The sequence below is a fragment of the Varanus komodoensis genome, unplaced genomic scaffold (genome assembly GCF_004798865.1).
Source record: "Varanus komodoensis strain SLA01 unplaced genomic scaffold, ASM479886v1 scaffold9, whole genome shotgun sequence".
Lineage (NCBI taxonomy): Eukaryota > Metazoa > Chordata > Lepidosauria > Squamata > Varanidae > Varanus > Varanus komodoensis.
The window spans coordinates 14,030,157-14,154,891 of NW_025336598.1; the positions used below are offsets into that span (position 1 = coordinate 14,030,157).

Here is a 124,735-nt window from a genome sequence, read left to right on the forward strand (position 1 = left end):
AAAAAAAAATTCAACCTGTCAAAGTGCAGCCCCGGTTCCTAAAGATTAGGGTCCCTTCTCCAGACCTATCTGGGCATTCATGTGATTACAATCACATGAGGGGGAGAACAGGGTAATGCTTACTGGCCCACCCTGCACCATCTCACTGGGCCAGCTGTGCCACTAGCTCTGATGTAGAAGCTGGGTTGTGTGCTGGAATTGCCACTTTCTTCAGTCCTGAGTGCTGCACAATTATATTGTCCTTGTCTTATGGTAAATGAGAAGATTTTTCTTTCTGACAAAATCTGGGTGCGCTCCAGAGTCTCATATGGAAACTTTGCATCATGGCATATTTTCACTTTCAGCTTTTTATGCTATTTATAATGGGTTTTACCCTAAGGTTGTTGTTTTTTTATGTCTGAAAGGAATAGTTTATGTGATTTGGTTTTTGTATTGCACATTCCAATACATTGCACTGTTCATTAAGCAACATTAAAATTAAGAAAGTGCATTTTGTAAAACAGCTTTTTAAATTGTGTTTGTATATTTTACATAAAGTGTTAGTGACAATGTCATTTAGTTTTTAATGAGATTTGCTGAAAAAACAGTCATGTTCTTAAAAGAAAGATGAAACTATGTAAAAATTAGAATATTAAACTATTTTTAAACTACTCTTCAGTTTTTGCTGAGAACTAAAACTTTTGTGTGTGTAGCAAGATTTTTGCATGAACTGAGGAGAAAACTGTATGAACAGCAGTGAAAATGATCCAATTTTGTAATCTGACATTACTAGAAAAGAAGCTAAAGACACTGGATGCAAAATTAAAGATTTTTTACAACAGTATTATGTGTTAAAATGTTTTACATGTTTACCAAGAGCACTGGTTACACTTGTGTGTTTTGAAATAGTTGGAACTCCCATGTGTGCGTATGTGTGCACACATTACATTTCTGCTATTCAGATATTCCCCACTGCATGGTCAGCAAAGTTTCCATGCTGAGAGTGCACTGGATAGAAACACCAGATGTCTGATCTGCTTATCTGACAAGCATAAAGCAGAATATTCCAGAGGCTTTATGTTTGTCAGATTTGGCCCCAGTCACTGCCGGCAAGTTAAAGGCCGCGCAGCAGCTCTCACCCATGCCGGAGGAGGGGGGCAGGAGCAGGGCCCACGGAGCACTCGGCAGCTGGATGGTGGGCCTGTAGGCCGGCAGCGTCCCAGCTCCTGGTCCTGTGATGGCGCCGTCCATCCCGCAGGGCAGCGGTGTCCTCAGCGGGCGTCGGGGCGCCGGTCAGCTGCGGCGGAGGCAGGTCTTACAGCGGTGGTGGTGGGCCGTCTGGCCTATACTACTATTCCAAGGATATTTCTGCATTGGACCTTTTCTCTGGAATTGCCAGTTTACAGTTTAAAATACACCAAGGGTGGTCAGACTTGCTCAGCTTGCAAGTGGCAAGCAGGCGCCAGTGGGCTGGGATGGCAAGTGGGTGCCCGTATCAGTAAGCAGCATGCTGCAAAATAAATTCGAAGAGCCGCATGTGGCTCCTGAGCCTTAGATTGGCCACCCCTGGCACGTACTGTATCTAGTGACATCTGTCACAGCATGATAGGTTTAGAAACCATCTTTGGGCCACCAAGAAAGTTTCCAGTAGTTGAAAATGCATTATTGCATTCATAAGGACTCAGAAAATTAACTTCTTCTGGCAATCTGATGGGTGTTTCCATTGGAAGCTGGCAATTCCAGTGAACCGGTTCAGAAAGCGTGCTGAAGCTGGGACTGGGGAAAATCGTTCTGTGCAAAGGCTCCTGGGATACATCCCAGAAGTCACCAAGAAGACTGAAAAGGACCGCAGGAAGAAACAAGCCTTGGGACGCCACAGAGTGCCCAATCATCTGCGGTATTAGCAAGCAAACAACCAGACCATAGTTGCTTACTGCCTAGTGTGCAGCTGAAACCTAATAATCAGTAAGTCTGGTTGTGTGGATGTAAACTGTATATGACTGTAGTGATTTTGTAGCTAGACAAAACTTGATCTAGGAACTGAGGTGTTTATATGACAGACCACACTTCAAATACAAACTCTCTGGATGGCAACCCATTGTCTCAGCTCAGCCACACCGCTGATTTTATGTGACTGTTCTAAGGATACTAATAATATACACTGAATATAAATCACAGAGCAGTGTATGTTTTGGCCACTGTCTTCTCATTTAATTGCACAGGCATGCAAATCTTGGATATATGATAGTGTTCAGAGTTCAAATTCCTTTGGCAGACACCATCATAGTAATTAAATAATTGTAAAAAATGCTTGCTTGACTTGACTTTGGTGTCAGGTCAAGTGCCCTATAAAAGATGTGTATTTTCCAAGACTATATAAACTAAGAAACTGATCACTACACAGCTATATTATCAAGATAATACTTCTGAGCTCAGGTATGGCACATACAGTTTGTCTGCAGAGATTCAGGTTCAATCCTGGCATTTCCAGGTAGGGCTGGAAAACTGTCTGAGACCCTGGAAAGCCACTGCTTCCAGTCAGTGCTGACAGTACTGGGTCAGATGGACCAATGGACTGATTCGGTATGAGGCAGCTTTCCATGATCTTATGCCTCCATCCACATGGGGTTGCCTTGGATATGGTCAGGCAGGCAGTTGCAGTAGATTTGAGTTCAGGCAGTACTGAGGACAAGTGCATAGCCTCCAATGTATTTCTTTACGACAATGTATTTCAGTTACGATTGAAACTGACAGTCCCAGTCTCCTCCCTTCCCTCCAGAACTTCCCTCTCCTTCCCTTCTGAGGCCCAGTCACACACTTGGTGGTAGGGCAGCCAGCACAGTTCTTTCCATGCTGTAGATCATACTTCAGAACCTTGGTTCCAAGATTTTGTAGGATTTCAGAGCTGGAACTCCAAAGAAGCCTAGGACCTCCTGGACGGTGTGGGGAGGCCACAGGATTGAGGCCTAAGGGCCTAGTACACCAGTATCGCTGTAGAGATTGTCTTGTCAGTGTTTTCCCTTATTCCTTGGCTTCTGTAGATATGCTATTTTTGTATTCTACCCTTTTTCCTCTTACAAAGAAACCGAAACAGCTTACATGCATCCCCATTCTCTGTTATCCTCACAACAACCCTGTGAGGTAAACCAGGCTAAGAGTCCATGACTGGCTCAAAGTCATCCAGTGTGCTTTTGTTGCCCAGTCCTTAGGCCCACACAGTGGGTAGATTAAGGCTATTCCCTTTGACTGGGACTTGGATATGGATCAGGGCCTCGTTGGTGATAACTACAATTTAGAACCTGTTCCTTAGGAGAAGCCAAGTAGTTCTTTGCCTCTCTCTCCCTCAGCTATGAACAACTGAAGCACAGTCTAGATGGAAGTACGCACATTCATGTGGTTACCAGCTTTTAAGAATTTAGTTTTATTCAGTGCAATTTTAAATTTATATGATCTTTGTAGTTATTTTAACTTGTATTGCTTAAAAAATGATGTTCCATTTTATGCAAACTGAAATCCATATATTAAAAAACCCAGTCATACCACCACACAGCAGAATGACAGTTGGTGCTTAATGGGACAAGAATAGTTATCTTCCAGTAATAGGATTCTAATGCTGCAGAGCAAAGTTTTATTGAAAATGGGATTTCTTTTTGCATTTATAACATCCAGGAAGATTAAATATGGCTGTGCAGCACGATCTTAAATATATTTACTCAGAAGTTAGTTTCATTGACCTCAACAAGAATTTTTCCCATGGGGATGTGTAGTTTGCAGCCTTACAATGTAACTCACTATATTCAGTGGGGTTACTTCCAAGTAAGTGTGCACAGGATTGCAGCCTCCAAGTCTCTACAAAGTCCCATTGAACTTCTTTGAGAGTTTTCTGTGCAGGGATTACTCTTGAACTTCTAGCTTGGATTTTAACTCAAGACTCCCTGATCTCCAAATACCTTAGTGCTTCCAGCACAAGAAAGAGCTAGGAGCAATAGTGTGGCCAGAGCAAGACACTTCGCCCGATAACCTTCCTTCCCAGAATGTCTCTATCAACTGACCACTAAGCTTATTCTTCCACACAACAATGATTCAGCTTTCACCTAATTTTCCTGGAAATATTGATCCCTGTTCTACCCATCTTGCTGTGTCCGTGCTGCAACCATGTGTGTTCTCGAAACCAGACCAAGTCACAGACTGGGTGATAAAATTACTAGATAAAGGCTTCAGAGAAAAGGCCAACTGGATGTCAGTTTAATGGTTATATACAGGAAGGGTTCTGCTTTTTCTTCATTACTTGAGAAAGTCTGAAGCAGCTGTAACAGACAGAACCTTGAAAAGATTTTCTCTCTCTTTCTAAATTAGCGAGTCTCTTGGTCATATATACATTTCAGAAATTGCATTCACAAAACTTCTTGTTTGGAAGTAGCTGACAACATCAGCTTTGACAAAATGAAGTAGGCATTTCAGCATACCATCCACACCAAACACTTAAAGTGATTTAAATTAGTGAACTTGGAAATGGTAATTCTTAGGAAGGCTGCAAGTAAGGCTCCATTCTTCAACAATCTGAACCAACTACATTTCCCAGGATCCCTTGGTGAATCAGTGTCAGTTTAACAAATTTAAAATTAATACACATTTATAATGTAAGCTGCAGTCCTATGCGTACCTAACTGGTACCGGGACTAGGACTGATTGAACGTAATTGGATTTACTTCTGAGTAGACATACCTAGGAGGTTACTGTTAGGTATATCTGTGAAGGGAATGTGGTTTTCAAGTCAAACTGCTTTGAGAGCAACAGGAGAAGAATGGTGTAAATCACTTTGTGGTTGTTGTAATGCTCTCTGCTGCTGTGGATTTACCATATTTTCTCTTTTCATTTTTAGAAGACTTATAAAGTGTTCTTTTAAAAAAAGATCCAGCTAGCTTTTGAGTTTTATCACTGCACCCCTTTCAAACATATATTAGATGTCATTTTAATGTGAACAACAACTTTTCATACTGCTGTCAAGTGTTCAAAGTGCTTCACATGAATTATCTTGGATTGACTCCATAAAAGAAACCACAGCCTTGAATTTAGAACAGCTAAACAGGGATGTCATGGATAAGACATTTTGGAGGGATTTTATTCATAAGGTCACCATAAAGTGGCAATGACTTTATAGTACATGACTTGCTCTTCCCTGCAGTGGAGGGCAGGACATGTTCCAATGGGGCAAAGTTCAAGGAACCAAGCTTCAGGTTGGATGTCAGGAGGTACTTCTTGACAGTTAGGACCACGAGAATATGGAATGAGCTACCAAGGGAGGTGGTGGAAGCCCCATCAGTGAGGGTGTTCAAGGACACGTTGGGGAATATATGAGTGAGGCCGGCTGGAGCCAGGGATCAGACTAGAAGGCCCAGGAGACCCCTTCTGACTTGCTTTTTTTATATGTTTCTCTGTAATGTGTACAACAACCCTATAGGGGGGTAACTCCAATTGATTTGATAATTGCAGTTTTACACCAAGGCAGGGCCGAATTCAGTTTACACTCCCACTTAAACCAACAAAATGTAACATGAACTTTGGAATAACTATAAACAACAGATATAACTGAGCAGAGTTAAATATTTACAGATGAAAGGCAAACAAAACATATAGGAACACACAAAGTGTAAGGGCATGCAAAAGGAAGAAAACATTAAAAGTACCCCTTGGGGAACAATATTCAATAAATATTACATCCAAAAACAAAGGGTGATGATAATTAAGAGTCTTGTATTAAATCAGTTCCCTTTTCTAAAACCTCCAGCCTGTTCCATTGTTCTTCATTCTCTAGACATGGCCCTGTAGCTAGGAGCAGAACAAACCTAACAGCATGTCCCCAACAAGGCCTGAAGTGCCTGATCCTGTCTAATCTTGGAAGTTAAGCAGGGTCAGGCCTGGTTAGAATCTGGATGGGAGACATTAGTCCTGCATCGAGCAAGTAGTTGGACCCATGGGCTTGCTAGGCTGCTTCCAACTGTATGATTCAATGATTTAACTTATATGTCTATTCCAGAAGGATACCATGGTAAGTGGTATCATAAACCACATGGTCACTGTCCCCTGTGTGTTGCCCAATAAAGGTCTTTGGTTAGGGCAATTTAGTCCCCAAACTAGGTCTGAACCTAGACGGGAAAGGATCTTGATAATCCAGTTCTTCCAAGAGCATCTAGTGCTGTTTGATAGTCATTGTCCTGAGCACCTTCCTAGGAAAGAGATACTAACAACTGGACAGTAGCTACTAAGAACTTCTCACTCCCAACAGCCAGTGGTGTTCTCCGCACCGCCAATGCCCCTCAGGCAACTGCCAGCCAACCGCTACATAGAAACATAGAAACAGAGCGAGTCAGAAGGTGTCTCCCGGGCCATCTAGTCTGATGCCCAGCTCCAGCCGGCTCCAATCATGACATGGCTACCATGTGCATGTCTAGCCTTTCCTTGAACACACTCACTGATGGGGCCTCAACCACCTCCTGTGGAAGCCCATTCCACACCCTCGGGGTCCTAACTATCAGGAAGTACTTCCTGGCATCCAAACTGAACCTTGGTTCCCTGAGCTTGACTCCGTTGGAGTGTGTCCTGCCCTCCTCTGCAGGGGAGAACAGGTCTCCTACCATCACTAGAAGATACTTTGACCAGTTCTTGGCCAATGAAGCTAGAACCAACCCAGCTTTCCACCCTTGTGGTTCAGAACTGAACCATGAGAATCAGTAATGAGGGAAGTTAAGTTTGTTGTTCTAAAAAGAAAGAATACCAGTGGTCAATAAGAGGCTGGGGAAACACAAAGGAAAAGGTGTGATTGGCAATGCCAATTCTTGCTTGCACTTTGGACCATGAGAAGCAAAGGTCTAAATCCCTGGCAATTGTGCCTTTTTCATTTCTATTTTTACACTGGAGAAGATCTGGGACCCAAGTCTGGAGGTGGGGTGGAGGGTTAGTGGAGTTTTAAAAAATCCATATTGTGGCACTTGCACCTAAGTTAAGGTTGAAAGTAGGGTTACGATTTAGGTACTAGGCACCTATTGTCAATAAAGTTATGTCTTTATTGGCCCTCCAAAGTGATAGATTACTTATCTGAGCCCACGCAGAACACTGTTCCTTTCTCATCTGGTGATCACAGCTAGTTCCCATCCCTCTGGATTCTCAAGTCCGCCCAGTTCAAGGGGTGGGCCTTAGCTTCAGCAACCCGCAGGTCAGCAGCCATGGTTAAGGGCTGCTTAAGCTACAGGACTGTTTATCTTATTAGCCTCTTTTTATTACCCCAGTCCAAAGAGCTGCTTGCATGGTGATTTCCATCTCTAATATCTACAATTTGACATCACCATTGTCGTCACAGTAGCCTTTCTTGCATCAGCAGGTGTTTACTATGGACAATTCTCCAAAAACAAACTTCATCCTGTTCACTTCAGTGTAAATCTGGCCTGCATGCCAGCAGTCATACGATCGCATTTTGAAAAACAATTTTCGATAATATATTTGGCAGACTCTGCATGAACACTTAATAGGCCCAATATAATAGAAGATTGCTTGGGTGTTCTGATTGTCAGGAGCTCTTTTTTGCTCTTCTGAAGGGTATCTATGGTTCACCTAAAGACTTCTCTGAATATGTGACCCAAGTGCATAATATAGGAATATCTGCAGTTTACAGGTGGCTCTCTCATTAAATCTGCGTGCCGCTGCACTGTGTTTGTTGCTCACAGTTGCAGGGTTTGTTGTGCCCCTGTGTGGTCTATGTTTTCCTTTTTTCTGAAGGTAGCACTTATAGTTTCTATTCTTATGTTGCCCAGGAGTATATTTGCCCATATGCAAATACAGGAACATGGCACCCTTTCTGCCACAAAAAGTGAGTGTTAACCCACTAGCAGAAGGACGGACGGACACCTCGGCAACATCCTTGTAATTAAGCTCTACACATACACATTTCTCCAAAGTTCTCAAATTCCTCTTTGCGGGGAAACTGAACAGGTTGTGAAAGGGCAGGTGGTGTTTCCATAAGCACAAGACAAAAAATATATATTGTACCCTCCTCTGTATTCTACTGTTTAGGTAAGCAAAAAATGCCACAAAAATAAATTATAAATTGGTTTGAGAGCGAGGGAGAAATATAGAGGCCTTTTCCATGGGGGAAGAAAACTTCCAGGAAATTGGAAGGCTGATTTTAGCCCAGCACTAGTCTCATCTTATTCCTGGAGGTGAACACACCTGCATTGCAGATGATGCTAAATGGCGCTAGGCTGCAATCGCAGCTGATAACAGGAGATCCCTTAAGGAAATCCCTTAGGAAAAAGAAAAGCAGTGCTACAACCCCTGAAAATTATAAGCCCTACCTGTGAGGAACTGTTGGAGTATTTCTTTTCCTCCTGGGGAAATTTGGCAAAAGCATCCTCCAATTTCTCTGCCCACAAATAGACAGGAAAAGTTTGAGCAACCATTTGTGCACAGGTTTAATTTTTACTGCCATGCAGAGGTGAGCATAAGAACGTAAGACAAGACATGCTGTATAACACCAACGATCCATCTGGTTCAGCACTCCAGTCATACAGTGGCAAATCAGCTTCCCACAGGATCCCTCCAGCAGGATGGATAGAAGAGGTCCACCTGCCCAAGCTCCTCTATAGCTGGTGTATGCAGACAGGCTACCTCTGATAATGGAGGTAGCACATAGTCAGCAAGGCTAGTAGCCATTGGTAGCCTTCCCCTCCATGGATTTCTTCAATCCCCTTGTTAAACCATCCAAATTGTAGTCATCACTACGTCCTGGGACAGTGCCATTGTTTAACTATGTCCCATGCGAGGAAGCACTTCCTTTCATCGATCCGAAACCTTCCCCCAGTCAGCTCCATGAGATGATCCCAGGTTCTAGTTTTATGGGAGAGGGAGTTCTATGGGAGTCTCTCTCTCCATTTTCTTCACACCATTCATAATTCTGAACTCCTCTATCATGTCTCTCCTTACTTGCCTTTTTTCTAAGCTAAACAGTACCAGTTGTTGCAGCCACTCCTCTTTGTTGCCCTTCTCTGTACTTTTCCCAACTCAGTAATGTCCTTTTTCAGGTAAGGTGACTAGAAGTGCATACAACTTTCTAAATGTGGTCACACAGAATATTTGCACAAAGGGAGTACAATCTTGGAGGTTTGATTTTCCTTTCTTAATTATGCCTAAAATTGAATTTGCCTTTTTCACAGCCGCTGTACACTGGCAACATTTTAATTGAGATGACCATTCCTCCCCCAAGATCCTTTTACTGCTAGCTCAGATCCCAGTCCTATACTTGGAGTTGGGACTGTTTGCCCCAACATGCATTACTTTATACTTGCTTACATTGAACAGCATGTGCCATTTTGATCCCATTCTCCCAACTTGGAGAGATCCTTTTGGAGCTCCTCACAATCCCTTTTGGTTTTAGCCACTCTAAATAGTTTGGTGTCATCAGGAAACTTGACCACTTCACTGCTTACTCATAATCCCAGATCATTTATATTGCTTGAAAGGGATTGGTCCTAATGCAGAGCCCTGTGAGACTCCAGTGTTTACATTCCTCCAGTGGGAGAAAGTGCCATTTATTCCCACTCTCTACTTTCTGTTTTTTAACCAGCTACTGATTCGTAAGAGGACTTATGGAATAAGAGATGCATATGGAGGCACATATGGAACTCTCTTCCTCAGGTATCAAAGTGATCCATCCGGTCAGCCTAGATACTACTTTGACTTGGCAGTGGGTAGCACCACTTGCTGTCCCCTGCCTCAGGCAACAAAACTTCTTGGGCTGGCTGTGGCTAGAAGTGAATGGAAACCATCCACAGTGCTCTTCCTCTGTCCTCTAGTGGGCAAGTAAACACCAGAAACCCATGCTGGGGTCAGACTGGGCATTAACTGTGCCAACACCTGACCTCATGCATGGAATTTTGCAGGGATCTAGATGATGCCTTTCCCACTGCTTATTCCATCATATTCCTTACTGCAGAAAATCTGCTAAAGAGAAAATGTCAGAATAGCTGCACAATGCCATCATTTGAAAACACTCTCAGTGAGAGGAAGGTATGGGAGAAACAAACAGAGAAGCCTTTCTGGAATTCAAGCAGGCCCATAATCTTCTCAGAGAAAATCCACAAATCCACATAGCCTCAAGGGATAAGATCGCTCTGCATGTTTCCTTGTCTCCCTGCCTTAATACTCCAATTTACCCTATAGATTTTTTAAAGAGTCCTTGTTTTGATGGTTGTCAAAAGTAAGTGCTCTTGAAAAGGGGATGGGATTGGATTGCCCCTTCTGGAGTACCTAGAAGCTTGGAGAGGTGCAGAAAGCATGGAGGGCACTGAGGACAATTAGGGCAACAATTAAAAACTAGATGGTCACACTGCTAATGGATACTCACCATCCTCTTTGGGGTCAAAACCTTCTTTCCTGCTTTGCTTTTCAATTCACAGCTCACCAATCAACAGCTATCAAGTGTGTGCAAAGCAGCCTTGTTTGGGCCATGTCCTTGATGTTACTTACTGCATTTTAACAGCAGGCACTCACCACGATCAGGCAAGATTCTACATTTCAGCCAGCTGTAAGTTTGCCCCTGTGAAAGACTAGGAAAAAGCAACACCCAAAAAGTGTGCTTAAAGCATACATTTCTGTTGCCTGCCTTCCTGCAAAAAGGGTAATAAGCTAGTGATGGTCCTCCAAAGTGCTCCTTGGGCTCTGATGGAGCAGCTGTCACTGATAGCACATTGGATTTTGGGGAGAAACACCCTCCCCACGAAGCAAAAGTGGAATTGTGATCAGAGGAGGAGACAAGACAGGAGACAAGTCTGCTGTGCAGGACCCTGGGATGAAGGCTTTAGCACTGTGTGGGAAGGAGGGGAAGAACTATCTATGGTACGCCCAATCATCTTCCAGGTGCTCTGAGCTTGTTTGCAGTGTGGCTTGCTGTGTCATGTAAACATACCCAGTGAATAGTATGAAATAAATCACTTTTGTTATGAACTGATTAATTTATTTAAAAGACTCATTCCCCAATTTTCTGCCAAGTAAACTCAAAGGAAATCACAATATACAACTGGATGATAACATAAAAGCATTGAATTATCAGTGATGTTTCATAAAACAGCAATAAAAGCCACAGTATCAAACAAAGTAAAAGGACGTTCGGCAGAATGCCTTCTTGAGCAGCTGCATTTCACTCAAACACAGGAAAGACCAGAGTGTTGGAGTCTGATGAACTGCATCAGGAAAAGCATTTGAGAAAATGACAGCCACAACAGAAATAGTCCTGTTCCTAGCATCTGCCTTAATATTTCAAAAAACCTTAGCTGCTGGGTGAAGCACGTAGATAGGAAGGTTTAGAAGCTGATCCTCCAGGCACTGAGCTTCCAAGCCATTAGGGCTTTAAAGGTCGAAACACTAACAGGGAGAGGCAGTTCTCAGAAGCAGGATTACTAAGACCCACAACATTCTGGAAAGCAAAGTTTCCTCCCTTACAGCATTCTAAAAACATTTTTAAAAACCTAGAATACAAAAAAAGATATGTTTTAGAAAACTCAACGACTATTTCCCCTCACCCCCGCCCCGCAAACCATTTTCCTGTAAGAACAGAAGAGCCCTGCTGGGTCCATTTGGTCCGGCATTTTGTAAACACAGTGGCCAGCTATCTGCCTACAGGATCCCACAAGCAGGATCTGACTGCAGCAGCATCCTCCCACCCAGGTTTGCCAGCCACTGAGGTGCATAGACATAGCCCTGGAGGTGGCCTGTCGCCATGAGGATTAGCACACTGATAGCCTTTTCCTTCATGAATTCATCCAACCCTCTTTTAACTTGGTGGCTGTCACAACATCTCATGGAAGCCAAAGGAATAAACATATAGTCCCAGAGAACCGGTTAAAAATAGAACATTATATCAACAAAACAGCAGAAACCTGTCCTGAGCCTTGGTGATCCTGGCTGGCAAATTCAGTGCTTGAATTGGAAAGGAGGGTAGTCACCCTTACATATTCCAACATTTAGGAAGGTTTTTGCTAAGGCAAGACTTAATGTATTCCTTTCAGCCTTACTAGATGGAAAATTTAGAAGGAACTCGTACCAACACCAGGGATGTCCTGGTGCTCATGCCACTATAATACAATTTCACCAAGACTTGCAGCAATCAGCTGTAATCCCCATAATGCAATGGTTCCTGTGGAGAAGGGATGACCCCCCGACCCCGCATATTCACTTTCAGTTCATGATCTGAAGTTCACTATAAAAGTGGTGAACTTTTGTGCAGCTGCCAGTTAAACTGAGATTAGCAGGTATCACTGAATGGTAAACATTTAATTTAAAGATTAGAATATCATGTATTCCCTGATGTTACCTTAAGTACCTAAGCATGTTAATACCCTGTTTTTACTGATGTCATGTTTTAATGTATTTTCTTGTACTTATCTGTTTTATTATGCTTGAGTTGCAGTAATTCAACTATCTTGTGGAAGTGAATGCCATAGTTTATGTGCTGTGTGAAGAGGTACTTACTTTTATCTGTCCTGAAACTTCCACCAAGCAGCTTCATGCCATGTGTCTTAGTACTACCAGTATTATGGGAGAAGGAAAAATGTCTCCCTCTCCATTTTCTCCACATCATGCATAATTGTATATACCTCTTTTTTTTATATGTCTTTTTCCTATGAATAACCAACACAGAAAGGTAAGATATGAAAAAGAGATGAGTGTACAAATGTTGATTAGAGAACAAAACTAAGATTTGGCTTATTGTATTTTTCCGTGTATAAGACGATACTTTTTCTTAAAAATATTTACCTAAAAATGGAGGGGCGTCTTATACACGGGGGGCCGAGAGGAGAACCACGGGCACCCTCGGGGGTGGGGGAGACTGGTTTGATCGCCGGTGTGATCGGGGGGAGACTGGTGCGGGTGCACTCCGGGGGAGACTGGTGTGATCACGGGCACCCTTGCCGGGGAGGCGGGTGTGCTGGGGAGGAGGTGGGTGCAGGTGCAATTGGGGGGGAGGTGGGCGCTGGTGTGCGCATGTGGTGAGGCGGAGGACATGTGCATGCAGCAGCTACTTGCTCACTCAGAGATCGGTAAGAAAAGTGGGGAGCATCCTATACATGGGGCATCTTATAGTCGGGAAAATACGGTATTTAGGCTGCCCAGAAAGGTAGTAAAAGTAGACAGTGTCGGGTGCACTGTTGAACTACATCCGAGTATTGCGGTTGGGCACAGGTGCTCTGTGAGTCAGAGCTGGCTGAACTGAGAATCTGTGTGTGCTGTAGCCAGAGTGTTGGGTTGGGATTAATTCCTGCTTGGCTGTGAAGCTCACTGGGTAACTCTGGGCCACTGGCTGTTGGCCTAACCTACCTTCCAAGGTCTTGTGAGGATAAAATAGAGAGGAGGAAGGCCATGTAAGCCAGCTGTCCCCATCCTTGTGGCCTTCAGAGGCACTTGGACCGCAACTCCCAGAATTCCCTTCAGGGGCATTGACTGTGAATTCTGGGTGTTGCAGTCCAAGTGTATCTGAAGGCCACAAGGTTCAGGAAGAAAAAAGCTCTGATATAAATATAATAAATGGAATACAAACAATTGCCTGGCCTGTAAACATTCTGGGGTGCCTGCTTCAGCTATCTGAATGCCTGGGGATGTGGGGGAGGCAGAGAGAGATGCTGCCTGCCCTGCTGGATGGGATCAGAAGATGCAGCTATCAACTTTACAGTGACATGGCATCCCCTCTGTCCTAGCCTTCTGACCTCCACCAGCTGTCTAGAGCAAGACATCGTGTGCCAGTGTGGCATAGAGCTTACAGACATTAGTCTGGGACCCAGGAGATCTGGGTTCTAGTTCCTGCTCAGCCATGGAGCCAACTGGGTGACTTTGGGCCAGTCACAGACTCTCAGCCCAACCCACCTCACAGGGCTGTTGTTCTGAGGATAAGATTGCGAACAGGAAGAAGAGAGTGAACTAAGCCACTTTGGCGAGTTCTTTGAGAAAGAAAAAGGTAGGACAGATATCTAATAATACACAAGTAAGTGTAAAGGAAATGAAATAAAGAAGTGACAAATATTAGGAAAGAAAATTAGATGGTTATCAATTAGTGCATAAATGTTCTTTATTTATTTTACTTATTTGGAGTTTTTGTATGCCGTCCCATTTGCATAAACCTTGGGACGGCTTCCAATACAATAAACAAACAAGCACATAAATAGTACATATAAAATAAAATCTGGATTCACCCTGGCTGTAGAATTAAAACCAATAAATGATATTAACAGTTATTAAAATACTGTTTAAATGAAAAGGTCTTGGCCTGGCGCCGAAAAATAAATAACGACGGTGCCAGGTGGACCTTTCTGGGGAGCACATTCCATAGGTTGGGTGCCACCGCAGAGAAAGCCCTCCTCTGGGTACTCAGTCTCCTAATGCCTTCATGGAGGGTTCCCGGAGGAGGGCCGATCTGAAGGGGCGGGAGGGCAAATATGGAAGCAGGCGTTCCTTTAGGTATCCAGGTCCCAAGCCGTTAAGGGCTTTGTAGGTGATAACCAGCACCTTGAATTGAGCCCGGACTTCGATGGGGAGCCAGTGAAGCTGATAGAAGACTGGGGTTATGAGAGAGTAACGCTCAGTCCCTGTCAGCAACCTGGCTACTCTATTTTGCACCATCTGAAGTATCCGGAGTGTCTTCAAGGGCAGCCCCATGTAGAGCGTGTTGCAGAAGTTGAATCAGGAAGTAACCAGTGCATGTGTCATTGTCGCTAGACAATCATCCTCCAGGTAGGGATGCAGCTGATGGATTAGCCGAAGTTGAAGGAAAGCGCTCCTTGCCACTGCATTCACTTGAGCTTCCAAAGACAGCTCTGGGTCGAGGAGCACTCCCAAGCTGCAGACCCTGTCCTTTAGAGGGAGTGCAACCCCATTCAGTACAAGGTCCAAGTCACCTACCCCGGAGCCCGAACCACCCACCAACAGGACCTCTGACTTGTCTGGATTGAGCTTCAGTTTATTGGCCCTCATCCAGCTCGTTACCTTGGCCAGGCACCGGTTAAGTACAGCCACTGCCTCACCTGGATTGGTAGAAAAAGAGAGGTAGAGCTGGGCATCATCAGTGTACTGATGATTTCGCAGCCCACACCTCCTGATGACCTCTCCCAGCGGTTTCATGTAGATGTTAAATAGCAAGGGGGACAAAATGGATCCCTGCAGTACTCCATGGCATAACTGCCATGGCGCAGAGCCATAGTCCCCCAGCACCACCTTCTGGAATCGGCCATTGAGGTAGGAGCAGTGCGTCCTACTCCTAGTTCCACAAGCCTATCCAGAAGGATACCATGGTTGATGGTATCGAAAGCCGCTGAGAGGTCCAGGAGGACCAACATGGACGCACTCCCCCATCTCTCTCCCTGCACAGGTCATCATACAGGGCGACCAAGGCAGATTCAGTACCATACCCGGGTCTCAAGCCAGACTGAAATGGGTCCAGATAATCAGTCTCATCCAAGAGTGCTTGGTGTTATCCCGCCACCACCCATTCTAACACCTTGCCCAGAAACGGGATGTTGGCCACCGGTCTATAATTGGTGGCCATCTCTGGATCCAGGGACACCTTCTTTAGGATCAGCCTGACTACTGCCTCCTTTAAAGGGGCAGCTACCCAGCCGTCCCTCAGAGAGGTGTTGATGACTTCCAGGATCCAGGCAACAATCCCGTGCTTGGCTTTGTTGAGTAGCCACGACAGGCAAGGGTCAAATAAACAGGTGGTGGGATGTACTTGCCCAAGCACCTTGTCCACATCATCAGGCCACAATAACTGAAACTCATCCAATAATGTCTGACCAGACGGAGACATTGGCAGCTCCCCTAAGGGCTCTGAATCACGTGGAGTCCAGCTCGTGACGAATCTGAGCAATTTTCTCCTTAATATGATTGGCAAAGTCGTCACAGCGGGCCATCGAGGGTGGTACCTGTACCACCCGAAAGAGCTCCTCTGGCAGCATTGTGAGGAGGCAATGGAAGTGGAGAAGAATTTCTTTTTCGCCGCCCTCACCACCACAGCATAGGCTCAATAGTGAGCTCATGTGTTCGGTCAGATTCATCCCGTGATTTCCTCCACCTATGCTCTAATTCAGGTGTATACTAGGGGGATGAATGGGTTCTGCTGGGAGGGAGAGGACACTTAGGAACGATCGTGTCAATAGCTCTGGCCATTTCCCCATTCCACAGTTCAACCAAAGCATCAACAGGAGCACCAGCCTTATCAACCAGAAACTCCCCCAGAGCCTTCAGGAATCCATCCGAATCCATCTGGCTCCGAGGGCGGACCACAATAGGGTCCGCACCCTTACAGAGGGAAAGGCTGGCATCAAGCTCAAACCTCATGAGGAAGTGATCTGACCATGACAGGGGAGCCAGACACAAATTCCTCACCCTCAAATCCCCCTCTTCCTGCCCTGTCGACAAAACCAGGTCCAGAGTGTGTCCACATTCATGGGTCAGGCCTATGACATGTTGAGACAGCCCCATGGCCATCATGGAGGCCATGAAGTCCTGAGCCAACCTGGTCAGAACAGTCTCGGCATGGAGATTGAAGTCCCCCAGGACCAACATCCTGGGGGTCTTCAACACAGGTCTGAAATGATCTCCGTCAGCTCAGGCAGGGAATCTAATGGGCAGAAGGGTGCATAGTATACCAACAGACTCCCCAATCTTTCTCAGCTGCCCAGCGCCAGATAGAGGCACTCTAGACCTGGTCTCGAGAGAACAGGAAGCCCCGTGAGGGAGATAGAAGCCCGATCAATTAAAGCGACCCCCCCTCCCCTCCGGACGTGGCCAGTGCTGGACCAGGCACAGTAAAGAGAGGAATACATCCCCCCGCTCCCGCCCAGGTCTCTGTTATGCAAGCCAGGTCGGCCCCCTCATCCACAATCAAGTCATGAATGAGGGATGTTTTGTTGTGGACCGACCTGGCATTAAGCAACAGCACCATCAGGTCCGAGGGGCGGTTGATAAGCATGCCTGGAATCTTCCGGTTGGGGGAATAACCAGAAGGGGGAACAGGTATCAACCACCTGTCCCTCCTCCTTCTACGCGGACACGTTAGACGCCGTAACGTCCATTGCCCATGACCACCCCAATGGCGGCGCCCACGCACTCCCCAGGCAACCCCATACTCAAAGCCAGAGATGAATCCATTAAAACAACTAAAAACACATTAAAACACTTAAAAACACTTAAAAACACACCCACAATCCCTGCCACCCACTTTGACCAATCCCACCCTCCAGCCAACAACAAAGACCTTGGCCAGTCCAGTCCAGTCTATGCCAACACTTTAAACCCCCAATGCCATAACAACCATTGCCCAAGACCACCCCAATGGTAGCACCCACATGCTCCTCAGGTAACCTCATGGTAGCAGGCAGGTGTGAATCCCTTAAAACAATCTAAACCAAAATACAATTAAAAATACAGTAAAACCGTAAAACCCACCAACCACCCAAATACAATTCCACCGCACAAAGTCTATGGCCAGCCCAGCCCCCGCATGGCCCTGAACAGTCCCAAATGGCGACAACACCCTTAGGCCATCGCTCTTCGGCCGCTGGCCTGAGGCCGCCGGCCCTGGCCGGCGAGTTAAGCCGGCAGCCCCTCCCCGTGCTCCTCCCCCAATCCGGTGCAGCTGCCACCCACGCTGGCGGGGGAGGGGGGCAAGGGTGGCTGTGGAGAAACTCGCCAGCGAAGATGGAGGGTCTGCAGGCTGGCTGCAGCGCCCCCTGGTCTTGGTCCCACAGTGGCCGCCGTCCATCCAGCAGGTGGCGTCAGCGGTCTGGCAGGTCGGCCTCGTCATCTGCAGGCGGCAGTGGAAGGTGGAGGCCCAGTCCAGTTCTTGCCCATCCATGGTCTCCCAACAAGCCCAGGTGTTCAAGGTAGGCCAGTCTTGCACCTGTTTTCCAGCAGCACCTCTTGCTCCTTAATTCCCAATGTTATCTTCCTTAGCAAAGAATGAGGGGTAAGTGCAGCTAATTATAGAAAACTTCACTGGCATTGCAGAGCTGGCCTAGAGTTTGTTGTTGACAAATGGCGAATTAAAATGTTGTTCCTCCTTTGTTTCTGAACAAATGTGGAGCGGCATATCAATTGATACAGTGCCATCAATATTCCCACTAATAATGGGATGACTGGATCCAAGAGAAAGACTTAGGGTGAAAGATGATCATATTATGATAAAAAAAAGAACAAGTGAGGCCATTCATGAGAGCAATAGAAAAATACTTTTATTAACAACTGCAGAGCAAGGCAAGTTTATCTGGAAATCGGTTGCAGACAGACTACGAACTTCTCACAACACCTGATGCCGGAGAGTGAACCTTTGCCTGGCTGGAGATATGAGCGGCAGCTTTAGGGCCAAGTTCCAGGACAGCGCAGGAGATCCTCCCTGCTAATGGCACTGAACATTCTCTACAGCACTATTTACACATTAAAAGTGATCCACACAAACTATCTTCATAATAATTAAAATGGCCCTGTAAATTAGGAAAACCTTATCACCATCATCAATCCCATTCTGCAGATGGCAGAGGGTGAAAACTGAAATGAGGGTGGCTTCTTTCATCCTTTTAAAAAAGAAATTAAATTTGTTATGCAGCAAAAGAAGACTAGATGATTGGGAGAGCTAGGAGTCCTCTATGTGGAAACACCCAGTCAGAAAGATTCAAACGAGGCTCCAATACGTGTTAACTACCTGTCTGGGTAAATCCTTATTCTCCAAAATTAGCCAACCAGTGCTCCTTATGGAACAGAAAGAACTATTTCATTTTGAAGGAACACAAATCCCTTTCCAAATGGTAAGCTCTAACTGATAAAAACTGATTATGATCCAGGTTTCCACCACCGTTTCTGAATTTTTGAAAATCAAGTATCTGGCTTTCTACATGTCCCTTCCTGGGATTAGAAGGCCCTTCTTAATCAAGTCAGTAAATCTGACTAGCCCTCAAGGCTGCACCAAGCTCCTTCAGGGGAAACACAGGAGACTTCAGGGCATCAGGTCCTGCATCCGGAGTCCCAACAAAGAGGGGGCATTTTGCAACTGGCTTGGAAGGGGAATGTGTGATCTTCTGGAGGCAGCAAGTGTTGCGGAAATTAGGTCTCAGCCACTAGAGAAGGGATGCTGTGGATTGACGCCATGCTCTTCTGTATCGTCTGTAACAGTAGGTGCTCCATTTTCTGCCGGTTGGGTCTCATTAGTAGTTTCATTTGTGGGAGAATGTTCCACTCGGGCCTGTTCAGGCCAAACAACTGCTGGAAAGGTAGTGAAGGAAAAGAATCTATATAAATATAGTTATATAGGGTTACATATTGAAATGAAGTTGGATGATTAGTTTCAAGAACCTACAGCTCAGAGATGTTGAAGTTTGGGAGCTTAATCTAAACATCCCTAATACATTGAGGATCTCTGTGTATATATGCCTTGATCATGTGGCCTGTTTGAGCTAGGGATGGGAAGGAATTTGTTTGGGTGACATTTTTAAACAATGGCTTACTAATATGCCAATCTGGCTACAGTTCTCTCTTGCTTTAAGCACTTCTCCCCATTTTGTGATGCCATTCTTGGCTCAAAAACTGCATATATTAGGAAAAGTTGTGTACAAAAATGAGTAATTTAGATAAACTTGGGAACCACAGGAAATATGAACTTTTTTTTGGAAATATAATCACTGGTGGATGGATGGATTTATGACTAAATGCATTCCAAGCTGATATAGCCCAGACATAAACTGAGCAATCCATCCCAGTGTTAGCTAACTATCACTTGTGCCAGAGAAAGCACCCCCACCATGCCTGAAACAGGTAATAGCTAACATTAAAGCTGGCCATAGCCGCCATCTGGATGATTGTGTGTGCAGTCCAGATATTAAACGGACTCTTTTGTAAGGAGGAGACTTGGTCCAGCAAGCAGATCCACACAGAACACCCTCCTCCATCCCCCATGCAAGCTTCTTTGGCTGCATAAACTGCGCTGATGCTTGGCACCACCAAAACTGATGTACCTCTTGGGCACAACCCACTCCAGAGAAGCACCTTCACAGTGTCTACTGATTTAAAATGTCTCGCACAAGAGAATTGCCGGGTATATTTAGCCAACTGCAACATCTGGACCCCTTTTCATATATACATGAAATACAGTGACTCTTAACACCAAAGAAGAAATCTGGTGAAGTTGATGCTTAGTTCCTTTTATTTAGGGATATAAGCTCCCTTTCTAGATTGCAGCGTATTCTGTTGGGCACAGAATTCTAAAGGTTTTCTAAAAGTTGCAATAGTAACAACACCCAGCAGATGCTGAAGATGGGAAACAATGCTGGGGGAGAGTTGGGTAGTCATGCATCCTGCCTGGGACCCCTATGCTAGCCAGTTGTCACAGATGCAGTGGAGGATGCTGTCCCATCGTCACTGTTGAAGGAGGATTTAACTATTAGTTGAAGGAACGTTCATTCACTTCTTCCCACAGCAGCCACTCCACCCCTCTGGAATTGCTACACAGTGTCAGGAGACTCCACAAAATGGGGTGAGCTCTGCTATGTGTGCGGATGAGAGAGAATCCCCGACTCCCTTCCTCAAGGGGAGGCCTTCCTCTCAAGGTAGGCTGATCCTAGATTCAGTCCATGGGATAGGCTGGAGGGTACCATTTTGTCTTTCACCTCAGGCAGCAAGAAATGTTGTCCCAGGCCTGCACACAAGCTTTTTTCCTTTCTTGCTACACAGTATCCTTCACTCACTGATTGGTCTTTTGGTTTTCTGCATACAGGGCATTGATTAAGTATGGGCAACTTGGAAATTTGGACAGGCAAAGTTCATTTAGGTCCCAATCCTGCACCCATTTACCTGGGAGTAAGCCCTGTCAAATTACTGGTAGACAGATTACACTTACGAAATTTCTGTTGTAGAGATTTCGACAGGTTTAAAACAGTCTTCATAACGTGACTGGGGCCCTTAATGTTCAGATAATATTCAAGTAATTTTTCTGCTTTGTCCATTGGACTAATTAACACTAATGGCAAAATCTAGCAAATGCTAGAGAGAACTCACAATTCACTGAAAGCTCTGAACCACAACTAAACATACAGAGTAGTTCTATGCATGTTTACTCAGAAGTAAGACTACTATGCTCAGTGGAGCTTATTTTCAGTTACACATACATAGGACTTTAGCATTAGAGTTGAATTGTGGCCTAAGTAGTCTGCAAAAGTGAAGTGTTAACTTTTATTGCCTCTTGTATGGTCAGAATCCAGTGTGGTTACATATTTCCTCATTAGTTTACTCAGTTGCCTTCATGAATATTTTTTGAAAACGTATTTTTATTAGGTTTTACTTGGATTAACCCCAGTCTTTTTATTAATTCTTGCTTATAGCTTTGCACACTTTGCATTGAGTCTTCCTTGCCTCATCTGCTTCATCTCTTATTCGGCAATCATTTCTTGTTCTCTAGATTAGTTGCCTGTTCTACACTGTAGAATTAACCAAACTCAACACAGTAAGGTAATTTACTGTAAATTAACCCTATTTATTTATTTAATTTAAGGTATTAAATTAAGATAAGATCCAAGTTCTTATGCAGGGTGGTATATAGTTGAAGATACTGTTCCCTTCTTCTCTGTATGGCATTTCAGTGCAATTCCAGACAAAGCTCCATTAATCTGAATGGAACTTCCATCAAGGTAGATAAGGCAGATAACCTTAAAATTACACTGTAAAACCAGCAGCTCAATAATGTGGCTATTCAGGCAGTGACAGAAGGTGAGAAACATGAAAGCTGTAAAAGAAATTATCTCTTCCTGCTATCCCTTATCTTGGCTTGTTAATATTCTACTAGGCATCCTTTTTATATTTTAACCTAGTGGAACCCTTTAGTTGGCTACTGCCTAGGAACTGGTTGAAACCAGTTGTTGAAGCATTTCCTGCTGTTCAAATCCACAGAGCTTTAAACCTAAGTTAGAGTTTCTTTCTAATATCAATATCGAATCAAACGGCACAAATTTTTAAAACACCAATACCCTCATTGGTAAACTCTTCTGTAACCCCAGCCTCTCTTTCTTTCACCCCAAAAGGACGCAAGGAGAGGGAAATGTGCTTGTTATCACATCACATGGTGATAACAAGCGCATCTCAATCATATCACAATATAATCATATCATATAACAATCATATCGCATTGGTTAGGGCAGAAAGAAACCACAGGTGGTTGAATGAGGGGTCGCTGCCTGTAATAAGGACACTTTCTTGCTTGTGCTGAGGTTATCCCTCTCCAAAGCCACTTCCAAGTCTCCTGCAAATGAATGGTATTCCTGAGCCAGGAGAATAGGTGGTTTAAAGGCCTTATGATAGCCATCTGCAAATATCTGAATGACTGACACAACAGAGCAAATTTGATTTCACCTCCTCCAGAGGGTAGTTATGAACAAGGAGTTTTCAAATGAGGATTTTGACTAAACATTCAGAAAAACTTGCTGATGGTATGAGATGTTGGACAGGACGGTGGATGTGGCAGAGGCTACATGGCCACCAAGCAGTGATGCTACAACAGCAAATTTGCAGCACTGTTAGGAGGCAGGATAGCTGATGACCTTTGAGGTCCTTCTAATTCTTGGCATCGATGATTCCTGGCAAAAGTAAGCTGCTAGGTGCTACCAGTATGTTTTCAGACACCAAGCACATTACAAGAAGTTTTAGCTCATGTGTCTCTGAACTGGCTGAGACCAGATCTGAGAATGTATCCTTCCAGTCAGGAGACAGAGTCAACTTTGTGACTTATGCAGAAATTCCAATGTGCAATCTCTTTCAAAGGGTGTAGTTTTGCTGTCTGTCTCCACACAGGAAGGAAGGAAGCAAGTCCAGAGAAGTCACTCATGCAAGAGACACAAGGGTTTAGGGTCTTTTGGGGTGAATCCTTCTTCTTGTTCCACAATCTAATTTTGAAATAAAGCAAAATCCTGTGATTCGTTTTAGGAATATTAGTATGGTGCTTCAGTGTTGCTCATTATTGTGTTGTAATTAATTTTTATTGTGTTTTATCTCATGACTATCAGCCACCCAGAGGTGCTATGGCACAATTGGGCAGCATACAAATGTTTTACATAAACAAATTATGCCAGGACAGGTACTCCCTTTACACATTTATATATTACATTTATAACCTGTGTTTTTTATTTTGAAAAACTCAAAATGGCTTACATCATTCTCCTCTTGCTCTCACTCTTATCCCCACAACAACAACCCTGTGAAGTAGGTTGGGCTGAGAATCTGTGATTGGCCCAAAGTCACCCAGTTGGCCCCATGGCTGAGCAGGGATCTCCTGAGTCCCAGGTCCACACTTTTAACCACTACACAATGCTTCTCTGGAATCACATAAATATAAGCAAAATGGACTAGTCTTTAAAACTGCTGGTATCTGTATTGAAAATATGTGGCCTGTTTTGAAAGAATTCCTGTTTCGGTTATTGAACCCTAGGACATGGCAAGTTATGAATCAAAATGAATATTCTGAGAGCCAGTGTGGTATAGTAGTTAGACTGCTAAGCTGGGACTTCAGAGATCCAGGTTCTACGTAGTCCCCACATGGCCATGAAGCTTGCTGAGTGACTTTGGGCCAGTCACTGACTCTTAGTCTAAACTACCTCACAGGATTATAATGATCATCATCTAGAGAGAAGGATTATGTAGGCCTCCTTGGGTTCCTTACAACAGAAAGTCAGAATATAAAAATGATACATAAATATGTATGTATATAAGTATCTCAGGTGTGCAAAATTAAACTTCAGGATATCTAGATAGCGCCATGTTTTTGATAACCTATTTTACAGCTCCATCTCATTTTTCTTCTCTATAAAGAAAAGAGTCACATTCTGTTTTCCAACACTATTTGCAATTCTGTTGAGAAAATCTAGTTTGATTTTTTTCTTTAGAAAGCAAGAAGTTGACATAAGCATAAGAAACAAAGAACATCTAAGATTCTTACATTTAGCATTTTACTTACATTCATTCATTCTTTCCCTTCGCTTTTTCAGTTTTATAGTGCTGCTAAATACTTACCCGACAGAGCCTGAAAGCGCTGTATCACAAATACAACTAATGCAGAGATAAACAAGGAGCCCAAGAAATAAATCTGCAATGAATTCAGAAACTGCTATTAGTTACAGCCACAAAAGACCAGACATTATTCAAAGGACAATGGACTCATTACATACCAGAGTAGACTGCAACATATTCTCCCCAAACATTCTCAGGTGAAAGTAAAGCAAAGCTAATGTGCATGGACTAACTGATTTTTCTTTGCTATGATTCCAACACCTACAGACAATAATAAAAAGGCAATGTAATAATTCATGCATAAATACAAAAAAATGGTTTCTCAGGCACAAGTCTCAAGCGGGGTCATCAAGGCCATGCCATATTGTGACCCCAGCAATTCTCCATGGGGCACAGGAAGTTAGTGGGCATGGCTACATCTCCCCCAGTTACATTTGATTTTTCAGTCCATATGTTAAATGAGGTTACAGGTACAGCTGCTGCTCCCCTGGGAAAGATGTTCCTTGTTACTCCAATTTGTGAGCAGAGATAATAAGGAGATTCCCATCTGATTCCCATTTGATGGGTATCTAAAGGAACGCTTGCGTCCATATATGCCCTCCTGCCCCTTGAGATCAGCAACAGATGCCCTTCTCCGGGAACCCTCTGTGAATGATATTAGGAGGGTGAGTACCTGAAGGAGGGCTTTCTCTGCGGTGGCGCCCCATCTATGGAATGCGCTCCCCAGAGAGGTCCGCCTGGCGCCATCGTTATTTGTTTTTCGGCACCAGGCTAAGACCTTTTTATTTAAAACTTACTTTAATTGTTAATTCATTGGTTATTTATAGGATTTTAAATCTTTTAAGCTGAGATGCACCGGGTTTTAATATTTTTATTGTACAATTTGTTATGTTTTGTTCTTATTGTGAGCTGCCCCGAGGCTTTGTTGTGATGGGGGTGGCATAAAAATGTTTTAAATAAATAAATAAATCCCCATTCTGCCCTGAGACACTGTAAAGGGCAGGATACAAAAAAATTTTAAATAAATAAATTGCTCCACTGGCCCACTGGGAAGGGCAGCAGCAAATGGGGAATCCCTTGGTTATCTCTAATCTGATTGACGGCAGTAAGGAGCTCATTCTCCCCAAGCTACTGGTAGCTTCCAAGCCAGGGGTGAGATTTAGGAAGGGGACTGGGTGGGTTCTGTACAAGGGTCACAAACTTCTGTGGGCTAGATGAACAACCTGCATGGGCTGGATGAGGCCCATGGGTCAGAGATCCCCCCCCCCCCCCCCCCCGTCACAACTGGCCAACACTTAATTTTAAGGAAACAAGCTTGGTCACTGGCTCCATGTTGTTCTGCTATCCTAAAAATAAGATTTTGCGTTCTTGGTGGGAGTGACACAGTCACAGAAGCATCTTTAATGCGATTACGATGATGCGGAGGAAGAGAATGGGGCTATACCTGCTGGCCCCACACCTGCATCTCTGCCACTATCCATGGGGGGGGGGAGTCAGCATGGACCCCACCCGGAGGGCTGTCACAGGAGGGCTGTCACACACAGAGTGGTCCGCCCCCTTCAGACCTTTATTAAATCAATCTTCTATATTGATAAAAGGTGACAAATGCTTTAAAAACAGAGTGCGGTGGTTAAACTCTCTAGACCTAATGGAAAATCAATATATACTTTGAACAGAGCGAATATTTTAATTACAAAAAAGAGCAAAGAAGAACAAGAAAAGATGTACCTTTCATAAAGCTCCCGACAAAGGGTCCTATAATTGGAGTGGATGGCCTTGTCAATGTTTAAGAGATCTAAAATATGTGCAGGGATGGAATAACCTTCTTCCAGAAGAAGGGCCAAATTAAAGAACCCCTAAAACATAAAGACCAAGGTATTCATTTACATTATGTCTTGTCTTAGACTCAAGGCTTATGGACCATCTTCACAACATTTCTGTGGATCTCATTTCACACACGAGGGTCTATGGCGCAGGAGAGCCTGCACGGCTTGTGCTGTGCCTGAGCTGGACTCTGATGGAACACAGCTGCCTCAGCAGCCAACTCGCACCCGTATACAGAGATGTGCCTTTGTCGAGGTATTACACCTTTGCATTGTTTAAAGCAGGTACAGGGAAGCATTTTCCTGTGGAGCTGAACATCACATCAGTGGACGTGGTCAGCATCAAAAGTGGGCAGGGCCAGAGCCCCGAATGGGAGGAGTTACAGATTGTTTCTTGCCTTTGTTCAGTTCACAATGGGAAATATATATATATATATATATATATATATATATATATATATATATATATATAATATATGTATTTTAATTTTTATTTATGTGTTGTAAGCCGCCCCGAGGCTTCGGCGAATGGGGCAGCATAAAAATGTCTTAATAAATAAATAAAAAGACATCTATTTCAAGGCATACTAATTTTTCAACTGGTGCAAGGCTTGCACCATTAGCTTTGCAGCTGGGGGCAGAACAGAACACTGTTTATAGCATCAACAAACTGAAGCAGGGCTAGAGCAAATGGGTATGGTCCAGGGAAATGGGGCATGGCCTGAAGAGAGTCTGGAAATTAGACCTGAGGTTGTCCACACCTGCTTTAAGGATAAAACTTAAAACTCATTTGATAAAGGGATGGCGCGCACACTCCTCAAAAGAAATGGATGTGGGTAGGGTTTGAAAAATAGCAATCTGCGGAGTAGCAGTAACATTGCAGGTGTCTGGCACTGGTGTTTTCAAAAGGATTCATCAGGGTGTGGCTGGTAGATTTATTAGGAAAAAAATTCAAGCTGGGAGCTAGATGGGGGAAAGCCAACTGGAACCATAGCAAAGGGTTAAAGCCTCCTATTGTGGGGTTTGTGTTCTGATCCAGTTCACATTCCAACCTACTCCTACATACTGGCTCATTGTTAAAAAGGAATCCATGCACAGGCAAGCTATATGCCAAATGTGACATTCACTTTAGCCCCAACATCAAGCTCACAACTGAATTGCTATTAGATGCTAAAATTGGAAAGCTCAAAATGGCAACACAGGCAAGCTACCTACCTGTAAACATTTTATAGCATTCAGATATTTGCCAGATCCCAATGGCTGGTGAGCATCAATTGGTTTAAGTGCCCTGATGGAATATTTAATTCTTCACTGTGGCCTACAGCAGCAGCCACAAATGTGTCAGCCCCATTACTGTTCAAATGCTCCACTGACAAGACCTACAAATGTTTCAGTCAGATGGAACATGGTACGGATTTACAGACCATTCTATAGATGTGAAATGGCATCAACAAGGTCCCAGACATAGCCTGTACCACTACCTACCTGTGCATCTCCATCTAATGCTGCTTGTGCATACATTTGTATCGACCTATCCAAGTTCTTGGATTGGTTCCAATATCCATAATAGTAGAAGTCTCCCACCTTCAAATAAGCTATGAATAGAAGCAGACATTTGCTCAGACAGAGAGATTGGTTCATGTCATACACAACTCTGGGTATGACACAAATTGCAATGGCTTGGAGTAGGCGACAGCTACCCAACGCTATGAATTAAATAAATGATCAACTGATTGTTGTTTAACAGAGCCAGGAGGAAGTCATTTTCCATTACCAAACAGCATACAGACAACATTATCTTTAAAATGTTTTTATACTTACCAAATGAGGGAGCATAGCTTTGAGAAACTGCAAAATTATAATATCTCCAAGCACAGTCAGTAGCCAAGTATCTTTTTGCCAGATTCTAGGGAGGGTGGGAAAAAGAATAGCTCAGTGTGTTTTCCAAGCAAAACATTTAATAATTTAAAATGACAAGAGCCTGTGAAGAGATTTACTTACTGGTCTTTCTTCACAGAGATGTGCAAGATTTGTCTGCGAGACCTCAATTCCGGTCTCTGCAGAAAGAATGTAATACAGCAGGGCTTCATGCCTAAAATTGGAGAGTGAGAGAAATAGGAGAATGCACACTGAGGATGGCAGAACTTCGGAAATGCTTTAACGCCCAGTTGTTTTCAGACACTAAAGTTCCATAGAAGCTTATGGACCTCAGTGAAAAACTATTAGTAGCAGGTGAGCTTTTCTGAAGGGCAACTTGTTCACTGCCACTAGATATTAATTGGGAATGTGCCGTTGCAGAGGAACATTGGTAATGTTTAGGATACATTCTCGACTATCCCAGAGTGACAATCAATCTGGTGAGTGTGCCATATGATTAGTGTGTGTGCCTTAAAGCATCTCCTGGAATCATCTACAGCATGCAGGAGTTCCTGGGAAGACATCTAAGTAGAAAGTGATCCACCAAAGCAGCAAGCTAGAAAAATGCTGGATTAGATGTCCACATTATTAGAGGCTGAAGTAAACATGGCAATGACATAACTGAATTCAGGTCATATGGATTTCATGGGAAATAGTAGTGTGGTACAAACTATTTTAAACACAGCATGTGTGACTAGGAGGAAGGAATGGAACCCTTCTGTACTCACTTCTCCTGCCCCTGAGACACACAACCACACGCTTCTCAGATTTGAGGAGGGGGCACTGGAGATTATTTCTGGACTCAATGGCCCACAAAGGGAAAGGCAAAAAAACAAAGCAAAGCTTGCCGCAGAGAAGCCATTTCAGGAGGAAATTCACAGGTTGAATAAATAAGGATTCCAATTTTCCTTTCTGCCAGCCCATGCTGTTCTTTATATGGGCCTACCCTGTCCTGTATATTTGATTCAGGCATATGGGTCTGCCAGCATCAGGTCTAGTAGGCCATGGTAAACTATTTATAATCCTAAATGTATCCCATATAGCTGTATGAAACTTTAAAACCCCCCTGTAAATAGTAGCTTCTTGGGCATCAATCAGGATTAGGACAAGAGCTGGGTTTGTTTGTTTTTAACCTTCCCTGTGTCTCCTAACTCTTCCAAAGATGCTTGTAGCCTCAGGTTGAAAACTTCCATCCGTGCTTTCCTCTGGTGCAGAATAATGAGTGAGTTTTAGTGCACAGGGCTGGAAATAACGAATCACTCTCCAAAGCAACAGCTACATCTACTGGTCAAAAGATCAGAAGTTCAGTGGCTTCAGCTGCCTGTATGCATGTGGAAAGAGTTGTAGAAAGTGGTGCTGAGTCCCACAAGTAATGTGTCTAAATAATGCTTCAACAGAATGCTGGATGTGACTGCATGGATTGAGGTCTATTGGATTTTAGCTACTAAGAATGGGGCAGGCAACTGTCAATGATTTTGTTTACTGATTTTCTGCTATGGGCATCAGAGTATCTTGGACTTTCAGAGCCAAGGCGGAGGAAACAACGGAGATGCATGATCAGATGTTCAACACTTTACATTTCAGCAAACTGCATCCCTTGTGTGTGTGTGGTGTGTTGCTCCCTAATTGCACCTGTGACAGCAGCACAAGGGAGAAGATAACTTTTCTGCAGCACTGTTTCCCAAACGCAAACCATTCATCCAGAGCTGCTTTTTGCCATATCGCAGAAAACTCAAAGGGACTGGAGGTCTGATAACAGACACCAAGTGTCTTTCTTAGTTTGGCTTTGCACTGGTAGGTTATATTGGGCCATGGCTTTATCAGGAACTGAAAGTTCTGATAGGTCTGTCGGGAGCAACAGAGCAACAAAAGGAACAGATTTGTAATTATTCTTATTAAGAACATAAGAAGAGCCCTGCTGGATCAGGTCAAGGGAGCACCTAGCCCAAAAATGGCCAACCAGCTACCCACAGGAAACCCACAATAGCACCATTCTGCCCATGTTCCCCAGCAACTGGCACACACAGGGACACTGTTAATACTTAAGACAGCAGTTATTTCAGCAGTCAGTGTTGTTATTTAGTGTGTCTAGCTCTTACAATAAAGTACAGAATTTCCATCTTTTTCTGTTTTGCTTTGATCTCCAACAAGAACATCAGAACACCATTTTATTTCACTGTATTAGAGAAAACACACCATCTATTTACAAAAGCCAATATTCAGTAACAGGATGCCCAGAAAAGGGAGCCACAAGGATTGCTGGTATCATGTAGTGTTTACGCTCATGAACTCCAAATCCGCTGTGACTCAGTGGTGACCTTGAGCTGGTCACCAACTCTCAGCCTGAGCTACTCACAGGACTGTGATAGAGAAGAGGGGAATCCCATCCACCACACTGGAGGACAAGGCAGGATAAGGATAACAAAGAATTAAACTGATAAACAATGGTTCAAGAGCACTAAACCTACCAAGACAATTCCAGATATGAATTGAGCGCTTTCCGGATGACATGGCCTAAGTAGCCATTCTTTTCTGCCACATATTTTGCCCAGCTGTAAATCAAAATGAGGAACATTAAGACTAGAGGCCTGCAGCTTCTTGACTGGCAAGTATCTAAATCTAACACACCCCTATCAGCAGTGTGCAGAACAATATCCTCTTCCCCAGTGTGCTGTCCCTCTGCTCATCTCTGCAGGGGTGGAAGCTTTGGCAGCAGCCCTCAAACGGTAAAGAGGGAACATTCGGGGTATTCCAGAGATTGTTTGAGCTGGGCATTCCTCAACTGCATGGAGGTCTCAGACCAGCCATCTCTTCCTTTCTTCCTGCCACCCCAGTACTGACAGGGAGGAATCTACAGGAGCTGAGCTTCTGCATGAGCAGAGTAGATGACATGGTGTGGGAGATGCCAACTCCAGAGTTGTATTGAAACAGGGGCTCCTGTTCCCCTGAGCTCACCAGATTTTGTGCCCACTTCTAATCCACTTATCAGAAAGCAAACTGAGTCAAGTTCTTTTCACAGATAGGTAGTGATTTGCATACTTTCAATATGTCAGTAGAATTGAACAAACTGGTGCCAGGAAATCTATCATTCATTTGTTGTTGTTAGTCGTGAAGTCGTGTCCGACCCATTGCGACCCCATGGACAACATTCCTCCGGCCTTCCTGTCCTCCACCATCCCCCAGAGTCCACCTAAGCTCACACCAACTGCTTCAGTGACTCTATCTAGCCACTTCATTCTCTGCAGTCCCCTTCTTCTTTTGCCAGCTATTGTTCCCAGCATTTATTTATTAGGTTTGTATAAAAGCCATTATGCACCCTGGGCAGCCATTTCAATAACACACATGGCTTTACAATAACTAGTACTATTTGGGCAAATAGCACTAAGCCATATGCTTTCCGGATACCATTTTACACAAAAACAACCATTTTAGCACAAAACAGCACCATAAAATATATGTTTGGGGAGACTGTAAAAACAGAACTAAGCCATGTGATTTGGGGTGTTGTTTTGGTGCAAAATGGCACCTAAAAATTAGTTGAGGGACATTTGTGCAAATCCTGCTAAAGCACATGTATTAAGATGCCATTTTGCACAAAAATGGCACCTGAAAATCATGTGGCTTAGCACTATTGGCTCAAATAGTGCTAGTCACATTAAAGGCATGCGCTTTCCTGGCACCAATTTGTGAAAATTCTGTTGGCAATATGAACAACCAGGCAAAATGCAGCCTGTCTTACAAGTGGAAGGCTGCAAACTAGCTTGACTCACACTGCAGCAAGTTGGCACCAAGTGATAGGTGGCGAACCAGAATCTGGGGAGAGGCAAACTGAGAAAATCTGACAGAGTTCCACTCCCCAAATGGATTCCTCACACATCCCCAGCCAACCAACATGTTCTTGGAGGGGACGATGGAGCACGGAGTGCAGTTGCTTTCACTACCAAAGAAAGAATGGAGGCTTTCTCTCCCTCCTTGAAACGTGCTGCTAAAGCTTCACGGGTGAAAATCATCTCAGACCATGAGGAGACACATCAAACTGTGTACAAACAGAGGAAACATTTGCCATCACATTACTTACATTACTGCCTTTTCAGGATCCTTGGGAAAGCTTGGCAAATTCCCTGTAATATAATATTGAGAACATCGCAACATCCCTTCCATGTGTCCACTTTCTGCTGCTTTATGGAAATACTCTGAAGCAATAGTCTGCAAAAAATGATAGAAAAGTATAAATGTATCTTATTTGTTATTTATTTACCTATTATTAAAGTTATTTATAGACCATCTTTCATCATAGGAGACAACAAGGCAGTTTACAAAATAAAACCACTGCAATAAAACCAGTTAAACATATAATAAATATTCAGAAATCTATAAAACCAGTTCAAAGTATTTATTTAAACTTCTATTAGTTTTAAATAGCTCTCTCTCTCACACACACACACACACATCGAAAACATAAGCTTTAAAGTATTGTAGCAAAAGTTATTAGCTCCAATTTTTGTACACCAAATAAAATATTAAATAAAATATATTTTAATATAAATAAAATAATATAAAATAAAAGTTCTCTATTTGTATTTCTCATTTGAGAAAACTGGCAGGAAAGTACTGATTAATACTGACTCCGTGCCAAGAATAAGATAAATTCATCTGTTACACTTGCCCACAAAGTTGCCTCGTTTGAGGCAGGAGACCAAAGAAACGTCATGAGAACTGCAAATGAGTTTTTTGGGTGCACAAACATATTCCTTTTGCTCTACCATATATGTTAATCTGGCTAAATAGATCTTCCATGCTTTTTAAACAATCAAAATATATTTGCTATGCTTGGATCAGAAGTGAAAGTGTGAAGAAAAAATATACCCCATACAGTAACATGTTTATCAAATGCTATTGCTTGTCTCTGGCCCTGAGGTAGGGATCTGGCGGGGAGGGCCGGTGCAAATTCTCCCCTCCTTCTACTGGAGTTTCATGATGTTGTTGTGTCTTCTCATTTTTAGCATTGTTTTATGAACTGTATCTACTCAGGTTTACTCAGGGGCAATGGAAATAAACAGGCAAATGTTTGTACTCACATGGTTTCTACCAGTTACTCCTGGATAAATTCCATCTAAGTACAGGACACCAAGATTGAAGGATGCATCAGGATTGCCCATAGCTTCAGCTTTTAACCAGTACTTAGCTGCCTTTGCATAGTCCTTTTTAAAGTTATGATAATACCAGCCTAGGCCATTCACTGCCTGAGGCAGTCCCTGGAAGTAAGACATGGACAATCTGAAAGTCATTCAAGTTGTGGTAGTGTTTCAGTTTCCACATTAAACAAAGAGAGATATGGGGAGAATCACACGCTATGCAGTCTTCTTTTTTTAAAAAGTAAAAGTATTTGTAGTTCAACTGGCAGACCCCATAGGGCAGTCTGCACTCAAATGGTTGTCTTCCCAAATATAACTCCTGGCTATTTTCCACACTTCTTGCAACATGCCTAAGATTCCAAACATGCAGAAAGCACACAAGACGTATGCTTTTGGAACTTATTACAAGAGGCCCACATCACATGAATGACCTCTTGGCAGATTTAGAAATATCAACCTTGGCATCCTTCTGAAAAGTTTGGGTTGGGAGTGAGCAGGAGAGTTTGGATTGGGAATGAGCAGGAGACGTTTACACTGGTTCCACTTTTATCTGGAGAACCACTTTCAGAAGGTCAACTCCTTGGCATTGAACCTTGGATTCCCCCAAGCCATTCAGCATATGCATGATACCACTGTAAGGTCATCTAGGAGAAAGAGTGCAATGCTATTAGTATGTTGCTGACCCATAGCCACATTTCTCTTTTCCATCAGGTCTAGGTGAGATGCTGAAAGTGTTTAATTAGTGGTTAGCCATGGTAATAGAATGGATGAGGAACAAATCAGTCTGAAACTAAGAGACAGAGGTACTGGTCCCTCACCCATCTCTTCTGAAGGAGGCTGCACTCCCACTAAAGGATTACTTTCATTCTGGGGATCCATCTCTGTCACTAGAGGCACGAGTGTCCTTTGTGCCATGGATCACCTTTTACCAGCTTAGGCTTGTACATGAACTATGTCCCTACCTACATGGTGACCACCTGGTCTCAAGTGTGGTGTAGTGGTTAAGAGCATGGGACTGGGACCCAGGAGATCTGGGTTCTAGTCCCCGCTCAGCCATGGAGCCAACTGGATGACTTTGGGCCAGTCACAGACTCTCAGCCCAACCTACCTCACAGGGTTGTTGTTGTGGGGATAAGATGGAGGAGGAGATGTAAGCTGCCTTGAGCCCCTTGTAGGAAAAAGGCAGGATATAAATTGGGAAAAAACAATGATCCATTCGCATTTAACTTCCTGCATGCATTACTGCAACAGCATCCCAGGGATGTGCATGTTGTTTCGAATCACCATCTTATGCATGCTGCCAGTTGTAGCTCCCTTTTGTCTAAACTTGCATAGGAGTGCACATTGAGTTCAACATATCACAAGAGTGCTGACTGGAATTGGACATTACAATCCCAATATGTCTTCTTCCGTGGATAGATCTACTAGAGCCAATCATTCTTTTCCTTTTTATTTCCCTTTTGATGACTCCCATCACAGACTTGTGTTTTGGAATAAATACATGATCAATTTTATACTTTTTATTCACAGTTATATACCCTCCTCTAGTATTTATATCTTTATTAGCATTTAGTTTACACAAAAGATCTATGTAGCAACTGATTGCATATTTGTATGTTATTTTTTATTGGAAGATAAATTTATCAGATGATTAACAAATTCATTGGAAGATTAAATTTAAAATAAATAGTTTTTATATTAAAAAACCTATACCAGTATTACACCAACGTTACTGATTCCCAGTTCATTCCCACACTCAATTCAAAGTGCTGGTTTAAACCTTTAAAGCCTTTTAGGGCCACATGGTCTCTGAGAATACTGATACAGGTATTCGGTATTTTTAGTGAGACATATTTTTATCATCCATTCCAAAATACCAATTGTCAAGAAATGGATAAAAGGTGCCCTGATGAAGAGAAGGGAAATGGCTGTTCAGTGAGAATGCTCCTAATTTGAATGTATTCCGTTCCACAAATGTGTGGGGCCCTGGGTTCAATCTCTTTCTGGTTAGAGAGACTGTATGTTTGGACAGGAAAAAGCCCTAGTGTGGTGTGGTGGCTGGAGTGTCAGACTGGGACTTAAGATTCTGGGTTCTAGTCCCCCTTCAGCCATGAAGCTCATGGGATGACTCTGAGCCTGTTACTCACTCTCAGGAAAGACTCGAAGGAAAGACTATATTCAAGACCCAGCTGCCCTGAAACAGTGACTGAACTGAGCATGAAGTCCTTTTCAGGTTCCCGTCACCTGAAAACAAGTATGTGAAATGGACAGCAAGGTGGTGTTATACTGCTGCAGCAAAAACAATGTCTTATGCTACCTTAAAAACCAACAGATTTATTATGGGCTGGCCCTTTGATGGGCACTTCCCATGCTGTTAATAATTTGTTCCAACCTTCAGTTTAATCACAGAATTCATATCTGAACTTCCTTTCCTTCCTCACCACCACATATACTCCACTGTGCTGTAGAACAGCACAAATGCATGTGAGAAAGGCACACTTTGCTTTCATAATTAAACATCAAATTTCCCCTATTCTAAATAAAGCACTCTCCAGAAGTGCTGATTAGACACAGAAGCAAAACTGGAAGGTCACCTGTAAATATATGAAAAGGACAAGGAATGACAAGCATGTGATAAATGCCTGATCTAGTAAAGCTTTTCATCAGATGAAAGATGGAAAGAATGAGAGAGAGGAGGGAGAGAGGGGGAGAGGTGGGGGAGAGAGGAAGGAAAACGGGGAGGGAGGGAGGTGTCTGTGTTGGCCAGTCCACAATCACCTGGACCATATAAACTTTTTAAAAGATGTTACCTTTGATGCAGCTTTTCTCATCAGATGTAGAGCTAATCTCCTGTTCTTTTTCACACCTTGACCCTAAGCAAAGTCAAAGGTCAGTTTTAGAGATGTGCAAAGTCCTCTTATTTCATCCTTAATCAAAAATGGTATCACCTGTTTGAGACCCCAATTAAAAATGGGCATGTACTTCTCTCCCCAGTGTAGGATTTCATTCATTTCCTATTCAGGTGCTGAATGGCTTGCTAATGCCTCATAAAATCAACACATCCCAGGTTTGTGGAAGGTGCCATAACTGCACAACGGCATGTGCAACAAGTCATTTTTCCCTTAGTGTTGTTCTATTGATGCATAATTGCAAGCATGAGCTTTTCTTTTGTGAATCAAAAACATAGACATTTGTTCCACTCATACTGTATTTTTCATTTTTCTGTTTTATTATAAGCAAATGCTACTGCAGCTGCACTTTTACCAAGCATTATATAAATAAAGTAGCTCTTCACTTCCTTGGAGTGTCATCAATTCTGATGCACCGCAGTAGAATATTAAATAGAGCCAGAAAATGAAACCAATACGATCAGTCATTCCCACAAAAAGGTCAGAGATCTATCAGGAGCTTACTAAACTATCAACTGAAATTACATGATGAGCAAACTTGAGAGAAGCTGATGGTACTGGCACATTTATGAGACTAAGCAATTACATCCACCCTGATAAAACTGGATTAGCTTCTGGATTATGTAAGCCACCTTGGGTTCCTTGCAGAAAAAAGGCAAGATACTGAATAGATAGATAAATAGGTAGAACACTGTTTAATTGCTAAGATGGCTTTGGCTTCAGTAGCAGTTCCAATGTCTGCAGAATGATAGAAAAGGACAAAACATACCAAAGAAATGGATTAAGAGTCATGGTTGACTAAGAAGAAAAATGCAAACCAGTTATGTTATATTCAATTGCTTTGAAAAGATTTGATCTATAATACTATAGCAAAATATTAAAAATATAATTGTATTATAAAAATATTCTATAGGTGTTAATTTTGAAAAAAATCTTACTTTGAATAAAACAATGGAATAATCATATATGGATATTAGGTCTCCAGTTTCCAAGGCACCCTTTGCATACCACTTCACAGCCGCTTCGAGATTTTTTTCCACACCTTGCTGGCCCCAGAAAAGCATCTGTCCAAGACGTTGCTGAAACAGGACCAAAATGCTAATATATTTCACATTTGATATATAAAGATTAAATATAAATATCCATACAATTTAAGCAAGTTTTAATAGGGGCAGAGGATGTTTTAAGTAATTAAGAAAGACAGATACCTCCATAATATAAGGGCTTTTTCACAGTGTTGATCAACTCTTCTGTCTTAATGAGGGTGTATATTTGAATCCTACGCTGCCTGGCTTGGAATACAGAGTGGAAACACACGTCTGTCTTGGGCTACACACAAAAGTTTTATGCATACTCGGATGAGGATGCCTGAAGTCTGGATTGGTTTAAGTCCTAACCTTCAAGAGATGTGCAGGGCAACCATAAGCATTGATTCTGGCCAAGAGTAAGTACATCAGTGCTTTGAAGTGGTATAGAAAATATAATGAAAAGCTGAGAGACACTCTACCTGGGCAGCTACATCTCCTCTTACTGCTTCATGTTTCAACCACATAAAGATGCCACCATTTTCCTTGGTTTGTACTTTCAGTAATTCTTCATCCTTAAGTCTTATTTCTTCTACAAATGCCTAAAACCGAAAATAAAGATAACATGCATGAGTGAGAAAGATCTCATCCATACCACAGAAAGAATGCAATGTTTTCAAGTTTTGTGAGCCGCCCCGAGGCTTTGTTGCGATGGGGGCGGCATAGAAATGTTTTAAATAAATAAATAATAAATAAATAAGTGTTGTTCTGCTGTTTTCTAGCACTCAGAGCTATTAAAGTTTGCATTGAATCTATTTGGTAGCCAGTACAGCACTAATTTAAATGCACAAGGCCCAGGTTTTCCAGTCTGGTGCCTTCCAGATGTCTTAGACAACAAATCCCATTTTCCTCAAGGCTGGGGATGATGGAAAGTATAGTCCAGACAACTGGAGGGAATATCAGGCATGGCAACTGTTATTGGGAATGGATGGACAGAGTCTGGTTCAGACTAAAGCAATATTATATGTTCAAGCTTAAGTTAGTATTGGGAATACCATGCCAAACTTTGGTGACATAGTAGAGATTTAAAGCAAGCGTCAAAGCACTGAAGTAGGTAGAAAACTTCCTATCACTATTTTTTCCCAGGGAAAATTGCCCACTTTTAGTCAGTGGATTGTTTCATAAATACATTTAGCAACTAATTAATAAATATTGCATCAGTTAAATTGGAAACCTGAAATGGATATGACATTTGTGAACTCTAAAATCACAGCTGTAGTCAACTTTTTCCAGAGGACTGTCTCTTAGAAGCACATGTATGCATGCCCACATCAATGGAAGAACTCTACAGCGAATATTTTAAGGAGCAGTTTTATGGCCACTAGATGTGGTGAGTCAGCCAGAGGGGACTGAAGAAACTTGCTTGGAAGACAGCTGGAGCCTTTACAGTCGTTGCATTCTGAGGAGAGTACCACCAGTGGCACATGCAGTCTCCTGGTGGTGCCTCAGCCGCTTCTCATGCCCTGGGGAGGCAGCTGAAATTGGCCATCTCACTCCTTCTGCCCTTCAATAAGATGATGATGATGATTGCTGGGCAACCTGTGCAAATCATGTAAGACTCTTCTAAAATATCAGCTGGCCTTTGGTTTTATCTTACAAGACTTTACCTGATTTCTATCGATAGCATGTTGATCACGGGGTGTCTTTACAGCAACATCACTGTAGTAAGCATAGGCCAATTCCAGATCTTGTGGGTAACCGTTAACACCCTGGTAGTGCTTATATCCAAGGTTCATCAAGGCCAGCCTATCACCTCCCTGAGCTGCAACCAAACTATAGAGCAGTCCCTGGAAGCAATTAAAAATAGGAGTGTAAATTGAGTAATGGCTAACAAAAGTCATACATGAAAAAAGTAGAGATGCATTATCAGTATTTTGAACATGCTAGAACAGATTCAAAAGACAACGACGAAAGCACAATCATGCACTCTTGCCTTTTCTGTAGCCATTCATCTAGTGAAGGCATACAAATGGAGAAAGGCAGGTACAAAAATAGATTTTAATACGTCTGAAATTGATTTGAGAGGGACTCTGCTTCTCCTAGTATATAAAAACATTTCTCTTGTTCAGCCTGGCCCAACCTAGAGCCCTGCAGATTATTTTGGACTACAACTCATATCTATCTACAAGAGTCCCTAGGCTACCAAGTATGAAAGGGAGAGCTTTTTCAGTGGTGGCTTTTCACTTTTGGTGCTCCTTCCCCCAGGAGGGTAATTCATATGTTCGTAATTTGTATGTCTTGAGTGCTGTTTTTGGTTAAAAGGCAAGGTACAAGTCTGTCTCTTTTCCTTCCTTCCTTTTTTTTAGGGAGGGGACTGGAACAACTTCAGGATACCTGCTGTCCTGGCTGCCCCAGGCTCTTCCCTTGACTCCCCTAAATACCCCATTTAATGCATTCCCAAGGCTGTTTTCCTAAACTAAGAGAGCAGCCAGCCTATTTTATTGCACTTGCTGTGCAAGGGGAAAGAAAAGGAAGATGTGAGCTTCAGTTCCCAGCTCTGATTTCACAGCATTGCATTCAGCCTCAGAGATGGGAATCCAAACTATCCTATAGCTCCCAGATTATGCATTTTGAATAGTGGGTTAAGCATCTTTTAAATAAATAAGCATCCATCAGCACAGCCATCATGGCCAAAGGTCAGAGATTTTTGAGGCTGTTTGTGAGATTACAAATACTGTAAATGTCCTCGTTCAAGCAATCCTTGGGAAAAGTGAGTTTTCATTCCTGAGTCTTACCTTAGCTGGGTCTGCAGGCATGCCCAGTCCTATTTCAAAGATAACACCAAGAGCATAGGAAGCTTTGTGATATCCACAACAGCTGGAATCCATCAGTAACAACACAGAAGAGTTTATATAATGTAGGCCATCAGCTCTGGAAAGGTTTTGAGCAGCTGTTTCATATAACCTGTGTCCAATTTCTAACACCATGTCCTTTTGGCCTTTGGGTACTAAAATTATAAGAAATAATATACAGCTAAATTGCTGAGCTGTGGAAACAGGTAAGTTTGGATTAAGCAGTCTCAGTTTTCCCACAGTCTTATTGCTGAATAGGCTCAGGGCCTGTGATCTGATTATGTTATGTTATTAATCAGATGTTATTGTGATCTGATTATTACAATGCACTAGGACCTTATGCCATGCCAGTAACATAATAGACTCCCCTGGGGCATTGGGCATACTTTTCTTAGTATTTATCTGCCACAATGATAAATATAAAATAGGCTCCCATCTCTTAAGTGGCAATTCCTAAACTGTAGCCTAGGAACAGGACAGGACTGTCCTTAGTGCATTCAGGGAGAACCAAAGACCACAATGCAGATGACAGAGGAAAATGTTGAAGAGCCAGAGTTTCCTTGCGAAAATGCAGGAACTATAAATGGAAAGAAAAGAACGACTAAATTGTCCAATCACTAACACAAGAACATCAGAAGAGCTCTCCTGGATCAGACTGAAAGCTCATCTCATTCAGAACCCTGTTCCCACAATGGCCAATCAGAAGCCAACAGGAGCCCCAAAGCGGGACATGAGCAAAATAGCACCATACCATGTGCCTTCCCAGCAACTAGCATTTCCAGTATTAAGAAACATGCTGCCTCCAATAGCAGAGGTAATATTTAGCCGTTATGACTAGAAGCCATATATGGCCTTATCATCCATGAATTTGTTTAATCCCTTTTTAAAGAATGGTGGACATCATACTGCCTGCAAATCCTGATACTGCTTCATTATGGGGCTATAGCATACAGCTGAAGAAACTAGGGGATTAATAACTTTTGTTGCTAGAATGAATTAATTCCTATTTTGTGGCCTCATGTTAACTGTGTGAATAAATATATTACTTTCTAGCAAATGTTGATCCACCTCTTCAAGCTGTCTGAACACGCTGTGGTATTTTTCCCTTAGTTCTTTTGCCCAGCTGAAGGCAATGCATTTGAGGTTTCCTCCATATTTGTTGCTCATTTCTAGATAATAGTTTTCACGAAGGCCTGAGGGGAAAAAAAAAACTGAATCACCCAAGCATCATCTGGGAAACTTCTCACATACATACATATATACATACATACATACATGTTTCCTCAAAATGTTTGAAGATGGTATTGACCTGAATTCATCTTAGGTTGTCCGAGGATAAGACTATGGGCATACGAAATACAAAAGGCATTCAGCAGATTCAAAAATAAAGCCTGATCTAGATTAAATGGCATTTACTCCCCAGTAACTCTAATTTGGATGGCAGCCTTAAACTGGGTTTAATACCACAACGCCCAGCATTCCTCATCCAGCAATGCTGGAAACTGTAGGGTTTTTTCCTGTCTAAACATGCATAGAATCGTTCCCTTACAAGTCATTCTCTCATTTTCTACTAGTGAAGTCCTGCAATAAGATTCTGTCTAAAGATTTCTAAGAAATAATGCTTGAAGCTTTTACAATTTACAATTACAAAAAATTACAATTCCCAGGATTCCTTGGGGAAACCATGACAGTTGTAGTTGTAAAGCAAAGCAAAGCAGACTTGTAACATAGATATGTCCAATCAGTAAACATAGTGTAGGTATACTCATCAATATTTTATCATTTGTGGAATATTAACCTATATCCCAGTAGAAAAATCATAAAGCATGATCTCTCATCCATATATAAATGGATACGGTGTTGCTCCAGGCAGAGAGAAAAAGAACAGTCAAAGGGCTCTTCTGTTGTTGTTAGTTGCGAAGTCGTGTCTGACCCATAGCGACCCCATGGACAACATTCCTCCAGGCCTTCCTGTCCTCCACCATCCCCCGGAGTCCAGTGACTCCATCTAGCCACCTCATTCTCTGCCGTCCCCTTCTTCTTTTGCCATCTATTGTTCCCAGCATTAGGCTCTTCTCCAGTGAGTCCTTCCCTCTCATTAGGTGGCCAAAGTACTTGAGTTTCATCTTCAGTATTTGGCCTTCTAAAGAGCAATCAGAGTTGATCTCCTCTAGGACTGACCGGTTTGATCGCCTTGCAGTCCAAGGAACTCGCAGAAGTCTCCTCCAGCACCACAATTCAAAGGCCTCAATTCTTTGGCGCTCAGCCTTCCTTATGGTCCAACTTTCACAGCCATACATTGCAACTGGGAAAACCATAGCCTTGACTGTACGCACTTTTGTTGGCAGGGTGATGTCTCTGCTTTTTAGTATGCTGTCTAGATTTGCCATAGCTTTCCTCCCCAGGAGCAGGCATCTTTTAATTTCTTCGCTGCAGTCCCTATCTGTGGTGATCTTGGAGCCCAGGAAAATAAAATCTGTCACTACCTCCATTTCTTCCCCATCTATTTGCCAGGAAGTGAGAGGACCATGATCTTAGTTTTGAGAGGAAGTGAGATGCCATGATCTTAGTTTTCTTAATGTTGAGTTTCAAGTCAACTTTTGTGCTCTCCTCCTTCACCAGCATCAAGAGGCTCTTTAGTTCCTCTTCACTTTCTGCCATTAGAGTGGTATCATCTGCATATCTGAGGTTGTTGATATTTCTCCCATCTTAATTCCAACTGGTGATAGCCCCACCTTTTTCATGATGCACTCTGCATAAAAGTTAAATAGGCAGGGTGACAGTATACAGCCTTGCCAAACTCCTTTCTCAATTTTGAACCAATCAGTGGTTCCGTGTCCAGTTCTCACTGCTGATTCTTGACCTGCATACAAGTTTCTCAAGAGACAAATAAGATGGTCTGGTACTCCCATCTCTTTAAGGACTCTTCTACATAAGCTAATTATTGTGGGTTCATGATTCCTCGCTCACAGAAGCTTGCTGGGTCTTTTTACAACATTGCCATCTTCCAGGACCAGTCCCAAGTTTTCCAGCAATTTTTGTTGCTTATTTTTAGAACAAGAAAAGTCTGATATCCGTTGCCATTGTTTGCTACAGAGGCTTAGTATATTCGTGCAATTTCTCTCTGCGCAGGCACAGCACCCATAAAGTGTGATGCACAGAGGCCACGATGAGGAACTATAGGTTAGGACCAAGCCATAAGGGTGCTGTATGTTTATGGGGCAAACAGAATTTTTTGGCGAAAACAATTTAAATCAGGAAAAAAGCATGGGAAAAAGAGATGCCCTTCTGCCACATCCTCCACTTGAACTGTTCCTCCCCACAGCTGCTTTTAAATTAAAACACACACACACACCAGGCATGATAGGAGGTAACGTCTTCTAGCTCATGTTTCTTTTGGGCCTCACTACTTACACTTCCCCGCTGCTTCAGCTTGTTTCAGTGAGATTCTGTGTTTGGATGTTCTGCTTTGTGTGTCTACACATTTTTGATGGTGCAGGTCAATTCTTTCCAAAATATCTTTGTGGAAGAACGGATTTGAAATCTAGAAAAGAGATCAAGAGGGTGACTACCCAGAGGAGGGCCATCTCTGTGGTGGCGCCCCGATTGTGGAACATGCTCCCCAGAGAGGTTTGCCTGGCCCCAACGCTTCTTTCCTTTTGGTGTCAGGCAAAAACCTTTTTATTCTCCTAGTATTTTAACTGTTAACCTGTTTTAGTTAGTAGTTTTATTTTAACATCGGATGCTGTGCAACTGTTATTTCTATGTTATTGTATTGATTTATTGTAAACCATCCCGAGACATCTGTGAGGGGACAGTATAGAAAAGTTTTACATGAACAAACAAACAAACAAAGATGTATACTTGTTTGGCCATACTGGCAACTAAAATCAGTAGCAACAACATGCATTTTCTAGGGGGAGATTCTGCATATGTAGCAACGGTTAAAATGCAGATGTGAAGTTATATTCTTTATTCTTACTAAGCATTCTTGCTCAATTGTTTGGAATGAGTTCCTGGACAGTGACCCTTCCTTATTCATTAAGGTATGCCAGAGGACCATGTTTGGGGATTTATGAGCATCACGGAGGCAACCCATAGGATTACACCCTAATGAGCCTATCCAGTGGCATGGGTTTGTGAAAGAGTCTTTCTCCTCTTATGAATGTGGTAGATCATTTTAATCCGTGACTGCATAGATCTTGGTATCTGCACATTGGAAAAAATATCATTCAGGCAAATTGTGCAAGCAAATAAATCTTTAGCCATCAATAAGCTGCTTATATGTAAGTTGTAATTGCTACTAAAATAATTTACTAGACCTTAATAGGAAGCTATTGGCACATACAGATGTTGTTGTTAGTCGCGAAGTCGTGTCCGACCCATCGCGACCCCATGGACAACACTCCTCTTAGATACAAGCTTCTATGTGTGGATGTTGAACTTGAGATAATATCCACATACTTTTGAGATAATATTGAGTAAAAGAGAATTATACTTGTGATAATATTCATCCAGTTTGAGAAATAGTTTATATACAGTTTAGCTGCTACATGGCACTGGACTTAGTTATACTGGGCCAGAGTACTGAGTTTACTGTCAGTGTTGTGAAAGACAATAAAGTTCCTGTCTAGCTTTCTGACTCATGTGTCCTTCAGACCTTGCATATCATGGTGCTGGTGGTCACATTTTAAACCAACAGACTCCTAACAAGGCAAATAGAACGACACGGCTTCCTACATTAAATGCCTCCTGCACCAATAATCCTGCAGTATAACTGGAATGCAAAGGAAATACTTGCTTGCTTTTTCTGGACCGCAGGGTTCTACATAGAGGAAGAAAAAGCGCAAGCAAGTTCACCCTCTATGCTATAGGGGAGGAGCCATGACACCCCGCAGGGTAAATGAGTGAGGCTCCAGACTTAAAATGATCAGCCAGATTGCTCTACATTCACTCCCACATATTTACTATTTTTATATGCTCACCTTTCCAGTATCTAAGCCGTTAAGCCGATAGTATTTTGCCGGTCCAAAGTATCCTTCAATACCTGATGAGTATGTGCTGCCTCCCAAAGCCAAGTATCCAGAAGTGTCATCAAAATAGAAATCTTCTCTAAAGCTAAAGGAGAAAATAAGCTGAAGTTCTTCATATTCTGAACCACTGTGAAGTAAATATATCTGTGTCCCTGGCAGGTGGAGGGTTCCACCACTGAATGCTTTGGAAAGTGTCTGGTGGGTCACAACCAACTAGGAAGGCAAGTAAGCCAAGAAAGGATGATTGTACGAATGTCCTGTGGTGGACTTCTCAGGTTGGATACTGTGAGAACAAAATGCTGGGCTAGACAGGTTTTTGACCTGATCCAGCAGGCTCTTCTTCAGTTCTCACAGGATGGAAAGGAGAGCCGTTAGATAATAACGCAGCCGCTATTCTAAGAAGCAATATTAAAACTGATGAAGCAAGCCAGATTCTGGGGAATTATTCTGCAAGCTGAAATCCTATTACATATACACAGCAAGACATCATCTCTATGGGCTTTTGTTTTATTTATTTTTTGTGCCCCCCCTGCCCCCAGCTCCTTTTGCTTTTCATCCTACCCACCACTGAAACATGGCCTCTGAGAGCTTCCCTGAAATGTAATTTGGCCCTCTGGTCAAAAGAGGTCCTGCACCTGATCCATAGTGTCTTAACCCATACATGCATTCTTGCAGCATGACCAAAAATGGCTTTATGTGTTGCAGGATTTCCCCACCTTTGATTTTTCCATAGCTTGCTGTGCTACGCCCTGCAATCTGACTAAAGCCCTCCTTAACTGGTCACTGTGATTTGGTGGATGGCCTTCTTAAGTCACAATGGAGCTGTATTCTCTCTATTTTGTAATAATGGGTTTAACAGTTTTCCAGGGGATGCTCAAATATTTGGAGTCTTTCTATAATCGACCCTGACTGGCACTTCTGAACAACTTTATCCTACAGTTGTTGTGAAAACTCCTTGGTCTTCCTGATGCTACTACAGTAACAATCTCTTGGGCCTTCCAGCAACCATTTATTTAATCTGAGATCATGTGGTACTGGAACTGCACACAGGTGTGTGACTTCTAGAGGCAGCAACTTATTTAGGCAAGCCTCAAAGGAGGTGAATACTTACACAACAAACAGGTACCAGTTTACATTTACTTTTCTGCCACACTCAAAGTATTTTGCACGGTCACAGTGCTGAATATTTCTTGTGCATCTAGTGGTAACAATGCGAGTCACATCCATTTCAATTTCAGGTTGTAACCCAGGAAAATGTGGAATAGCTAAAGGGCAGAGGAATACTTCTGCAAGGCACCATAACAAATCCTACTCATCAAGGAGCACGCCAGAAGCATCTCTGCATAGGACAGTGGTCTCGGCTCCTCTCCTGGCACAGGCAGATCACTGATTCATGTAGAAACACTGGGGAGAGACTTTGCAGAAAAACAACTCTTCCACAGTGTAAGAAAAGTAACCACGGCAAGTGCAAGAGTAAAGTGTGCTTCCTATTTTAATCGACCAAAGTGTGCCCCAGTAACTTTTATGATAAGGAAGTATGTTCAGGAGGATAATATGAAGGACTTAGTTCCAACAGTTTGTGAGGACTGGCTAATCTGTAACTGGTACGGGAGCTACAGCCTGGGATCTGGTCTCTCAAAGTCCCAGGAATGTTGCTAGGAAGGCAAGAGTGGCATGATCCCTTGGCAGCCACCTTCACCCAGCCTTAAGGATGAGTGAGACAGGCTCAACCCATGTGAGATGTTACTGGAATTCTCTTGTACCTGAGCCAAAGAAAAGTGGTCCCCAGATGATAAATGCATAAATCATAAAGCAGTAGTGTTGGAAAGGGCCAAGAAGGGCATCAGGTCCAATTCCACTGCTCAATACAAGACTCCAAGTTAAATCAGCCTTCTCAGATGGCTATCCAACTGCATCTTGAATGCCTCTAAATTGCCTGCAACCTCCCTAGGCAATTTATTCCATTGTTGTTCTGCTCAGAAAGCTTTTCTTGATGTTCAGCCAGAATCTGGCTTCCTGTAACTTGAGCCTGTAATTAATACAATTAGTTCTTTGTCAGGGTTGATATACTGAAAGGTTAAGCAAATGAGGGAATCGTTTCCCTGATCAAATTGTCCTGCGTCAGCTGAAGGCAGTGATTCATTTGATATAATCATTAGTAAAACTGAAAGCATGCCAGTTGCAAATACAGTATTAGGCAAGCCTGCGAACTTCAAAATTGTAATTAACATTGAGGTGATTATCCTTAGCAAGTACAGGAGAGACTACATATATGTCTCAAGGATGAAATGGAACCATCAAATAGTGCCAGTGAAACTGAAAGTGCCCAGCAACCTTAGTGAAAGAGAGTTGCCTTCTGTTGAAATAAATAAGCAGTTATCAGCTTATCATGCATAGTCCTTTCAGTTGCTAAAATACATTAGGGCACAGCCCAATGAGACTGCCTGGAACCCTCCCATTACGGATATCCTATGCAGAGCAAAAGGAGCACAGAGGTGAAGGCTGCCTCCACAGCCCTCCCATGGCTGATGTTGGCTGTCTCATCTGCGGAGCTTTGAAGGGTAGGGGAAGATGGCTGAGTTGCCAGCAGGAGGTATCATATCTTGGTGGTGCTGGTCCCTTCCCATCCTGCCCACTGGAACATTCACCTAATGCTTCTCCAAATTTGTTTTTATGGATTTAAGAGAACCAGTTTGTGCGGTTCTTCCCACACTGATTGCAGTAGGAGGCATTCTGCGAATGGAATCCTAGCTCCCATCTTGGAGTTGTTTTCTGAGATGAGAGCTGGGACTCTGAAAACTTCTGTGAGGCTCTAGACCAGTGATGGCAAACCTTTTAGAGACCGAGTGCCAAAACTGTAACCCAAAACCTACTTATTTATCGCAAAGTGCCAACACTGCAATAAAACCTGAATACTGAGGTTTTAGTTTAGAAAAAACAACTCACAGCTAATCCAAGGAAATCCTTGGCAGCGCACTGACTAGCCATGCGAAAGCTCAGACAGGTTGTGGCTAATGAGTCGCGGCTTGTGACGTCATTGCCTGGAAGCACTACTCCTTTCTGAGCATGCGCATGGCCCCTATGTGCGCTGTTATCTGGGGCGATCCTGGAGCGACTCGGCTCGTGTGCTGACAGAGGGCTCTGCAGGCCCACTGCGGCACGTGTGCCATAGGTTCACCACCATTGCTCTAGACAATGTGTAGGTAGGGGCCACAAGGATCACTCTGTGGATGCATTATTATTATTATTATTATTATTATTAAGACGTTTCAAAACCTCTGTTTTCCCCACATATTTCCAACAGAAATATATGCAATGTTTCAATCACATTAAGCGTCCTTCGGTTTTTCTCTCCCAAATATTTCATGTCAAATACATGTAGCATACTAAGCAAAAACAAAACAAAACATAGGATACCTTTTAAGGCTTGGTTTACTAAATATAATTAAACATGCCTTTTAGGGTGTTGAAAATAAATTCTGCCACACACTGAAAAAAATCTTATGCAATCCTCCAATTCAAAATTTTCTAGAAAATCTACATCCATGGTTCAACAATGGTAAAGGGCCCACAGTTGGGATTGGAGGATCAAGAATACATTTCTTTTTCTTTTCTTTTTTGGCAATAACCTTGAGAGTAGCAAGAAATGGAAGAGATAGGAAAGGAAAAAAAGTGTAGTTATGTAAGAATACACAGTACCAGTTTCAATGAAAGAAAGGTTGGCCTTACTTGAAAGTTTGACGCTGATGACTTTCCAGATTCTTTCCAACAGTGGTTATTTCAATCTAAAAGGAAAACTATTTAATATTATTTCTGCAAGTGAGCATTCTAGAAGACAATTAAAAATAAAATTCTTATCGTCTTGTCTCACAAGTTTTTATCAGGATGTTAAGCTGATCCTTTGAAGAATACACAAGAATTCATTATAAATCTGGATTAAGCAACTGCACTGGATTAAACACATTGTCTGATCCCTTCCACAGCAGCCCTTCTGGCAGCTTGAAAATGCAACACAGAGAATCAGGAGATCTCACTAAAGGGGGTAGTAATGTAATGAGGCGGGCAGGCAAAATTCAGGCGTTTCAGCCCTCTGGAACCCCTCCTCTTGTGGAAGCAGATTCTGGATCCAACCCCCTAAATATGAAGAAAATCACTACTATATTTCTGCTGCTGTACTTCCTCTCTCTGGAAAGTCTAAAGGCCTGGTGCAAGACAGGAGAGATCAGGAACCTTGGACAGACGTAACAAAAGCTACAATGAGGTCCTGTGTTTATTTGAAGGAGCCGTCTTTCTGGCCCTCTTTTCAAGATGGAATGCCAGCTACCCTCTCCATAACCACCACCACCACTCGCACTTTTGGAGAGAGTCCTGGAAACACTGTCCAGGGAAGGTCCTCAGTACTGCTTGCCCTCGGGCCCCAGGGGATGAGAAGTCAGGTCAGAGGATGTGGAATATAGTCACACTGTGTGTGCAAAGCGGTGACCATTTCCAGAATCCCCACCACCAACAGTCAGTATGCATGCACATATGACAGGTGCAAAAATAAGCAAGCAAATTAATGAAGGAAAAACTGCTGCTACGGGAGGAAACTGGCTTTCCTCTCTTTCTTCTGGCAGCCTGCCCAGAGGTAAACCGCATTTTGGCTTCATTCTGTTAATAGTGCTAGGAGGGATGGGAAAAGGAGCATGGGGACCTGATGCCCCTCTTGGTTCTCCTCACCCTTCAGTTGGCCTGATATCCGCCTTATCTATATCTGTCTACCTGAACACTGAATGCTCCAAGCAAAAAGCTCTTAGTGTGACCAACGCTAAGGATGTTTCTCTTGTAAGTAAACAAATGAATGGCAATGTCTCCTGGAGCCCTCACCTCCTGGAAAATTTCATGTCTGAGGCAGCAATTGCAAGCTAATTGCCTCATCTGGAAGTTGTATTTATGTATTTATATATTTATTAGATTTATATCCCACCTTCCCCCTTTTTCTTTTTAAAGAACTCAAAGAGCCTTATTCTTTCTCCTGTTCTTATTCTTATCTCCACAACAACAACCCTGTGAGGTAGGTTGGGCTGAGAGGCTGTTATCGGCCCAAAGTCACCCAGTTGGCTCCATGGCTGAGCAGGGACTAAAACCCTGAACTCCTGAGTTCCAGACCCACACTGTTAACCACTGCAACAGGTATTGAGAATATCAGTAAAAGGCTGAAAGTGGACTTAATACAGGAGCACATCCTTAAGCTGTGGACAGGCAAGAGCACCAGCAGATCAAATGCTGGCTCAGCCAACATCACTCTTTCCCTCATGTTTCAAGTGGCCCTTTTAGTAACAGAAAACCCTGCTTCAACATCCATGCATTAACCACATTATCTTTTAAAGGGAGGCATTTTGGACAAGGTACATCTCAGGACATCCTCAAAGCTCTGAAACCATTTCTTGCATCTTCCCTCATGGTAGCCTGCAATCCTTGAATGCATTTGCTTTGCCTTTAGCTATGACAGGGCTGCTAGAGAGCTTACACATACCTGTCCTCCATTAACAGAGAGGTCAAACCGAAACCACTGCTTCAGTGGGAGGAGGAAGGTTGTTTTTACAGCAGTATCTTCTCCTTTGACAAGGTGCATCTGGATGTGAACATAACCTGAAACACAACGCAAACAGAACACCAGTTAAACTATATTTTGAAGACTGAAGGGGGCTTTCTTCCCAACTATTTACACAGATAGGTGACTCCAGATGCTCTGGACTACAATTCCCATTGTCCCTCACCATTACCAATCATAGGCCAAGTCATCTGGAGAGCCAAAAGGTGCCACCCCTAATATAGGGGCAGGCAGCTGCCTGATGGTGTTATTTTAAAAATATTGTTTATTATATTATATTATTTATCATATCCTGCCTTGTAGAGCTCCTAGTCATCTCCAATTCAGTAGACTGATCAGGGCCACAGCTCCTTAGCTTCAGCAGTGACCAGGTGTTCTCAGACTAGTCACTGGGTCCCCGCTCGGCTCTATCCCTTAAAACTATATGGTGTCCATTCCCACAAAGCAGCTCTCACATAAATGCCTCAGGATGGGAGGGAACCACTGAATGTCGTGTAGAAGGCATTGTTTCTGTTTGGGGATTTTATATGCAACTGGACCAATTTCTTATGATTATGACCACCCATTTTTGAGCTGCTGACTTTTGTTGGAATTGGGGTGGCGACACAAACACCACAAACTCCTGAGGATGTGTTTGTTCACCCCAGTGTAAGTACACTGGCAAAAACACACTTTTCTGTGGAGACTGTATCCACAGAAGCACCAGTAGGAAATGGCTGATGTATTGGCTAGAAGAGGGCTTTGGCTATTGTGCACTCTAGAAATGGAACAGAGAAGTAAAATATGTCTCAAAGGCTATGCAGACTATTGCCAGTTTAATGATATTTTAAGTGCCACAGCATCCTCCAAAGTACCCAGTGAATTCTTATTTGTTCATTAGAGATCTTCCTTCACAGGAAAATTCCACTGCATTATAGTTTTTAAAGTGCAGCCAGCCAGTAACTATCACTGCAGATTATTTTACGATAAAAGAAGGCAATCTCTACGGAGTGGTACCAGTTTCAGCCATGTACCTTATAATGTAATGAACACAATTAATGGTCCCATTTTTGAAAGAGACCGAAACGGGATATGAAGTAAGGCAAACTGGAGAGTCTGGGAATGGTATACACTGCCCCCCCCCCACGATACGCTGCTTGCTCCATCCCTTTACCGTAACTGTTAGTCCCAAAAAGGGGGTGCCACTCCCTATACGGACCTGCAGTTATGCAGAAAAGTGGCAGTACGGGAGATGCTACAACTTAAGATGCCTGGATAAGTGAACATTTTGTGCCTTATGATGTGAGCACTGTAACACGAGATTAATAGGGGGCTGGTCCTCTCTACCATTTGTTTTCATTTCTGTACACAGAGGGCAGAGGGGGCATGGAATCAGCCACTTTTTGGCACATCATGTATGTCTACTCCCCATCCAATTATATGACCCTGCTTCTTCCCACTGCCATCCATCTGACTGACCTTCCTACAAGATTAGGAAGGATGCTGAAAACCAACATTAATTCAATTTGCTTTTGTGAAGGCATAAGAGATTAAAGTCTGTCTGTATGTTTTCCTTCTACTTACCTTCATCAGTTAGAAACACAGCAGGAGTGCCATACATTTCTTCAGAATCAATGAAATAAAATATTCCACACAAGGATTGTTTGCAGTAACGAAGTAAATAAAGCCAGACTGAAATAGTAAAGCTGTACAAGCAGAAAATTCAGATCAGGAAATGCTTCTCGTCTGTTGTTAAAACTTAAACATGATACAGCAAACTGGTCTTCAAAGAGAAGTATCATCACTTTCATCTAGTCATCTTTTTAAAAAACAGCCAATGAAGGGTGCAATCCTATTAAGGCTTAGACAGAAGGTTTTAGACAGTTTTGGTTTGAGAATGCATAGGAATGTTCCCTTGGATTGTCCATTAAGATCTTAGAGGCAAGTACTATAGAAATGTTGAGTTGTGAAAAAGTTGTAGAGAGAGGAAATTCCTTGCACCCAGCAACAGAGAGAGAAGCGCTTAGCAGACACCCAGGGTTACAAACAAGGGAAATGTCAGGAACCCTCTCAAGGCAGCAGAGCTCAAAGAAGCGCAAGGTTGCTTCTTCTAGAGATGACTCTTGATGCAAATAATAGGCCCAGAGGATCTGGCTGGCACCCCTGAAAGAAAACAGTTGGTCAGCCAAGCAGGCTGCACAGCTGCTGCAAACATGTCACCAAACAAATAAGGGTGCAGCTTGTACTTCTTGCGGAAAGCAAAGAATATATGGAAACACATTCTTTTTCCACAGCTCTGTCACAGCTAGGTATGTCTGTGCTGGTTATCAGAATACAAAATGAGATGGTGAGACTGGAGTCATAAAAAAGATATATCTACAGGATTGAAATTAAATCTCGAAAATCATATTTATATGAAGGCAAATGCATGGAGGCGAAATCACTGATGATTGATCATTGGCTAACGAATAAACTACAAAAAGTTTGCAAATGCCTTGCTGGCTATTGTTTGAGATACAATAGCCTGATTCAGCAATGCAGTTCATTCTTGTGAATTAAGAGATGATGCCTGATTTCAAGCCTACTGCCAAAGCTTCTAGACATGACAGAATTGTGCAGCTTCTTTCACTTGCTTAGCTATGGCTCCACTCTCTTGCACATGGAGAAACAGAACAATGCAGAATTAAAGTATGTGAACCACAAGCTGCACCAATCACAGGAATGCAATGTGCAAACAATCAGAGGAATGAGAAGCATTATTGGGGAAATAATTGTGCAAGCAAAACCGCAGTGTTTTTTCAATTATAACTTTCCGTAAGACAGACTGGGGCTCTGATAAAAGGGAGTTGGAAAAGAGGAGTTTGATGGAAGAAACATAATTTAGGGTTTGAATAGCAAACACAATTATATTCATAGTGGTTTTATTTACTTACGCAGGGTAACTAATATGATACTTTCTGATTGCTTCAAGGTCTCTGTTTTTAAATCTCTGAAAAGTCTTCACAAGTCCTGCCATCTCTCCACTGGATGCATAGGGAAAAGTGAGGAGCTCAACCATGTCTGTAAAATGCAACCATTCTTAATTTGCTAAGCACCACAAAGGGCCTTCTGCTCCACTACCATTTTAATTCACAATGCCTACAGTGTTCCCAGCCAATGTTTTCATCACACCATCATCCTGCCTGCATCCCCAGTGCTTATTCCATCTTTTTTTCTAATTGCAGAAAACCTGTTAAACAGAAAAGGGCAGAATAGCTGCACAACCATCTTCCAGTTGGTTGCTCGTACTAGGAGTCTTCTAAGGGCCACTCCTATGGTAACATGTGATAGATTTGGATTTAGTTGTTTAGTAAATATTAAGGAATGCATGAGAGGCTAACAAACACTGCATTGGTTTGTCAGATTTTAAAGATGGTAGACACAATTCTGGCTGCTATGTCGTTGATCTTATCAGGTTTACCCAAAGTCCCACTAAATTCAGTAGAATATAATCCCAGTTTTAGATGAGTTTTCAAAGGACTCACCAATAGCTGGACCTTACGAACCTACCGTTCTGGCAATTAAATGTTCAGGAGGTGTGCTGTACTATCACACCAGTGCAATATCGCAAACTGAGGTGGTGAACTGATTCATGGGGTTGTACTGGGAAAACAATGTGGATGCAGAGTGCTTCCTGAGAGAGGATACTGAGCTAAAAATCAAAAGGCATTGTGCAAGGATTCCATCTTTTCTTCCTCAATGGATTATTTCTGGTAAGCAAAAAGACAGAAGCAGAGGTGAAAAAGCTCAGGGAACTGAACAATGACAACTTCTGGCCCCATCAAATTCAGTGGATGAGGCAGGCCAGTTGTGCAAAACAATTTTTAAAAGCCTGTGATTGGATTCTTATCTGCCTTCCATGGATGGAAGGCTTTGCTCATCACAGGTGAGACATTCCCTCTCACTTGCCACTCCACTGTTTACCCCATTTAGCAAGGCCTCCCGGCCATCTTTTCAGGATCTTGAAGGGGCTGGCATAGGAAAGACAGGGCATGGAAGCTGGCTTCTGCTAACAGAAGTGCACATGCCTGAACACAGATCCAGTCTCTTGCCTGGAAACACCCAGATATTACTAAGTTCGCAACAGCTTTCTCTTCCAGAACCCAAGCAACATCGTTGGTCTCAGCTCAACATTCCACAGAATCATACTGGGAGAGGCCAGGTCAGATCATTCCATATATTCTTACAATAAATAACACTGCAGGTTAATACTGGGCTGGAGCCAGACTTAGTTATACCTAAAACAGACCCACTAAAATCAATGGGACTTTAGTTGTTACTAACTCATTCTACTGAATTCAGTGGATCGACTTAAGGCCTTTTCTATTTGAGATTATTAATCCACTTGAATTTACTTCTGCATTTGTTATAGAGCTGACATCCAAACATTCCTTTTTGCTTTTCCTTTACACAACCTCTAGGTGGCGCTGTGATATAACAGAGTAGTGCAATTACACAAGGAGAAATAGGTTTCTCTACTTTCCTTAAATAATATAGCATTCTCCCTGATCTAAGAACTCACAAAATGTGTTCTTTAAAACCAGAAGCAGAACTGGGGGTGAGAGGGACACATTGTTATCAAAAGACCTGTGAACAGGAAATGATCCATGCAAAAAAGGTAGGCATGAATTACGTAGAAAAGTTCTAAGCATGGCCAAGTCTGGATCTAACCTGTCTTTCAACAGCCTTTGATAATGGAATAGTAAATGGTCAGCAGCTTTAGGTTTTCCATCACTAGTTTAGTTAAGAAAACAGCATATTCTATTCTATGCAGCGCTACAGCACACCTCTGTGTAAGATCTGGTTTCCAATGTTAATTTTGCATTCAGTACTGTTTACTGACAGAGATGCATGAGATAATGTTCTGATGTTTGCTACTGCATCACTTTTATAGAGACAGAGGAGGTTCCTTGTCCGTTTGCCTGGCTTTTGGAACATGCCATACCTGAAACAGGGCCAAGATTTCCTACCTCCTGAAGCAGTGGAAGCAGCACGCCGGCATTGTTGGGGCGTGTGGAGGCACACAACTGCTGCTGCCACACACAGGTGGGGGAAGAAGGGTGACTGGAGGGAAGGCACTTGTGCTGCCGCACAGGGAAGGATTAAGAGGAGCAGGAGCCACTGCCATATCCGTGGGGAAGGAGATGAGTTGCTGCCACGTGAGGGGAAAGGAAAGGCGCATAAGCCACTGCTGTGCAGAGAAATGCTGAAAAGGAACATGGGCCGCCACTGCCACCTGCCACTCTGTCCTACCTACTCACGGCCTCTGCCTGCCTGCCTCTCAATACCATGCCGTGAGGGGTCCTTTGGGGCAGGCGTGGGTGGAGAGCCCCCCTGCAGCATGTCAACCCCAGGACTGCCTCCCCACCAAAGCGAGGAGTGGAACAGCTGCTGCCACCAGCGCTATGCCTTGCGGCATCACGTGACCAGCGCACCAGGGAGCCACTGGGCCCGTGTGCAGCCTTTGCTGAAGTAGGAAAGCAGCTGATGCAGTTTTCCAGAGCAGCCACTCACCCACCTCTTACTTGGAGCCAGGCAAATGATGGGCAGTAGCAGCTTCAGTGAGCTGGGACAACTGCTTCCAACAGTGGCCTATGCATCCTATGCCTCCCTTGGAGAGACGCAGGGAAGTGGCAGTATCAGGACCCACAGTCTTCCTGGCAGCAGTGTGTGTGGATCCAGCACCTTTCCAGAACCATCACCTGGAGTGGGAGATTTTCCCTGCCTCATGGGAGGGCCAGCCCTGATCTGAAACCACGGTTTGATCTTCACTTGCTCTAACAAACCAGTTTAAACAAACTGCAATCCTCTGAATTTGGACATAACAGAGAACAGTGGCTTATTTCAAACTTGAAGTGAAAAGCTTCTGACCTCCTTCTCACAGCTGTTAAAAAAAGGAGGGTGGGAAAACACTTGAGCCCAAAGCCTGCGTGGGCTGATTCACATCGCCTGGTTTCTTCTTGCGTCTTGTCATAATATACTGACATGGGTTATTGGCCATAATATACAGACAAAAGATTTCAAATTTGTCCCATCATGCTGGCATCTCACCAGGAGCAGATTCTTACCATGTGCTGCTTCACTGCAGCGATGCCTCTCTCACAAAAGACGAGATACCTACCATGCTCGTGCAGACACCAAGGTATTCGGTTTGCCTGGAGTCTCCACGTGTATTCCAAGCTCCACTTCAAACACACGTTGTGTTCCTTGTAGGGCCGTTCAAAAGGCGGAACAGTTTCCAGCAAAGCATAGTCCTTTGCAATAGCTTGCAGGTACGCTTCCCTTTGTTTAGTATGGTGGATGTCTGTTTGTTTGTGAATGATCCATGCATGCAGTATCACTGTGTGTACTATCAAGGAATGTCTGATGATGTAATCATCTCTGAAAACCATACTGCTTGGAAACGTCAAGTTCACAGTTTTGTTCACAATGGTGTGAAGGGGCTTGCCATTTTCCCACCTCTTTTTATACACCGACACAGCAGTTCTAAATTCAAATGAAGCTATAGCTTCTACAGTAACTAAACAAGGTTTAGAGCATAAATAGTTCACTGAAATTTGAGTATCATTGCGAACTCTTTTGTTCAAAACATTCAAATTAATAAAATCTTCATAAAATGCACTATGTTCAAACTGTGAAGAAAAAGGTGTTGTCAGTGACGTTTCTCTTCCAAAAGATGACATACATTGCTAGGAAAGAAAAATATATAAATGAAAGCTGTTTCTTTAATATTTAAGCAAAACTGATACATGAATTTGCTTTAAATTTTTTCATTAAATATCTTCTTACTTAAACTTTTTGCAGAGTTGTGTACCAAAGAGTAATTTGTGAGAGATTATATAAAATAATAGGTGACCTGATAACAAAAAAGGACATTTATAGGAAGCAGAAGGAAGGCCAGGCTACAAAGGAAAAATACAGGCAGCTAGCATGGAATTGCAGGGAAAGCATCAGAAAAGTGCAGAGAATGATTTGAAGACGACACAAAACTGGGTGTGATAACTAATACCCTGGAAGTCAGAAAGAAGATTCAAGGTGATCTTGATAGGTTGGAATACTGGGCTGAAAGCAACAGAATGACATTCAATAGGGACAAATGCCAAGTTTTGCACCTAGGAAAAAGAAACCAAATGCAGCATTCCAAGATGGGGAATACCTGGCTCAACAATACTGCAATGAGAAGGATCTTGGAACTGTTGTAGATCACAAGCTGAGTATGTGTCAACAATGTGATCAAGCTGCAAAAAGGGCAAATGCTATCTTGGGCTGCATTGATAATAGTATCACTTCCAAATCCTGTGAAATAAATAAATAAATAAATCCTAGTTCCCCTTTACTCAGCACTGGCTAGGCCTCATCTGGCATATTGTGTCCAGTTCTGTGCACCACAGTGGAAGAAAGATGCAAATAAGCTAGAAAGGGCTCAGAGCAGGGCAACAAGGTTGATCCAGGGACTGGAAACAAGCCCTGTGAGGAGAGATGGAAAGAACTGGGCATGCTTAGCCTTGAGAAGAGAAGACTTGGGGGAAGATATAAAGATACAATACCACTATGGTATGATAGCACAATGCAAGTATTTGAAAGGCTCTCACAAAGAGGAAGGACATGATGGGTGTGCCTTAATGATGAATAAAGGGCTCAACTTGTAGGAAGCCAGATTCTGGCTAGATATCAAGAAAAAATTCCTGACTGTTAGAGCGGTACGGCAATGGAACCAATTACCTAGGGAGGTTGTGTGCTCTCCCACACTAGAGCTCTGCATTCAAGGTGCAAGCGGACAGCCATCTGAGAGGGATGCTTTAATTTGGAGTATCTGTACTGAGCAGGGGGTTGAACCTGAAGGCCCTCCGGCCCTTCCAATTGTACTGTTCCATGATTCTATAGTGATTCCTATAGAATGCAATCTCAGAGCTGGGATTCTTTCTGGCAGCTGGCATGGAAAGAACTGTGCCTGCTGCCACTCCCCTCAAGAATGGAGCTGGGCCTTGGAAGAGGGGTGCCAGGGTCAGGGAGGAAGCACAAGATGTGGATTTATGCTGATTCCTATAGGTATTCCAACCATCTAGATAAAATATCTGGTGTAACTCACAGCAGAGATCACCACCTCATTCTGAGCACAAGACGCACATAAGCTTCCAAGTTCAAATGCTTACATTCCCTGATGATGCAAACCATGGGGCTGCACCCTAAATTAACACATTTTTAAGATGGTTCTCTTCCTAAATGTTTTTTCCCATTTGGGTGGGTACCAATAAGAATCCAAGCTACTTTTTGGTGACCTTTTGTCAGAATCTTGTCAATCTCAGGCTTGGTTTTACAGGAAAGTTTCTAGTCCTCATGGTTTAAGAGTTCAGTCAGAAAATGTGGTGGCAAGTTTTATTTTGTCAACAACCATGCAGTAAGCCCATATGATTTAGGAGCAGAATATTTTGATTGTGAATATATATTTTTAATTAAGTATAATCACATAATCCCACATTCACCAAATTCTGCAGTAATATAGTTTGCAATCTATGTAATGCATGTGGAAAATAGATGTGATAGCTAGCTCTGTTTACAGATTAGCTATGATTCTTCAGTTCATGAAATATTGCAATAGGGTCCAATGAGGCATATAGAACAATACAGGATCAGGTTAATTATCTTCACAATTGGCAGTGCCTAGGAAGGGACTTGACAGAAGCTCAGAAGCAGGACATGTGGGGAGCCATTTCTTCAGACATTGTTAATAAAGGTCATAAATTGTAGCCACTTTCATTGACCTATTTTCCCCGAAGCCATTCTGAGCAAAACAACACTCTCCCAAACATATTTTTCTTTTTCTTCCTTTTTACAGAATAGCAAGTTCCATTACTTGGTAGGGCATCTCTTGGAAAAGCAAGGTTGCCACTAACGTTACACACTTTACAGGATAACCCAATGCAGGTGAGAAAATCGGAGCTGGAAGAAAGGTGAGTTGCCGCTGAAAACTGCCACGTACGTGCCCGGAGATTAAACGCAAAGCTATTTGCAGCCTCTGAGCAATTTGGGACGGTCCCCCACGCCCTCCCCTTCGGGCGACTGGAAACAGGTTGAGAAGAGGGGCGACCACCAGGCGTTGCAACTCACCAGCAGCAGCCAAACGAGGCGAAGGCAGCGGAAGCCGCCGCTGGCGCCCCGACGGGGCTCGAGTGGCCCCGTGGAGTCCTCCGTGATCATGCCCGCTTCTGCGTGCTGGCTGCGCCCGATCAGGGAAATCCTGCCACGCGGTGTGTGAGCGACACAGATCCTGCTTCCTGCACATTCCTCCGGCTGGTTGCGAGAGCGAGAAGAAAGAGGAAGCAGGAAGCCGCCAGCGCAGCAGGTGCGCCGAGGCTGGGCAGCCCCCGCTCAGCCGCGGCCCCTCCAGGCCCCTCGATGCGCTTCGACGGAGCCTTCTTCTGCGCCACCTGTAGGGACGAGTTGCGAAGCCCTCTTTTGGAGTGACTTCGAAGCGTGCGGGTACTCCCTGTTTGGTCCTTCATCGTGTAAACACGCATCGGGAACTGCCTCGACGCTCACGTGCCATCTCCCCTGGCTTTTCCACCCGCCACTAAAAAGGGGAACGCGGGAAAAGTCCGCGTACGAGGGTTTTTTCAGAGGAGGCTTTTATTGTGTTGTCAAAATAAAACTCTTTTATTGTGGCCCCCTAAGCGCGCTTCCAAACCTATGGCTTCTGGCGCTACCAGTCAAATTATTCCATCCAGCAATTCCCGTCTTTCCTTCCTAAAGTGATGTTTGTGAAAAGGAAAAAAGAGCAGAGAAGCCACTATGAAAACACAGGATGGTTAGGCCCTAAGGCATCCTTTTGTATTTGTGGGTGTGTATTTAGCTGCCTGTGTGCTGAAGGAAAGATGCTTCTGTCTGGAAATGTAACATCCCTGGGGAAGCAGTGGGGACCTGGGCAGTTGTGCGGGAGGGGAGTTACCACTTTTGGGTGCTGCATGCAGAAGGGCCCCCAGCAGCTTAACATAAAGGATGTTGCAAAGCAGGGCTAAGGAAGAAATCAGGGCTGCCAATCGGAATACACCTATCTGAGGTGAAAGTTGAGTATCCATCTTTGAGAGGCGTTTCTACAGAGCTTTTCTGTGGAAGGCATTTAATGTGCATTTATTGCACCTCTTCACAGTTGCTTACAAGTACTTTAGAGAATGATACCACCATCTAGTTTTGCTTCTTCTTTCTGAAGTGTATTTTTGTGCAGTGGGTTGGGGTTTTCGTGCGAAGAAACTTGAGTGTTATTTATGAAAGTGGAAGTAAAAGTTTTTTCCTACTTACGTAACTGGGTTTTTTCATCATCATGCAGCACCATCAGCAAGTTATGCAGCAGGAATGGAAAAACTGAGCAGAGCTTGGATCTTAATGCTGCACTGAAATCTAAACTAGCACTTCAAAGGGTTGGGTAGAAAAGCTCTGTGCGTTTTTAGCTAAAAGAAGCAGTTGCTCAATAAAGCATCATTGGATCACACTATCTTAAATAATTATCAGCTGGTTTCCCTGCCTCTGATGCCAAGAAGGCTACAGAGATCTGTGTAACAACAGGTATTACGCAGGGGCACTGCAAAAAGGATTTCTTACATAAGCAGTTATAAGCAGGTGGGGAAAAGAATTTGGATTGGAGCCACAACAAAGATATGGGTTTTACCCATTCCCTGCAAATTCTTTATAATTTCACTTAACCCCATAAACTTTCAAATGCCTCATGGGCAGGGAAAATGGAATGTTTTCCCCTTCAAGAGAAATTGCAACTGGGTGGAGCTTTTAATTCATGGAAACCATGCAGGCTAAAGTCCTTTCCCTTATTCTTGGAGTCATCATCCAAATCACCCCTACTACTGTTTTTTAAATTAAAAAATGCAAGAGATATTACTTACTGACAGAACTGTAGAGAATTACATATCATCTTAGAAGCATTTATTAAGTTTTCTCTGTTTAGACCTTATTAAACTGAAGATAAGCATCGCACTAACAAGGAATACTATACAAAAATTAACCACTTACATGTGAAGGAGCACTAAAGGGAAAGATCTTTTCACAAAGATTTTATCATCCCTGAACTGTGTTTATGCTATTTTCTTGCTGAGCAGGATGGACTGGGCAGCTGTATTGTTTGTTTGTTTATAACCCGCCTTATTTCTTACAATGAACTCAAAATGGCTTACATCATTTTCCATCAACACTGTGAGGCAGGTTTGGTTGAGAGTCTTTGACTGGCCCAAAGTCACCCAGTTGGCTCCATGGCTTGCTGGGAACTAGAACCCAGATTGCCTGAGTTCCAGGCCTTATACTCGTAACCAGTTCACCACACTAGCTCCCATATGCTACTGCAGTTGCAATCCTCTAATATTTTCCTGTCATGCCCTCCCAACAGCTCAATAATAGCAACATATGGGAGAAAAGAGTATGGTGTCGGAATGATACAGACGTGATTAATGAACCTCCGTTATCACGCTGGTAATTGCCCGGTCGTGGGCCGTGAGGCTCAATCTAAGCTCTGTAGGAGCCGAGATAGATTGCTTGGCAAATCCCCCAGATGATGTGGAACTGGCAATTCCACATTTAGTGGGAGGAAATCAAGTTTTCTCATCTGGGTATTACCGGAGGGAGAGCTGCCCTCTACAAATTCTCGACATACTACCTTTTTTTAGTTTTGTTTTAGCTTCTGTGAACACACTGGATCTATTGGAACGTATTTTTGTTTCTTTTCTCTGCAATGATACCCGTGGAATAAGCTGTATTTTTTGCTAATTAAAAAGCCCTTCGGATGGGGGGGGAATGAAACCTCCCCCCCCCCATGGAGTTGAAAAGCCGCGAATTGCATAACGGAGAGAAAGACAGAACTTTTTGTAAGTAAGGAAAAGATTTATCTTCTTTTATCTCTCCAAGGGTGAATAATTGTGCTGTGGAACTGAGTAATAGAGGATCTTTCTTTCATTCATCTGTGTTGGACTACTGCCAAGAATTGGCAACCATTTTTCTCTTTGTTCTGGGGATCTTTGGACATCTGCCAAGCCTTGCTAATCTATTGCTACTATGGAAGAAATTCGGAAGGCATTTTTCAAAATACAGGCTTCTTTAACAGCTGTGCAACTATCCCAGTAGGCGATAATAATATGACAGAAGATTGTTCTAGAGCGACTTGATTGTTTTTCAACTGAACAAAAAAGTGGCTTTCATAAATTAAGCACTTCTATCGATCAGGCTTTAGATAAGCAACTCGCACCTGAACAGAATATGCAAAATATGCAACAAGCAGAAGGAAAATCTGAAACTGGAAAGAAAATAAGTGCAACTGTTCTGCGTGCTATGATGGAAAAGGATAGGACAGCTTGGCCACAACCTAAGACACAGACGAAGCAAACTTCTATGGGATCTGTGTGTGATCTTAGAGAAGGACAATTTAGCTGACCACTTAAAAGAGGTTATGTTTATGTGGCTGCAACTGAAGACTCCGTTACAGACATTATGGTGGTTTAATGGGAAAAAAACAAAGGTCTGGTACAGGGGTAAAGAAAAAGAAAAAATAAACTTGGCAGGGGTGCAAAGGGAAGATAAGGGAAATTTCTTTCTATTCAAAAAAAAAGGTGATTTATATAGCTTGATATGCTTACATGAGATGTAGAAAGGCTAAGCTATTATTGCTGGTGAAATAGTAGCAATTTAGCTTAACGAAATCCTGTTTAAAAGGTATTATTATTCAATGGATATTTTTGACTGTATTTCTAATAAGTTTTTCTTGTTGATGATATATGTTAGACTGTAAACACCTGGGCTTTTATAAGGAGCTAACCATATTTGATTCAATGGTGTTTAAGTGAGATGAAACATGAGTAATTTAGCTTAAAGAAAAATGTTCTAAAAGATATTATAAGTATTACTCATCACCAAGTAGAGTAGCTAAGACAATTGTAGAGATGTTAAATGGATATTTTTGATGTTTATGTGTAATTGTGGTAGTGAGGAAGTTATTTACTATTAGAAAATTGAAAAGATTTTGAATTGTCCAGAAATGTTTAGATCAAACTTACCACTGAAGGAGAAAGAGAATATTTCAATTTCATTTAATTTGGAGATGCTTCCCTTTGACATTGCTTAAGAGAAACAGGACTTGGTAGGAAATAATGGGACTGATTTCATGGATGAAGAAGAGGAAGATAGTGACTTATATCAAATTTGGATTATTATCATTATTATTTTATTGGCTGGAGAAACGGGACCTGGTTTTGATCCAATGATGCTTTCAAGTTATTATAAATGGATTCTAGTATGATCATAGAATGTTAAAAGATATGTAGTAGGGGGCTGATCCAGTAAATCCGGTGTGTGCGATGATTGTTGTTTGTAGTTTTAGTTTTAAAATCCTAATAAAATTTCTATTAAAAAAAAAAGCAACATATGTTTCTGTTGCTCCAAAACATTGGTCATGAATCTCTCCCTTCCTACTAAGTTGTGCATGATGCAAACATTTACTGTGAGAAAGAAAGCAACAAAAAAGCATAGAACTGTGATTGTTTAACTCTTTGGTCTGGACTACCCAAAGGCTTCTTCAGCAATTGATCTATTAGAAGATAAGTAATGGCAGACAAACTGCCCTAAAAGACAGCTAGACTGTGTCTTTCCTTGCACTGTAGAATGCAGTGTGTTGCATATGTTCTATGGTAAGGATAGATCAGGATCTACTGGAAAACACTCTGCTCACTTATAATAGCACGTCATACAGTATAACAACAGCAGCCAGTACTGCAAGTAAAATAAAAAATAAAAGCTGTGCTGTGACTGGTTTTTCCACCTCTCTCTTGCTCACCCAATACAATGTGATCATTTCTACACAAAGTAGTCATTGTGAGCTTGCCAGTCCCAATTCATGGTTGTTTATGGGTTCTTTAGACAATGTTATGACCCCCTAATTTTGTTGCTGTTTGTAAACAGCAATTTTAGCAAGTATTTTAGAGCAGAGAAAATGGGGTATTAGTGTTGATGGGAGAAAGAAAATACTGGTTCTAATGATTTTATTTGCATTATTTTGCTGTACTACAGTGCCATCCAGAGGTTACCTAGCAGAAAAGCAGAAAAGACTTACATAATGCTGTCATGAAACTGAAAGAAGATACATTGGCTAGCTTGTATAGAAAGCCCGTATCAATATTGTCTGCCTTGAACCAGCTCTTTTGTATGCTCTTATCCAGTTAAAGGATGCTTCCAGACAATGTTTTCATTTTGCAATCTAATTTTATGAGGGGGTCAAGAGGATGTCTTCCATTCATAACCCTCATATATTTTTCCACCACTTCTCTTGAAGAAAAGACAGAATATCTTGTTAAATATATTGCCTTGTTGAATGTAATTTAATTATATTTCTGTATTTAGGAAGTCTGTGGCTACCAGTTAATGGTCTATACTGCATTAAATACTTCAAACAAAGAGTGCACCACTAATTTCATCCCGCTTTGGTTTTGTACTAAGTAGGATTAGTTAGTTGGACATACTGGAAGGCTCGGCATGCTGCAAGTTGTTGACCTTTTTTAGTTTTTGCTTTAAACACACACTGAATTGTACCTTAGAGCACAAAAAAATGCTTAAGATTATTTTTCAGGCTAGTTAAGATTGATTCTAAATCCCATCTTTGAAAAAAACAACTCCTATTACAGAATTTACTACTTAAAACCTAACAGTTATTCCCAAACCCTGATATTTCAGACCTGATGGTGTATACCTTGTACAGTATTTATTCATCATTCATTATCTGCCATTAACTGATAAGTAAAGCAGATCTTTGACCATGAGTAATAAAGTAATATTGCTTTACTACACAACACTCTTCAAACATTAAGGAGTTTTACAACTCTTCATTCTTCAAATCACTCTTGACCTTAAATGATGGGCATTAATTAACATCCCTTTCCAATGAGTTATTCATATCCATTGCTCAGAATTCATTGGGCACCTGCTTGTGTCTTTGCATGTTTCCTCTTTAATACAGTCTAATTCTTACTTGTTTACATTTCTACATTCCTATTTATATATATACCATTAATCATTTTGGTGGCTCTTTACTTGGCATTATATCAAAAGACATCTTAGATTGCTTTGAGAGAGGTTGGATTAGCAGTTTCTCAGTAGCATTTCCAGAATTTCTAATGCAAGTAAAACCAGCCATTTCATAGTGGTATGTCACAAGCTGCCTAATGTTTTTGATTGCTGGTGTTATTACTTCAGGATTATTCCTGCCTGTTCCCACAGTGTGCTGGAGATGAGCACTGTTATTCCCTGAAGTGTGCTTGTCTAGCCTGAGTGAATTATATCTCAACACAGCTTATAGATGTCACACCGTAATCTCCTAGTACAATCAAACAGTAAGGTAAGCAGAGTAGATTCCCAAATGTCAGTGCAGGGAAATGGAATCTGAAAAAAGTTATGTCTATATTATGTGGTTGCAACTATGAATAATGAGTAGAATTCTAACATGTAAAACTCTGCTGCTAGTTTTATGAGGGCTTTTGCCCACCTTTAGGCCTAGAGTTTTAAATTCTGATCCCTAAATCCAGATGTTGGGAGCTGCTTATGGTTATGCATTGAATAACACATACAATTGAGTCAATAAAGTTTCAATAAAGCTTCCTACAATCTCACAAAGAGCCCATCTACCTCAGGAGGTTTATTTGATGTCAATATTCTTCCAGTTTGTTGGATAGTAATACTTTCCCCCCTTAAGGTAGATGAATTGTTTTGTGTTCAGACTCTGAGAACACCAGCAGGACACTACCAGTGCAACCACATGCTTGCCCTCCTTTGCAATGACCGACTTCTCAAAAGCCTCTTCCAGAAACTCCTCCTTCCAAAACAACTCCAAATTCTACCCTTCCCACTCCACTATAGCATGAGGGCTCCAATTCTACAGGCGGTTTGGTTCAGGGACAAAGCACTTTTCAGAGAGCTCTCAGCTTGTTGGCTTCTTGCCCTATCTTCCATTTCAGGCATATAAGTTTGCAATGTGTCAATAGAAAGCAGTTTTGTTTGCAAGGCTTGCTTGCAGACCTGAGTGTTGTGTTTTATTTTATACTACCATTCTAAACATTTGAACCTATACTGTATTTTTTCAAGTGCTGTTTTATGGTTTTAATTGTTGTGAATTTCCCAGAGAGTTTTGGCTATTGCGCACTATGAAAACAAAGTAAAAAAAGGTAATAAATAAACATACAGTTAGTTCTAGTTGTCACTTCACATACCTCAGTGTGTTTTTCAAATGCTATATTCCAAGAAAGGTTTGTGCCAACTAACATATTATGCACGACCTGAGTTACTATGATAGATACTACAAGCAATACAGTAGTGAATAAATGAATGAATGGCTAAAGGTCATACTGGGTAGAGACAATAGGAACTTTAACCAGAACACACATGAACAGCAACAGGGTCCTAAGATATCTAGCAGCACCACTCCTTTAATTATTCTTTCATAATAACTGATATTCATTTTGCTTAATCCTTTTTGCACCTCTTTTTTCAATGTGCAATTTAGTAATATGTTAAGTGTCAAGAGAAAAAAAACGCTTGTGCAGCCAGGAAATGACATGCACATCAGAGCTGAAGGAATGTTCAGGAGCTATTGCATGGTCATTCTATCCTTAGCCTATGCAAGTATTTCCCCCTTCCCTCCAAATATGGTCCATTTCTCTATCAGGATGCAGTGGTCAAGGTTAAAAACATAGGAAGCAGAACTGGTCTCATATGCAATTCAATGTGAAGAGAGTTTAGAAAATCAATAGCATCTCATTCAAGAGCTGAATATAGACTAACTATAGTGGTATAAGTATTCCACACAAAGGTTGAGGTGGTGTTAGAGAGCTGAAGCCAGAATAAATGCTTTGAGATGAAAACTATATTAAGTCATAAATACTCTCCATGCTCAAAGATCCCTTGCTGCTTAGTTTTTTTTCCAGTTTTGATCTTTTCATTATTTCCTGTGGGGTTGCTGGTATCATTACAACATTTTCCTGTGTCCATTCAGACATAAGTGGAAAGTGGAAATGATCCTAGGTCATTTTTGGTGGAGAGGACATGTCTAGGCCATTTGAGATGGGTGCTCGTGCATCATTATGTATGACTGAACCTGCAGTTTATTGCATTCTGATTTGTCTAGTTGGAGACGATCCCTAGATCTGGAAATACTTTCGAGTTACATTTGGCTGCAATCTTCCTTTGCATTGATAATTGAGCCAAGGTATACAAAAACTTTCACAGAGTTGAGAGAGAGAGAGAGAGAGAGAGAGGAACAAGCCCCCACCTATTTGATCTTTCTGTATTTTGGTTTTCTTGAAGCAACTTATGTTTTCATAGTTGTACAGGCAAAATATCTGAATGAACTGATGACCTGGATGTGAATTACACACTTCCTCTGAAATATCAATATGCATGATTAAGATTGGGTTGCAAGTTTAGATTTGACCCTTAATTAATTTGGCTTTTTTTGACCATCAGCTCACAGACTTAATTTTATTCTAGATTTAAATAGGACGAAATCTTGGGGCCTTGCTATCTCTCATGAAATAGGGTGGAACTATTATCTGTGTAAACAGAATTGCCAGTATTTGATACCAAGCATGCCTCTACCCTTGGTCATATGACACTGACATGTGGCAAACTCTGTATTTCACATGATGGTAACTTACTTCTGTCATATACTATAAAAGCAATGAACTTTGCTTTTATAGTATATTATAAACTATGAGGCATATGGCCTAGCAAACATTTAGGCCAGATATGTAATTGTTTATGTCTATTTTTATGAACTTTTGCTTGCATTATCATTTTGTCATTGTGTAGGTAACTGGGTAGCATAACAATAAAAAAAATACAAAAATTGTTTTGGGGCACAGAGAGAAGTTTGAACTGCCTTAAAAGTTGGCCTAGAATTATTTTAAAATACTATTAACAGAAGACTAGAAAGTACTCTGTTAATCCTTCCAGTGTCCAGAGATAAAGGCTTCTCATCTTGGTGCGTCAAATGGACAGTTTTCAAGAGGCAGAGTGCCACAATTAGTACTGCCGCGAGCTTGCACATGGCTGGCTGGAACAATTGCTCGAGCCACAACTCTAGGTTTTGTTTCTCCTTTCTGCCGCTAGTCCTGCCATGCTTCGGATCCTGCCGGCTGCGGCCACCAGGGGGCGGGGAAGAACACCATTACAGAAGAGCCCACCTCTGGCGCCGTATTTGAACTCGCTCGCGGTGGCTCACGGCCGAGTGGGAGGGGCGCTAACGGAGCGTGCCTTCTCCCCTCCCCTCCGGATCCGGAAGCGGAAATACTTTTCTCGTGGTGTTTGCTGAGGGTGAGTGACCGCGGCGCCCTTTCCCAGCGTCTGCTCATGGCGCACTTGACTCGCACGGTCCTCATCTTCGGCGGGTTCGTGGCCATGGTGGGGGCGGCCTTCTACCCTATTTACTTCCGGCCCCTCCAGCACCTCGAGGAGTACAGTAAGTCAGGGCAGGAGGCGTCTGCGCACGCGCGTCCCTCGCCTTCGCTCCTGGCGCTCGCCGGTCCCCCTTTGCCATTCTCTCGGGTCGCCTTCGCTGCACGCTGTTCCCACGCGGCGGGCAGGTGGAAGAGAGGCACACTTCGCATTTATATCCCCGGAGCAGAGCTCTCCCTAGAACTCAAACTGGAAATGCAAAGATGCAAAACCAAAACCTTATTGAACCAGGAAAGAAACTTGCACAGATGTAGCGATGGTCACCCCTTTGAATAATTTTAAGAGGGGGCTGTGCAGATTCATGGAGGTGAAGGCTGCCAGCGGCTGCTAGTTCTGATGGCCCAGTGCTACCTCCGGTGTCAGGGGCAGTGTTCCTGTGTAAAGCCGTTGCAGGGGGACATGGATGGAAGGATGCTGTCGCACTAATGGGATCCTGTGGACAGCTGGTTGGCGACTGTGTGAACTGAATGTTGGACTAGACAGGCCCTTGGTCTGATCCAGAAGGGCTCTTAGCATGTCCTTAAGATTTTTGGTGCTGTAAGTAAAGAGAAGCTCAACAATTAAAACTGGCTTAGAAATAGAGTCGGAAGGGGTCTCCCAGGCCATCAAGTCTGATCCCTGGCTCCAGCCAGCTCCACTCAGGACATGTGCATGTCTAGCCTAATAGGCTTCAGGGCACATTCTTTACATTTTGAAGGATTTGTTTACAGAGCAGAAAATATGAATGTTCACAAAATGTGAATGTTTCCTCCCAGTACAATTTTTTGTATTTTTAAAAATGCTTTTAGACTGTCCAGTTACCCTGGTTCAGCTTCTAACTTGAGCCCACAGCTGCAGATCCAACAGCTGCTTAGTTCAGCTTCCAGTCAGCTCATAGAAAAATTAGAAAAGAAGTTATATAGGTGCCTTTGTGATTGGCTGGTGAACAATGATATATTAAAGTAACACACTAATGGTGCAGCCATTATGTGGCAGGTGTGCGCACGTGTGTGTGTGTAAGGCAACCAAGAGTAGGCAAGAAAATCGCACCTGTTGTAAGAAAAGTTGCATCCATTGCCCTATGAAAATATTATGCAAATGTTTGTTTTGTGAGAACTATGCACCATCTATTTGGATGTGATGTGTTTGGGAAGCTGGTTCCTCTTCCCAGTTATGTAGAAATGCAATGCAAAACTTTCGCATTCTTTGCACGTGATAGTGTGTATGCCTTCTTTGGTTCCCTGAGAGGCCAGTTCCTCCAGTTACTGATTTGGGGTAATGAGCAATTCTGATCTTGATTCTTGGTGAAAAGATAGAACACCAACACTACCCCATAGCATACACACATGTTTCTCAGTATTTCCTTTGGTTAATGACCACTGCAGCTATTTTGCTTTGTGCAGTTGAAACCCATTCCTGCAGCTGATTGAAAATCATTCTTGGGTCTGATTCCCAAGTATTATTTATTTATTTAAAACATTTCTGTGCCACCCCCATCACAACAAAGCTTCGGGGCGGCTCACAAAAAATAAAAAAATACATAAATATAACAATATAACAATTTAAAAGAAAAAAAACATTTAAAATACAACATACAACAGCATTTATATCGGGTGCCAATATACATTTTCATGTCATTTTCATTCAGAATGCTTGCAAGTGAAGGAAAGGATTGAAATTCACTGGTATATGTTTCCTATGTGTATGCTCTCCTGTCACAGTTATGGAAATACGGCTCTGCTCTGAAATCAAGCTTTAAACAAATAATACCAACAGGGACCATCAACTAGTTTAAGTCTGTTCCCAGAGCCAAATTGGAATACAATGTATAGTGCCAACACGCTAACCCCCCACTTAGGGGAAAGAGAAGTCTGTTTAGTCTGTCCACTCTACCTGCTTTGCTGGTTACGGTCTCAACTCATTTTTGTAAAGTTTGTGTAACATTTGCCAGCCTAAAGGCAATTCTTGAATGCCTGGTAAGTTGGTATCCAGAATCCTGCTTTAAAACTAGCAATATGCTTGGGGTGCTTAGTTTGTTCCAGCAAGACTTCCAGTTAAATTACCAGTTCATTCCCATAGATTTTTACTCAGAAGTAAGCCCCACTGAGTTCTGTGGTACTTGTTCTAGGATAGCATGTATAGGATTGCAGCCTAAGAACTGACTAGTTATATTTTATTTTATTTTAATAATTTCTTAGCTTCAAAGATTCATGAAGAACTTTTATTCCATAATGTGCATACTAAAAGCTAAAAATACCACAATTTAAAAATAGTGTTACAATTTCAAAACAAAAAAAGGCAGGGGAAGACACTGATCAACTTCTGGAGAGAGCAAAACCAAGCAAATCAAACAAGGTCTTCAGAAGGCTCTAGAAAATTTACAAAGAAGGTGCAAATTCCCGGGGCAGGGAATAACTCCTAAGTAACATTCTAAAAATGTGGCTTCATTTGCTGATTTATCAATTGCTGATAAATGTGGCTTATAAATGCTGATAAATGTGGCTTCATTTGCTGATTTACGTATCAGTGTCTATCAGTTGTCTGGCAAACACTGGCTAGACCCTGAATTTATGGGAAATTATAGTCCTTGTGTCTTTATTTATTATATTTATGTTCTTTATTTTTCTTACAAGAAACCCAAGGAAGTTTACACAATCCACCATTTTATCCTCAGAACAACCTTGTGGGGTAGGTCAGACTGAGAGTCCATGACTAACACAAAGTTGCCCGGTAATCTTCATGGCAATGTGGGGAAGTGATTCTGCTTGAACATCTGAACCGAAATGCCACAGTGACTCTCCACTGCTATTGCCTGTTTCAAACATATAACTAGGATGAGATTATTTTCTTATAAATAGCATTTTCTGTTTTATTGCTTCTTCCTGAACATTTATGTCTTTTGTGAAAAACGGTTGGGGTGGATAAATGTTTTAAGCAGGCTGATATTCACCATTACCCTCTTACCACATGTTTATAAATATTTGGGCAAATTTGCCCAACATAAATGTGCTTTCTTACCCACTTTAGTATTTTGTGTTTGTCAGAAAGGCAGCAAGCAATAAATCGAGCTGGTATCATCCAAGAAGATGTTCAGCCTGCAGGTATATCTCTAAAAGTTCTGTTGAAATGTTTTTCTGTTAGTTATGTAATAATTCCATTCCAGTCCCAAAGATGTTGACATGCAAAGAGATTCATTTAGGACAACATCTCAGCTGTAGTACACTTCTAAAATGATAGCTTAGCAAAATATAAGTTTGGTCTGGTTTTCCTTTTTAAAAAAAATGCATAATGTGAGTCAAATAGAAATGCATGGATTTTGTTGTGTATATTGAGTCCTTTTCTTCCTTCAAATAAAAGTAAGAGATTGGTATTTTCTTGTATGCATTTTTATGAAAAACAGTTAAGGTAGCAATCCTGTGGCACCTAGATAGTATCTGAGGGGTCATAGAATAGTTTTCCAGATCCAAGGTCAAAACCTGTGTTCTCCACTCCACATTGCAGCCAGCACAAAATCAACCATGCCGGCAAAAGAACTTCAGAGAGAGGTAGCAGGGAACATGCCAGTCAGAGGGGAGAAGAGACTGGAAAGGCTGGGCTACAAATTATCCTAAGGCTTCTCCAGCATCCATCCTTCCATCTCTGAAGTACTCTTGCTAGGCAGAAAAGCCAGTCTAGCAAAACTGCAGAACGGGAGGACAAAGTGGCAAAGAAGATCTCTGCTCTCCTTTTCATTCTGGATAGGTTGATTGTAAACTGCTGAATTCAGGGGCTTATGATCATTGCTACAGGATTGCATCCTAGGGTTGGAGCCAAGTTATTTGACTTTCACTTGTGTACATAGAACATGCACATTTACTGAAGTATGGAAAAGATGATGTGACAAGTTAAGATGTTTTCTCCCCCCCCCCCCCCCAGGATTAAAAGTATGGTCTGATCCATTTGGAAGAAAGTGAAGACGTCTCTGAGAGTGATCTTGTGTTTGTTCTCTCTTATTCGATCAGAGAAGTTCTATCTGCCAATCAAGTTCTTTCAGAAAAAGAACATTTTGGGTTGCTTTATAACAATAGTTTCTATAAGCAGTAGCAGCTGCTGACTCTAAAAGGGTTTTGCCCCAGTGATCCATAATAAAACAAAACCACACTGAATATTTTCTACTGAGTAAATTGAATAATTGCCTCTCTCTGCTATAGGAATGGAAGAGACTTGCTTTGCTGAATGTAGATAGGACATGGCTAGAATAGACTCTACACACATATTGAGTAATTATCTGCAGAACAAAACCAGTACTAAAAATTTGGAAAGTGGTGTCTTTGTATATCTGTAAATCATGTATTTATTCAAACAGATTGTACAGTTCTGCAATGTATCCATTTTATAAGTGAAAGTAGAATGGATCATACTAATATAAATCTAGCTATGATGGAAAGATGACTTACTTGTAAGTATATTCTATTTAAAATGTTGGGAGTTTACTTTCAACTGTACCTTTCAAGTGAAAACGTATTGATGGTAGTACAAGACTTCAAAAGAGGGAAGGTTTTTCCACTGTAAAATGGAACATCTTTATCCACATGGTTTTCCTGGGAAAAGTGTCTTTAAGGTTTATTAGTTAAATTTCCTATTGCATATGTTGTATAGAAGCAAACATAAATCTTTTGTGTGCAGTTTTGTGTGTAGCTTTAATGTAAATTTTTGTTAAGAAAAAAACTAGATTTGAAAGAATTTGTTCTGATATACAAATTCCATGTTCTAAATAAAGTTTTCAGTGCATGGGTATTATGTTTCTATTAAACTAATCACTTTTGCAGCTTGAAATAGCTTTTTGCATTTAACCTTGAAATAACAAGGGGCTTTGCCATCAGGTTACACATATTCACGCATCACATACAGATATGTACAATAATCAACCATCTGCCTAATTTGATTGCAATGCAGTATTACAAAGCAGGAAAGCATCTTTTGCATACAACTTCTTCCAGACCTTGACTGCCATTTAGTAGAGCTGCTGTAGACTATCAAAACTGGTAGGTGGGCTGTGTATACCTGTCTACTGCCATTTGACAATTTTTTTTCATTTGCATAATCTCTTTTATCGTATCCTACCTGTAAGTAGTAAGTTGGCTCAGGGTGGGGCATCAGGAGAGCAGGCCCCAAAGTCTTTCTTGCCTGCTACCCAGTATGCATTAGCTGTTTGCATATTCAAATTAACTGCTTCTGAATGGACAGTCTTGAAAAATAATCAACTTTCCAAGGGTCTGTTTTCTTTCATCCAAAATGTTCTAGAGTTCATTATCAGTCCCATTCAATAGTTTTGACTTAAACTTTTTTTTAAAAAAACTAAGAGTCTACAGTTTGCCTAGAAATGGAAGCTCTGCTTAAGGTTTAATTAAAACAGTCCTTTATTTTCTTTTTCACAAAAATAATGAAATAGCTGTGGGGGCCACAGTGGGACCTGAGAAATGTAAAAGAATCAGACATAGCAAAGTAAAAAATAAAGGCAAATATTCTGTGTACCCATGCTATAACTTCTGGTCTTAACAAAGAAACACAGGCATCGAAGCTCAAGAGCTGAATTAATACGTTCTCATTTGTTCATAATACATAATGGTACCAACCTATTTATAAGTTTTGTGGCTGCTTGATTTTAAAAGTCTTTGAAGGCAAGGGTATGGTGACACCTCCAGTCCTACCTTGTTTTCAGTAGGACTCTCTGGTAATATCTATCATCTCTGTCCTGCCAGTGCCCACAAACAGGGTCACCCCAGAACTCTATATACCAGAGATCTCTTTTTTTCTCCCTGAGGATGAGTCATCTCAGAAGGATACTTTTGTAGTAATATGTTTTTGTAAACTTCTACAATTAAACTTCCAGAAGAAATACTTCAGTAAGCATGGGGCCAGAACTTTGAGAATGCATGTAACAACAGCTGGTGTTGGGTTGTCAAGTCAAGAGCAAACTATTACACATTTGCCCATCAGAGGGATAAGATAAATATGTTGGCTTCTATGTATTCACTTTAACAGATTTAAAAGTAAAAATGAGCACCTCATTCAATTAGCTTGTTTCTGTATTTTTTTAAATCTCAGAATTAATTGTGAGCTCTTGCTACCCTTGCATTCTAGCAATGATTAACTGCCATTTTTCCCAGAATTGTATACAGTCAGTTTGACATCAATTACAACACTGCCCAGGATGATGTAAATGAAAGCAGATGTATTTGGTCTCTGCTGTGCTACACCAGAGTGCAATAACATTTTTCACTAACACCAGGTTACACACTGGAAACTTCGATTTCTGAGCTTTTTAGGAAATACAGCAGAAAACAGCAAGCACACTGTGCATGCAATGGAGAAGCACTGGCTCAGAATTTTTGAGTTCGGAGGAAGTAGAGTTGTAAATGCAAACCGAAAGTGCATGTTCCAAACTCACAAGCTGGACTTGCTGATTCACTATGGCAAGTCCTTCTTTGCACTGCAAGTGGCCTTTATGTTCTAGTGTAGCCACACAGTTCTACTTAACAGTATCTTCAATAAAATGCTTGCATGTGCATTTACACAAAAATCTCTGAAATTCATGGAGTTCCAGATTTAAGCATGTGCAACTGGGCTGGTGGAAGAAGACCTCACTGCTCTCAGAACAGTTCCTACAGCTCCCTAGAACGTTGCTCAAAGTTTGGGGACCCTGCTGAAGAAAAGAAGATCCTCCAAAATAGGGTGCAGGGCATTTTCCTTGAGCAGAGCTCCTGCAAGGCACTTTTTGGATCTAAATTATTGAATTTAAGGAAAGGGGACTGTTTCCCAGTTAATACCAAAATAAATTTCTACTGCAGTCACTGACATCTAATATTTAGAGGCCTTCTTTATGTGCTGGAAATAGGCAATAAAAGCATGACACAATTTCCATGATCTTCCATGAAAGATTTCCCTGTGTTTGCGTTTTCATACCTTCACTCTTCAACTCTTTCAGGGAACCCATGTCATATGGAATAGGAACAGGACCTTTGCTGTGAAGTAGTTCCCCCCAAACCAATTAATTGAAATGCAGCTGTTGAATGCTGTTCCTTTTTTGACCACTAGATAGCGCCTCAAACCCCTTCTTACTAGGATTATTATGTCGCAAGAAGTGTATTGCTACATTAACTCCTGAAGACCTTCCTCTTGGGTACAAATGCAGTAGTTGCTTGGGGCAGACAAATGGCAGTCTGAAATAACTCCTCTGAAGAGACCGACTATGGAGAAGGGATAACTACTGGGGACAATGCAAAGCAGCACAAGCCCTTTCCAAAACAGAACAGCAGGTGTGCATCATACACATAGTTTGCAGCTGTAAATATTCAAATGTGCTCTCCAAGAACAAAACCTTGCAAAGTTAAATGAGTTGAAATTAGGGGATGAAATTTTTGTCATAGTCTGTATCACTGTAACACCAAATAATTGAGAACTCAGTAGGAGGCCAGTCAAGTTACCATTACTTATACAAGTGTATTTGTGAATTTACAAATACTTCACTCTATGTGATCATGTATAAAGATAGTATGTGCAAGGTGCTAATTTCCAGGTATTATCATCCTGTGTCTTTTCCGCTTGTCACAAGCCAAAGTGGTTTCCACAGTCCTCTATGTTATCCTCACAACAACCCTGTGAGACAGGCTAGACTGAGAGACAGTTATGGGTCCTAAGTCTCCCAGTAAGATTCAGGGCTGAGTGGGAACTAGAACTTGGACCTCCCACACCCCCAGTTCTAACCAGTATGGCATGCTAGTAGTTTGCTAATACAGTAGAAGCTAGAAATGTGATTACACACCCAGCATGTTCCTGAAGACCAGGCTTGGAGAAGAAGCCAAGTCCTGCTTCAGTTGGTAGTTACATCCCTCTGTATATCCAAAGTCCTCTATCACTGCGAAATAGTCACCCACACGCCACGAGGAGAAATTTTGCAGTGACAGCAGGACCTGTCTCCACCATTACTTGTTCTAGTAGATGCTAATACTGTTTATTTGGTAGTATTGGTGATATGTACAGAGTGTAAACACACTTACTTGGAAACAACTATTTCTCCTGAGTTCAGTGGAAATATATTGTTAAATGACACTCATTTCCTTCCTGCTCCAGGACTATCTGGTTTTCCCCTCACACTGCCTGGCTGAAGTGCCACTTTCATAGATCTAACAAATGCATAGGTAGGTGTGTGTCTTTAACTTTCTGCCCACACTTTATTTGCACCCACTAAAAATGGCAATGGTTGGAGGACAGCTGGTTTCACACCTCTTACCACAAGGCATTTTTCTTGTCTTCTGTGTCTCAGAGTGCACACATAAATGAGTGTTACCCTTTGATCTTTCCTGTTACTCTCAAAAAGGTGCTACCTCGCTATGTGCCCACATGGAAAACTTCTGAGTACAGAAGATGCATCCCACAAAAGATTCATACCAGGGCTGCTCATTTAAAATAAATGCCTTTGCAACCCTAATTCACCAGAGTAAAGCCATATACTAAAAGCATTTCGTTCAACATCCTTGTCAGATTTTGAGGTAGGGCAAATGAGATGATTTGCTTCTAGCAATGACACTTTTCAAGTTGGGATTTCTAAGCACTGCCTCTCCCCGCCCCCATCATTTGCACAATAAAATGGAGGAAGACATACGGCAAGGAGGGGCTGAGAACTAAAAGTGTGTGTAGTGTTATATTCAGTATATAAACATCTTAAACAGAGCTCAAAATATATTTAAATTCCATTTTATACTTCACCAGCTTTGCCTCGTCTACCTGCAACAGAAACTGGCACCCTCTGAAGGACATGCCCTGATATGGTGGCTAGAAAATGTCTTGCTTCTGCTATTAGGAAACTCTTCTCAGAGGCACTTGGAGCAAAAGTTCTGCTACCAATCTCAAGCACATCGGTGCACGTCACTGGTGAAACTGGTTCCTCAGGCAGGTTGGAGCCAGGCCATTTAAAGGGTAAAACCAGTACATTGACTTGTGCCTGTAAGCTGATCCGTGGTTGCTAAAGATCCCAATGCACTAGAGTTGCTATTTATCCTCAGTAATTTCTCCCAGTTTAACAACACGTTCAGAATGAAATTCTACATGCACTCCCCAGTGTGGCGTAGTGGTTAAGAGCATGGGACTGGGACTCAGACGACCTGGGTTCTAGTCCCCAGTCAGCCATGGAGCCAACTGGGTGACTTTGGGCCAGTCACAGACTCTCAGCCCAACCTACCTCACAGGGATGTTGTTGTGGAGATAAGATGCAGGAGGAGAATGATGTAAGCTGCCTTGAGCCCTTTGTAGGAAAAAGGCAGGATATAAATCCAAAATAAAAAAAAAATCAGAGAGGGTTGCATATACACATATAGGATATTAGAAGTCACTGAAGATTGTATACCAGTATGTGTTAGGTACTATGCATCACTCTGTTGTGGAATATTGTGGAATACCCACGTTCATTTCTTGCCTCTCATCAAACAAGCTTTGCAAATGTTTGAGGTATTGCGAACCACTTCCAAATCCTATGTCTATAGTGGATGAGCTTGAATATGATGGAGAATGCTATCTATATCATACACCTTCAAATCTGCAAAACAGGAACAATCAGAAACAAAACACTGCCAGAACATGATTGTCTGTTAGGATATTTTAGATCTTTATGGTTCTAGCCTTCTCAGTGTTTCTAGGGTCCCCCTCCCCACAAACAAGAGCATACATTTGCATTTACACATATATTGTTGTGTGTCTTTCAAGGAGCCTGTCCGTTAAGGATACACTTATTTGTAAAAAGGGACACATGGACAGGGGAAAGGAGTGCAGGCAGGAAGATTCAAAGTGAGGCGGCAGCAGGAGGTGGACAAAAATTACCCAATATAAGGAGCTCAGACTCAACAGAGATCTGGATCCATGTATCTTCCTTTCAGCAACTGTCCTTGGGCAGAGGGTGGTGGGTCATCCAGATGGTATCCCAGAAATTCAGGCCTCCAAAGGGAAGATTTGGGGCTTCAGACGTAGTGGGACACCCCTAACACCACCTCCAGCAAACAGAATCAAGGGGGCAGTATATTTTTCAGCTTGGTTTAATCTGTGCTGTTGTTTGCATTCCCTACCATCAGGCACCACACAACACAGCCATGTTCTTCCCCTGACACCACCTCCACCTCCCGTTGTCATCATCTGCCCAAGCAGGCAATCTTAGAAGCAACTCCACAAGTTTTCACCCCTTCATCTGCTAGGCTTCACATTCTGCACCTGGAGCCTGAGCCAAACAATCAGACAACCAGGGCTTCCAGCCATGTTGAACCAGCATCCATATTCAAGGAGCATGCCGCAGGGCATTCTGCTTACATGGAAACGATGGTGAGGGATGGCCAAGGTCTTTGGCAATTAAGGTGCAGTCAGCTCAATTTTCCCCTTTTTTATGCAGTACAAGGAACAAAAAGATTGTCGTGGCCAATCAAGAGTGCTGGTTTTGTTTCCATTTGCAATCAGGATTATTTGCTTAGGTCTTATTTCATTTGCTTTCCAATGATTTAGATAGGAGTTTGGTGGCCCTTTCCAAGTGAACTTGCACGTTCTGTATATTTTTGGGCATCTAGCTTAGCCAAATGCGGGGAAACTTGGCTGCTCAATGGTGTTTTCCTATCCAGTGTTGAGTGTGTTTTTAAAATGAACTTTCAAAAGGAACTGAAGGAATGTCTCTTTTAAGCCAGATTCTTTTTCTAAGCAGCCTCTCACTGTCTCCCTCCGTTGTTATACAAATATGGGAACTTCTTTTTAAAACCCTCTATTGTACAATCAATAAACATTGCTTTCATTAATTGCTTTACCTTCCTTAAGTTCTCCCTAGTGCAGACTGTAAAGCCCAGCCACGGATCTTTTTGTGACCTATTCTAATAAGAAATGGGTCATGGATGTTTTGTGTAAATGTTAGAATCTAGTTTTGGTGCATTAAGATTGCATCTTATTGGTGCCTGTGAGCAACCCAACTAAACATGGTTGTGATTAAGAATCACTGAAATGAAGCGTATTAGGCATGGGTTAACTGAAACCCCACAGGGATGCTTGTTTGGGTGTAAGTGCCACTGAACCCCATGACAATTTTACAGCTAAGGAAATATGCATAGGGCAGTGCTGTGCCACAGGGCTAACATGAATTGGGTCTCAAGCTGGCAACTTGGCATCAGGCCAAATAATCAGGACGTCTGTTAGGTATTCTTCATTAAAACAGAGTATTTCCAAAGAGATGTGTCACTTTAATTCTGATGCATTTCTAATGGTTCAGTCTGATGTTAATGTTAATAGGGGTGGGGGCAGGGTTAGGAATAAAGTGGAAGCTACTTTCTTCCCTATGAAGACCAGTCTGATAGGAAATGCTTATGCACACATTTAAGTATATATTTCCTCATTAATTCAGGCCCTATCCCCAGTTTGAATTGGCCGGTGTGGTGTGGTGGTTAGAGTGCTGAACTGGGGAGGTGGGAAACCTAGGTTCACTCAGCCATGAAGCTTCCTGGGTGACTTTGGGCCAGTCACAAACTCTCAGCCCAACCTACCAAATTTCCTTGAAAATAAGACCAGGACTTATAATAATTTTTGCTCCAACAGATGCATTAGGGCTTATTTTCCGGTGATGCCTTATTTTTTTGTGTACAACAATCTACATTTATTCATTTATTCATGTACAAAACCCTGCATTTATTCATGTACAAAAATCTACATTAATTCAAATACAGGCATGTCATCTTCTACTGAAACATCATCATAACTCTCCAAACCCCAAAATGTGTTGCGGCAGACTTTCTAAATGCATCTGTCTGGCTGATGATCTTAACTGGGGCTTATTTTTGGGACAGGGCCTATATTATGAGCATCCAGAAAAATCATGCTAGTGCTTATTTTCCAGTTAGGTCTTATTTTTGGAGAAACAAGGTACCTCACAGTGTTGTTGTTGATAAATGGAGCTATGTCAGCCACCTTGGATTCCTCACAAGAGGAAGAAAGGTGGGATAAAATGCAATGCAACAATTGATGCATCGGGAACTTTAGAGAATTTCTAGACTCTGTGAATAAAACAGGGATTTTTAAAAAGGGAAATGTAAGGAGAACACTGGAAGGATTTCCAGGACTCACATGAAAGAGACATCCCACTGAAAGAGATATCCCATTCCTTGTGTTTTCTTGCTGCTCACTCTCCTGCAGAAAATGTTGTTCCCCGAAGAAGAGAACATTTCAGAGGCTATTTGCAGAGCCAGTTCCTTTCCAAGGAGCAGATTGTTCAGTTATTTTTATAATTACTTTTATAATCTACATTTTCCTTTTTGCAAGGAAACCAAGGCAGCTTACATGACTCTCATCCTCTCCATTTTATTCACAAAAAGCCTCTGAGGGAGGTTGGGCTGAGAGTCAGTGACTGGCCCAAAGTCACCCAGTGAGCTTCATGGCTGACCCAGATCTTCCAAGTCCCAACACTCCAACCACTGCACCATGCTGGCATTCAGATGAAAAATATGTGAATCGTTCATGGAAAAGCAGGGAGCACAAGTGCTTAAAGCAGCATTTCACTTCTTGAAAACAAATATGCTTCCCTTCTAGCTGCCCCACACTTCAGGCTTTCTGCCTGAGTGTTTTTTTCCTGACCTTAAATGCCTTCTGCTCCCCCATCCTTACATCTCTCTTTAGAATGAGGGAGATGTCCTTAGGGGACAGGGTCCTTTAAAGGCATGCATAGAGGGAGACTTTACAGTATATGGTATGCTCTGGGGCAAAACTAGTGTCCCGGGAGAGCACTCTCTGTGCGTTCTGAGAACTAAATCCCTGAGTTACAGTTCTTTCTTTAATGCAAATCTACTTGCTATTTTTTCAGTGATAAGACACAACCAATCTAGCTGTATTTATGAAGTTTCTCTCCAAAAATCAAGCATCTGTTGTGGCAAAGCCCACCCTTATACCTGGTAAGGAAAATGGAATTGGTTGTTTATCTAGTTACTGAAATAGTCCTCTATGTATTGAAATTTTACTGAAATATTGATATGGATGCTATATTGGTATGGGTGGTAGGAGTCATCTGTGCCCTGAGGTACAATCTTCTCACACATATCTATCCAGACCCTGTGATCTGGTTCTGTGGCTTGCTCCAGGTGTTTCCCAGCAAGGTGGCTGTCAAGGAAAAGACTAGTTCTGGAGCACCTCTCTTCCTGATGGGCATCTTGGTACCAGATGAAAGCCTTTTTCTTCTCCCAAACCTTTCCAAATTATGATACAAACACTGTGAATTATAATCCACTATTGTTTTTGCTGTGGTTTTTAAAGCAATCTTAATTTTGATAATTGTGTTGATTATTATATTCTAATATTTTGTGGGAATGTTATTGAGTGGCTTATATAAATGTCATAACTAAACACATGATTAAATAAAATTTAAGAACAGAGCCGCCAGGTTTCTGTTGGGGGCTGGTTGTTATTCTTCCATAACACCGGTCCTCTATCAGCTTCACTGGTTTCCAATTGAAGCCCTGACCCAATTTAAGGTGCTGGTGATGACCTTTAAAGCCCTAAACGGTTTGGGACCAGAATACCTGAAGGAACGTCTTTTTCCGTATATGATCTGCAGCAGAGGTCCTGCTCCGGGAACTCTTTCCTTGAAGGAGGTTAGGAGAAGGGCTTTATCTGTGGTGGTGACCCAGCTATGGAATGTGCTCCCCAGAGAGGTCCACCTGGCACCGACGTTATATACTTTCTGGCGCCAGGTCTGGACCTTTTTATTCTTCCATACTTTTAATGTTTAATATTTTAACTATGTTTTATGCTCAGTCATGGATTGTTTTGTATTATTTGGGTATATATATGTATTTATTGGATTTTGACTTGTAAGCCATCCAGAGACCCGCAATGTATTAGATGGGGTAAAAATACCCAAATAAAATATAAATAAATAAATAAAATTCATACTCCTTAAGAGACTTGGGTTTTGGTTCTGATACAATATGTAGTTCTTTATCTGGCCATTAAAAAGGGAACCTCTGGGAGGAGGGAAATTTCTCTGAATTTTTGAGACAAAAGAAATGTAAAAGGGAACTTCCAGACTAACTTGTTATACAGGATTTCCTGTGATTTTGCTAACTTTCAGATCATTCATTCCATTTGAAAGCTGTTAAATGAAAAATGATTCACACTTTAGATGTGAAACTTAGCTATAAAAACTATTTGCATTTAAATGGCAAAATACACACGTGGTTGCTGTTAAATGTGAATAGTATGTGTGAATTTGCATGGCCTGCTTGCCCTAGAATAAGAGGTAGTGGAACAGAGTGGCTAACCAAGCAAGTTTATGCATGGTGACCCTAGAGAAGTAACTCCTATTGAGTTCAGTTGGACTTACGCCAAGGTAGGGTGTGTAGGGCTGCAATATCATGGCCCAGGCCTATGCACCATGATTCAGAATTCAAATTAAGCCCCACTGGGTTTCAAAAGTTGAAAACATTTTTGGGAGGGCTATCAGAAGACAGCAAAATTGGTTTGGAAGTCCTGACAGAAGTTATGGAAGGGTGTATTGATTTAATGTCAGAAGTTAGAGAAGCACAAGGTGAGAGTGACCTTAGCAAAAAGGGTGAAAGCACAGTATGAGCAATGAAGGTAATGGGATCTGTAGTCCAGTAGATCTGGTGGCCACTTCAGGGATCACTGCCTTGTAATGGCAAAGGGGCTTGCATAACTCAATGAAGCTATGAGCTATGCCGTGCAGGGCCACCCAAGACGGACAGATCATAGCAGAGAGCTCTGACAAAACGTGATCCACAGGAGAAGGAAATGGCAACCCACTCCAGTATCTTTGCCATGAAAACTCCATGGACAGTACCAAGGCAAAAAGATCTGACACTGGAAGATGAGCCCCTCAGGTCCAATATGCTACTAGGGAAGAGCAGAGGGCTAGTACTAGTAGCGCCAGAAAGAGTGAAGCAACTGGGTCAAAACCAAAAGGACACTCAGTTGCAGATGTATCTGGTGGTGAAAGGAGAGTCCGATGCTGCAAAGATCTATACTCCATAGGAACCTGGAATGTAAGATCCATGAATCAAGGCTAGCTGGATGTGGTCAAACAAGAGAAGACAAGACTGAACATCGACATCTTAGGAATCAGTGAACTAAAATGGACAGAAATGGGTGAATTTAATTCAGATGACTATCAGGTATACTACTGTGGGCAAGAATCCCTCAGAAGAAATGGCGTAGCCTTCATAGTCAATAAAAGAGTAGGAAAAGCAGTACTGGCATACAATCTCCAAAATGACAGAATGATCTCAGTTCGAATCCAAGGAAAACCATTCAACATCACAGTAGTCCAAGTCTATGCCCCAAACACTGGTGCTGAAGAGGCTGAGGTTGACCAGTTCTATGAAGGCCTACAACACCTTCTAGAATTTACACCAAAAAATGATATCATCATGGGGGATTGGAATGCTAAAGCAGGAAGCCAAAAGATGACTGGAATAACAGGCAAGTTTGGCATTGGAGTACAAAATGAAGCAGGGCACAGGCTGGTAGAATTTTGTCAAGAGAATACGATGGTCATAGCAAACACTCTTTTCCAACAACCCAAGAGACAACTCTACACATGGACATCACCAGATGGTCAACACAGAAAACAGATTGACTATGTGCTCTGCAGCCAAAGATGGAGAAGCTCTATACAGTCAGTAAAAACAAGACCAGGAGCTGACTGTGGCTCAGATCATGAGCTTCTTGTTGCAAAATTTAGGCTTCAATTGAAGAAAGTAGGGAAAAGCACTAGGCCACTCAGGTATGACCTAAATCATGTCCCTGATGAATATACAGTAGAGGTGACAAGTAGATTTAAGGAATTAGATCTGATAGACAGAGTGCCTGAAGAACTATGGACGGAGGTTTGCAATGTTGTACAAGAGGTAGCAACTAAAGCCATCCCAAAGAAAAAGAAATGCAAGAAAGCAAAATGGCTGTCTGAGGAAGCTTTACAGATAGCTGAGGAAAGAAGGGAAGTGAAAGGCAAGGAAGAAAGAGAAAGATACACCCAATTGAATGCAGAATTCCAGAGAGTAGCTAGAAGAGATAAGAATGCTTCTTAAATGAACAGTGCAAAGAAATAGAAGAAAACAATAGAATAGGGAGGACCAGAGATCTCTTCAAGAAAATTGGAGATATGAAGGGAATGTTTCATGCAAAGATGGGCATGATAAACTACCAAAATGGCCGAGACCTAACAGAGGCAGAAGAGATTAGGAAGAGGTGGCAAGATTACACAGAAGAACTATACAAGAAAGAGCTTAATGTCCCTGATAACCACAATGGGGTGGTCACTGACCTCGAGCCAGACATCCTGGAATGTGAAGTCAAATGGGCCTTAGGAAGTCTGAGCAACAACAAAGCTAGTGGAGGCGACAGTATTCCAGCTGAGCTATTCAAAATCCTAAAAGAGATGCAATAAAAGTGCTACACTCAATATGCCAGCAAATTTGGAAAACTCAGCAGTGGCCACAGGATTGGAAAAGGTCAGTTTACATTCCAATTCCAAAGAAGGGCAATGACAAAGAATGTTCAAACTACTGCACTCATTTCACATGCTAACGAAGTTATGCTCAAAATCCTACAAGCTAGGCTCCAGCAGTACGTGGACCGAGAACTACCAGAAGTACAGGTGAGATTTTGAAGAGGCAGAGCAACTAGAGATCAAATTGCCAACATAGGCTGGATCATGGAAAATCTAGGGAGTTCCAGAAAAACATCTACTTCTGCTTCATTGACTATGCTAAAGCCTATATGCAGATCAAGAAGCAACAATGAGAACTGGGCATGGAACCATTAATTGGTTCAAAACTGAGAAAGGAGTTCGGCAAGGCTGTCACCCTGCCTATTCAACTTATATGCGGGGCACATCATGAGAAAGGCGGGGCTAGATGAATCACAAGTTGGAATTAAGATTGTTGGGAGAGCTATCAACCTCAAATATGCAGATGATACCACTCTCATGGCAGAAAGTAAAGAGGAACTAAAGAGTCTCTTGATGCAGGTGAAGGAGGAGAGCGCAAAAGTTGGCTTGAAATTCAACATTAAGAAAACTAAGATCATGGCATCCGGTCCTCTCACTTCCTGGCAAATGGATGGGGTAGAAATGGAGGTAGTGACAGATTTTATTTCCCTAGGCTCCGAGATCACCGCAGATGAGGATTGCAGCCAAGAAATTAAAAGATGTCTGCTCCTTGGGAGGAAAGCTATGGCAAATCTAGACAGCATACTAAAAAGCAGAGACATCACCCTGCCAACAAAAGTGTGTACAGTCAAGGCTATGGTTTTCCCAGTTGCAATGTATGGTTGTGAAAGTTGGACCATAAGGAAGGCTGAGCGCCAAAGAATTGAGACCTTTGAATTGTGGTGCTGGAGAAGACTCCTGCGAATCCCTTGGACTGCATGGTGATCAAACTGGTCAGTCCTAGAGGAGATCAACTCTGACTGTTCTTTAGAAGGCCATATACTGAAGATGAAACTCAAATACTTTGGCCACCTAATGAGAAGGAAGGACTCACTGGAAAAGAGCCTAATGCTGGGAACAATAGATGGCAAAAGAAGAAGAGGCAGGCAGAGAATGAGGTGGCTAGATGGAGTCACTGAAGCAGTTGGTGTGAGCTTAAGTGGACTCCGGGGGATGGTGGAGGACAGGAAGGCCTGGAGGAATGTTGTCCATGGGGTCACAATGGGTCGGACATGACTTTGTGACTAAAAACAACAACAACAACAGATCTGGAGCACCCCAGGTTGAATAAGGCTGTTCTCTAACTTAGAAATATTGTTCTAAGTTTCTGTAGTACAGCTACTGCCTATAATAGGTGTTATGATATAAACTGTGTACAATCTGCTACCTATTTGGTACTTGCTGGCATTGCATCTGAAGCTATGACTAAACCGTGCATCAAGAGCTGATAGTCCATAAAGTCAGCAGATGGCATTGCTTTTTATTTGAGTGTTTATTCCAAATGGAAATACCAAACCTAAAGCACATGATCCAAATGTTCTTACCAGCAGTGGAAAATCTGAATCCAGCCTTTTATCCAATGGCAATTCACATTTTTGTCTTTTTGGAATTCTGCATTGCTGTATTTTGGAGACGGCTCAGTTTCGACTTGAATCTCCACTGGGCTTCCCTGGATCAAAGTCCTCATTCCCTGATTAGCATTGTCAGCCTCAGATCCTTGCTGTTTTCTAAAAGCCCTTTAAAAACCTAAAAAGAGCAAACTTGACCTGTGTGAAGAGAAGCATAACAGAATAAATAGGTAGAACAGAACTGTAAGGAGTGTTCTATTTCTTAAGCAAACAATGCATAGATTAGCATGTTTTAGATCCAGCTTTACATTCAAATGGCCCCATGCAGCCTTTTCATTGGGGTATTGCCATTTACCCATTTGGAAATCATTTCCATTTCTATTTTTTCCTCAGATGACTTGAAGAATTATAAATTACAGGAAGGAATTGCCTATTTTTATGAGTTGATTTTTGCCTTTCTTCCAGCTTGGCTCACATTCATGCATCATGACTAACAGGGAGGCTGCTTTCTTGGAAAAACAGGGAGAAAATCCCTTATAAAAACAGGTACGCAACTAGGAAATCTGTTTGCAATTTTAGAAGGAGAAGATGGTAGCGTCATGAGGATTTACTCCTCCATTTAAAGCCCACCCTTCCTTGAACCCCTTTGGGACAGCAGTCTAGCAGGGAAGATCTCCCCATTTTTGTCCTAACAACTCGGTGAAGGAGATTAGGTTGGGAGATAATGAGCTTGATAGCCTAATGGGAACATTTTGGCGGCATGTTTTGTTTTTCTGCAAACATAAACAAACTATAACATTCTGCAAGCCATTTAATCTCATGGTAATTTCCCTAGAGAATTCTCTTACAGGTTTTAGGGTTTGCTCTCCTAAACACATCATACCTGCATTGTCATATCCAAATTGCCTTCTTCTTGAGAGAAGAAACCTGATGAAGAAAGTCAACACTTTTTTCACACAATCCTCAACTTTGCAAAGTTCCAGAGCAGCTTTTTACTGGGTCAGTATCTTGTAAGTTCTTGTAAGAGAGAGTACTGGAGGTATACGGTGCTTGTTATAATGAACTGCTCATTTACAGTCTCAGTTCATGGGAAGCAAACTTTCATGCCTCCAGGCAGCATCAGTCCAGTTCCCCAGTGCCGTGGAAGTCACCTCTGACAGTCTCCCAAATCAGTCTTTTTCTTCTACCCCTCCTCACACTGCAAAATTTGCTTCTGTCAGACCCACCCATGAAGGTGTTAACAAAAGGGGCTGTATAAAACAGGCTGACTACAGAAAATAAATGGATTGGCAAACTCAAGTCATAAACAAACTTTCCCCTTAGCTAAGAGCCAGAAATATAAAACAACAGCAAATCAGCCCAGGCTTGTAACAGACTGGAAGTACTACTACTAGAAAAGATACTGAGCGTGCTAGTCCTTTTATGCACAAGAAGCCTAGGCTAAAGGGAAAGTTAATTGGGCTCCAACTAAACTGAGCAATATTCCCCCGCCCTTGTAACCACGGTTTGTACCCAAGACTCCGGATGCATCCTGAGTGACCTTTGCTTTTGTGCCAACTAAGTGCTTTAACAACTCAGGGAACAGACTAACCTTCCGTTTGCACCTTTTTTTTTGGGTTCTGTTCTGTCATATTCCAACAGCAGCTGGGGTGTAACCTAAATCTCAGGGGCTTGATCTATATTATTCTCCAGTATGAGTTAGGCTATAGACAAAAGCAAATGCAGCACAGCATAACACAACTTCATTTCACATAATCAGAGAGCATGTTTCCAACATAGTTATAAATGTTCTGGGTTGATAGGGCCAGCATATTAACTTCCCAGTAATTCAAATAATTCTGCAAGTCAAAACTGTGCCACTCCTATTGTTTTGTTATCCATTCCTCATGCCCTAACTAACAGCTGAACAATTGCAGCCTGACCATCCTTCTCACTTTGAATTAGAAGCAGTTGAATTAGAAGCAGTTGGTAGGGTTCACAGTCATGAACCTATAGCTTAAAAAACAAAACCAAAAGAAAACCAAAACAAGAAACCCCTTAATACAGTAACACCTCGGTTCATGAACGCTTCTGTTCATGAACAATTCGGTTCGTGAACAGAAAGTTCGGCAAAATTTTACTTCTCTTTGTGAACTCCACATTGGATGACAAACACTATCGTGGCCATCTTCCCCACACGAACATGAACGCGGCCATCTTCCCCGCTCAAATACGCCCTGACATGTGGTCACAGTGCGGGGAAGATTGCCATGTCTGCATTCGCATGAACACAAATATGGCCATCTTCCCCACTCTGACATGTGGCCGCCACTTCCTATAGTCGAGAGCGGGGTCGCAGACTCCCCCTCCAGACAATAACCTCCTCCATACCCACCTTCCTGTCCTCCACGTCAGAAGTCACCTCAAGGAAGGTTAGTGTTTTCTCTCTTCATACTGTACTGTCTTTGTTTCATATTTTTGTGGTTAAAAAAATTACATATGGTTCAGAACGGAGTAACCTTATTTACACTGAACCTTATGGGGAAATTTGACTCAGTTCACGACCAATTCGGTTCACAACCAGAATCGTGGAACGAATTAAGTTCGTGAACTGAGGTACCACTGTATATCCCTTTATCTTAACCCCTACATATAAGACACATTTGGGAGATGAGGGGTCAGAAACTGGAAGAATGTTAGGAAAGTTCCCTTGCAACATCTTTTGAATACAGGAATACATTCATCAGAGCAGTCCTCAAGGTGCAAAGGGGAGAGTCACAATAGCTCTTTGACCCAATCTCTAGAACTGATGTGTCCTTGAAAGTTAAGGGTAAACACAATTACAGGCAAATCCACTTGGAGCCAGACTAGATGATACATAATGCAAAATGGGTTTTCTTTCAGAGGAGGGAAATCTGAAAATCCAGACTTGCCAGCACCATGTCAACACTTAGTTTCCAATAGTTACATGAGTATTCAGAACTTTGGGAATTGCAGGAGGAGCCATGAGAACCAGAGAGTATTGGAAGAGACTATTGCAAATGCAAACTGCCAGAGTCCTGCAGAGTCTGCAATGCAGAAAAGGGGTATTACTGGAAGGAAGATCAGCGGAGCAATGAGGAGCTGATGCCAAGGGCCTCCTTCAGTATTCCTTGGTTTGTTCAAGCATGACATGGTCACTAGCTCTCCACATACTACATTCCCTACTGCAAAGGGCTGTGATGAAAATAGCCCTTCGAATGGCAGGATTGCCACATTAGAGCTCACCCTCCTCTACATTTAGGCAAATAGAGCCAAATGTTATTACCTTTCTTGGCTACAGAGCCTTAGAATTCTTACCAAAATTGCAAAAAGAGGAGAGGAGATTTGGTTCCTAGTCTCCTGCTATTCCTACTGGCCACATAATGGATAATAACAGAGTAGCTGAAACTGAACACTATTGCCTTCTGAGCTGATTAGCATGGTATCCATGGGTAGGAGTGGGTGGCAGGAGAATACTAAAAATACAGAATCAACTCTCAACCATTTCATTTTGGACCCTGTTAAGTCGGAATGAAATGCTGGGTATCTTTTTCCAAATTAAAAAAAAAATCAACTGGCAGCTACAGAGTTTAACATAAATAACAAGATGTTCCACTGTAAAGCTCTGTAATATATCCCATACGGCCTATGTTTGCATGACTGTGATTTGCAAAGTATTGTGGTGAAATAGTTTGGCAGCATCCTTTCAACAAAGCCTTTCACTGTGTGTTGAGTGATTAACCAGAATCTCGGCTAATATCAATCTAAACATGAAGATGTCATCAAGAGGCTCAGAGGCACATATAAGTCTTTAAAGATTTTTTACATCTTCCTCCCTTGGCATGCTTCCGCCAGTTGGGGAGAAAGAAGTGGGATGGTTGAGCCAGATTTTCTTCTGCCCCATCCAACTTGAACTACTTTTTGATTAACATTGTTGCTTTGTCTGAGAATCAGTGCAATCCGAATAAGAACACTGAAAAAGCAACAGGCAGAAAGTTATAAATGACATTAAACCAAAGATCTTTATTTTATATGGAAGCTTTTACATAATTAGATAAGAAAGATAAAGAGAAGAAATAAAAAGATTGCCCATGTTTTAAAAGATGGACATTGACAATTGACCTGGAGGATAATGTCCTACTGTATAAAGTAATGTCAAATCTGTTGTAGCAAAACCAACAAAGAACTGTATGGCACAATACAGGCTAACACATTTATTGTGGCATAATTTTAAATGCATGCCATAATAGATTTCCAGTCTTTATGATGTCTCAAGACTCTTTGTTCTTTAAAGTATACTGAACACAGGTTATGGAACACCCACAAGCAGAAAATTGTAAAGGTCAGTCCCTGTATCAAATCTTTAAAAACACTCTCCATGAGGCAGGACAACCAAGCCTGTCTAATTAGTTTAAAAGGTCAATCTAGCCTATCTAGTTATTATTATTGTACAGTCCCAGTATTTAACCTTTTATTTGTATTAGGGTTAATACAAATTATAAGCTTGTCTTCTTCTTGATCATAGATATGCGCATGTTATTTTGTGACTTGGAATATTTCTGTACAAAGCTGTTAAATGGTTTTGTTACAGAAAAGAGATCAATATGAAGAACATTTCTGTTCCTGCTTTTCTATTATATAATCTTTAGATGGCACTGTGGCATACTGGGATAGCACAAATCAACAAGGAAAGAAGTGGTTTCTTTCATATTCCCAGTTAAAAGCCTAATTTTTCCTGCTCTAAAAAAGTTTCCTGAAAGTGCTGGTTGGACACAGAAGCAAAAGTAGAGGGTCATCTAAAACATCCATAAACAACTATGAACAGAGAATGATAGGTGCATAATAAATGAATCATGTAAAAAAGCCCAACATGTATAATGTGCAGATGAGATTGTTTGCTTGAGATACTGATTCTGTACATATTCTGAGTTCTTTTATTGTGCTTCTGGTATAATAAGCTAGTCTGTACTCTGGATTATAATAGGTTACTACCAACAGCCTCATCACCTGTGGTGGGGCCTCCCTTCTTCTTGAGTGAGACTTCCATTCCCAGTAACGGTGATTTACTAGAGACAGACACTTTCCCTGATAAATAATGGCAGTCAAAAAGTGTGTATTCTCAGGAAAGATAGCGTGGCCACATTTGTTCAGAGTCCTCCACAACATGAATGACTTACAGTGTAGTTCTATGCATGTTTAGACAGAAAATGCATACAACTCCCAACATTCCTCTTGCTGGCTAGAAAATGCTGCAATCTGCAGGAGTGTCCCATCTAAATGCATTTAGGATCACACTCTTAGGAAACCATCTATAGTGGCCTTAGGGGGCAAGCACAGTGCCAAATATTTGTAAGAAAGGTGTAGAAGACAGAGGGTGACAGCTGGCTCAATGAGGCACTAAGGGCCTGTAGAATTGTACCCTAAGCATGGCTTCCTAAGGTTGCTAAGGATGATTTCCCAGTCACTCCAAAAGGGAATACTGGGATTGTTGGGCTACTGCTCTCTGCTGCTGTCCTTTAAAAGTTGGAGGAAAGGGGGGAAAGTGCAAACAAGTTTGGTATTTTCTACAGGGGAAGTCAAGTTGTTCAGACTGTTGTCATCAAAACAATGGAGCCCTGTGACACTTTAGGGCCTAACTAATTTATTATGGCACAGGGTTTTGGGGACTAGAATCCATAATGAAGTAGCTGTGGTCCACGAATGTTTATTCCATAATAACTGGTTAGTTTTAAAGATTCAACAATAGCAAGGGAGGAAGCAAGAGGGAAGGTTGTTCAGACAAGGCTATGCTTCGTGCATGTCGTCATATGATGGGCATCGCATAAACAAAATGATTTAGGATGCAATCCTATTACAATACCTGTAAGCTCCCAACTGAGAAGCTTTCAAGCATCCAATGCAGAACAGAAGTGAGAGAGGCGATCTTGGTGTTCCCCTCTTCCTAGCCTACATTTTTCATTAGACATGCTTTTTCACCCAGCAAGCTGGAATGTCTTGGAAGGGGAAGGAAGGAGGCTGGAATGACTTCAGGAATGTTTATTTCTTTGCCTCCCCTTTATTTCTTCAGGAGCTTACTTTCCCATCTTGGAGAGTAACTGGTGCAGTTCTTTCTATATCAGCAAGGGAAAAGGGTTGGAGCTCTGACTCCCAGTTCTGGGCCTGGAGAATCCAAAAAATCTTATGGTCCCTCAGACATTGTTGGGTCACCAAAGGATCACTTCCTTAGAAGTGATAATTTAAGAAATTATAGCTTGAACCATACTTGTGGAGTATCCCAGACTGCTGATAATTCTTGGAGTAATTTGCAAGAGCATGAAGAAAGGAAAGGCAATGGGGCAGGAGAAATGCTACTTTGACTATCTGCATGTGATTATTCCCCACTGCCAAATATTTATGCGTTTGGTAACACAAATTATTCAAGAGGATGTGAATATTCAGAGAAAACTTTTGAGATGCTTTTATTCCATTGTTTATTAAATGTGACTAATGTTTTGGCACTTTTTAGTACAAGATGTGTTTGAACTTGACTTAGCTGGGAGTGACTTAGCTATTAATGGTCTGTTTTTTTCTTCTGAGAATTATATCTTGCTGTTTTCCTCCAAAAATCTATTATAATGAAAGATACCTAGGATAAGAAGCAATTCTTCTGCATGGAATAATCTTCTCCTGCCAAAAAAATATTCACATGGAATTAAAAAGCCATTTGCTAATGTTTCTTACCATTACCCTCAGGGAGATTATTTTTATTCTTCTTCTAAAAACATCTATGCAGAAATTTATATCAGTTCTATACCAGCATATCTGCTACGCCTTCCTCCTGCAAGAACCCTGACAATTTTAGTTAGGTGAGGGAGCCAAGGATTTTCTTTTGAGCTTTGTGCTGGAAATCCTCCCTGGGATTTCCTGGGAAGAATTGCTACAACAGTTCTGTGGTACTGATGGATTTAGGTGGTGATCTTTGGAATTCATCCTGCAGTAGTAACACCCTCCCACACACAATTACACTTGGCTGCAGGGTGGTATAGAAATGAAATAATAAGAATAATAAGAATAAGAATACAGTCATTATGTAGAAATGTCTCTCAACCACATCAGTAACTCTGTAGGGTAATTTGCTAACAGAGCACAGCTACTTGTATTTAGAGATACAAGAGTGTGCTTTTTCCTTGCCCGACAGGACATTTAAAGTGGCACACATGGAAATATATGCTTATTCCAGATTGCATTGTATCAGCACATCTTTCCATTTTTATTGTCACAAACACCAGTGAGAATCCCTATTCCTGCCAAAGGCATGCATTGAAACCATTGGCTATATTTATTTTTGAATATTGCCATTCTGATTGGCAAGATGAAATAGTGCTAAAGAAGAAAGACAAGAACCAATACTTGCAATACATATTACAGAGGGAGATCACTGGATGGCAAAGAAAAATGCTGGTGGGGCCTGATGGAGTCCTACTATACAGCTATTTCCTTGGTCTTTAGTCCTGATTGCCTGAGCCATTCTGTGAATGTCTTTTTTCTTCTTGATTCTGGATTCTTGACCAAGAAACAGAAAAGGCACAGTTTATTCTTCAAAGAGGTAAGGGCATGGTGTTGTGACATGCCTGCAGGCTCCTCTGATAGGGTCTTCTCCTATTACATCAAGCCAAGATCCTTTCCTTAGGGTATTTTATGGCATCAAAAGCTGCCAGACCTATTGCCAAGGGAGAATTGACAAAAGATTGTTCCGAAGAAGGAAGGGGACAGTTTACCACAGTCAAACATTGAAAGAGGAGGAATCTCAATAAGCTCAAATACCATCCCATCCATTGCTGCATCCACCACCTAGAGCCTCCCCAGAGAAAACACTGGGCCTATTTTTGATAAAGGGAAAGTGTAAATGGAGATTCAAGTATTTAACTGGAGAGGTAAGGCATAACATTATTTCACAGTGCAAATAGCCTTCAGCCTTCTTCAGATCCCCGCAAGTTTGAGGAATGTAAAAGCTCAGATGAATTTGGCAGATAAGTAAATCTTTTACTTGGAATCAGGTCCTGGAGACCCTGCCCTGGTTGGCTGCATTTGAAGGTAAGCCTTCTTTAAACTTTACTTAATATGCTAGGAACCCACAGCCTGGCTCAAATGGGTCATGTAGAAAGAAAAAAAATGGAGAGCCAGTTTAACTGTGGTTTAATATCATGGCTAAAAATGCAATCCTGTATATGGCTTCTTTGATGTAAGTTGCATTGCATTCAGTGGGGCTTATACCTAGTTAGGTGGTTGAAGATTGTGACCTAAGAAACAGTTCTGAGGTGCAAAATGTTATCATCTCCACATCACTTCAGCATACATTGCTCTGAAGAAGCTGAGCAGCCTAGTCATGGTATCTGTTTACTTCCTCGCCCCCAAAATTTTGGGCAGGAACCTGACTGACATCAATACAATTTATATAGAAATACTTGGGTAAATATAACACCTAGTGTATCATCTCCCTGCCTGTTGTTATCTCTTCAACATTGTGAGATAAAGTTTTGTTCAGATTTCCTTTTTTATACTGGTGCTGCTTCATACAAACACTATGTAATGTCTATAGCTGGATTTTCTTTTCCCCTCTGTGGTCTCTTTGGATTTCCACATTCTTAAAGATCCAAATGTTCTTACTTACTGGATGTTTTGGGTATTGCGGTTGTTGGTTTCCAAAACCACACTAAATCTGTTTATTACCTCATCCCAGAACTTTCTTACCCTGGGGCACAACCAAAAACATGTGTAACTAATTACTTAGAGAACATCCACTGCTCCAATAAATACTTCTTTCTTTCTTCCTTTCACAGCTTTAAAACATTAGTTCTCTACACAGAATTCTCTGTTAGATTAAAAATAGAAATTTCAGTTCCTGGGTGCAAATTTTCATCATAATTAGAGCACAGTCCTGGGCCTGTTAAGAAGGTCTTATCATGGGACTTACTCCCAGGTAAGTGTGCACAGGTTTGAAGCCTTAGTAAGGTACTCTAGTTCACAGATTTTTGGAAATCCCCCAAGCTTTTTCATTAAAAAAAAGGATTTGTGACCTAATGTTTAGCTAAACATGCTTAAAATCGCAAGAAACTAATAATTTGTATCTCATTATTTGTACAGACTCCTAGGTCAGCTGGTGAATGCTAAGGATATGTTCATTCCTGCTATATTTTTGATAAAGGGAAAAATAAATGGAAATTAAGATAGTTAATGGGGAGACGTAAGGCACTGAATTATTTCTCAGTGCAAAACTAAAAAGAGATTCATGGTAACAAACTGAACTGGCATTTGTTTGGCTTGTTTGTTTTTAAAAAACAATAGTGTACACTATTAAAAACTTTACAAAACAATAATGTACACTATTGACACTTCACACTAGTGAATGGGGCTCTGAGAGATCTTGAAAGGGGCTTGTAGGCAGGAAAGGGCAGCCTACCACAGGAAGGTCAACCAGCTAGAGAGAAGGGAGTCTGAAGGGTTAAAGAAATGTTAAAAGAGCTATAGACAGAATGTATGGATGTTGTGAAATTTGTTCTGCTTGTTTTGCAAATTGTAAGGATTTTGTTCTGTCATCTTGCTCACTGATGGAATCCAATTTTGTACAAATCCACTGGTAAAGAAATACATGAATATCCCCAAATGTGCAAATCACACATAGATATGCAGATCCCTGTAAAGACTTTATGCACTGGCTTATGGTAGAAATGTTAATTTTTGGTCCTTTTTTTTCATTTCCATGAGACTAAAGATTAGATAAGATTACAGAAAATAATAACATTAAAAAACCAACAGTCTGAAAGCCCACAGGATCCACTTGACACAGGAAAGGCCATTCCTGATTTCAGCAACATCTCTAGGTGTAAGCTCAGTGGATGGGGATGTTAAAAGGGAAGACCATGGCCTAAGGAAGCAGAGAGTTTGTGGTGGAAAGGGATGTGTAATGGAAAGCTAGAACCTGAGAGTAAAGGCTCCCACACTGGGGCTTGGCATCAGCTACGGAAGAATGTGGAACAGATTTGTGTAGACACACAACTGTCTTGTCCAACACTTCTCAACAACCACCTCTTATTCACATTTTGGCATCCACCTTCCTCTGCTAAAGTGAGTCCAAGTGCCATCATTTTAAGCACTTTACTCCTCATCTACAAGGGCTGAAGCAGATATACATTATGTAGCTATGCTGGGAATTTCAACTTCTATTATCTATATGCCCCTTCTAGACTCCTCACCCCATTTTAAACATGAGTAGGGGAATTTGTGAATTTATGTATGGTCAAAACCAAAACAAACTTTGCTCAAATGTTTGGATAACATCCAAAGATGCAGAAAGTGTTTTGCAGGGACTCCATGAATTCTTGACTTTTACATGCACCTTTTGCTGTGCAATTTCAGCTATGCTCTATTGATTACTGATTGTTTTCAGGAATGTTTTATAGTGTTTTATAAGTGTTATTAATATACTTTTACTTGTGTGCAAAATTTGCTGGGGTCTTTTCTTCCTGATCTCTTATTTCTGTTATATGTCTGTGCTTACCATGTTTAGTTAGACACTTAGGGTAAGGATGAATAGTTGAAAGTCACTCATTCGGTTTCATGGCTGAGTGGGTTTCAGAACACAGGCTTCCTGAAGTATTAAATATTCAATATACCACACAGATGCACATAATAAACAAGCACAATTATGATGTATAATTAGGGATTTTGGCCTATCCCCCTGTTTGCCCTCATGATGATGGAAATTGTCTAATTAAAACCAAATTAAAATACTTAGCAATCACTTTAAAATAAATCAAACAGTGAGAGCAAACCAACTGCAAAGCATTTTGTTACAATGCAGAATCCAACATGGAATTATTTTAAGGAAGGAATTGTTGTTGTGGTGGCCGCAAAGTATTTATTTTCCCTGACTTGTGGTGTTAACCTTTGGAGTGCTCTGGAAAAAGTCTGAGTGAAGGCAGTTTTCCAAAGTGCTGGGCTTGTGTGCAGCCTCGCCCTTGCCTTTCCCTGGTTCCTCCACAGTGTATACAGCGCAGGGTTACACGAAGGGCCAAGCACAGAACACTAGAGGAGCACTTTTAATGAAGATAGAAAACAAACATTATCCTTATTTCTTATCAAAGGAGAGCCAAAGTTCATCTTTGGAGGAAAGCAAGGGTTCCAATCACTGTGTTTTCCTTGAGGGAAAATCAGCTGGTGGGACTTAACCTTGTTTTGCCTGCCAGATTTATCCCACACAGGATTTCTCTCACAGGACTACGCCTGTTCCATCAGGTAGAATAGCAGGGTTCACCAAAACACCTATTTTCAACTGATAGGTAAAGTGAGGATTGGAAGAGCTATGCAACCCCTTCCTTCTCATGGCATCCCCCATGGGAGCCCCACATTTCCTTTATAAGGGAGATGCACAACTGGGAATCTTGTGCTCTTCTTGTGACATTTGCCTATCTTGCACCATGAATTTTCTCATCTGGTAGCTGTGAGGATCAAAATGAAGTCAGTTGTTGTAAGATGGTCTACATCCTTTCAAGAATGGAGGAGAAATAAACATAGTAAGCAAATATCTATTTCTAAATAAATATTCAAAGAGGTAAACAGAATTGAAACTCACAGTGCAAGCATGTAAGTAATGTACCAAATTTTTAAAAACCCATTTTACAATCACTAGGCCTCTTGAATGCTGAAGGCTGCTTCTCAGGCCTACTCTCCCATGCCAAGTTTTATTCCAAGCATTTTTTTTTAACTGCACAAGAAGTTAGTTCAGTTCCATCCCCAAAGTGTGAGAACCTCTCAAAATATTTATAATGGATACAGAAATAAAAACATGAAAGAGGAAAGCTTCTGTGTAAATGACTGGGGATATTAATGCAAAAGGAGAGGAGAGGAGAGGAGAGAGAAGGGAAAATTAAGATGCATTGCAAAGAATGGGTGAGATTATCTTCATTCTCTAAACTATACTTGAGGACTGAGATTCCCTTCCTACAAAAAGTGTAACTGAGGGAATGAAAATCCTCTTCTCCAATTATAATTGTGTTGACTAGAATTCAGAAGATGAATATCCCACAAAATATGTTGAATCTTCTGTACAGTAGGTCTAGTAAAGATAATAGGATCTAAAATTGTCACCATGTAAAGATCCACACAAAATAGCAGTTCAAAAATTGCATAGCTGAATACCAACCCTTAACCTACAGTTAAGGGATTGGGAACAATCAGTGAAAGGGGAATTTCATGCCTTGTTCTAACACAAAGAAATATAATTTTCATGTTGAGAATAAATCTACCAGGAATTGGTGCATAACCTTTTAGATGTCTGACACTTTAGGGGACAACAACTCAAAGCTAAGAGCCATGAGGATTCCCTGTATTAAAAGAGAATAAGAGACATTGTTACACTGAACCAAGAATCGTGTGTTTTGTTGGTAAAGCTCCCTGAAATGCACAAACACACTCCCATTGATATAATGTGTGTATGTCTCATTTGCTTTTGGGTCAAGGTCAGTTTGCTGGGCTGAGCTGAGGCTCTTGCCTCAGTCTGAGAGTATCTTTGAGAGGTACTGCTTCCTGAACAGCCAGTGCTGAACAGAATCTTCTTCTTGGAAGTCCAGTCATGTAACACAAGGTTCTTTGGAAATGTGAAAGACTAATATTGACAAGCAAAAGCAGCTAGGTCACAAAGGACCCTGGGAATTGAGTATGACACAATCAACACATGTGTCCTGTATTGTAGCTGTGTTGTAACTGAGGAAAGACAGAAGAGCAGGACCTGGAGGAAAGGGACAAGGAGCCAACACAAACAGCTGGAAGCAAGTCGGCCTGTGTCATGTTGAGCTGTCTGCTGAAAGGGACTAGAGAGAACTCTGGTATGCAGGTTACATTTTGTTGAAATGCTGAGAAGGAAGAAGCCAGGGCTACTGAGGCGAGCTGCAGCTGCCAGACACAGTTGTGGAGCACAGGCTGCTTTTCCAGTGTGGGACCAGCCCCCACTAAACCACTGTGCCTTTGGAAGGAATTTCTTGCTGGCTAAGATAAACACTAGGTCTGTGCCTGCAGGGTTAGACAGAAGAAGGAAAGCAGCTACCAGGGCTTTTTTTAACCCATCAGTTAACCCAATCAGTCAGGTGTTACTCCCTCGTACATCCTTTCTACAACTGTTCTACCTAGTACAACTGATTTAGTTTGGTAAATTAGTTGTACTACAATACAAGGACTGCTGGCGTTAAACCAAACTCTTGCCAGTGCTGGCTTCTGCCATCCAACAATGCACCCCTTTCACCACCGCCAACAGCAGCTGACATACCTCATTCCCAGACCTCAGCTCCTGTTGCTATATCATTCACAGCTAAGCTCTCAACAGCACCTGCTGATGAACCTCTAGCATTTGCAAACAGTGATACGAAACTGCCTGCAATACTTTCAAATGCCCCTGCCTATGCCAACCATCAGGAGAAAATATGGGTAGCTCCCAGGGTGGCTGGAGATGCTGAAAGCAGTGTGCCTACGCCAGCCATGCCCAGTGGAGAGTTAGGTCATCAGGATGTTATGAAACAAGCTTCCAAATGAATCAGCTGCTGTCCAAAAGATAACACCTTGGAACATTTTCATCAAAACAGCCAAACTTATATTAGGCTCAGAGCTTGTTTCCTAACATAGTGAAATTGTTTTCAAAGGGTGTTCAAATGCCCTCATGGCAAAAGAATGTGGAAGTATTTACAGGAATAAGGCAATTCAGAAGAATCTGGGACAACCCTGTCACAGCGAAAGCATCAAAGTGCTCCAGTTGTCAACCACATAGTTTTGCTCTAGGGGAAAAACAATATCTAAGGCTAATGAAAGACTGACAGACAAAGTGGGTGCTTTCCTCCTATACACTAATGGAGATGCAGAAAACCTGACTGTGAGTGGTACTCATTTCCTGCAAGACAAGTTGTGAGTCAACCAACATCTGTTTTTCCCTATAGCAGTGCAGAATTGTTTGATAGAAATGAGATGGTCTTTCAGTACTTGACTCTAAAGGCCCTCACCTAATGTGTGCAGTGCATCACAGAAAGTGCCAGAGACAGTTGTCACAAAAAAGTGACTGATGCCATGCTGACCCCATTCCTGAGGTGCGATGACACTGCGGAATGAACCAGAACTGGACATGTTTATGTAATGATGAAAGCCTTGATAATCTGGGGATGAAAAGCAACACTTTTGGGGTGCTAGTGAGTCCTGCAGCCACACCAGCAAAGTGCTGGTGTCAAGATACAGATTCCTCTGGGACTTTACCGTATAGTCAGCACCAAATCCCACCTTAGTATGTGCAGGATTGGTCCCAGGCCCTGCTGGGGCATGCAGCCTCCTGAGGAACACCAGCTGGCAGCCCTGGGAAAGAGCTATGTAAGAGCAAGCTCTTCTCTCCAGAACCGCCCTCAGCAACACAAGTCCCTCTGTTTACTGTGGTGCCTGCCTTTTGCCCGAATTGTATCCCGCCTTGCTGTTTGTACCCTGCTTCGCTGTATGTGTCCCTTCGTGCCTTTCTGTGCTATTGATCCTGCCCTGCTGTGTTGCCTCAGCAATGCGTGTTTGCCTGCAAGTTGTGGTTCGTCTCCTGCATCTTGCCTAACCCTCACTGTGTATCTTGCCTTGCTGTGTATCCTGCCTAGTTATCCTGCCTCAAGACACCTCTGTTTGTCTTCCCGGTTTCTGACCTTGGCCTGAATCATGACTTCAACTTGGACTTGGCTATTGGACTTCACTACTGGACTTTGGACACTGCCCTAAGTACTGTTGCCCTGGTTTTGATGTCTCTATCTTGTCTCCTGCCACCCATGTCATGGCGACAGACCTTGACAGCTGGATGCAGCTGACGACCTCTGCAACAAGACCTGCGACACCTAGGCTCATCTTCATGCACATATCTTCCATAGTCATGGATGGACCATCTGTTACCATAGGCAAAGATCAGCTTTCACCTCTTCTAAAATGGAAAATGAGAGATAGCACTGAAGAATCTTCTATCCTTCTGCTGAAGTACTGATGTAGTGTTCACGGGTCAAATCTTGCATGCAAGTCCTCAAATAACTTGGCTAATGAAGTTGGATGAATGTTTTTCAACAGCTTGTAAGGCTGAGTATATATTTCCACATATCAGGGCTCTGATCCAGGGAACGTGGACATTGCAGAAGCCAACAACTGCTGTCTCCTTGCAGTCTACAAGGTTTTGGAGGTCAGGTGGACAGACTCTTCCTTCTTTCTATCACAGTGAGTCCTGGTATCTTGGCATTCCCTAGTCCTCTTCCTGAAGGCACCACATGGGTTTCTTGCATTCTTCCTTATTGAAGATAAACTCTTAGTATGTTTGGCTGCTGAATTTGCTCCATGGTGGCAAATGCATTTTGAGGTTGGTATTCAGCACCATGGATAGATCCTATGAAGCTGAAAGGAAAGGCTGAAATGGACAACCAGCCCCACCAACAAAGGGTCACCAACCTCCCTTTGTATACTTACATATATTGTTGTTATGTACATGAGTTAATAACTAGTCAAGCAGTTGTCCCGATAATATATGATTAGGTGAAGATATATGAAGACTGAAACAAGGCAGTAATAATCTTATTGTGCTATTTCTTTTACTTATTTGCTTCTGCATTTCTTTTGTGAAATAGCCTTGTTCCCTTATTAAAGTCCACATTCCAGACCGCACAAAGACTTAGGTTTCCACTGCACCAATTTTTCCCAACTGCACAAAATATGTCCAGGTACATCTCAGGATAAAAAACAAGCGATGGTAGTGAAGTTAAGCCACATCAGGCTTGTGTAAACCCTTAGGATTACATGAAGTTGCTTTGTGGGTCCCAGCTTGTTTCATTGAAGGCGTTAAATAATAATAGTAATCATAAGAAATGTTAACATGTCAGACTAAGTTCCTACTCTTTCAGTGCTGTAAGTGGAAAAACAAAACAAAAATGTGTGTTTGTTTGTGTTCTCATTCTCTTTTCCTTCGTAACTGGAAATGTTTAGCATAGCTGGAATTTCCCTGATATTGGACAGCCCAGCTTGCATTCCAGGCACTGTTTTCATATTCTGAAACTTCCCAAAAGCCATCCTAGCAGCTACTCATAAGGTAACAATGAACTCTCTTTTACTATATTCTTTCAGATGCCTAGTGAATGAACTGATTCACAAGTCACACCAGGAATTTCTGGGTTGTTGATGGATTAACTCTGCATTGTTTCATTTATAAACTACTCAGAGTTTCTAGGTTAGATATGTGTTAGACAAGAAGCGAATACCTATTAGACGAGGTGCTAGGGTGATAACAAGAAGACCAAATATAAACTAAAGGCCAGCATGCCTAAGCATCTTAGTCCCAGAATACCTGTCTATATAAAATATTTACTCCACATAGGAAGTAGATGCTGGGAGCAAGTGTGTTAGCTTTCTTTCTGACCTGCTTGTTTCATATACATTGAAATAATGTTTGTGGGCAAGTGAAGTCAAGGCACAAACTACCATGAATGTTATATTTCCATCCTAATTTACCATGGACAGATTACCAAAAAATGGGCATTATACCTAGTAAATGGAAACTACTGGCATATATATGATAAGTAGAGAGACTATTCCAGCATTTTATATATAAATACATTTTACCAAACTTTAGATTAAATTCTGGAAGTATCTTTGGAAACTATTCTTCTTTTCCCCTTTGGGCATGTCTCCAAGAAAAAGAGGCAATACTGACATAATTTTTTAGCTCTGTGACCAGCATATTTCTCTAAGCAATTGCAGCCAAAACCAGTTGCCAAAACCAATATTGACCCAGCTCTTCAGCCGATCAATAAACGCCATTATTTATAAGATCAGATTTTTCTTGGTTGAAGTACAAAGCAAAGCTCTAAGGATTTTCAAAAATATAAAAATGAGAGGGTCTAGCTTTCCAGAAAAACTATAACTTGCTTTTAGACACAGCGGGTATGCTAGGTCATTGCAAGTAAACATCCAAATAACCTTTTCAGCTAGATGCATGCATTTCCCTCCAAATTTGTATCCAGCCTTGAAATGCTGTGGATTTCATATAAGCCCCTGTCTTGAATCTGAAGAGAAATGGCCCCTTTCTACATGCAATGCTGAAATTGTTTTTCACACTTCTGGCATCTGTAATTTAAAGGTAATCCTTACACTGCATAGAATGTTCATTTAAACAGTTCTCTTCTTATAAATGAGTACAGTTCCACAAACATTCGACAGCTGAACCTCACGCTCTGAACAAAAATTAGAGGTTTATGCCAAGTGGAGGCATATGTCTTACATCTACATAAAGTGTAGCTTTTAAATGTGAAAGGTTTTCTTCAAAGAATGCCTTCAAAGTAACTCACCAGCTCTGTTTCTTTGCAAGTGTCTGTTCTGAGAATGCTTCCCAAAGGACAGGAAGTAGCTCCAGAAATGCCACAGACAGTCTCCTCTGAGGCTGTCCTGCATGATCTAAGGATCCCATGACACCCAGTGAAAATATGCAACAAAACTACCCATCTCCAGGGAGCAGTGATGAACAAGGTCAGAGAGGCAACAATGGTCAGAATCCTATTGTATCCCATTTACAGTTATTTGAGAAAAATAATCTATAGGTGGCATCTTACCTTGCCAACCAGCCAGTCATGTCCTTTTCTTGGACACTCCATTCCATCCCTGCTCCTTCCTAGTTTTCCAGCTTCTCCCTCAGATCTGGCATTTGGCCGCTAAAAATATTAAGTGGTCATCGAATTGGTTTTGCACCCCCCATGAACATGTTAAGTTGTTCTGATAAAGAAGTTTTGTATTTCTGATGACTTGGTGCCTGCTGAAGTCTTCGTCTTTAGCATGGATAGGGGTAGGAGAACCAGTTGGACAAACTCCTATTAGTCTCAATGATCATGACCAATAGTAATGAATGGTGAGAAACTGTAATCTAAAACATGAGAAGGACTCCAGGTTGGGAAATTCTAGTCTGGCAAATGAATTCTCTCCCCAAGGAACCCTCCTTGGGATAGAAAAATGTATGCTGAACTAGATTGTGATGTGAGTTCTTGAAATGACCCCATTACTCTGCCAATGTTATGTATGTCTGAATTCACCATGAATAAAGGTAGGTTTAGCTTAGGAATTATAAGTGAAAGATGTTTTTTGACTGGTCAAGAGGCACCAGTAAGTGCTACAGAGAAAGGAATATAAGAAGAAAAGGCTGGTATATATTATGCTGCAGATGCAAGACCAGTAGGAAATATCTGTGACGTATATGGCTCTGTGTTGTTCAGTGAGCAGGTTGAAGTGAGATCAAATGAGGAATAAAGCAGGAAGGTCAGTGTGTTGGTTGCTTGCTAGCCTCTTGAACTTTGAGATGTCTCAGGAAGCAGACAGTCTGGAAATGCCATGTGAGATCACACCAATCAACACATTTTGCAATGCCTTTTCAAAGGGAAATATTGCTCCTGAACAAATTACCACAGCTAGGCATCTAAGTGACACTTTTACAATCTGAAAACAGTCTTTGTTAATATATTAAACTTCTTTGAAAATATCCCACTGAATAAAGCATTCCAGATTGTGTTTGTTGCTTTTTTCAGATGAAGCAATCTGAACATATTATCACCTAGCCCAGTTTTTCCATAACTTGAGACGGCGGTAGTTTTCCTAAAGTAAAACTGGAGGTATGCTTCACCTGTAGACTTGGAAAGTCTGGATACTTCATACTGCATCCTCATCTCAGTGTGCTACCACTGCTTTTTTCTAATCAGTGAATGTTCAGTGTTTGGAGGCGTACCTCATTCTCACAGCCGACACAATTTGCACAGAGAAGCCGGCGACCTGTGTTGCTGCATGCCATGACTCACTGCACTGGGTGTGTGTCCTGAATGAAAGGGAACAAGCCAAAAACATTGGATCACACGTCATTGCACCAGGCGAATCCCATGGGTGGATCTAATGGCCTCACAGGAGTCTTAAATAAAAATTAATGCATTTTTATGGCACACTGGAAATCTTCCAGTGGCATATAATGTAATCCAGTACACAGTCTGGGAATGATTGATCTCACCCAGTAGTGTCTACTATGACTGGTAGTAGCTCTCTAACTTCTTGGGCAGTGGGTCATTCTAGTCTCACTTCCTGCAGGTCTTTTAGTTAAAATCAGCTGGGATTGAACCAGCAAACTTCTGCATGTAAAGCTGGTTCCTTGGGCTCTGGTTTCCCCCTGACTATCACTACCTTTCCTCTGAGAAATGGACTTAAAGTGTGCTCAGTATTCATCTGTTGTTGATATATTAATTTCTGTTCCCTGCAGACATCTTTCCCAGAACTAGTTGTAGGTGACATGGAAACTAAGAAACTTAACAGCCATTCTTGCCAAGAGCTGCATTTTTATTTTTATTTTTTTACTATTGCAGCTGACATTTAGACAATATGCACTGCTGACATTTGGCTGATTTTTCCTCCATGTTCAAACATTCTTGGCCAAAATATTACTTTTGTGCTTGTTCTTGCATTCTTCAATTCCCAAATGTTCTAGGCAAAATTCTTTTCCTGTAAATCATTCTAACAGTTGCTGGCTTTAATTTTGTCTTTTCTTATCTGCTTTTTATATGTGTCAGCATTCTTAGCACAGTATAATTCTTAAGGTCACTTTTTTGAGAAGTCCCTATGGAGCAATGCAAAGATATTATTAAGATGCATGGTCCTAATCTCAACAATGGTTTCTCCTTAATATAAGCTATTGATGCTTACTTTAAAAGGCATTGCCACACCTTATAGGATGCACAGATGTGGGTTTTAGATATTCCATGTGCAAATAAATGCAACCATGGTGAAGAATGAGTTACAGCTGCAGTTCATTTTCACTGAAATCAGCAGGGCTTAAGGCAAAGCAGGACTAACTTTTCATGCTGCTTCCAGTGGGACATGGGCGCAAACCTTTTAGTCTAGAGCAGACCAATGCCTTTTAGGTACCACAAGATGCAGTGATGCTGCTAACCTGGATGCCTTTAAAAGGGATTTCATGGAGGATAAGGCAATACAATGGTCATGAAGGTTGTATGTTACCTTCAGTAGAAGAGGCAGTATTCACCCATATTCCAGGTGTTGGTGGACATAAGTGGGTGGTACTCTTGCATTTATGTCCTACTGTGGGCTTTCTTAGGTATCTGCTTGGTTAGTGTAGGAACAAAATGCTGAACTAGATAGGTCTTTGGTCTGATCTACTACACCTTTTTTACATAGGATGACAATCACTACTTTATCTCATTATGGAACCTCTGATAAGGGTTTAAGAAACTGCTTAGCTGAAAACCATAGGGTTACACTATGGAATTACTATCAAATTCATTTTAGGTGTGTTTTCCTGAACATCTTTAAACAAAACAGAACTCATTTTAGTACATTTAATATTGTATTGTCTCTGCATGCTTTGGCCATAATTATCTGTCATATCTTGATTTAATCCATAGTTAAGTTCTTTCATGTTTTAGAGTTTATTATAGCACAATTTATAGTCCATGAGAGCACTTGCTCATTCACACATATGCATGAATCTGGATGTGTGCATGTGCTAGGACAGACAGTAGTAATGGAGGGACCTTGTTCAGAGGTGCGAAGTACACGCAGCAGAGTTATACACTGTGTTTCAACAAGCTGGGGAGATATACTTCAGAAGACAATGGGGGACCAGCTGAGACAACAGTGAAGGCTGAAGTGACAGACTTTATTTCCAACACACACGTGCACACAAGCTACCCACATCATATAAAGAGAAAAGTGGCTTGGTTAGAACACGAAATGCCTAGAACACGAACCAGTATACTGGCTTTACCAGACATAACAGAAGGACAGAAAAAGATGGGCAGTAGGGGAAGTCAGTGGTTGCTAACAAAGAGTGGTAAGAAATGCTGTGGAAATGGAGAGAAAGGAGTTTGAGAAGCTAAGGGAACTTTGGGTGCTACTGAAAATCATGTGCTGTGGGGCAAGCTGACACATTTAGAGGAGAATTGGAAAAGAAATGGACTGTGGTGGTTATACTTACTTTGTTTTGAAGGAAGATGAGCTAACTTCCTGGTTGGTCACAGAGAGCTGGAAAGATGCTATGGACAAAGGCTACAGGGAAGTTTCTCAACTTTCGAATAGAATTCAAAAAGGGGTAAAAGTTTCATTCTTAAGTGCTCAGACATTCTTCAGTGATAAATTTTCTAGGGACAGTTGATAGATGGTATATGCAAAATTGCTTCTGACGTGACATGTACTCAGATCAATGATAGGAAGACCAAAGGGAGGCTAGGCCATTACTAGGGGCCTTGGAATCAAGCGTTATGGTGCAACAAAGAACTTAAAATGGAGAGCCTTACTCCTTGTCTACTTGAAACTTCTCTTACAGAGAATTTCTGTGCAAGAAAGCACACAAGTGTTTGCATGCTTTTACCAAACCCTACCCAAAGGACATCATCAATCACTGAAGGATCAGGATCAAATGTGAAAGGCTGCCCAATGTTTTTGCAGGATCCGTGAATGTATCAAGAAGGCTGGATGAAGCTGTAGGGCTGGTGCCTATGACAGAACTTGTGTATATGGCTTGAAACACTGAAGTCTATTCAAAACTCGCTTGGCAAGACTTGATCGCGATGGAAAATCAGAAAACATACTGTGAAGCAACTGTTATGTTTTATTTCAATCACGAAGGGTCTGAACAAATTAACAGTAAAAGCTACATGTATCCTGCTACTCAAGGCCCCTGCCTAGGAAAGTTATGTTGTAAATACACAGTAAATTGGGAGTTACTGTTATCATTAGGAAAAATGATGTCTGTTTCTGACCTTATCCATGGGGAGGACTGAAGATGGTACTGTCTGACTGGAGAATAACTGGGCATACTTTGGCTGTTCATTTGTTCTGAATTTAAATTGAGGTGGCTGGAAAGTTCTGATTGTGGAAGTCTGTCGGGAGGCAGAAACTGAAGAAAGTCTACAAGTGGGTAGAGGAAGACTTCCTGGAGCAGCCTTTGTAGAAGAGAACTGAAGTTTGAGCAACTGCTGGTGCCACTGCTGGTCTGAAAATTGATTTGCTGCATAACCAAAGTGAAAGCTTCAGGAGAGCTCCCAGAGAACCACCAACCCTGAAGGTTCTGGATGGTGGTCAAACCCAATCAGAGACAGCCTCTCAAGCCCTTGTGATTAGGCTGGTTAGACTGGGAGGAGCTTGAGAGGGGAATTGGCTTAAAGCTGGTTAGGAGTAGGAATTGGGGTTTCTTACACCAGCTTGGTGGTAAAAACATGCATAGAAACCCTGTTAACAAGTAATAACAACATCAGTAAATAATAAACTTTCCTGTTATATTTCATTTCAGGAAAATAGTATATATGCTTGTTTAATTTCCTGATGTCATCTATCTTTTTTGCCTCATGTCTAAAGACTGCCTCCCTAGGAGGTGTGATTTAACAGGGCAAGATTAGGCAGGATCAGGTACTATGATTCTATAGCACTGAACAACAGAAGAGAAGGGTTTTCAAGGCTGAGGTATGGGAAGCTAGGCTTTGCTGGAAACAAGAGCCCTTTTGGGAAGAAAGGAGGAAGAGGGAGGGTTAGCTCCACTGGGGTTCCTTATTGTAAGAGTGATTCAGCCACTCCGTGTGGCTTCTAGTTTGTCCTTAATTGGGCACAGCTCCTCCTACCTCACTAGCTCAGGTTTGGAAGCTAAGAGTGGAGGTTCAAAGCTTAGCCTGCCTGTGACCTTTCCTCTATGACTATGTCAAATTCTCCACAAAGTATTTTCCCAATAAGAACTAGAGAACAAAAGGATAAGCCATGAGACCTGCCAGCACAGTTTGTGACATCATGTCAGTGCTTTCTCACTTCTCACACCTATTTGCTATTTGACAAGTAGCTGTTGTGCATTCCGTGCTGCTAATGGAAACAAAGTTGCCTAGCAACCAATGGGCCTGCATCTCAGACAAAGGTACTCCAATGAGCTAGGGTCAGTTCTGAAGCTCACTGTAAACTTCTGGCTCCGTACCACCATGCCTCCCAATCCTGGAAATCAGTGGCTATCAACAAAAAAATGGTGTGTAATATTAGTGAAAAAGCAGAGAGGGGAAATTACCCTCTGCTCATTATAAAAGAACTCACCTTCCTCCAAGCCATATTCCCATGCACATTTCCAGTATCTGTGAGTATCTGACTGATACAGACCTTCTATAGAGCCAGTAAAAATAATGAATGAGTATGGAGCAGGCAGAATAACATAAGAAGAGCTCTGCTGGATCAGGCCAGTGTTTCATCTAATTCAGCATTAGAGGTTGCCATGGGCCTTTCTTACCTGAAATTGTGCTGGAGTATAAACAATTTGTTTTTCCTTATGTCCCATACTTGCAAAAGGGGCCATGACATCCTTAAAGCCTCATCACATTTGCATGCAAATTGGCATCCCCTTATGGTACAAATGGGAGTGCCAGTGTAGTATAGTGATAAGTGTTGAGTTGGGACTCAAGCAATCTGGGTTCTAGTCCCCACTCAGTCATGCAGTTCACTGGACTCTTAGTCCAACCTGCCTCACAGAGTTGTTGTTGTGAGGATAAGATTGAGATGAGGATCATACAAGTTGCCTTGGATTCCTTGAAAGAGTGTAAAAAGAGTGTAACACTATATCCCTGTCAAAATGTTCTACTCCAAAGCGACCATTTGTTGCAGGAAAGAACCCTACCCCCACCCCAAAATGACCCATCAGCAACTGGCAAATAGGGCATCAGCAAACAGGCCTGGCATTAGCAGCTTAGGCTGGCATGGACAGTCAGGGGTCCACAAGGGCTCATACTGGTGCCATAACATCTTTCTTATTTTTTAAAAGAACATTTTATAGGCACAGGGCAGCCGGCTTGGGTGCATACATGTTCCAATGGCCTTTTTATTATCTTAACTTTCAATATACCTTTCTTGCCTGTAACAAATTGGTACCTATTCCATGTAAATATGTTTAGTATCAGGAAAGTGGGAGGAAATTCCATTTATTCCTCTGTTAACAATGATACCGCTATGTAGAGTTTAAAATGTGCACAGGCACTTTCTCCCAATCAAATTGGGTTGGTTGGTTCGCTCTAATGTATCATGAAAACAAACAGAAGCAGTTGTAACGCATGGAATAAAGGCAGAGTTCTTAAATGGCTGTCCAAAACCCCTTCCCTGTAAGACAATTACGTTCAGGTTCTCTTAATTCTCAGTTTGACTGGCTGGAATCAAACTGCGAGTCAATACACTTTGTACCACTGATGAAATCTGACCCTCCCAAAGTTAATTCACCATGTGACTAATCGGAGTTTCCAAACTATCTTTAAAGGTGACCTCATGTACTATTCCAGCCCCAAAATTACCAGTGGTGGCTAGAGCATCATTCCTTGGCAATAACCAGTCAAAAGAATTTTCAGTCATAGCTGCTACCTGCAAGCTCAGAAGAAAGCCATGCCTAGCAGCACTCCCAAACAAAAGGAGCTGAAAAGTTCAGAACAGTGCAAATTCAGTCAGTGGCAAATGCATAGAACAGTTATTGTGCAATGGAAAAAAGATCAACATAATGGAATATTAAAATTCTGGCCCTGCCATCTCTGGATTTCTTGACCACCAAACACTGTCAGCTGTCTTCTTCAAACTGTGTGATGAAGAATATCAGTAAGGGAAGGATAAGTTTTGAAAACTTTTTCTCTATTTTTGAAATTTGCTGGCCTAGTCTGGTAGCAAAAATCTTGTTTTTTGTGATTTTAAAAAACCCTTCTGGAAGTGTCTGCTCTTGTTTTTGCTGTGCAGTTGTAAAACAGCTCTGTGTCACTGCAGAAAGTGAATGCAAGTGAAGCAAATGAGTACAAGCCTGTTGTACCGATATTCAGCTCCAAGAAGGCACCTTTAAGTCCTTCTATGCACCATGGGCCATGGTAACAACAGAGATAATTTCCAAAGATTCAAATATCGCCTACCCATTCATCTTCTTTTACAGAGGACAGCCCTCTATTTGAAGCCATCCTGTGTTTGAAAGCCATCCAGTGCAGCTGACTAATCAAGACAAACAGGTCACCTGGTCAGTGTCTTCCACACTCTAGTGCAGGGGTGGGCAATTAATTTTCCTATGGGGCCACATGAGAAACTTTGACAGTTGTTAAGGGCCGGACCAATACACTTACCGCTCTGCTCAATATATATTTCTATAAAAACAGTAAATGAAACATTACAATGATACAATGAAAATGTGGAGCACAGAACAACACTATTTAATGAATATTCACAAAAACATTAACATTAACACTACATGAAAAGCAATAAATTCAATTCAATTTAGCAGATCCTTCAAAATAAAAGCAGTGCAGCTGTATTGCTTGCATCTATATTATGATGATATATATTTGCATTGACTTTTAATTTGCCAGTGACCTCATGCAGGCCAGTCAGGGTCAGCCATTGGGCTGGATGTGGCCCGCAGGCCGTACAATGCTCAGGTCTGCTCTAGTGAGATGATGTACTGTTTCTATTTAAACTATAATAATTATTTCTAAATTTGCACACACACACACACATCTCAACATTTAGAAATGTTTCCTCTTTTATCTTCTTTTGATGTCCTTTTCTTTGACAATTCACAAGAGGCCACCTAGTTTTGTTAAAGGTTGCTTAGACTGCTGTTAAGGGTTGCTTAGATTATATCCTACTGTTTCCCACACACTCTCCTCCCCAGCAAAGCAGAAATGACTAAACTCAGATCTGGAACTATAACATTCCTGGAACCAAATAACCTATGTCACATCTTTACAAGGAAGCATCCCATGACACTAGAACTGTTAATCCTCCTGTTTTGAAACTGCTCTGTTATAACCCTTTGGTTCATGACTGGCTGACATTTACTGCTTCTGTCTTGGTGTAATGTGACTATAAGAACTATCTACAGTAATTGACTGCTTGGGCAAACTCTCAGTTTATTTTTTTCTGCTTGGATAGACATCACTTCCCTGGCCAGCCCTTCTATGTACTCGTCCCACTTTCCCTTGAACCTAGGTACCTGGGAATGGAATTAATCCATTGAATTCATAATCCAATGAATATGCACAGTCTAGGTGCCTTTTTCATTTCAACAACATAAATACCATCTTTTTCAGCAATATCCAGGTATTCTCTTTCTTTTTTTTTCTTTTTCTTTTTCCTCTCTCTTTCTCTTTTTAAGAGAGAAAGAGAATAAACAGTGGCTTATAAGCTTTTTCATTACTTATATTAATAAATACTCATAGAAGGACAAAAATTCTCAGGAATATTTAAAAAGTCTGCATGCATGCTTTTCAATACAGAGATTCCACTGTTTGCTTTATTTTTCAAAGGAAGGAAGAGCAGAAAAAATTGAACTTTGGCTGTTTCCAGTTCAAGTTTTTTTTCCTTGAGCTGACTCATATTCCCCAATCTTTTGCCCTTAGGGAAAATACTAGGAAATGATATAATCCTTCATGGTCTCTTTTAGTGCCTTGGACTTGTTTTTTAGGCATGGGCCTCATTCCGTCTGCATTTTTAATTATGCAGTGTAGATTACATTATAATAAAAGTCAAGCTTCAATTTTGCCATTTGTGGGGAGGGGCATGGGAGGCTGTGGGATGGTAGGTGAAACTGAAAAACATCCATATGCTCATATCCAGGGCTTTTTTGTTCTGTTTTTGTGCCTCTTTTAAGCTTTCAGTGATTGCAGCAGTTGGTTTTATGGGGAAGACCCATGTCCCTGCTAGTGCTTTTTTTTGTAAGGGTGAGGTTAATCAGGTTCATGTGGTTTGTAGGAGACATGAAAGGATATGGTTCTGTTCTTCATGGCAAAAGTAGTTTTAAAAGATGATAGAATTTGAAGGGATGCCTTTTTGCAATGTGGATGTATGCACTGTACCTTTACATTTCCCTGTGTCTGGAGGAAAGCCTTAGATGATGAGGATACTATATGGGTATATTTATGCTGGGAAAAGTGCTCCATCAGGCATTGCAAAGCTGTGGAAGGCTTTTACAAGTCAAAACCAACACTCTGAATTGGGCTTGGAAGCACACATCCAGCCAGTACAAGTGGGCCAGGATCTGTGTTGTGCGCTGGGACCTTCTTGTTTTTGTTATCAATCTGGCCACTCACTATATTTTGCACAAGGTGCAGCTTTGGAAGTGTCTTCTGAGGCAGCCCCACCCAGAGTACATTGCAGTAATCTAATTGCAGGTTATCAGAGCACAGGCAAGTGAAGCCAGGTTATCCCTGTCCAGATAGGGGCATAGCTGGACCACTGACGGAGGTTGGTAGAGGATATTCTATGTTACGGAGGCCACCCAGGCATTGAATGATAAAGATTCTTTCCTGTTCCCCACTCCCTACTGGAAACCTTTCATCCGCCCTCTTCCATACCAGAAGTGCCTATTTATATTATATACTTTTATTTATACTTTCTACTTTTCCTTTAAGAAATTGCTAACAAGGTCACATATAATTAAATAAACTGGTAACATGCAGCAGGAGACATACAAAAGTACAAAGCAGCTCTTAAAATGACTGGGCTTCTTTCAGCATTAAAGCCAATTTTATATAGAAAGTTAAAAGAAAAGAAAAGAAAAGAAAAGAAAAGAAAAGAAAAGAAAAGAAAAGAAACTTAATGTGAGTCATGTCTGGAAAACCATGGTTGGAAAAAAGATTTTTGCCATCCAGCAGATAGGCATTAAGGAGGGTGCAAGACAAGTCTCTCTCAGAAGGCTTGGTGATCAGTTACACCCTCTCCTTGGTCCCAACTGACTTATGGGCATGTTCTTAAGTCACACGAGAGGACCTTCAGGTGGAGTTCTGAGCAGGCAGGCAGGATCATGAAGAAGTAGACAGTCTTGAGATATCATGAAGGAATTTCAAGGTCATCACCAGCATTTTGAACCGGGCCCAGAAACAAAATGCTTCCATAAGCACCCTAGGCTAATTGTATTTGCCAGGCATTCCTCACAGGCAGTCCTACATAGATCACATTGCAGTCATCCAGCAGCGATGCAGCTAATGGATCTATTGTCAGGGCTAGTCTGTCACTAATGGTGAGGACTCCAAGTATCCTGCCCAACAAATAGGGCAGGAGGATGGATGGCAGGACCAGGAGAGGGGCAGAGGTCAGGACCTATAGCTACATCCAAAAATTAAGAAGTACAGTGGAAATGTCCAGGATATAATCTTGCATATATGTGGATCACCCAACAGAAATCTTTAATGTTTCTGTAAACATTGAGCATGTAACATTCAGCTATGGTTTATACATATATATTTATATTTTCATGAGTGGTTCTCAGGTAGTGACTTTCTAAATGAAGTATCACAGATTAAACAATAGAAGTATGATTTCAGATATAATGCCTTTTAATGGAATCCCTTAGGCATTTGCTATATGTAAAGAACTAAGCAATCAAATAATGTAAAGTTATTATCTATACTGTATAGATCCCTATACAGAGTGGGAATATCCCAACACTCCTGAGTTAAAGTCATGAGAACCTAAATATTATGTCTATACCCCAGAATAGAAGGATGATTTTCAGGTGGCTCATAGAGGTATCCGATGCTACTAAATCAAAAGAAAACCCTGGATTATGATACAAAAGGTAACCAGGGGTCTCAGACTGAGAAGCCAAGGGCCTGATCTCAGCTGCACTACAGCAATGCTCTTGCAGTAAGTCAGATGTGGTACCACAACTCCCAGCAGGTGACAGGTGACACAAAGAGCCAATAGGGCCCCATCTGGCCCTATAAAATTGCTGGTTCCTCAGTCTGAGCAGCACACTCTGAAGCTGCTTCCCAGCCTGTAGAGCCATCTGCTGGCCTCTGGCCCCCAGTCCTCACTGTGCAGCCCTCAAAAGCAGCACAGGATGAATAGGATAAAGGGCTGTTTTGACATAGGCTTCGATCCTGTGAAAAATTAAAACTATGGAAGTTCATGGAAGAAAAGGTAGCCATCCCTTTTCCTCCTGTTCCTTCTCTGAAGGGTCAAGTATTGTCCTGAACATTAGGAGAGAGTGTGAAGGGCTGTTGAGAGGGGAATTGTGTCAGGTATCCAGCTCCCTGTAGTCAAACAATCCTCATATCTTCATATTTATTATATAAATGACAAACAAGTATTGCTTCAGCCTACAGATAACATTCTCATGCAACCAAAAGAGACAAGGGTTCCCCATAGCCTTGCATAACACAGAACCTCATTAATTGCATCTGGTTCCCTAGGTTAGATTAGGTTAGCAGGTTTCCTAACTCAAACCCCAGAAAGTTCTTCCCAATATTGGGCTATTCCCCCCTTTCCCAAGTTGGTTCAGGATAAATGCTTTGACCCTCTAGAGAGGCTTTCGAGGCTATGAGTAGTAGGCAGAGAAAATGGACTTGGTGCTTGACTATAAGTTCAAAACTTTGCTTAGGATTCAAGCTTGGGATTATATTTCTGCATGGCTTTCTGGAAGGACAGAGGGATTCTTTACTTGAGTTTCTGGAGGAGCAATATGATTCTAGTGTTTTTTAAAAGTCTCTGCTTATAAAGAGAGAGGGGATGTTTAGCCAAGTATCTTTTGTACTTTTCCTTCTTTAGTGGATGCATTTATTCTGCCATGAAAGCATCCAGAACTTGCACCATTGAACTTTCTGTACAAACCTTTGAACAGAAAGTTTGCAGAGATGTTGAAGTGCTCATAGGTAGTTTTTCATTTTGTTTTTTTACCCAGGATGGCCTGATATTTAAATTAAGGAATCCCCCCACCCTTGAACAGGAAGGGTAGAAAAAAATCCTTGCAGACGGACCTTCTCTGGGGACTGGTAATAGGATAAAAGGCCTTTCACCTCTAGGTCATGGATCTAAATGTGGCCAGAAAGCATAGAAGAGTGAAAGTCATTACCATCTCATGTTTGTTCAGTAGCTGATGGGGTATGAGTCATTGTTCTTTCAGACTTCTTGCCTAGTGGCCAGGTGGCCATGATAGAGAAATCATTACAGTCACCATTAATACAATTTATACAATTCACAGGGGTCTCAGCACAGCAACAAATAGACTGGACAGATGCTCTTTGTCAAGTCAATATATGCTGGATGGGTACAGGCAAATGCAGTATTATATGTGTGATGATTACAAATATCTGGGAGAATCTGAACACCAGCATCTGCAGAGGAAACAGGAGCTCATACAGGAATGCCATTGGAAGACATCTGAATACAGGTACTTTCAATGGTGACGGTTGGTCATTATGTCTCATATACTTGGACTCTGTTGATTTGCCAGCTATCATCTAAGGTGAGTGCTGGCTGGGGCAGGAGCATTTTCAGATCACCCTTCTCCAAAGACCAAAGACTTCTGTCATTGCAGAGTCAGTGACCTCCTAGCTGTGACAAAGGCTCCATCCATGTGACGCAGTGCATTACCAGAACAGTAAGGTTCCCTGGAACAGGCTAGGATTCTACCTCACATGGTCAAAAAGCCTTTAGCATGGCTAAAGACGGTGAAAATACCAGCGCCTTGCCATCCCAGAGGCCTTTGGGTATTTGTGTATGATCCAAAATGAATCACAGAATGCATGCTTCCTCAGAAGGGTGCTTGTGAGAGTCGCTGGAAAAATATCAGCAAAGGGCACATGTGCAGGACTGCCTTTCCCCAGGGCTGGGGTTCCAAATCATCCCCAGTGTGGAAACTCATTATGAGACTCAACACTATCTTGTCAGTGGGGTTCTTGCATGCACAACAGCCCACTGTGTGAGGGAATCTCAGAAGTTCCTTTGGGTATCATCAAGAAGTGGAACTTGTCTTCTTGCCATGTGTAAAACCTCTGTAGTGGACTTGGATCATTCTGCAGCTGTTGCTACTGCTGCAGATGAAATGGCTCACTAGATCTTCATCTGGAAGAATTTTAGCAGATGAGTGTCAGTTATGAATGTCTCAGGATGTAGCAGTGATGCTGTTTGGAAATATGCTGTTTTACATATGTGTTGCCAGACTGGGTGTTTTCCAGCCTGAATGTGAAAGGATAATCACAGAAAGGTTATGATAAAGTTCCAACATTTTTTGCTCGTGAGAAAATATACTGTTCAGCAATCGCTCCAGAGCTTCCTACCATTTGGGGAAGTGTGCTGCCTGTGAGGCTTTGCCACTTGTGCCTTTTCCTATCTCTTAATCAAGCTTGGATTCACATTTCCTATGAAATCCCTGCAGTGATCAGCAGTTTCTGCCTAATGACAATTCCCCTTCTCCATCCCTGCTGTGACACTTTGAGCCCACTGCAGTGCCCTTCCCTATCTGGAGGACATCTTTTGTGATGCATATTCACTTAGGGTTATGTTTCCTTTGTTCGACATGTGACATGGCATTGTGCCGCTAGTCTCCGGGGAGCAGGTTTGCTTTATTGTTCCTGCAAATATGTACTGCTGGCTGCAGCTCTGGGAAGGCACTGAGTTTGTGCTTGAATGATGCCGACCTGGACAACTGCTCAGACCCCCAGCAGATGGTGGTGCAGGGTCTCCAGTGATCTGGAACTAATAGCCTGTGCTGTTTCTTTTTTTGTTTCCGACAGTCAGCTGGGCTGTACGTTTCCCTTCTTTCTGTGGCAACAGCTGTATACATGCTACAAACTGGCAGAACACTAACTGCCACTTAAGGGTGACTCCTCAGTCATTAATAACACAACTCTTAGGCAGTGGAAAATCTCATCTGACCAAGCCCATGTGAGCATGACATGTTTCTTTCTATCATGAGTAGGAGGAGGAAGAGACTCACCTCCCACCTCAGGTACGAATCAAGAATATGTTAAAAGAAGCAATGCATGAGACCAACACATGCTTCTCCTTCCTGTGTAAGGAAGCACCTTTCTCCATAGCCCTATGTGATCACAAGAAACTGCTTCAGCACTTTCTTTGGGAAGTTGTCCCAAAGATAAAATCAAATGAGGGACTCTCAAAAAGTCATTGTAAAAATAAAATCCATCAGTGTAGGTTAGCTAACTGTGACATACCATCTTTCTTATCTTCAGCTGATTATCCCACTTTTGAAATCTAGGCATATCATTCTCAGGGATCCTGTGTTCAGACTCAGACCACTATGCATCAGAAGAGCACTGTGGGGCATCAAGGACCTAGAGATCGAGGGAGACCGTCCTCCCATCTGCTTTATCTCAAGAAGCAGCTTATTGGCAATACTCCAACTGAGAGAAGCTTTTACAGTTGATGCAGGGGTCAAGTCTCCCATGGGACAATGCTTTTTTTACATTGCCTGCTCTGGGGAATGACTTCCCACTGACATTCCTGATGCCAGTGACTTAGTAGTCACATCAGTTCCCAGCAGGACACGTGTCAGTAGGCAGCATCACTGGGTACCTGCCAGGGTTCCAGCATGCTGGCAGGACCTACTGCTGTTTTTTGCTGCATCTTTTCCACTTCTGAGCTCTAACAAACCACCATTTTACTTTCCCACAAGATGCCTTCTATGTAATATCATTCCACAGAACTGTAGGAGATTGAAATATTGATTAGACCCAGCCACCTGGCAATGCTTAGAGCACTGCTGAGGTCTACTACTTTTAGGGAAGTCTGCCAGGGCCCACTGATGAAGGAGAGGGTCTACCAGAGTGCATTCTGCCCAGGACCTCCTCAAACCTGGAGCAAGCATGCTCTGCTGATATATAACTAAAGTAGTCCCAGTGGGCACTTGTGATTTGCCAGGGGTCACGAGAGCACACATTTCAGCAACATAACATATTTCTTCCATTGGAGGCTGATCTTCTCTTAGAATGCAGGCCAGGAATATCTGCACTGCTGGTTCAACAGCTCATCCTCAGGAGACTTTGAACCAGTGTTGAGAGCATTACTCTAAGTTATGCTCTGCTTAGGCTTTGCTTTTTTCTCCAGCTACCCCGGGTATTCTGTCCAGGGCCCTGACACTATGTTACCCCAGTATGATGTTTGGGTCTTGGGAAAAACTGTTTGAGATCCATCTTTTCTGCCACTCTGAAAAACAGTAAAAATGATATTATATGGATTATAAAGAAGGATAATTGTTCAGAACAAAACAGGAAAACTGGGTCTCCAGAAGCAAATACTAAAGTGAACTTACCTTATCAGGGGGTCTGTAGATAAAAGGTCTGTAGATCAATGAAATGTATGCACTTAGGTTTCATTTAAAAGGCTTATGGGATTACAAGTGGTCCTTTTGTGTGGGAAACTTATGTGGAAAGCTTGTTGTTATCTCAAACTTTTACTGTAAAAGATCATGTACAGAACTATACTGAAAGGAAGGCTACAGATGTATGGTGAGAGATTATTGGACTGGCACTTGGTTCAGAGCCACAGGTAGAGCTTTTTCCTGTTTTGGTTACAGTGAGGGGCCTCACTGCACACTAGGGTCTTTCAATCACACCTTCCACTCATGTGGAATATCTGCTGTTAGAACTCAGCCCTGAATCTGGGATGTGGACCAGCTGCATGGACAGAGCCAGGCAGTGTTGCATCCACAGGGTGCCTTTTTCGGTGTCCACCAAGACCCCATTCCCCTCTCAATGGTTATCATTGCTATATTTTCATATGGACACCTGGGGTTGTTTCAAAGTGAAGTATGAGTCTGTAGCTGTTATTTCCCATGAATACCTCTAGGCAGGTCACTTATCTTTGGGGCTAGTTATGCCTACCCATGGCTGTCATTTTATAATTGCACCCAGAACCATTTCTCAAATTTTCAAAGGTGTCTGTAAGCCCCCAAAGGTGTCTAGCCCTGTCTTAAAGGAATTCACATGCCAACTACTTAGGACTAAGGCTTCCCCCACAAGCCAGCCTGAAACACCCACAGATTCTTTTAGACACTACAGAGAACCACAGGACTGCAAGGCTTCAAGTCCTGCTAAGGGCCTACTCTTATATCTAAGCCCTGCTAAGCCCTTCTAAGAGTCTGCTCTCAGATACAAAGCTTCAGCTGTTCTCTCTACCTGTTGCCTGTTGCAGATGCCCAAGATTTAGTACAGCCTTCCCCAACTTGATGCCCTCCAGATATTTCTGACCACAAAGTTCAGGATTCCTGACTATTGGGCATTCCAGGTGGGGCTAATGGGAACAGAAGTCCAAAACACCTGAAGGTCACTATGCTGTGGAAGGCTCATTTGTGGTTGTCAGGATCTGTCTGGAGGTAGCATCTTGCTTTCTGAAGCCTTTTCACAGCCTGCTCCTCCATTGTAACCCCTCTGCCTCTTGGCCCTGCATCCAGTCAAGGCTCTATGCATGCAGCTTTTGCAGTGCCCAGTTGGCCTCAAGAGGACAGTTCTCTGGCTTGCACCACTAATCTGTCAGAGCTGAGCTGCAGGCAGCTGTTTAGGGAGAGCCAAAGGTCACACTAAAGGTCAGAGCTGAGGCTGTTGAGCCAGGAGGTTGAGCCAAGAATCAGAGCTTGGAGGTCAAGCCAGGGAACAAACTAAGAAACATGATCACTGAGCGGCAAAGTGTTTGCCTGAAGAAGAAGACTTTATAGCCCTTTCTGCTGAAGAGAGCTGCTGGCCAGACAGTGTTGATGGAACTGCTTTGGTAGCTGTGAGCTATATCCTGAGAGACAATTCACTATGTAGGCTGACAGCTCACCACAGAGAGCAGCTATATTCAAAACTGTATAATTGCTGATCCTAGCCCCAGCAGCTAGGCTAACATAATCTTATTAACAAAGATTTAATCTCTCTTCTCTCCCCCACCTGTATTTGTTTAGCAAAGAGAATTCAGTGCTTTTTGGAGAATGAAGGTTTGTTTGCAGGTTTATAAGGCTTCCAAAAGGCATGTACCAAGAAAAACCAGCACCATGGCTGGACCAAAAATGGAAGAGTTGTCCATGAAAGCTTTCAACAGAGGTGAAAGGAAGATTTAAATTATATAGTATGATTCAAGAAGTAGATTCAGGAAGTGTTAATTATATAGTATGCAGCCCCACTGATCTGGACTGGAACCACCATATGCGTGGGAGGGAGGCTTGCTCCTTCCCCAGCCATGAAATAATCCCCTGAGCAAAGCAGAAAAGAAAAGAGAATACCCCCAGTATTGCCAATCATCCCCCTCTGTCTTAAAAAACAACCCACATCTGGAGGGAGCAGCTGAAGAGGAAAAGATTAAACTACCCCTCCATGCATATGGTTGTCCCAATCTGTATCAGAGCCCCCACAAGCCTACCTAGCAGTTAAAAAAAGTTGGGTAGTGCTGTTACATAATTTGCTTAACATGTAGCTTGACCATAAACTGGCTTAATATGCCAAAGCAATATCAGCACATGGCCACTTCTTTTTGGCTAAGTAGACATGTGATCCCATTACATTCATCAGGCCAGTTTGTATGATGAAAGAAGATGTGGTATGAATAACACAAGTGTATTGTAGGACATAGACCTCTGTGGTAGAACATTTAAAACAGAATTCTACCTATAGATTTTGGGTGACACATTGCTATCATTTGCCAACAGCAGTGAGGGAAAAAGGGAAACACCATGCTCTCCTGCCACCTTCCTTCCGTACATCAATGCCTGTGAGGTGGAAAGGGTGATAGGGACAGCAGTGGGCACCAGCTCTGTTCTGGGGTCCCTAAACGAAGGTCTAGGCATCTTCCTAAAGCACAACCAAAATTTGTTTTAGAACAAATACCCAATAATGAGATTTAAGGAAAAGAACTGGCAAAAAGCAAATAAAAGCTTAGGGCTTGTAGAGTCCCAGCCTATCCTTTTAAAGTCCTCTCAGTCTTCACTTCTCCTAATCCAGAAATTTAGCTACACCAGACCTCAGACTTTGCACTTTGATCTCTCCATGCATATTTCTCACTTTCTAGAGTGAGAGAATTAGCTTGGAGTTGTGAAGTGGAAGAAGACTTAGGACACAATGGGAAAATGTCAAGTATTACCCAAGAGCCAAACGAGTTTAAATTTAAAGTGCAGCTGTAAAACTTGCTATGCAGAAGTAAATTCCATTAAGTTCAGTAGGACTTACTTCCTAGTCAATGTTTTCAGGACTGTAGGTGTATGTATGAGTGAGTGACTCAGCTGGAATTAAAATGGGAAAATGCACAGAAGAGCTATGGTATGATTGTAAACCAGTGTATGGAGAGCCAGTGTGGTGTAGACGTTAAGAGTGCTGGTTAAGAGGAACTGGGACTCAGGCAATCTGGGTTCTTGTCCTCGCTCAGCCATGAAGCTAACTGGGAGACTTTGGCCAGTCACAGACTCTCAGCCCAACCTACCTCACATGCTTGTTGTTCTGGGGATAAGATTGGGAGCAGGAAGAAGAGAATGAGCTAAGTTGCCTTGAGTTCTTTAAAAAAAAAGGTGGGATCTAAATCTAATAAATTAATAAATGAACTGGCCTACTCAGCAGTACCATTACTTTCAATGGACATCAAAATAAGAGAATTATAGAGCTGGAAGGGATCTTCAAGGACATCTTGTCCAACACAGGGAGTCATGAATTCAATATCCCTTTAGAGGATATTTTTGCCTTTTTAGCTTGGACTGGGGGACTCCCTTGTTTCCTTCTCCCCCACTTCTCTTCCTAAGAATTTCTTATATTCCTTCTTGTATAGTAATCTATGTCCTTTTTGAAGCCCATAGGAGCTTATTTTCTCCCTCATGGTGCAATCCTAAACTCATTTACTCATAGAATTGCAGCCTTAACCTTCTGGCTTTCACTAGTCAGCTGCAATCCTAAAGATACCTTTTCTTTTAAGCCAAATGAAGTCTTGTAGCTCCTTAAAATCTAACTGATTTATTTTTGTCAGCTTTGTAGACCAAAGTTCACTTTGGGAGATAGGAGACCCTTTTAAGTCCTTTCTTTTCAGCTAGGATAAGTGGAGAAACAGGGCTTGGAACCATCAATTTTAACTGGATTTTACAGAGGAAATGTTGACGGAAGAAGACAGGAGACATTTGCTCTGAAGACAAAGGTTGCTCAGCATGCAGCGTTGTTAGCCAGAGCTCTCCAGAGTGATCAAGTCCACACAGCCTTAGAATGAACAAGAAACTCCACTTAGATTCGGGATTCAAGAACAAAGACTGGTCTCAAAACACACAAGTCCTTTCTCAGGAGTGCTTCATAAAAGAACATTCTAGGAGAGAGGCCAAAGAATGTAGCAAACTGTCCACTAAGCAATCTAGCTCCCTGCTGAACTCTGAAACACATTAACTATTTGCGTGCACGATCATCTGCTGTTGTATACTAATACAAGGAGAATGAATTCAGCAACCCCATGAGTTGATTTCTAGACAGGTAACCCTAGAAGAGTTGAAAACAAGAAACAAGAAAGGTTCTTGCAGCCCTTTAAAGGTGAACAAATGTTACAGCGCCTTCAAGAGAGTCTGTGACTCAATATAGAAACAGGAAGTCATTAATCATTCTACCTTCTCTATGGGAACCTGCAGGCGACAAACAGCTCTGTATGTGGTCCTCACAAGACTCCTAAGTCCTTGAAAGGGTTTGTATTTTGCTTCGGCCTCTTTTGAGCTCTATTTGCTCCCATTTGGGAGGGAGAATAGCAGCTTCCAGACCCATCCCCCATAGTGGCAGGTGGTAGTCTGGCCCAGGCCAACGAACTCTTGGCTAAAGTCCCTCCAAAAGCCTCTTTAAAACTTTAAATATCAGGCTATGTCCATCACAGTCACCATTCCCTATGAAGAGGAGATCTGAAAGTGGCGCAAGGCAGAAACATGCATAAGCAAGAAAGTGACAGCTTAAAACATCAAGACCAGGATCACCAGGGCACACTATATATCACTTGATGGGCAGTGCTGCAGACAGACATGCTTCTGCCCTTCCAACAGACATTAGTGCATGAATGTGGAGTCAGTGTTCAAGAAAGTGGTGAGGC

General features: G+C 42.0%; 2 protein-coding genes across 6 annotated transcripts; one reads left to right on the forward strand and one right to left on the reverse strand.

Moving 5' to 3' along the window:
- Positions 1 to 18,226: 18,226 nt before the first annotated feature.
- On the reverse strand, positions 18,227 to 88,048 carry SEL1L3 (SEL1L family member 3). Of its 4 annotated transcripts, XM_044418121.1 has the most exons (25): positions 87,771 to 88,048; positions 86,864 to 87,085; positions 56,484 to 57,051; positions 53,257 to 53,383; positions 51,908 to 52,029; positions 50,267 to 50,382; positions 48,481 to 48,536; positions 44,704 to 44,836; positions 43,133 to 43,262; positions 40,765 to 40,911; positions 39,662 to 39,873; positions 38,534 to 38,713; positions 37,349 to 37,468; positions 36,780 to 36,920; positions 35,743 to 35,805; positions 32,876 to 33,052; positions 31,876 to 32,003; positions 30,266 to 30,349; positions 27,882 to 27,972; positions 27,702 to 27,786; positions 27,366 to 27,475; positions 25,786 to 25,913; positions 24,216 to 24,318; positions 24,061 to 24,133; positions 18,227 to 19,272 (listed from the first exon to the last, which is right to left on the reverse strand). In XM_044418121.1, exons 3-25 carry the CDS (start codon positions 57,043 to 57,045, stop codon positions 19,121 to 19,123), a joined length of 3,240 nt encoding a protein of 1,079 aa, XP_044274056.1. In that variant the 5' UTR covers positions 57,046 to 57,051; positions 86,864 to 87,085; positions 87,771 to 88,048; the 3' UTR covers positions 18,227 to 19,120. The 4 variants fall into 4 exon arrangements, with proteins under 4 accessions (XP_044274056.1, XP_044274055.1, XP_044274054.1 ...); XM_044418120.1 differs by lacking the exons at positions 86,864 to 87,085; positions 87,771 to 88,048 and adding an exon at positions 59,471 to 59,817 and having other exon boundaries at positions 18,227 to 19,269; XM_044418119.1 differs by lacking the exons at positions 86,864 to 87,085; positions 87,771 to 88,048 and adding an exon at positions 59,471 to 59,817.
- On the forward strand, positions 68,685 to 73,603 carry SMIM20 (small integral membrane protein 20). 2 transcript variants are annotated; one of them, XM_044418123.1, is made up of 3 exons: positions 68,686 to 68,852; positions 71,872 to 71,928; positions 72,743 to 73,603. In XM_044418123.1, exons 1-3 carry the CDS (start codon positions 68,744 to 68,746, stop codon positions 72,778 to 72,780), a joined length of 204 nt encoding a protein of 67 aa, XP_044274058.1. In that variant the 5' UTR covers positions 68,686 to 68,743; the 3' UTR covers positions 72,781 to 73,603. The 2 variants fall into 2 exon arrangements, with proteins under 2 accessions (XP_044274059.1, XP_044274058.1); XM_044418124.1 differs by lacking the exons at positions 71,872 to 71,928; positions 72,743 to 73,603 and adding an exon at positions 71,461 to 71,853 and having other exon boundaries at positions 68,685 to 68,852.
- Positions 88,049 to 124,735: the final 36,687 nt, after the last annotated feature.

What these genes read in the sequence shown, in the direction of transcription:
- SEL1L3 (XM_044418119.1), bottom strand. Translation starts at nt 59,560, where the DNA reads ATGATCACGGAGGACTCCACGGGGCCACTCGAGCCCCGTCGGGGCGCC. An exon ending in ATGCTATCGATAGAAATCAG is followed by an intron (nt 37,469 to 38,533) that starts GTAAAGTCTTGT and finishes TTTCGGTTTTAG; the next exon opens with GCATTTGTAGAAGAAATAAG. An exon ending in GCGCTTTCAGGCTCTGTCGG is followed by an intron (nt 19,273 to 24,060) that starts GTAAGTATTTAG and finishes CTACCTTTCCAG; the next exon opens with CAGTTGTTTGGCCTGAACAG.
- SMIM20 (XM_044418123.1), top strand. Translation starts at nt 68,744, where the DNA reads ATGGCGCACTTGACTCGCACGGTCCTCATCTTCGGCGGGTTCGTGGCC. An exon ending in CCAGCACCTCGAGGAGTACA is followed by an intron (nt 68,853 to 71,871) that starts GTAAGTCAGGGC and finishes TGTGTTTGTCAG; the next exon opens with AAAGGCAGCAAGCAATAAAT. An exon ending in AGAAGATGTTCAGCCTGCAG is followed by an intron (nt 71,929 to 72,742) that starts GTATATCTCTAA and finishes CCCCCCCCCCAG; the next exon opens with GATTAAAAGTATGGTCTGAT.